The 121,896-nt window shown below is 45.9% G+C and overlaps 1 protein-coding gene across 3 annotated transcripts; it reads right to left on the bottom strand.

Moving 5' to 3' along the window:
* Positions 1-5,951: 5,951 nt before the first annotated feature.
* On the bottom strand, positions 5,952-69,204 carry LOC142310358 (uncharacterized). Of its 3 annotated transcripts, none has more exons than XM_075347875.1 (7): positions 69,096-69,204; positions 32,848-32,945; positions 31,408-31,704; positions 24,027-24,284; positions 15,344-15,469; positions 14,433-14,468; positions 5,952-8,279 (listed from the first exon to the last, which is right to left on the bottom strand). In XM_075347875.1, exons 2-7 carry the CDS (start codon positions 32,912-32,914, stop codon positions 8,221-8,223), a joined length of 843 nt encoding a protein of 280 aa, XP_075203990.1. In that variant the 5' UTR covers positions 32,915-32,945; positions 69,096-69,204; the 3' UTR covers positions 5,952-8,220. The 3 variants fall into 3 exon arrangements, with proteins under 3 accessions (XP_075203990.1, XP_075203992.1, XP_075203991.1); XM_075347877.1 differs by having other exon boundaries at positions 31,408-31,701; XM_075347876.1 differs by lacking the exon at positions 69,096-69,204 and adding an exon at positions 40,054-40,256.
* Positions 69,205-121,896: the final 52,692 nt, after the last annotated feature.

Below are 121,896 nucleotides of genomic sequence, written 5' to 3'. Positions count from 1 at the left end.
ATTATCCTGTACCCCCAGTGTCAGCGTCATTATCCTGTACCCCCACTGTCAGTGTCATTATCCTGTACCCCAGTGTCAGTGTCCTGTACCCCCAGTGTCAGCGCCATTATCCTGTACCCCCAGTGTCATTATCCTGTACCCCCAGTGTCATTATCCTGTACCCCCAGTGTCAGTGTTTTGTACCCCCAGTGTCCGTGTCATGTACCCACCGGTGTTAGTATCATTATCCTGTACCCCCAAAGTCATTAACCTGTACCCCCAGTGTCATTATCCTGTACCCCCAGTGTCATCCTGTACCACAAGTGTCATTATCCTGTACCACCAGTGTCAGTGTCATTATCCTGTACCCCTCAGTGTCAGTATCCTGTACCCCCAGTGTCAGCAGCATTATCCTGTATCCCCAGTGTCATTATCCTGTACCCCACTGTCAGTGTCATTATCCTGTACCCCCACTGTCAGTGTCATTATCATTGTACCCCCAGTGTCAGTGTCATTATCCTGTACTCCAGTATCAGTGTCATTATCCTGTACCGCCAGTGTCAGCATCATTATCCTGTACCCCCACTGTCAGCGTCATTATCCTGTACCCCCACTGTCAGTGTCATTATCCTGTACCCCCAGTGTCAGTGTCATTATCCTGTACCCCCACTATCAGTGTCATTATCCTGTACCTCCAGTGTCAGTGTCATTATCTTAGGCTATATGTAACTACTCTTCAGGGGTGCTTCTGTGATGCCCTGGAACCAGGGGTCACAGGTAATAACACCTACCACATACACACACCCCCACCCCCTGTGAGGACACACCCATCACCCGAAAGGGAGACCTGATGCCTCCCTCAGGGCCAGTAGTGCACACCAGGTGGGCAGAGTCAGGCGGAAAGACACGCCCACCGAGGAGACTACTGTCCTGAGGCAGGAAATACAAACAGAAAGAGTTGTACAGTGACAGTGAGAGGAGTGGAGTTGCAGAGCTGTCAGGGACCCGGGTAGGAGCCTGGGACCCTTGAACTGTCAGGCAGGCAGACGGTGGTGGACGTCTGCAGGAGTACCGGTACAGCAACCGGTGGAACCATAGGGACCGAGCCAGGGTTGGAGCCCGCCGGCCCTGAACCGGGCAGTCAACCGTGTACCGGAGCACCAGAAACCGGGTACTCAGACCCCGTCCTAGCTTAGAAGCCACTGAGTTTAGGGAAATTGACTGATTGCTGGCTGGACCTCATGGGTTCAGCCACACCCAAAGTCCCGAAAGAAGGCAAAAGCCCACCGATACTGGGTGAGTGCCACTGCCAAGGGCCAAACACCCGACGGGCCAGTGCCTGCGGGCAACCGATGGCTCTTCCGGCAGCTCAACACCGGGGAGCGGGCTACCACTGTCCAGGCAGGGGAGCCGAAAAACCACAACAAGAGGTGCAAGGGAAAGGGGCCACCATCAACCTCACAGGGGACACAAGCAGCCGGCTGCGGGACCCGACCATACCCGAACTTTGGTTTACCAGTGACTCTGAATGTGAATTAATCGTGAGTACACCAGTGCCATCCGGGCACGACACTGCACCGCAGCACGGCACCCTGCACCCCGTCAACAACACCGTCGCCAGCGGTCCCCCACCACCGGGCCCCGGGACACACCGCCCTTACCCACGGAGGGGCTAACATCTAAGCTGCGGCCGCAACACCGATCCCATATGAGCCCACCTTCACTCCAGCCGCAGCGGTGGTGCAACCCGTCACCACGACCCGTGGGTGGTGTCACGACCCGTAGGACAACAACGCGGCCCACCCGGCTGCGCGCCTCGTCCCACACCACCACCCTACTGCCTCCCCCTTAACAGAACGACATGGCCCCCGGTCCGGAGGCGCTCGTGCCACCGACAACCCGAGCCCGGACCTCGAGCGGCTCGGCCCGAGCAGCGGAGAAGCGGCCGGGCCCCTCTCAGGGCGGGACACTTCTCTATGTGATGATAGTACAGAAGGGGCCTCAATATAAATACATATAAATGTGTGCGCACTGGAAAGTGGGATTTTCTTAAGAAAATTCCGCAACCTCTGGTAGAATTCCGCAACAAAAAACGCATGCGGATTTGCCACGGTATGTTGCGTTTTTGGTGCAGATTTGCCGCGGTTTTTCGTGGGTTGGTCCTTGCGGTTTTTACCCATTATCTAACGGAAAAAATGCAGGTACCTGTGGAAATTAAGTGACATGCTGCTTTTTGCTGCAAATATTTTGCAGCGAAACGTGGAGAGAAAAAAAACGCAGTTGTCGTGGGCGGGGAGGGGACGCTGCGCTCACCCACTGCTCGGGTCCGGCTGCTGCTGCTGCTGCTCGGTCGGTGGCTCGAGCGGTGGGCCGGATCCCGAGGACTCGAGCGGTGCTCCTCGCCCGTGAGTGAAAGGGGGGGGGGTGGTTTGGTTTAGGGATATTGTCCGTGACACCACCCACAGTTGTGGTGAGGTTGTGACACCACCGCTGCTCTGGACGGGGATCCCGGGAGCGATGACAGGGAGCAGCTTGGATGTTGTTTCTCCCCTCCGTGGGTAGGGGGGTTGGTTGTCCCGGGGCCCGGTGAGGGAGGGATGGCAGGCGGGCTACGGGGCCTGGTGAGGTGCAGGGTCGCGGGGGCAGCACTGTGCCGCACGGCACACTGTGGTACTCACTCAGTTCCAATGGCTTCCCACCGGTAACCCACTCCCCAGCTTGGATGAATGCTGAGGGAGCCCCTTTTGCCCGCAGGCTCTGGCCCTGGGAACTGTAGCCTTGGCGGTGACTGTATTTCCCTTCATGGTTTGAGCGGTTGCCTTCAATCGGGTCTTGACTGCTGGGAAACCCCGGAGGTTCCCTTCGCTAACGGATTTGACCGGTTTTACGGTGACTCCTAGCCTGGTCGGGGTCCGTAAGCCCTGCCGAATGGTGCTGGCTTCTCTTCGCTCCCCGATCCGGTACCGGCGGGCCACCGCCCGTCCCCGGTCCTTACGGTTCACTTCAATCAGCCTCTCCTGCAGACGGTCACCACCGTCTGCCAACCTTGCTGTATGTGCCCGGGCCACGCACCCGGACACGGTCAGTCTCCTCCACTACCACTTCACTCCTCACTTCAACTCCTCTCAAAACTAATCTCTCTACTCTCTCCTTTTCCCACCTCCAGGACTGTGAACTCCTCGGTGGGCGGGGCCAACCGCCTGGCCCACCCCCTGGTGTGGACATCAGCCCCTGGAGGGAGGCAACAAGGATTTTTGTTTGACTTCGGTGTGCCTAGCCGGGGTGTGGGGTGTGTTGTTGTAGTACCTGTGACGTCCTGGCTTGTCCAGGGCGCCACACAGTGTGCACACACCATTTTGATTTTCTCATAGATTTTGCTGGAGAAAAACTGCAGAAAGGTTATAAACAAATTCTGCAGCTTTTCTGCAGCAAAAAATGCAGTGTCCGCACATGGCTTTATAGGGGATTTCCCAGACAGATGGGGGCAGAGGGGGATTAATTTTAGTAAACGTTTCCATGTGAAGATGCTGGATAACGTTCTGCTTCTCTTTGATTATTGTTTGGCTGATGGACTCGGTGGTTTTCCTAGGACAAGGAATGTCCGTGTAAGAAAAACTGCAACTGACTGTAAATAACAGATTCCATTAGTAACTACAATAAATAAGAGGCTACAAGAAATCCTGTGCTATCTGCAGGCACAGGACAGGGCTCTTCTGCACTCTGTATGGTTTGCTAAAGGGCGCAAGTTATACTGAGAGAAGCCGAAAATGATCAACTAATAAAAACGTTTATGGCAGCTACAGTGTGGGCCCCTAGAGGCAATTATCCTGGTAGGCCCTGGCACCCCAGTCCGACCCTGTTTGCACTCATCACTCCAAATCAGGCATTTCCAATCTTCTACTGTCCACTTTTCTGCAAACTTGAGCCAACGCTTCTTATGATGGTATTACAGTTGAGGCTTCTTTCTGGGAACCATTCCAGACTTGTGGAAGGTGCATCGCACAGTGCTTAATGGATGCCTGTGATCTCACTATTACGAAGCATACGAGCCTCTTCCACTGCCATATTTGTCAAGCCAAAACTGATAGACCTTGTGATGAGCCAAATTTTTGACTCCGATATTTTGCCTAGGCGTTCATATCTTGGGTTTTGAATGGATGGACGGACTTAATTTCATATTGTTGGACTGTGAGAACAATAGGGGCAGGGATGTACTCACTTGGTTGCTTTGTGGGACCACAACACCATGTGAAGCTCAGATAAACGTCTGCTGCAGATTCCAAAGCTATCTACAAGGAGTGCGAAACCATGGAGGCTGGAACTTTAAAGGGTCATTCCCATCTCCAAGATCCTATCCCAATATGTAGTTGATGCAATAATAATATTAGCAAATTCTGTACATCCAATTAAAAATGTAGTACAGTTTTCCTGATTAGCAAAGTCTCTTACCTGATGTGCAGGGCATTGCAAGACCTTAGGTATCCATGGTTATAACCACTAGCAACTAACTAAACGTTTCTATATGCGTGGTCATAACCATGGATACTGCTATGCCCTGCACATGAGGTAAGTGACATAGTGAATCAGAAGAACTATACCACATTTCTAATTGGAGGTATTTTATAATATCATTATTACTACTACGTATTAGGATCTTGGAGCTGGTAATATCTTTTTAACTGACAGAGATATCAAATGATAAAAAGGGAAATCCAGGAAGATATGTGAGAACTGCAGTTTTTATTAGTTAATATATTTCAAAGTTCACTGATTTCTTCATCAGGACAAAACGTCACTCATGGTTTTGTCCTGATGAGGAAGTCTATGATCTTTGAAACATATGAACTAATAAAGACCACAGTTCTCACATGGCCTCCTGAATTTCCTTTTTCATCATTTGGTGCCTTCGGCAGTGCAATTAAAGGCCCATCCACCATGGTTTTCTGCTCATTAAGGTGAAAACATCACACGACTTTCAGTTCTGGGGGCTGTTCAGTCAGATGAGGAACATTTACACAATCAGTGAAATTTGGGTGCACTGTGAAAGGGAGACATGATCAGAAAGCAAAACTTTTCTGACCTGGGACACACACATGGGAGAGCAATTATGTGATGGGGTCTTCTAGACAGGAACCCTAATAGTTGAATAAAAATCGTTTGCATAACGAAAGTAAAAGAGTTTTACAAGGCAGGATACACCTGTTAACGTACGCAGGATATTCGGAATCTAAGCTGCTTCCTGAAAAATAGAGATAAGTGTGGTAACTGCTGCTGAATACCATCGTGCAACACAAGTAGTTGTGATTCTTAGTTCACAGAAAACTCCAAAAATGATGTGAAAATCGAAAATGAAAGAGATTGTAGTTTGCAAAAGTACTTGTGACAAGGGGTAATTATGGTTTATTTGTTTTTTTCTATAAAGATGTTGGGTAATTTTCCCTTTACATAACTTTAAACCCTGCTAATTTGAAGTTTTGCAACAAAAAAATTCAGAGCATTCTAGAAGGGTTTTGGTCATTCCCATGGCGGTCCTGCAGGCAGGACCAAAGTTGGAAAATATGAAAGAGCTGTTCTATATAATAAAGTAACCACTGAGTATACATTGTTGTATACTCAGTGGTTACTTTATTACATAGAATAGCTCTTTCACACTTTCAACAGTAGTCCTGCCTGTGGGACCGCCATGGGAACGACCAAACCCCTTCCAAAATGCTCTGATTTTTTTTAACAAAATTTTTGTACAGTCCTGGCAACTATGCAATGAGAAAAACTCCAATCGTGGCCACCATCAGTGGCGGACAAAGATAGCAGTGGTCCCCTGTTAGAAAATGGATAGTCCCCTCATATTTGAAAACTCATGATAAAGCAACTATCCTGTTCTCTACAACAATACACCAGAAATTGTGAGCCATGAAGTTTATTAGCTCCTGCCCTTTTGTACAATCTAATTGACAGTAGGAAACTGCTTGTAAGTTGACAGTGGACCCTTAACCTATTGACACCCCAATCCATTGAGCAGCTGCCGAGGTTGCTCAAATAGCATGTCCATCCCTGGCCATCATGATTTTTAAGGAAATTTGAAGAGAAAAAAAAATGAAAACACATACAATATTTAGTTTTATTCAATTCATATCCAGTACAAAAATAGATGCAAAAATTTCAAAAATACATATGTGATTATATATATTCACAATAAAGTATATATACATACGCAGTGCCCCATATTTATCATTGACCCATTGATTTTTTTAATAACCCGTTTTATATTTTCATATGACATTTTAATTTCCTACTAGTTTTTTTCCTATATTTTTATACATATTTACAAAGTGCTTCTTTACACAAAAATTCACATTTCGGAATCCTATGCCTTCTGACATGTCCTATGGCTTTGCAAACGTTCAGGGTTATTTACAATGGAATAATTGTATTGTCCTATTGCATAATTTACGGATAAGTCTGCTTTTAACTTTTTGTATTTTGTTAAGTTATACAATTTGATTTGATACTATCTTGCTCCACTTATAAAAATGAAAAAAAAAATACCTTAAAATATTTGTTTTTTTAAAAATTGTATAAATTCACATTACGTAATATTAAAATATTGTTTTTCAATCTTGCAATTTGACAAATGGTGATGTATTATAGGTGACTTTGGTTTATAAAACCATTTTATGGAATACAGATACTGTATATAATAAGTAATTGAGGCAGGATTCTCTTATTTATGGGAAAAACTATATCTTATGACTTATAATTCAGGCATCAACTAATCAGTAGAGAGTAGACGTATTGACAACTAATCAGTAGAGACTAGACGTATTGACAACTAATCAGTAGAGACTAGACGTATTGACAACTAATCAGTAGAGACTAGACGTATTGACAACTAATCAGTAGAGAGTAGACATATTGACAACTAATCAGTAGAGACTAGACGTATTGACAACTAATCAGTAGAGAGTAGACGTATTGACAACTAATCAGTAGAGACTAGACGTATTGACAACTAATCAGTAGAGACTAGACGTATTGACAACTAATCAGTAGAGACTAGACGTTTTGACAACTAATCAGTAGAGAGTAGACGTATTGACAACTAATCAGTAGAGACTAGACGTATTGACAACTAATCAGTAGAGACTAGACGTATTGACAACTAATCAGTAGAGACTAGACGTTTTGACAACTAATCAGTAGAGAGTAGACATATTGACAACTAATCAGTAGAGACTAGACGTATTGACAACTAATCAGTAGAGAGTAGACGTATTGACAACTAATCAGTAGAGACTAGACGTATTGACAACTAATCAGTAGAGACTAAACGTATTGACAACTAATCAGTAGAGACTAGACGTTTTGACAACTAATCAGTAGAGACTAGACATACTGACAACTAATCAAACAAAATTTTAAAATACATTAATGCACCACTATGCTACATGTTATTGCTGGGTCAACCGGATTCACTTGGATTGGAATTAGCTGCAATATCTGACACAGCCCATGGATGGAAGTAACAATATTTTTGGAAAAAACAGGATTTTTTTAAAATCCCGGACGAGCCCCCAATTGAGTAGCTTGAGTAGTTTGCTATATTCCTAATATACACATTTAGGTATTTTGTAAAATTTGGTGGTGGTATTTTATTTATCTTATAATGAAGATATGGTGGAGGCGGATAAATGTAAAGGAATGGTTCAGTCAAAGTTAGTTAACAACCACCCATAGGATTGATGATAACTTTCTGATCGGACTCACACTGATCTACAGAATGGGGAACTTTTATATTCATAAATAAATGGATTTCCAGGTCAGATGACCACCCTCGCTCCATTCATTCTCTATGAAGCTGCTGAAAAACGCAAAGCATAGCGCTCAGCAGCTACATAGGCACATGTCCACTGCTGCTTGATTCTAAGGGGATAAAAGTTCCCCATTCTGCTAATCTGAGCATGGTTGCCCCCACTTATCTTCTGGACAGGTGATAATTTGTCTCCAGACAAGCCCTTCAAAGAGGGTGAATGATGCTGAAACATTTAGATAACAAATGGAAAATATATCTTTACAAAAACGAGAGATGTTTTGACCTCATGCTAATAGGTTACATCATTTAGGATCATTCTGTCATTCGATCACCAATTTTTAGTCCAGTGCAAAAAAGGCAAGTTCTACCAACTTAGCGAGGTTCACACATGGTATTTTTAGAGCAACCACATTTCTCCTTGGATTGCTTCATTAAGCAGATTCCGGTGTCAGTAATGGTGGTATGTTTCCGTTTTCTTTTTCAGGTATTTCTGTTTAGAAAGAAAGAAACATGACATTAGGCAAGAAAGGTAACCCAAGCTGTTTTATGGGTGAAACAGAATATTCTATGATTGAGTCATTAATTGCATATAAGCATACTTTTTTCAATGATTCCCTGTTTTGCCAGGTGTCCTCCATGGTTTGAAGGATTTTTGGAGAATCCACCAAACCAGATCTGTGCAAAGTGCGGCCTGCGAATAATATCCGGTCTTTTGGCTGTTCCCGTCTTGTCCTTGGAACAGGACAGCAAAAGGGACAAAAACCATGACACAAAGGCTTCACCATGCGATTGTCCTCCCCTTCCACATGTCTCGATTTTACAGGTATCTGGATTCTTAAGATGCAGATAGCGATAATTATAATCGTGGAGGAGACAGCTGAAAGCTAAGGCTCAGATTGGCAACCTGCCAAACTGGGCAGATGTCCGGTGGGCTACAGCTATAAATTACAAAGTGGGGCGCCAGCCCCGTTTTGCGTCCACTTTTTCCAGTTTTTAGCCTCCAGCCCTCTTCCACATACTGCCACTTTGTATGTGTACATGTGCACATACTCACAGCACCACAGCAGCACACAGGGCTGTTACTATGTCTGACGCTGGTCATTACCAGTGTCAGGTCAATTTTTGTAGATGGAATTTGCACTCTACTCTCCTGTCCCTGATGGGCAGATTAAATTAGCTCCTCTGCGCACCCAGAACCAGACACCCTGCAGCCCTTCATCTTCCCCCATCTCAGCAGTAACACTTTTTCCTATGTGATGTATATACAGCTGTCTTGATGTCTCCTATGTGATTTATATACAGTAGTTGTAATGTCTTCTATGTGATGTAAATACAGCAGTCACAGTCTTCTATGTAATGCATATGTAGCAGACGCAATGACTTATAGAATGTATATAGAGCAGTCACAATTATATAAATTATATAATTTACATACAGCAGTTGCAGTGTCTCCTATGGGATGTATATACAGCAGTCTCGGTATCTCCTATATGAAGCAGTCTCAGTGTATCCTATGTGATGTATATACAGCAGTCGCAGTCTTCTATGTGATGTATGAAGGACATAATACTATATAGTATGGTGCAGTGTTATTATAGTATATAATTTAAAGTGTACTGAAGAGATGTTAATATAGTCTGCTCCTGTGCATATAGTATATAGTGTAGAATCCACACTATATACACTGGCATATCTACACACTATATAGTATATATACAGCTCTACTGTATGTTCTTTAGCATAGTATATAGTGTAGAGCTGTGTATATAATTGATTGAAGCCTACATTGTGGGGCCATTTATACCGCTCTTGTCCTGTATACTTGGTGTACTTCTGAGAATCTTCTCTTATCATGTAAGTGTGTGTCTATATATATACAGTATATATATATATATATATATATATATATACAGTTAGGTCCAGAAATATTTGGACAGTGACACAATTTTCGCGAGTTGGGCTCTGCATGCCACCACATTGGATTTGAAATGAAACCTCTACAACAGAATTCAAGTGCAGATTGTAACGTTTAATTTGAAGGTTTGAACAAAAATATCTGATAGAAATTGTATGAATTGTACACATTTCTTTACAAACACTCCACATTTTAGGAGGTCAAAAGTAATTGGACAAATAAACCAAACCCAAACAAAATATTTTTATTTTCAATATTTTGTTGCAAATCCTTTGGAGGCAATCACTGCCTTAAGTCTGGAACCCATGGACATCACCAAACGCTGGGTTTCCTCCTTCTTAATGCTTTGCCAGGCCTTTACAGCCGCAGCCTTCAGGTCTTGCTTGTTTGTGGGTCTTTCCGTCTTAAGTCTGGTGGATTTGAGCAAGTGAAATGCATGCTCAATTGGGTTAAGATCTGGTGATTGACTTGGCCATTGCAGAATGTTCCACTTTTTTGCACTCATGAACTCCTGGGTAGCTTTGGCTGTATGTCTGGGGTCATTGTCCATCTGTACTATGAAGCACCATCCGATCAACTTTGCGGCATTTGGCTGAATCTGGGCTGAAAGTATATCCCGGTACACTTCAGAATTCATCCGGCTACTCTTGTCTGCTGCTATGTCATCAATAAACACAAGTGACCCAGTGCCATTGAAAGCCATGGATGCCCATGCCATCACGTTGCCTCCACCATGTTTTACAGAGGATGTGGTGTGCCTTGGATCATGTGCCGTTCCCTTTCTTCTCCAAACTTTTTTCTTCCCATCATTCTGGTACAGGTTGATCTTTGTCTCATCTGTCCATAAAATACTTTTCCAGAACTGAGCTGGCTTCATGAGGTGTTTTTCAGCAAATTTAACTCTGGCCTGTCTATTTTTGGAATTGATGAATGGTTTGCATCTAGATGTGAACCCTTTGTATTTACTTTCATGGAGTCTTCTCTTTACTGTTGACTTAGAGACAGATACACCTACTTCACTGAGAGTGTTCTGGACTTCAGTTGATGTTGTGAACGGGTTCTTCTTCACCAAAGAAAGTATGCGGCGATCATCCACCACTGTTGTCATCCGTGGACGCCCAGGCCTTTTTGAGTTCCCAAGCTCACCAGTCAATTCCTTTTTTCTCAGAATGTACCCGACTGTTGATTTTGCTACTCCAAGCATGTCTGCTATCTCTCTGATGGATTTTTTCTTTTTTTTCAGCCTCAGGATGTTCTGCTTCACCTCAATTGAGAGTTCCTTAGACCGCATGTTGTCTGGTCACAGCAACAGCTTCCAAATGCAAAACCACACACCTGTAATCAACCCCAGACCTTTTAACTACTTCATTGATTACAGGCTAACGAGGGAGACGCCTTCAGAGTTAATTGCAGCCCTTAGAGTCACTTGTCCAATTACTTTTGGTCCCTTGAAAAAGAGGAGGCTATGCATTACAGAGCTATGATTCCTAAACCCTTTCTCCGATTTGGATGTGAAAACTCTCATATTGCAGCTGGGAGTGTGCACTTTCAGCCCATATTATATATATAATTGTATTTCTGAACATGTTTTTGTAAACAGCTAAAATAACAAAACTTGTGTCACTGTCCAAATATTTCTGGACCTAACTGTATAAATATATATATATACACACTATATATATATATATATATATATATATATATATATATATATATATTTTCTATATCCATTGGACCTATGGGTATGTGTCCAAAAAACTTTATCCTGCTGCATAATATCTGGTACTGTTCTATTACACACACACATGCAGTACTGGCCAAACGTTTGGACGCACCTTCTCATTCAAAGAGTTTTCTTTATTTTTATGACTCTGAAAATTGTAGATTCACATTGAAGGCATCAAAACTATGAATTAGCACAAGTGGAATGAAATACTTAACAAAAAAGTGTGAAACAACTGAAAATATGTCTTATTTTCTAGGTTCTTCAAAGTAGCCACCTTTTGCTTTGATTACAGCTTTGCATACTCTTGGCATTCTCTTGATGAGCTTCAAGAGGTAGTCACCGGAAATGGTTTTCACTTCACAGGTGTGTCCTGTCAGGTTTAATAAGTGGGATTTTTTGCCTTATAAATGGTGTTGGGACCATCAGTTGTGTTGTGGAGAAGTCTGGTGGATACACAGCTGATAGTCCCGCGGAATAGACTGTTAGAAAACTCTTTGAATGAGAAGGTGTGCCCAAACTTTTGGTCTGTACTATATATAGGTACCGTAAATAGAGTATATATATATATATATATATATATATATATATATATATATATATGTATATATATACTGTATATATATATATATATATATATATATATAATTTTTTTTATTTTTTTATTATTATTATTATTATTATTATTTATATACCTACTGCATGTACAATGGGTGCAAATCTAAGTGTCTTAACATGTGCAGGGCACTGTAAGGACTATCATACTATGTGTGGTGCGTTGTGAGGACAGTCATACAGTGTGTGAGGTGCTATGAGGATCCTCATACTATGTTTAGGGGGATGTGAGAACTGTAGTACCTTATGTAGTGGGCTTTAGGGACCATCATTCTATGTTTGGGGTCCGTGGGAACCTCCATACTATGTGTGTGGGGGGCTGTGGGGGCCATTATACTGTGTGTGGGAGTCTGTGGTGGCCATCATTGTTTGTGTTGGGTTAAGGCTTTGTATGGAGGACTATAGGGACTCATACTGTGTCGTGGGCTATGAGGAACATCATACTGTGTGTGGGGTATGACGGGGGCCATCATACTGTGTTTAAAGGCTATGGGGGCCATCATTCTCTGATGGGAGCCTGTGAAGTCCATCATCCTATAGACTGTTAGGGTATCATGCCGTGTATGTGGGAGGGCTGTGGTTTTGGGGGTTGTGTAGCTATCACATTTTGTGGGGAGAACTGATGATTAAGGTACAAGGGCTGAATAACAGGAGCAGTGTGAGGTATACATTTTATAATAAGCAGTGTTTTGATTAGCTGCTACTAATAAGAGACACTATCGTTACATGTATCATCAGTATCAGCTAGTCAACAGAATTAATTCTGCTTAATATTAATAAAAAATAATTATTTTTATTATATTAATATTGAGCAGAATCAGTTTTAACCTATTTCTTCAGTGCTCCACAACAATCACAATCTCTCATGTGGCGCCTCATTAAAATTGATCTGCGCCTCCTTGCTTCAAACCATGGGACATATGATTATGGACATCAAACATGGGGTCATGAATTGCTACTTTGGCCACTGTCCATGTCTGGCTTAACCTCAAAAAATTGGCGATCTACCAGGACTGGACTATCAGCCATCAGGAGAACAACCATGCCAGACCCAATCTGAAAGATGCCGGATTCTAAAAGTAGGTTTTTAGAATCTAGATTAAGTATCTCATAATCGATATCTTATCATCATTCCACACCTCAACAGATGTAGACTATAATTCTAGTATTAAAGCTATAAAAACTATTTTGCCGTAAATCTAAAAACGTCCAGATAAATTAGAGTTTTTGGTCATCCACAAATTTTAATTTAGTAAATAGCTTATGCAGTTGGTGCTTTTTTTACATGTTTTTTTTTCTTAGAAGTCTATGTACAGTAATACCTTGACTTAATGAGTTTAATTTGTTCTGTGTCTGAGCTCTTAACTCAATTTGCTTTTATGTCAAATTAAATTTCCCTATTAAAGTGAATTGAAATGCTATTAATCCATTCCAGACGCTATTTATGGCTCCCCATCCTGCTGGGATATGGCCCCCATCTTGGTACTGTATATATGATCCCATAACCTGGTGCATGGCCCCCATCCTGCTATATATGATACCCATCCTGGTACATGGCCCCTATCCTGGTATATATGATCCCCCATTCTGGTACATGGCCCCCCATCCTGGTACATATAAGACACCATCCTGGTACATGGCTCGCCATCCTGGTTTATATGATCCTCCATCCTGGTACATCACCCCCATCTTGGTACATGGCCCCCCATCCTGGTATATATAAGACACCATACTGGTAAATATAAGACCTCATCATGGTACATGATCCCCCATCCTGGTACATGGCCCCCATTCTGGTATATATAAGACCCCATCCTGGTACATGGCCCTCTATCCTGGTTCATATGATCCTCCATCCTGGTACATGACCCCCCATCCTGGTAAATGGCCCCCCATCCTGGTATATATAAGACCCCATCCTAGTACATATAAGACCCCATCATGGTACATGATCCCCCATCCTGCTCCATGGCCCCCATCCTGGTACATGGCATACCTTCCAGACACATGGCCCCCTATTCTGGTACATATGATCTCCCATCATGCCACACACTTAAAAAGATATATGATACTCACCCTCTCTCTGATCCCCTGCAGCAAGGGGAGAGTGCCGCGCTCACATGCTAAACAGATAACATGCACTGACACGCTGATCAGCTAACTGCATGAGAGGAGGATGCCGTGCTGCTGGGGATCGGAGGGAGGGTGATTATTATAAGCTGCTCATGTCTCAGTTCTGCTTGTATCTTGAAAAATTCATAAGTTGGTGCACTCTTAAGTCAAGGTATTACTGTATCTCCCATTTGCATGCACAACTTTGTGTAGGGGTCTCTTTTCCTCCATTTGTTCTTTGGAGGGTGAAAATTAATTTAGTTAACTGTGGTACTCACCTTGCCTCACGAGGTATGCTTGTGAAAGATGGCGATCTAGAAGGGATTAAAACAGATTGAAAATTAAATTAAATAGTAATACTATAAGCAGGTAAAAATGTGTATTTTTGTAGTGGATTTTACTCATTGCAACGTTATTATTATTTTTTTTAATCAATTTCTGATTGGTCGGGATGTTGCGAATCAAAGCACCATCAATCAGATAATGATGGCCTAAAGGGAGCTTTACACGCTACGACATCGCTAATGCGAACTCGTTGGGGTCACGAAATTGGTGACGCACATCCGGCCGCATTAGCGATGCCGTTGCGTGTGACACCTATGAGCGATTTTGCATCGTTGCAAAAACGTGCAAAATCGCTCATCGGTGACATGGGGGTCCATTCTCAAAAATCGTTACTGCAGCAGTAACGAGGTTGTTCCTCGTTCCTGCGGCAGCACACATCGCTCCGTGTGACACTGCAGGAACGAGGAACCTCTCCTTACCTGCCTCCCGGCCGCAATGCGAAGGAAGGAGGTGGGCGGGATGTTACGTCCCGCTCATCTCCGCCTCTCCACTTCTATTGGGTGGCGGTTCAGTGACGCAGCTGTGACGTCGCTGTGACGCTGAACGAACCGCCCCCTCAGAAAGGAGGCGGATCGCCGGTCACAGCGACGTCGCCGGACAGGTAAGTAGTGTGACGGGTCTGGGCGATGTTGTGCGGCACAGGCAGCGATTTGCCCGTGTCGCACAACAGATGGGGCCGGGTACCCACGCTAGCGATATCGGTACCAATATCGCAGCGTGTAAAGCAGCCTTAACTTAAGGGAGGGGCATTCATTTTATAGGAAGTCCCTTAAAATCAATGAAAGCATATTAATATAAAAGATGGAAACATTTAAAAAGTTTGCGAAATTTAGAATATATTTACCTCTGTCAACGATCCTTTTTCGCCTTTTTATCAAGTAAACGAAGGCCACAGCGACTAAAGCAACAATAAGAAGTACAATGACTATTGAGAATGTAGAATTCTTGCTCTTTAGAGGGGATTGTATTGCTGAAAAGAAAGATTAATTTTGTTTAATACCTTTTTCCATTCACTATAGTCCAGTGGTTTTATAGTAAGAGACGATTTCATATGGTTGTTCACTGTTGGTACTTCTTGAGTACTGTATGGTAGAGTGGCAATTAGAGATGAGCAGATCTTTTGAAAGTTCCCCCCAAAATTTGTTAAAAAGCAAATAAGTTTGCTTGAGTCTCAATACTGGAAAGCTTGTAATTGCTCGGAAAATACACATGGTAAGAGTGTAAGAATCCTGCTGACCAGAAGAGCTTATAGTCTACAGGAGATGAAGAGAGGACCCCACTGACCATAAGAGCTTACACTCTACAGGAGAGAGAGGACCCTACTGACAATAGAAGCTTACACTCTGCAGGAGAGAGGACTCCGCTAAGCATAAGAGCTTACACTCTACAGGAAAATGATAAAAAGAGAAAGAGAGAGAGGACCCTATTGACAATAAGAGCTTATACTCTAGAGGAGAGAGAGAGCCTAGAGAGAAAGGAATCTAGTGATCATAAGCATTTACACTCTACAGGAGAGAGAGAGAGAAAGAGAGACAGAGAGAGATGGAAAGGATTTCAATGACCATAAGAACTTATACTCTACAGGAGGAGAGCGAAAAGGAGAGGACCCCAGTGACCATAAGAGCTTACACTTGACAGAAGAGAGAGAAAAAGAGAGAGAGGAATCCGCTCATCATAAGAGCTTACACTCTACAGGAGAGAGAGGGAGAGGACCCTACTGACCATAAGAGCTTAAACTCTACATGAGAGACAGAGAGAGTACCTTACTGACGATAAGAGCTTACACTCTACAGGAGAGAGAGAGACCGAGAGAGAGGACCCCACTGATCAGAAGAGCTTACACTCTACAGGAGAGAGAAGTTCCCACTGACCATGAGAGCTTACACTCTACAGGATAGAGAGGACCCCACTGACCAGAAGAGCTTACACTCTACAGGAGAGAGAGAGAGGACCCTACTGACCAGAAGAGCTTACACTCTACAGGAGAGAGAGAGGACCCTACTGACCATAAAACCTTACACTCTATAGGAGAGAAAAGATCCCATTGACCATAAGAGTTTACAGTCTACAATTGTACCACCTCAAACCACCTGTGAGAGTCTGGCTCAAGATATTTGACAGCGTCATCACACCTATACTGCTGTATGGCAGCGAGGTATGGGGCCCAGTGACCTACCCAGACCACACAAAGCGGGATTCCAGCCCAACCGAAGTCTTCCACATGGAGTTCTGTAAATATCTCCTCCAAGTCCATTGCAGCACCTAAAACATAGTCTGTCGGGCAGAGCTGGGCTGATTCCTCTTATGGCTCAGTATACACAAGAGGGTGATATCACACCAGGTGCACATACAGAACAGCAACCCCAGCTTCTACCATCATAAAGCCCTGCTGAGCCAGAGCCCAGGGAAAGCCAAAAATCCCGGCAGCCAGTACAGCCAAAGTCAGCAACACAACCTGACAAAAGCCCAAATAAAAGAGATCTCAGAGAGCTGCAAGATGCAATACATAGAGGATTGGAAGAGTGAATTAGAGAACTCCCAGAAACTCACCATCTACCGGTCACTGCGAAGGGACTACACTCTGGCCCCATACCTGGAAAGGTTATGCCACCCCAAAGACAGGCAGACCCTCAGCCTGTATAGAGTGCCCACAGCCTAGAGGTGGAAACAGGGCGGCACCGTCAGACATACAAGCCACGGGAGAACACACTATGCCAGCGCTGCTAGCAGGGTGCTCTGGAGGATGAGGCACATTTCCTGCTGCACTGTAACAAATACTCAGCAGTGAGGGCCTCCCACTTCCAGAAACTTACCACTCATGCCCCGGACTTTCCATCCATAGACGAGGAGATGAAACTCCGCATCCTACTAGGGAAAGAGGAATCAATGGTGGAGATCGCAACCCAATATGTCACCACATGTCATAAGCTGAGGGGAACATAAGGTCTCTAAAAGGACTTTCAAAGCCCAAATTGTGCCCCCAACTCCCCATAACCCTGATCCCCTCCCACCACACTTACTGTATTTCTCTTGCTTTGGCAACACTAATTGTATTTTGGTTCTGCCAATAAAGCATATTTGAATTTGAATTTGAGAGAGAGAGAGAGGACCCTACTGACAATAAGAGCTTACATTCTAGAGGAAAGTGAGAAAGAGAGAAAGGAATCCAGTGACCATAAGAGCTTATACTTTGCAGGAGAGAGAGAGAAAAAGAGAGAGAGGAAACCAGTCATTATGAGAGCTTACACTCTACAGGAGAAACAGGCGACCCCACTGACTATAAGAGCTACACTCTACAGGAGAAAGAGAGATAGGGAGAGAGAGAGAGAGAGAGAGAGAGGACCCAGCTGACCATAAGAGTTTACACTCTACAGGAGAGAGAGCCGTACAAACTATTGTCCACTGGGAACCGCTGATCAGTGGTGTCTGCATTACTGTTCACCACTGTATAAGGTGCGATAATGCGCTAGATGTCATAGCTGCAGGTCATTATAGGGAGGTTAAAGTAACAATGTAAAATGATGTTAGCCGGCAATGTGGGAAATGGTGCAAGGCAATTTTTGTTTTTGCCAACCATGAATCGAATCTCAAAATATTCAAATTTGCATGAAATTGTGCATTTCAGCAAAACTGACTCGAACTCGATCCTTGAAGGATTGACCGGCTCATCTCTAGTGGCAGTGTTATTTATAGTCCCAATCACTATGTGGTGCACACAGCTGGCAGTGATAGAATTGTTCATATAGACAGCTGTACGGAAGCGTTATTTGGCCAGTGTATGGCACAATTATTTGTGTGTGGCGCCCCTGACCTGGTCAGGCACCACTGAGTACTGCACCCATGCTGGGGACAGTACAATACAGGTAATCCAGAAGGCTGACAGGGGTGTGGTACACAGGCGCTTAGTAATCAGCTCTCACACATGTACCCATGAGAGGACCCCTGGGGATCCCAGGAGGGGGAAAAGCCTTGACCTTCACTGGAATAGTGGAGGGGGCCAAAAGCCTCCATCTCCTCTCAAGGGGTGTGGTAAGAGAAGCTGGTTGCTAGGTGGCGTAGGCAAGAACAGGAGAGGAGGGGCAGTGAGTCAGTTAGAGCAGAACTCCATAGGGCTCAGTGAGGAGCAGACCTGTGGGGCTGTTGCTGTCTAACAGCGCCCGCGCAGTGGCTACTGACGGGGGAGAACGGTCAACTAGGAGTGCTACCCGAAATCCATCTTCAGCTAAAGAGAGAGCACGGAGTGGGAAGTAAGGAGACTGCTAGAGAGTACCAGGCCCAAACGGGCGGCAGATCCCGAAGCGGAGATAGATCCAGCTTTCTTTTGCTAAACCTGCCGGTGTGGGGCTCTCAAAGCCCACGCCACAACACCACAAAAGCCGCAGCCACGTAGCCACAGTTAGGGCCCATAGCTCACAGGAGGCAAGAAGCTGGAGTGATCTGGCCCAGGCAACAAGCACACGGCAAACGAAGGGGAGTGAGGCTTCAGCAACTTCCCTGGGTGACCCCCATAGGGACTCAAAGTCGGGGTCACCCCAAACCACCAAGGGCTAAGGAAGGCGAGTTAGTAGTCACCCTCACAAGTCAGCCTGAAGGACACCTGGTTCCCGCCTGGTTCATCCCAGCTACGCCCGGGTTACTCACCCTGCCACCTGAAGTGAGTAAAAACCCTGAAAGACATTCTGCCTGTGTGGAGTTATTCTGCGCCTTGTGGTACTACGCACCTACATCGGGCCCTGGGGCTTGCCTCACTCTCAGGAGGCTATTCCAACTAACTGCACATACCATCAGCCCCAGGCGTCCCTCAACCTGCAGTGGCGGTCCCCACTGATCGCAATACTGAGAGTGGCGTCACGACAAGAAGAAGATCTCCTACCTGTGACCAGATCCAGCTAAGTGGAGTCCCTGAAGGTAATGCACCGACACAACACCTGTGGGGCTCCACATCTGGCGTCACGAACAGGATAAGGACTAGACCTGTTCAGACAGGTGACCATGTGCCTGGGCGGTCCGCTTGGAAAATTGGAAGCGCCGCCATATTGCCACCATGAAAAGCGCGCTGAAAAAACAACAGCAGCCCGCGCTGGGAGAAGTTACCGCCCACGAAGAGGTGTGGCTACCCAGAGATCCCCTGCAGAGTTCTGACCTCGCTTGTGAAGAGAGCGGAGGCGTCCGGAGACGGCGGGAAGGAAAGAGAGCCACAAGCCTGCTGCTGCAGAGAGAAGAGATGGAGTCCGGACGAGGATACCCAGAACCAGGCTCCGCTGCCTGGTGGTGTCGGGAGCTCGCCGAGTTCTGCGATCAACTGGAAGCCAGGGTCGGAAGGCTGATCAGAGAGGGACGCGAGGAGTTTCTATGGATGACCGCGGCGGTTCGGGCCTACGAGGAGAGAGCCGCGCACCGAGTGCCAGACCGGGCGGTGACGACTCAGACCCCGATGCTGCTACCGATGGGTGAGTCCAGTGTTGCCCCTGCCGGCCCGGATGCCCCGACCCCTGCTGCCACGCCCGCGGTCCCTGAAGAGGCGCCCCGGTGTGGCGACGCTGAGCCAGGCCGCAGCCATGCCAGGTGCGGCCCGCCAAGCCCAGCCCGCCGCAGCGATGCCCAGCTCGGCCCGCAAAGAACCGGCTGCCACCGCGACCCTCATCCGCGCCGCAGGCGTAACGCTGACCCAGGCCGCCGCCCTGCTAGGCCCGGCCCGCCAAGACCCCACCGCCGCAGCAACGCTCGTCCGCGCCGCAAGTGAGGTGCTGAACCAGGCCGCAGCCCCGCCAGGTGCGGCCCGCCAAGCCCAGACTGCTGCAGCGACGTCCAGTCCAGCCTGCACAGAGCCCCCTGCAACAGCGACGCTGATCCAGGCCGCCGCCATGCCAGGCACGGCCCGCCAAGACCAGGCCGCCGCCATGCCAGGCGCGGCCCGCCAAGAAAAGACTACCTCATCATTTTCCCCGGCCTGCAAGGCCAGAGCAGATACCGCTCCCCGGTCTGAGGAAGTCCCTACTAGGAAATCCCTGATAGGTGAAGACTCCGCATACTGGCAGCTGAAGGCTGACCTGGAGGCCAAGTTCCCACAGGAGATGGTGGACAGATACATGCTCCCTCCGCACACCCCTAAGGCAACCCCTGCAGCGACCACGCCGAAGAGTCCACCGCCTGGGCCTGCTGAAGAAAGCCCATCCCCAGCACTGCCACCAAAGGAGTGCCAAGAAGAACTAAGGGGGAGAGGAGGCCAGGAAGCTGAGGAGCTGACTCTGGAGCCACCAGCAGTGGATCCATACTCAGAGCCGGAGATGTTGCCCTATTCCCGTTGGGATGAGGAAGACCTGACACCGTCCGCTGACGAAGATCTGCCTAAAAGTCTCACCTGGGAGCTTGCAAGCTGTACCACGCAGAGTTCAGGCCGCAAGACAAGGCGTCGCAACAGAACAACGCTGTCCCCTGCACCGCCATCCCCAGAGCAGAGGGAAGTCACGGCCAGAGACCTACAAGAAAAAAGGTTCCTGAGAAGAGCCAAAGCACAGGCCAGAGGACCCCTTTGTAGAGGAGTTGTGGAAGACTTTAACTTGAAAAGCGGATACGGCTTTATTGTGGCACCGGGTATGAAAGAGGGCATTTTCGTTAATAGGAGGGATGTGAGAGCCCACTTGCCCAGAGGACACCCTGGCAGAAACTTAAAAATGGGAGACACAGTGCAGTTCACCATGCACCAAGGAGAAAGAGGCTGGTATGCCTTAGATGTAGCACCATGTCCCAAAGAAGAAAGAAAAGACAGAGATAAAGAAACAGATGCAGCAAAGGAAACAGATGAAGATCAAGAAAGAAAAGACAAGGAACCTACAGATGAGACTACCTCAGACGACGACAAAGAGCAAGAAAGCAGCAGGTGCCGCAGCCCAACAGGCCCAAGCCCTGGTATGGAGGAGTAAAGGAAAGTAAGAAGTTCAGCAGTTAGAAAGTTAAAGTTTTGAAAAGTTTGTTTTGCAACATTAACGTTTAAGCATGTGCCCACAAAAACTATTGTGAGAAAACCATAAACCTTAAGGCTATGAACTGGCTATAGCCACAAACTCTCGCAGTGTAAATAGTTACACCAGAGGGCACCACCGCCACCAGAGTCAGCCTGTTTAGGGGCTTGGCTCGTCTGCAACCAGGAGGAGCCCGTCCGTATATAGGGCCTTGGCTCACCTGCGACCAGAGAGCATGCCTGTTTATGGGGCCTGGCTCTCCACCACAAAGAGGGTACCTGGTCAGCACCAACTGTGGAGGCCGCCTCTGCATCCTGCCAGAAGAGGCTGAAGGCGCGGATCCACCAGGCCAGGTATACCCTGAAACCACCAGCCCATGTAAGCCGCCTCTACATCCTGCCAGAAGTGGCTGAAGCCGCGGCCAACGTGAAAGGGTTTTGGGTGGGTTAACGGACTTGTGGGTGGAGGGTGGTGATGTATGGTACCTGGTGCTTTTAAATGTTTTACCATGTTTTAATGTTTTATGCATTTTAAAATGTTGTCTTGCAGCCCGAGGACGTGCTGGTGATAACTAAGGGGGAATGTGGCGCCCCTGACCTGGTCAGGCACCACTGAGTACTGCACCCATGCTGGGGACAGTACAATACAGGTAATCCAGAAGGCTGACAGGGGTGTGGTACACAGGCGCATAGTAATCAGCTCTCACACATGTACCCATGAGAGGACCCCTGGGGATCCCAGGAGGGGGAAAAGCCTTGACCTTCACTGGAATAGTGGAGGGGGCCAAAAGCCTCCATCTCCTCTCAAGGGGTGTGGTAAGAGAAGCTGGTTGCTAGGTGGCGTAGGCAAGAACAGGAGAGGAGGGGCAGTGAGTCAGTTAGAGCAGAACTCCATAGGGCTCAGTGAGGAGCAGACCTGTGGGGCTGTTGCTGTCTAACAGCGCCCGCGCAGTGGCTACTGACGGGGGAGAACGGTCAACTAGGAGTGCTACCCGAAATCCATCTTCAGCTAAAGAGAGAGCACGGAGTGGGAAGTAAGGAGACTGCTAGAGAGTACCAGGCCCAAACGGGCGGCAGATCCCGAAGCGGAGATAGATCCAGCTTTCTTTTGCTAAACCTGCCGGTGTGGGGCTCTCAAAGCCCACGCCACAACACCACAAAAGCCGCAGCCACGTAGCCACAGTTAGGGCCCATAGCTCACAGGAGGCAAGAAGCTGGAGTGATCTGGCCCAGGCAACAAGCACACGGCAAACGAAGGGGAGTGAGGCTTCAGCAACTTCCCTGGGTGACCCCCATAGGGACTCAAAGTCGGGGTCACCCCAAACCACCAAGGGCTAAGGAAGGCGAGTTAGTAGTCACCCTCACAAGTCAGCCTGAAGGACACCTGGTTCCCGCCTGGTTCATCCCAGCTACGCCCGGGTTACTCACCCTGCCACCTGAAGTGAGTAAAAACCCTGAAAGACATTCTGCCTGTGTGGAGTTATTCTGCGCCTTGTGGTACTACGCACCTACATCGGGCCCTGGGGCTTGCCTCACTCTCAGGAGGCTATTCCAACTAACTGCACATACCATCAGCCCCAGGCGTCCCTCAACCTGCAGTGGCGGTCCCCACTGATCGCAATACTGAGAGTGGCGTCACGACAAGAAGAAGATCTCCTACCTGTGACCAGATCCAGCTAAGTGGAGTCCCTGAAGGTAATGCACCGACACAACACCTGTGGGGCTCCACATGTGCACAATACTTTTTTATGTTATTACTTAGGTAATGTTTAGTATAGTTATTCTGCACTATATATATATATATATATATTTATATATACAGTATATTCGAGCACTGTATGGTTTTATTTCAATAGACAGTCTGTGACATCACTAATTGTGCTAAAACTAGAAAACAGAAGCGCTGATAGGGTTTTACCAAATAAACAGAGGAGTAATATATAACAGTATACACTCACCTAATGTGGTTGTGTGAGAGTCACAACCACCACAGATAGCATTAGATAATGGTGGCTGCCGCAGCCCCACGTGTATGAGTCTTTCAAAGCCGGAGAGGAGAAGGGGTTAACCCCGCACATTCACCAGAAAAGATGTCGAATTATTGATTAAACCATAAATCTTTTATTCCATATGTTTACGCGTTTCGAGGTATGAAACCTCTTCCTCAGGACCAGAATATCAACAATACATGTATTGTTGTTATTCTGGTCCTGAGGAAGAGATTTCATACCTCGAAACATGTAGACCTATGGAAGAAAAGATTTATGATTTAATCAACAAGTCTTCATCTTTTCTGGCTAATGCGCGGCGTTATCCCCTTCTCCACTCCTGCTTTGAAGACACATCAGTAATTGTACAATATATTACTTTTACAATGAATATTGGTGTCAGTATTTATTTTTCTATCACTATATTATTTGGCCAACGGATGACACTGTTTGGATACCATAGTGTTTGGTATAAAATGAAAGAATGATATAAGGAACCATCGAATATATGTTTGGCTTTGATTCTTTATGTTTCCTCACGAGACGTACTAGAACAAGCAATAGGTAACAGTATTCACCTGACGTTGTGTCGTAACATGATTCTTTCTCTTTACCACCATCTGATACAGCACAGCATATATCGCCATCAAAATCTTCCGTCAATGTCAAAGAACTCTTTAACTCATAACCTTGGCTTAACTCTTTGTTTGCCCTGGTCATCTTATGCACATATCTATGATTATTCCTCCATATTATTGATGAATTATTTTCACTCTCTGCTTCACATACAAGCTCTTTTGTTTCATTGGTTTTAGAAATTTTTGGCTCACATATACCTGGGGAGACAAATGAAATAAATAGACATGTTAGATAACTTGCACTGGGGTTGTGCCAGTAGTATAAACCTTATGTTTTCTCAGTTTTTAAGAAAAATACCATCTTTCCTGAAACATCAAGGAGACTCCCCAAAAAATGGAAGATCTGGACTCTTGGAAGAGTTTGCAAATCTCTCAAGTGTTTGCTGAAGTCCCCTGGTAACATGTTTTCTTAAAGGAAATCTGTCAGCAGGTTTTTGCTACCTCATCTGAGAGCAGCAAGATGTAGTTAAAGAGATTCTGAATCCAACGATGTATCACTTAGATTACTGGGTGCAGCTGTTCTGGCAAAATCAAAGCTTTTAGTTTTAGTGTGTACCAGAGCCCATACAGCTGCACCCACCCACACCAGGCTTTCAGTGTATTGTACATAAGCAAGAGAACAAAGAGTTGTTGAGTGCAAAAAGTAGACAAGTTTTATTAGGTACAGCAGGTGATCAACCATTAAAATCACATAAAATCCATGTAGTAACGGGACCAAAGGCTAAGGTCCGTAATACATCAGGGTTAATGGTATACAGTGAGCATATAGTAATGCACCCAATCCGGTGCGTACATTAAATGCATACTATCACATAAATACCAGTCGGTGACATTAACCCCTCAGAGTCCCCACCAAATCACAGCATGTGCCACAATCTCACTGGTATATCTACCAATTATTGATGGAGTGGTATGGCCCAGCCTGGTTACAGGAGCATAACCTCAGAAAAGCGACGTACGTTTCGAAAAATTCTGTTAAAATCTTCTTCAGGGTAGAGGTATTCTGACCATCTACCCCAACATTCCGGTTTTAAATACTCGCGCCGATCATCAGATGGGAGGGGACAGAGTCAGTCTCAAGCTCACGTGCTCCTCAGTCCACTAATAATAAAGCTAGGAAACTTAAACTGACATTGCAGGTAAGCAAAAACACACTTTGTGATAAGAGACGCAGGGTTGAATTCTCTGTTTTAACTCATACAGAATGCTGTCTTCAGATTAGATACCAAAATCCTGCTGACAGATTCCCTTTAGCAAGTTCTGTGTTTTGTATTTGCTAGTCGGAGTGACAGATGTCAATGCAGGTCAATAGAGAGCAACAGAGCATTCTGATGGTGAGATTTGCCTTCCGGAGGAGTGAGTAGGGGTAAGTCCATAAAAAAATCTGTTTACACCAAGGCTTGTGTTTGTGTGTTGTCTAAAGGCCCCGTCACACTAAGTAACATCGCTAGCAACATCGCTGCTAACGAACAACTTTTGTGACGTTGCTAGCGATGTTGCTGTGTGTGACATCCAGCAACAACCTGGCCCCTGCTGTGAGGTCGTTGGTTGTTGCTGAATGTCCTGGGCCATTTTTTAGTTGTTGCTGTCCAGCTGTGAAGCACAGATCGCTGTGTGTGACAGCGAGACAGCAACAACTAAATGTGCAGGCAGCAGGAGCCGGCTTCTGCGGAGGCTGGTAACCAATGTAAACATCGGGTAACCAAGAAGCCCTGTCCTTGGTTACCCGATATTTACCTTTGTTACCAGCCTCAGCCGCTCTCACTGTCAGTGCCGGCTCCTGCTCTGTGCACATGTAGCTGCAGGACACATCGGGTTAATTAACCCGATGTGTGCTGTACTAGGAGAGCAGGGAGCCAGCGCTAAGCATTGTGCGCTGCTCCCTGCTCTGTGCACACGTAGCTGCAGCACACATCGGGTAATTAACCCGATGTGTGCTGTAACTAGGAGAGCAGGGAGCCAGCGCTCAGTGTGCGCTGCTCCCTGCTCTCTGCACGTGTCACTGGTTGCTGGTGAGCTCACCAGCAACTCGTGTAGCGACGCTCCAGCGATCCCTGCCAGGTCAGGTTGCTGGTGGGATCGCTGGAGCGTCGCAGTGTGACATCTCACCAGCAACCTCCTAGCAACTTACCAGCGATCCCTATCGTTGTTGGGATCGCTGGTAAGTTGCTTAGTGTGACTGGACCTTAAGTTCACGTGTCCAGTAATCATCCGTGATAACAGATCCAACAACAATCCATTGACAATTTTTTTTTGTCCACATAAAGAAAATAGGATTTTAACTGGACCCGTTTTTTTAACATTGAAGTCTATGGATAATGTATCTTTTAAATAGCCATCCATTTTTTCCATTGAAAATTGATCCAATATGCAAAAAAACTAATCCTTTTCAAATGGAAGAAAATGGATAGCGATTTAACGGATCCATTTTCCATAGACTTCAATGTTAAAAAAAATGGATCCAGTTGAAATAAAAATATTTTTTTTGCAGGAGCAAAAAGTTGTGTCTGCACAGATTTTGGTCAAGAATTACCGCTGGATCCATTCTAATGGACGATATTGGACATGTGAACTTTGTCTAAAAGGAACACAAAGGGATACAGCAGCACTCTGTAAGCTCCAAGACATAGGCAAACATAGAATATATATGACATTTAAATGTAACAGGAACCGCAGGGAAGATATAGGGGCTGCTAGGCTGACCCTTAAGGGGGCTTTACACGCAACGACATCGCTAACGAGATGTCGTTTGGGTCACGGAATTCGTGACGCCCATCTGGCCTCGTTAGCGACGTCGTTGCGTGTGACATGTACAAACCACCGCTAACGATGCAAAATGCTCATCAAATCGTTGATTGCTGACACATCGTCGATTTCCCAAATGTCGTTCCTTGTTCTGGACGCAGGTTGTTCGTCGCTCTTGAGGCAGCACACATCGCTACGTGTAACACCCCAGGAACGACGAACAACAACGTACCTGCGTCCTCCGGAAACGAGGTGGGCGTGACTTTCATGTGGCTGCTCTCCGCCCCTCCGCTTCTACTGGATGCCTGCCGTGTGACGTCGCTGTGACGCCGCACGAACCGCCCCCTTAGTAAAGAGACTGTTCGCCGGCCACAGGAACGTCGCTAGGAAGGTAAGTATGTGTGACGGCTCCTAGCGATATCGTGCGCCACGGACAGTAATTTGCCAGTGACGCACAAACGACAGGGGCGGGTGCTTTCATGAGCGACATCGCTAGCGATGTCGCTGCGTGTAAAGCAGCCTTTAGTCTAGGGATCCTGTGCTATCCCTTATCCTGACGGTAGACTTGATGGTAGTCAGGGTCAAGCCTCAAGCGTAGTTCTGTCTCCTGTCCAGGCCCTGACGACCATGTCCCCACTACCCAGGGAACTACCCAGGAAAGAGATCCCCCAAAAACCCACCAACAAGGTATGACCAACAGGGGAAAAATAAAACCACATACACACCAAAACCCAACAACAGGAGCAATACAGGAAAACGGCAATAATGCTACATACAGGTTCTCTATGACAACTGAAGAAGATCTTTCTAGGAATAGAATAACCCTGACATCTCCTCATTAAGGAGCCTAGTTGTGTATCCATGGCTGCGTCTACAATGCAACAGCTTGTCTGTCGTCTGTGTATGGCTTCTCATTCCAGTAAGGTTCCTCAAGTTATATAATATTTGTTTCAAGAATATGACCACTGCATAAGCCCCCGAAGGTGGAAAACAACAGGAAAGCCTTGATTGAGAAGATATTAAATGTCACTTCAGAGATAATCTACCTGCTAGCTGGAGATGATTATATAGTAGTGAATAAGATATCTTAGGATGCAGAATGGGACATGATCCAGGATCCCATTATGTAGACGGAACCTCACGTAATAGTGTATGAAAGAAAAAAGGAGTACAAGGTTTTGGAAATTGCGAACATGATTATTCATCTGCTGACAGAAGTTTCTATAAGGTGTCAAGACGTCACTGTGTATTTCTCCATGAAGCAGTGGGAAAATGAGAAAAACTCAAGGATCTGGTCCAGGACGTTGTGATGGAAAATAACGAGTCTCTTACATCTCCAAGAGTGAATTTCTTAGCACTGATGTATCCTCCTAGTCATCTTTACAAGATCATATTGACGCGACCACGGGGTCTGAGGTTACCCGTTACCGGGCCGCGGTTCAGCTTCTGGGATGCCGCAGTGGCCAGGCCCAGTTCTGTGAGCCCGGCGGTGTCAATAAAGATGGGGATGGAGATGATGGGAGTAGTGTTCGTGATGCCACCTGTGGTGTGCGGCCAGTTATCAGCCGCCACTGCGGGAAGTTTCTCTCTTCTGGGGCAGATGGTGACGCAGCTAGGGTGTTGCAGCTCTTCACAGCTAGAGTTAGGCCCCAGGGAGGATTTTGCAAGCAGTAATCGCCTATGGCACAGGGGCGTGATGGTGAGGGCACCGGCAATTATGGGACGACACAGAGGGCGCAGTTCAAGTTCTTTTTACTCACTGAAGCCACTCAACCCTTGGGGTTCCGCGTTCCGTTGTGATGAGCTCAAGCCGATCCCAGACAGTTCGGAGGTCAAAGCCGGTCTTTCCTTCTGTGTGTCCTTTCTGATGGTTTCCCTGCACCCCATCTCCTGGGCTGTGGACTGGGTCACGGGTGCCTGCTGCACTCCACGTGAACCCTAGGATCCCCCTTCTTCCTAAGAACCCGGGTCGAGCCTCCAGCTCCAGACCACGGGCCCCTTGCTACTCTTGTCTTTCCTTGCTTGTCCATACCTGAGTCCGACCTGACACGGACGCTGTCTCCTGCCTGTAGTGTGTGAGATGGCTCCTAACTTCCTCTGTTGGTGCCCCGCCTCCGGGTTGCTGAACTAGTGGGGAAGAGGTGCCATACCTCATGATGGCCACCCCAGCACCTACCATAGCCCAGTCCCAGGGGAAGAGCTCCCGTGTTATCTGTTGGATGGGTTGTGGTGGTTTACCGGCAATGACCTCCTCCGTATCCTAGATGAATACTGCACCTCGAGAGAGGTGCAGTACCCTGTGGTGCCTGAAGCCGCAGGGGCGCCACAATATCATTAGCCAATTCTCCAAATAATGGCAAAAACAGGAATTACAAAAATATATTAAATCTTTGTTTGGAAATAGTCTACCTGTTAACTGGAGAGGATTATGCCATAGTGCAGAGGATATCTGGAGAATGTTTGACCTAGCTAATGTCAACCTCATGTGTCTACAGATCGAATAAAAGCCACAGTGCTATCACTGAGCCTTTTCTTTATTTACTGGCACATGATAAAATCAGCAATCAAAAAATAGAATATGCTTAGAAAAATGAAGTTTCTTTGCCCAAAAATTGGCCAAGGTCACCTTGCCGAGGTTGATAGGCACACATGATTTGGCCAATTTTTGCGCAAAGAACCTTTGTTATTTTAAGTATACTTTATATTGCATTAATGCAGTTTAAACTTCATATATGCTGTTTGTTTATGTCTTGGTGCTTCTTTAGTAATATAGTATCTCGTGTAGTTTTATCAGTTATTAGTACCTGTTCACACTTGTTATATTTGAAGATGCAGTATTTTGGGGGGGGTTTGTTTAAAAGGACCAGAGTGTCCGTGCAATATTGCGCAAAGAGAGAGAAAAACAGGAAAAGGAATCCATATCCACGTAATCTGAAATATTCTTTATTGAGTTGAGCGTATAAAACGGGGGGACATAGCTAAAACAAACATGCTACCAACATCTACACGTCTCAGGTGCCATTGCACCCTTAATCATGATTCGATTTGGATATTATTACCATGAAGGAACTGATGAGCTCAGAAAGCAGGGAAGCAGGACTGTTACTGTAAGGCAGAAATCTCCAACCTTTCCGATCGGGAGAACCACATTCAGCTCTGAAAGAGGGTCATGAGCCACATCCAGCTAACGCCCCCTCCTCACAGTAGTGACACCAAAACCCCTTTACAGTACAATGACAGCCAAAGCTTTTCCACATAATTCATGCTGAAGCAGTATACCAAGAACAAGTGGTATATAACAAAAGTCACCATCTGGAGCCCTACTCTTAGAGGTACTTTGCACGCTGCGACATCGCAAGCCGATGTTGCGATGTCAAGCGCGATAGTCCCCGCCCCCGTTGCAGATGCGATCTCTTGTGATAGCTGCCGTAGCGAACGTTATTGCTACGCCGGCTTCACATGCACTTACTGGATGTACATACTGCCGGATGTGCGTCACTTTCGATTTGACCCCACCGACATCGCACCTGCGATTTCGTAGTGTGCAAAGCCCGCCTTAATAAAACACCAAGCTGGCAGCCAGCTGCGAGCCACACATCACAGGCCCATGAGCCACATGTGGCTACTGAGCTACAGGTTGGGGACCCCTGCTGCACGGCATCTTTTTTCAGGCAGGTATTCTCTGTAATCGACCGAAAAAGCACTCAATAAGTGTTAAAAAGAACAAACATATGTGTTGAATGTAAAAACAACCTCCTTTCCATATAGTCAGTCTTTTTGATCGACTTTCAACCACTTCACAGTTGTAAAGTCGTGAAGCCGGTAAAAGGAGTGACCGGCCCATTCTCTAGAGTCAACTAGGTTGTATATACAAGGGAAAAAAGAAGGAAAAAAGCTAGTGACAAAGCCGCCAACACAAACAGAAAGACACACAAAAAAAAGACACGAGGAAAAACTGAGCTGGATTTTTCTTGAAATGTCTTTGGTTTCAGAAACTCGGTAGGCACACAAACATTTCAGAGAGGTCACCATGTGGTTAGGGTTGGCCTGGAGTTTGCTTTCCCCATAAATGACAGTGACTGGAGGACAAGGGGACCATAGCTGGTCTGAGGTCCAGAGAAGAGCCTGATAGTCCCACTCTCAAAGTGTGGGAGAATTCATTACTAGTGAAATATTTGAGTTCGGATTATGCTTACCGAGTACTATTCCAGTATTTATCACAAATAACGATCCTAATGCAAGGCAATGAGGAACTAGAGCATTTTTCTTGAAGATTTTGCAGAAAAATGCTCGGGTTTCCCACTGACTTGCATTAGTTTTGTTATTCGTGGAGAAAACGGGAATAGTACTAGGTATTTGGCACGAATAATCCAAACACATATTTTATTATTTGCCCATCACTACTCATTACACTTGGCTGGCACTTATGGACAAGCACCAAATGCTCATGGGAATGCTCCATTTTTCTATGAGGAGAGGTTCTTAGTAATATGCATGGTTAGAATGGCATATGGCCCATACATAGGGCCTAACACACAAATTCCTCTAATTACAATAGTAGGAAAAAATATCTTACCAGAAACTTTGAAATCAATGTATTGAGAGTGGAAGCCTTTATCTGTTTCCAAAAACAGTACATATTTATGTATATCAGAAAACGTAACTTCGGAGATGGTCACCATCACTTTGACTTCGGTCCATTCAATGGAAATCTTTCCATCTTCTAAAATGAGCTTCTCCTTTGTAGGCAAATCATTTTCAAGAACTGTTTTTTCATGATTTTTTATACTTATTTTCACAAGCTTTTCGTTCAGTTTACAAGTCATAGTCACGGATTCGCCACATTGACAAAGCTCCTTACTGCAACTGGCTACTAGTAAAAAAGGAGAAGAAGGAGAAATATTAACTTCTTAATTGTTAAAAGGATTCCACTCTTTTAAAAAGGTTAGTCCAATTTTTTTGACAGTCTGTTAAAGAGCAGCAGCAGCTGTGCAGACATATACCGGTTTGGGTGAAAAATGGGGGTGCATCTTACAAACCTCATATGGCTTACCGGGTCGGCAGTGGTGGCACAGGGTCGGCGATATAGAGGCCTCAGTGGGGGTCTCACTGCAGTACAGCAGCTCAGGGGATCAGAGTGTGGCAGCTGAGGGTCAGTGATACTGCGCGGTGTCGCAGCAGGCGCCATTGATCTGCTGGTGGACTGCGGGCTGCTTTGAATCGCTGGTGGTTGATGCAATGGACTTCAAGAAAATGGCCACGGAGCCCAATCTGCGCACACACTGCCTCCGCGGTCATTTTCTTGAAGTCCATTGCATCAAAAGCCGGCGGTTTAATGGAGTCCACAGTACGCCACCGCAACACCCCATGAGTCCACAGTATCACTGACCCTCTGCTGCCGCAAACTGACCCTCTTAAGCTGTAAGCCCTCTCCTTCGAGCCCGCCAACAGATCAATGGTGCCTGTCACCGTGACACCCCACAAGCCCGCAATATCGACGACCCTCTGCACACTGACCCTTTTGAGCCATGACACCCCCTCCTCCGAGCCTGCAGCATTGCAGACCCTCTTGAGCCACGACACGCCCTACTTCGAGCCCACAGCATCGCTTACCCTGCCTCCTGTGACTTTCCTGAGCCGCTCCACCATCACTGCTCCCTCTGGCTTTCCCTGGTATTACCGTTTAGTGACATTCAGGTGATTACGGCCAAACCCAAAATGTCCCAAGAGTAGTGCTGTTTGAACATGTCACCAAACATTGGATAAAAAATGAAAGACACTCTCCGGCATTGATATTGATCTCTTATGTTACTAGTAACAGGGAATCAGCACTTCTGGTGCTCCCTACAGATCTATACCAGAGCTCCCTCAAATGTAGATATGTCACACTGCAAATTTACTAAGGTAATCACTGCCCATGTCTTGTTCCATGATCCAAACATACAAATAGTTGCCTTTAGATACCTGGCACTACATGCGACTCCAACCTCAGCACCTTCCACAGAACCATACTTACTATCATCACAGCAGACTCCATGGATGATGAGCAGTAGCAGGAGTGACCTTGTTTGACCCCAAAACATTTCAGATGTTTTTTGGTTTGTAGACAAGAACCTGCAAATAGGAAAAAAAAACACAAAAGCATTCAGTGATGCTGCACAAAACAAAATGTATAGACTGGGAGTAAAGTTGAGGCAAATTATATTAGCCCGTCCCAGTCCATAGGCCACAACAAAGGACAGTGGCCTCTAAATGGAAGTGGGAGAACCGCCTCTTCAGTGATGACATCGGCGAATCTTCTTCTGATTAGCTGGCCTCGGGCATCATCATTGTTGTGGCATGAAGCACATGTGATGTCGCACCAAATCTAACTAAGAATAGACTTGTACAATTGCATAAATATAGGAGAATATCAGTCCTCAACAACCCTTAGTAAGAGCCAGATCTCATTGGGCTTAGAGGGTCTGAGTCACTCACCTCCAAGAGACCAGAAGACAACAATAGGTGGACTGAGAAGATAAGACATAATCAGACCATGAGAGCCCACTTTATACACCATGAAAAGAGGTCCGTCTTCAGATAGGGGCCGGTCCCATAGGTGACATTTATGGCATAGACTTTGCAAGACAAATCTCCATATGGAGGAGAACAAGCTGATTGTTTAATGATTTTTATCCATCTACTAGCTGTAGTACCCGGGCGTTGCCCAGGATAGTAACTGTCTCTTTGTCTCTATCCCAGTCTCTGTCTGTTTGTGTCTGTCTCTGTGTATCTGTCTCTGCGTGTCTGTCTCTGTGTGACTGTCCCTGTCTGTATCTGTCTGTCTCTGTCTGTCTGTGCCTGTCTCTGTGTCTGCCTCTCTTTCCGTGTCTGTTTCTTTCCATGTGTGTCTCTGTGTCTATCTATGTCTCTGTCTGTATCTATCTCTCTGTCTCTGTATCAGTCTCTGTCTGTCTCTCTCTATCTCTGTCTCTCTCTATCTGTGTCTGTCTCTCTCTAGCTCTGTGTCTGTCTGTCAGTCTCTTTCATGCTTTTCTCTTTCCCGTCTGTCTCTTTCCCCATCTGTCTCTTTCCCCGTCTGTCTCTTTCACCATCTGTCTCTATTCCCGTCTGTCTCTATTCCCGTCTGACTCTATTCCCGTCTGTCTCTTTCCCGTCTGTCTCTTTCCCTGTCTTTTTCCTTGTCTCTGTCTCTTTCCCTGTCTGTCTGTTTACCTGTCTGTCTCTTTCCCTGTCTCTGTCTCTTTCTCTGTCTCTTTCCCTGCCTGTCTGTGTCTGTCTGTCTCTGTCTGCCTCTGTCTCTTTGATTGTCTGTCTCTCTCTGTCTGTCTGTCTCATTCCCTGTCTGTCTGTGTCTGTCTGCCTCTGTCTCCTTGACTGTCTGTCTCTCTCTGTCTCTCTGTCTCTTTCCCTGTCTGCCTCTTACTCTGTGTCTATGTCTGTCTGTCTCTTTTTGTCTGTCTCTCTCTAGCCATCTTTTCCCTGTCTGTCTCTGTCTCTTTGACTGTCTGTCTCTCTCTCTGTGTCTCTTTCCCTGCCTGTTTCTGTCTGTCTTTGTCTCTTTCCCTGTCTGCCTCTTACTTCGTCTGTGCCTATGTCTGTCTGTCTCTCTCTGTTTCTCAACCGACATCTTATTACCTCACACATCAGCTTGTTATACTATGAATGTCTTTCGTTCCTATAGCAACCACTCAGAACTGCTATTAATTACCTATAGCTTGTAGCTCCATTGACTTTAATGGACACAGGTTTGTTGGCGAGTAACTGTAAAGCGCGGGGTTAAATTTTCATGTCAAAACATAGTCTATGACGTTCCCTGAGTCACATGGAATGTCTGTGCAAAATTTCGTGATGGTAAATGCAACGGTGCGGATTCCTTTAGCGGACACACACACACACACACACACACAGACATGCATACATACACACATACACTCGGCTTTATATATTAGATTGCTATAAGCCATGACTATAACCGCAATCATTAGGTGTGGGAAGCAGGTTCGAACCTGGTGGGAACAAGCTTTTTAAAGATGCTTCAAACATGACCTATATTCACAGTGATCCTTGTTATTATCATAACATGGAACATGTCTCCCCATATATCAATCACTTATTGGTGACGTTTGATTCTTAATTGGGAGTCATAACATTTTTCATAGATCAATAGACTCATCCACTTAGCTATGGACTAAGGCGGGCTTTGCACACTACGACATCGCAGGTGCGATGTCGGTGGGGTCAAATTGAAAATGACGCACTTCCGGCATCGCATGCGACATCGTAGTGTGTAAAGGCTCGATTATACGATTAACGAGCGCAAAAGCGTCGTAATCGTATCATTGGTGCAGCGTCGGCGAAATCCATAATTACGCTGACGCAACGGTCCGATGTTGTTCCTCGCTCCTGCGGCAGCACACATCGCTGTGTGTGAAGTGGCAGGAGCGAGGAACATCTCCTACCGGCGTCACTGCGGCTTCCGTAGGATATGCGGAAGGAAGGAGGTGGGCGGGATGTTTACATCCCGCTCATCTCCGCCCCTCCGCTCCTATTGGCCGCCTGCCGTGTGACGTCGCAGTGACGCCGCACGACCCGCCCCCTTAATAAGGAGGCGGGTCGCCGGCCAGAGCGACGGTCGCAGGACAGATGAGTCCATGTGAAGCTGCCGTAGCGATAATGTTCGCTACAGCAGCTATCACAGGGATATCGCAGCTGCGACAGGGGCGGGGACTATCGCGCTCGGCATCGCAGCATCGGCATGCGATGTCGCAGTGATCAAAGCCCGCCTAAGCCTCATCAGCAGAATAGTGAGTGCAGCTCTGGAGTTTAATCAAGACAGGATCAGTAACGTAATGTATGTACACAGTGACTGCACCAACAAAATAGTGAGTGCAGCTCTGGAGTTTATTACATGGTGTCACCCCGTATAAGTACAGGTAAGTAATGTAATGAATGTACACAGTGACTGCACCAGCAGAATAGTGAGTGCAGCTCTGGAGTATAATACAGGATGTCACTCAGGATCAGTACAGGTAAGTAATGTAATGTATATTCACAATAACATAAAGGGGGCTTTACACGCTGCGACATCACTAATGCGGAGTCGTTGGGGTCACGGAATTGGTGACGCACATCCGGCCGCATTAGAGATGTTGTTGCGTGTGACACCGATGAGCGATTTTGCATTGTTGCAAAAACGTGCAAAATCGCTCATCGGTGACATGGGGGTCCATTCTCGATTATCGTTACTGCAGCAGTAACGATGTTGTTCGTCGCTCCTGCGGCAGCACACATCGCTCCGTGTGACACCGCAGGAACGAGGAAGCTCTCCTTACCTGCCTCCGGCCGCTGTGAGGAAGGAAGGAGGTGGGCGGGATGTTCCGGCCACTCATCTCCGCCCCTCTGCTGCTATTGGGCAGCCGCTCCGTGACGTCGCTGTGACGCCGCACGGACCGCCCCTTTAGAAAGAAGGTGGTTCGCCGGTCACAGCGACGTCGCCGGGCAGGTAAGTATGTGTGACAGGTCTGGGCGATGTTGTGCGGCACGGGCAGCGATTTGCCCGTGTCGCGCAACAGATGGGGGCGGGTACCCACACTAGCGATATCGGGACCGATATCGCAGTGTGTAAAGTAGCCTTTAGTATATATATATATATATATATATATATATATATAAATATACACAGTATATCCTACATCTATTAGTACACTATAAACTGATATTTATTGATGGATTTCCCCTTCAGCGGCTTTTATTGTGTGTGGAGCTTGCTCTAAAGGCCCTGTCACACACAGAGATAAATCTGCAGCAGATCTGTGGTTGCAGTGAAATTGTGGACAATCAGTGCCAGGTTTGTGGCTGTGTACAAATGGAACAATATGTCCATGATTTCACTGCAACCACAGATCTGCCAAAGATTTATCTCTGTGTGTGACGGGGCCTTAAGTATATGAAAATTGATTAGTATACTGTTGCAAAAAGTGGAATTGTACGTTTTATTGACTTTCTAGATAACATTTTAGTCTTTGACCTTAGATATGTCTCGTGAGACACATGATAATATAAACCATATTATACAGTGTGTAAACATATTCATAAACATATTTTCTAGCAAATACTTCCCCAATATTTGGTAATTGATGGGACTCTTTATAAATTGTCTCTCTGCTTGTGTAGTGACCCAGAGTAGACACTACTAGATTGTCCCCTGATGGGCCATGTGTTTGTCTATAATGGACATTATCTGTGCCTTCTGAAGCCTTGTTCTGAGAGTTGTAGCGTTTCTAATCCCACACTGACCTCTGGCTTTTCGCAAAACTACCTTTGCTTTGTAAGATAAAAGGAAGTGACGCAGCAGTGAGGAAATGTTTGCGTCTTTCCTGACAGGAAAAAAAGAAAGATGTCTGTCGCTGAGGACTCAGGAGGGGAGGACTGACTTTGGTGGGAGAGGGGTATGAACGCTGGAGTCGGTGGAGTCACTTCTATCCTCTAGTGACTGTGTTCAGTAAGGAGAAGGAAACTCTCTGTGGAAAGGAACAATCCAGGCTGCCATGTATTCTAAATAAAGGTAGGCCCCGAACAATAGCAAGATCCAGAAAGCCTAGAAACTGCTCAAAGCCAAGGATGAGGGAGAGTTAATCCTGCTGATACTGTAATATAGGCTGTGGAAACTGTTATATGGACAGACTTAGTGTGCATTGTCATCACTGCAGTGTATGTGAGGTAAAAGGTCACTCTCTTTGTTTATGAAACCTACGGTGTCTGTGTTTGTTGGCCCATGCCCTTGAGCTGAGGATAGGCCCATGCCCTTGAGCTGAGGATAGGCCCATGCCCTTGACCTGAGGATAGGTCCATACCCTTGAGCTGAAGATAAGCCCATGCCCTTGAGCTGAGGATAGGTCCATACCCTTGAGCTGAAGATAAGCCCATGCCCTTGAGCTGAGGATAGGTCCATACCCTTGAGCTGAAGATAAGCCCATGCCCTTGAGCTGAGGATAGGCTCATGCCCTTGAGCTGAGGATAATCCCATGCCCTTGAGCTGAGGATAATCCCATGCCCTTGAGCTGAGGATAATCCCATGCCCTTGAGCTGAGGATAGGCTCATGCCCTTGAGCTGAGGATAGGCCCATGCCCTTGAGCTGGGGATAATCCCATGCCCTTGAGCTGAGGATATGCTCATGCCCTTGAGCTGAGGAAAATCCCATGCCCTTGAGCTGAGGATCGGCCCATGCCCTTGAGCTGAGGATAGGCTCATGCCCTTGAGCTGAGGATAGGCTCATGCCCTTGAGCTGAGGATAGGCTCATGCCCTTGAGCTGAGGATAGGCTCATGCCCTTGAGCTGAGGATAGGCCCATGTCCTTGAGCTGAGGATAGGACCATGCCCTTGAGCTCCTGTGTTATCAGTAATACAATTTAGACATAGAGAGGGGTTAGTAGGAAATTAATTTTGAGGGGCGAGTAGACTTTTGTGTGTGCAAACAAAAAGAGATAAGGACATACTGCTGTGAGTACTGGGAAAAAGGGGCTCATCTTTTCCCAGTGTCTTCACCAAAGTGATAGTGGTCCTGACTGTAGTATTATGCCTGAAGGGAGTTCTCTTTATTCCATACTGGGTTGACTGAGGCTGGTTCATGGTGGATCCATTAAGCCCAGTGGCCCAGGTGGAATCGTGGGCACCGACACACCAGTCAAAGTGGTCATACGGAAAACAGAAGGTAAGCTGCAAAATATAATAATTCCAGGACCACACTGTCGGAAAACTGACAGGTTGGAGGGATACAGAACAAACACAGACAAATGACCTGGACAGCTTGAGCAGAAATACAGACAAATGTAAACTGGGTTCCTGGCAGACATGTGGCACACTTACAGATGGGTGCAGACAGATGAAGGGCTCCTGGAGAATGCTGGAAGATGGGTGACAAGATGGCAGGAGACCACATGTTCTTCACAATATCCCAGAATAATACAGTTAGACATTCTTCTCAACAGCATATTGGAACAATATAATTTATCCTTTTATTTCATTACTAGACAAGGTACAACTCTCTTCATACACAGTATATCACAAAGTGAGTACACCCCTCACATTTTTGTAAATATTTTATTCTATCTTTTCATGGGACAACCGTAAGGATTTAACACTTTGATACAATGTAATGTAGTTGGTGTACAGCTTATATTATATAATAGTGTAAATTTGGTGCCCTGTAAATAACTCAACACACAGCCTTTAATGTCTAAACTGCTGGCAAAAGACAAAGACACAGACACAGGGAAAGAGACAGAGGGAAACAGACAGACAGGGAAAGAGACAGACAGGGTAAGAGACAGACAAAGACAGGTAAAGAGACAGACAAAGAGACAGACACAGGGAAAGAGACAGAGGGAAAGAGACAGACAGGGAAAGAGAAGGAAAGAGACAGACAGGGTAAGAGACAGACAAAGACAGGTAAAGAGACAGACAAAGAGACAGGCACAGGGAAAGAGACAGAGGGAAAGAGACAGACAGGGAAAGAGAAGGAAAGAGACAGACAGGGAAAGAGAGGGAAAGAGACAGACAGGGAAAGTGACAGAGATAGACAGACAGGGAAAGAGATTGAGACAGATGGAGAAAGAGACAGTCAGAGACAGACAGGGAAAGAGACAGACAGACAAAGAGATAGAGAGACAGAGAGATATATACAGAGGGGGAGACAGATAGAGAATGGGAGAGAAACAGAGAGACAGTTACTATCCCGGGCGTTAATACATTCTATTTATACATTCTATCCCGGGAATGTTAATACATTCTATTTTGTTAACAACAGTTATTAACCCGGGCGAAGCTGGGTAGTACAGCTAGTATATTATAATACACTCAGCTCTTCGCTCTCTCTCTCTCATAATTGCTTTCAATTGTATTAGCATGTGCGATGCCAATACAATTGAAAGAGTGATCTTTCCGCGCTGGCACTGGGCCTCCCTGACTCTCAAGCCCCATAGTGGTCGCATAGCCTGTGCCATTGGTGGTGCACCACGGGCTGAGGTCCTCAGGCCCGCTGAACCCCCTTGCCTGGTCGCGATTGCAACCCCTGCGACCACAATCATTCTGACCCTGCCTATGTTCTCCTCTTCTAATGAAGGCCCATTCCACATGTTCTATATAATTTTTGTGGGCTGAGCCCGCTAATCCATGTTTGGACCAGATTTCCAAAGCAGCAGCTTGGTTTTCTCCACTGACCTTCACCAAATACAACAGGCTGGATATTGAGTTGCCAAAAGGAGCTGGGAAAAGCTGGTTCGTGTCCCTCCCATTAAGTCTCTTATTGCTTCTCAGTTCCCTTTGTTTGTTGCCTGAAGAACACGCAGAAATAATAACATTTTCTTGCCTGAAATGTCCTTTTCCTGTAGTCCAAAGACAAGGCAACCTTAATGTCGAGCATAACACAGTGGCGTCAGGCAGCTTCTTTCCTCATATACAATGTAAATTGTCATTATTCATTATTTGCATTGCTAATTGTTCTGATCCTCTGCCCAAAAGAGCCAAGCCCTAATTAACCCTTTGTGTGTTACCTCTATCTTGACAATCGGAATAGATGATTTCAGACAGGTAAATTCTATTCTCATTTCATATCATTGTGCCCCTATGGATAAGAGTATATAACACCCCCAATAGCATATGGGGCATTGTTTTAAAAGCTAATTCTTTGTCCTTAACAGGCAAATATTATAGTACCTTTATTCTTATACGTAGGATAGTAGTTTTATTTTTGTACATTGGAGCAGTATTATAGTAGTTATATTCTTGTACATAGCCATTGGATAAATTCAAAAAAGTTCATTTTTTTCTCACTATTGTAAACTCTGCACCCCATCTTAACAGAAAAAAAACAGAAATGTAAAAATGTTTGCAAATTTATTAAACAAGAAAAACTGAACAATCACATGGTCATAAATATTGAGACCCTTTGTTCAGACACTCATATTTAAGTCACATGCTTTCCATTTCCTTGTGATCCACCTTGATATTGTTTTACTCCTTCATTGGAGTCAGCTGTGTTTAATTAAACTGATAAGACTTGATTTGGGAAGGTGCACACCTGTCTGTATAAGACCTCACAGCTCACCATGCATGGCACACCATATGAGAATCATGAGGTCAAAGGAACTGCCCAAGGAGATCAGAGGCAGAATTGTGGCAAGGCACAGATCTAGCCAAGGTCACAAAAGAATTTCGGCAGTACTCAAGGTTCGTAACAGCACAGTGGCCTCCATAATCCTTAAAAGGAAGAAGTTTGTGATCACCAGAACTCTTCCTAGACCTGGCCGTCCAGCCAAACTGAGCAATCGTAGAAGAGAGAGGTAAAGATTAGAACCCCAAGATCACTGTGGCTGAACTCCAGAGATGCAGCAGGGAGATGGGAGAAAGTTCCACAAAGTCAACTATCACTGCAGCCTCGACCAGTCGTGCCTTTATGGCAGAGTGGCAGACGGAAGCCTCTACTCAGTGCAAGACATATGAAAGCAAAAAAACACATGAAGGACTCCCAGACTATGAGAAATAAGATTCTCTGGTCTGATGAGACAAAGATAGAACTTTTTGGTGTTAATTCTAAGCAGTATGTGTGGAGAAAACCAGGCACTGCTCATCACCTACCTAATACAATCCCAACAGTGAAACGTGGTGGCAGCATCATGCGATGGGTGTGTTTTTCAGCTGCAGGGACAGGACAACTGGTTGCAAGTACAGAGATATCCTGGAAGAAAACTTCTTCCAGAGTGCTCTGGACCTCAGACTTGGCTGAAGATTCACCTTACAACAAGACAATGACCATAAGCACCCTAAGCACACAGCTAAAATAACAAAGGAGTGGCTTCAGAACAATTCTGTGACAATTCTTGACCGCCCAAGCCAGTGCCCTGACCTAAACCCAATTGAGGATCTCTGGAGAGACATGAAAATGGCTGTCTGTCAACGTTCACCATCCAATCTGACGGACCTGGAGAGGATCTGCAAGGAAGAATGGCAGAGGATTCCCAAATCCAGGTGTGAGAAACTTGTTGCATCATACTAGCTCAAAAGGGTGCTTGTACTCAATACTGAGCAAAGGATCTTATGACCATGTGATATTTCAGTTTTTCTTGTTTAATAAATTTGCAAACATTTCTATATTTCTGTTTTTTGTTCTGTCAAGATGGGGTGCAGAGTATACATTAATGAGAAAAAAATTAACTTTTTTGAATTTACCAAATGGCTGCAATGAAACAAAGAGAAAACAATTTAAAGGGGTCTGAATACTTCCTGTACCCATTGCATATATACAGTTAGGTCCAGAAATATTTGGACAGTGACACAATTTTCGCGAGTTGGGCTCTGCATGCCACCACATTGTATTTGAAATGAAACCTCTACAACAGAATTCAAGTGCAGATTGTAACGTTTAATTTGAAGGTTTGAACAAAAATATCTGATAGAAATTGTAGGAATTGTACACATTTCTTTACAAACACTCCACATTTTAGGAGGTCAAAAGTAATTGGACAAATAAACCAAACCCAAACAAAATATTTCTATTTTCAATATTTTGTTGCGAATCCTTTGGAGGCAATCACTGCCTTAAGTCTGGAACCCATGGAAATCACCAAACGCTGGGTTTCCTCCTCCTTAATGCTTTGCCAGGCCTTTACAGCCGCAGCCTTCAGGTCTTGGTTGTTTGTGGGTCTTTCCGTCTTAAGTCTGGATTTGAGCAAGTGAAATGCATGCTCAATTGGGTTAAGATCTGGTGATTGACTTGGCCATTGCAGAATGTTCCACTTTTTTGCACTCATGAACTCCTGGGTAGCTTTGGCTGTATGCTTGGGGTCATTGTCCATCTGTACTATGAAGCGCCGTCCGATCAACTTTGCGGCATTTGGCTGAATCTGGGCTGAAAGTATATCCCGGTACACTTCAGAATTCATCCGGCTACTCTTGTCTGCTGTTATGTCATCAATAAACACAAGTGACCCAGTGCCATTGAAAGCCGTGCATGCCCATGCCATCACGTTGCATCTACCATGTTTTACAGAGGATGTGGTGTGCCTTGGATCATGTGCCGTTCCCTTTCTTCTCCAAACTTTTTTCTTCCCATCATTCTGGTACAGGTTGATCTTTGTCTCATCTGTCCATAGAATACTTTTCCAGAACTGAGCTGGCTTCATGAGGTGTTTTTCAGCAAATTTAACTCTGGCCTGTCTATTTTTGGAATTGATAAATGGTTTGCATCTAGATGTGAACCCTTTGTATTTACTTTCACGGAGTCTTCTCTTTACTGTTGACTTAGAGACAGATACACCTACTTCACTGAGAGTGTTCTGGACTTCAGTTGATGTTGTGAACAGGTTCTTCTTCACCAAAGAAAGTATGCGGCGATCATCCACCACTGTTATCATCCGTGGACGCCCAGGCCTTTTTGAGTTCCCAAGCTCACCAGTCAATTCCTTTTTTCTCAGAATGTACCCGACTGTTGATTTTGCTATTCCAAGCATGTCTGCTATCTCTCTGATGGATTTTTTCTTTTTTTTCAGCCTCAGGATGTTCTGCTTCACCTCAATTGAGAGTTCCTTAGACCGCATGTTGTCTGGTCACAGCAGCAGCTTCCAAATGCAAAACCACACACCTGTAATCAACCCCAGACCTTTTAACTACTTCATTGATTACAGGTTAACAAGGGAGACGCCTTCAGAGTTAATTGCAGCCCTTAGAGTCCCTTGTCCAATTACTTTTGGTCCCTTGAAAAAGAGGAGGCTATGCATTACAGAGCTATGATTCCTAAACCCTTTCTCCGATTTGGATGTGAAAACTCTCATATTGCAGCTGGGAGTGTGCACTTTCAGCCCATATTATATATATAATTGTATTTCTGAACATGTTTTTGTAAACAGCTAAAATAACAAAACTTGTGTCACTGTCCAAATATTTCTGGACCTAACTGTATTCAGTGCCTAGCGAAAGTATTCGGCCCCATTGAATTTTTCAACCTTTTTCAAACATTTCAGGCTTCATACATAAGAAAACATTTTTTAATGTTATGGTGAAGAATCAACAACAAGTGGGACACAATTGTGAAGGTGAACAAAATGTATTGCTTATTTTAAAGTTTTGTAAAAAAGAATAAACTGAAAGTGGGGCGTGCAATATTATTCATCCCCTTTACTTTCAGTGCAGCAAACTCACTCCAGAAGTTCATTGAGGATCTCTGAATTATCCAATGTTGTCCTAAATGACTGATGATGATAATAAATATAATCCACCTGTGTGTAATCTAGACTCTCTATAAATGCACCTGCTCTGTGATAGTCTTAGTGTTCTGTTTAAAGCACAGATAGCATCATGAAGACCAAGGAACACAACAGGCAGATCCATGACACTGTTGTGGAGAAGTTTAAAGCCGTATTTGGTTACAAAAATATTTCTACAACTTTAAACATTCCAAGAAGCATTATGCAAGCGATCATATTGAAATGGAAGGAGCATCATACCACTGCAAACCAGCAAGACCCGGCCATCCATCCAAACTTTCATCTCTAACAAGGAGATGACTGATCAGAGATGCAGCCAAGAGGCCCATGATCACTCTGGATGAATTGCAGAGATCTATAGCTGAGGTGGGAGAGTCAACAATCAGTCATAAACTGCACAAATCTGGCTTTTATGGAAGAGTGGCAAAAAGAAAGCCATTTCTCAAAGATATCCATACAAAGTGTTGTTTAAAGTTTGCCACAAGCCACCTGGGAGACACCAAACATGTGGAAGAAGGTGCTCTGGTCAGATGAAATCAAAATCGAACTTTTTGGGCACAATGCCAAACGATACGTTTGGCGTAAAAGCAACACAGCTCATTACCTTGAACACACCATCCCCATTGTCAAACATGGTGGTGACAGCATCATGGTTTGGGCCTGCTTTTCTTCAGCAGGGACAGGGAAGATGGTTAAAATTGATGGGAAGATGGATGGAGCCAAATACAGGACCATTCTTGAAGAAAACCTGTTGGAGTCTGCAAAAGACCTGAGACTGGGATGGAGATTTGTCTTCCAACAAGACAATGATCCGAAACATAAAGCAAAATCTTGAATGGAATGGTTCACAAATAAACGTATCCAGGTGTTAGAATGCCCAAGTCACAGTCCAGACCTGAACCCAATCGAGAATCTGTGGAAAGAGCTGAAAACTGCTGTTCACAAATGCTCTCCATCCACCTCACAAAGGAAGAATGGGCAAGAATCTCAGTCTCTCGATGTTCAAAACTGATAGACACATACCCCAAGTGACTTGCAGCTGTAATCGCAGCAAAAGGTAGCACTACAAAGTATTAACTTAAAGGGGGCCGAATAATATTGCACGACACAATTTCAGTTTATTATTTTTTATAAAAGTTTAAAATAAGCAATACATTTCGTTCAGCTTCACAATTGTGTCCCACTTGTTGTTGATTCTTCACCATAAAATTTAATTTTTTATCTTTATGTTTGAAGCCTGAAATGTGGGAAAAGGTGGAAAAATTCAAGGGGGCCCAATACTTTCACAAAGGCACTGTATATATTTATGAGGCAGTATTATAGTAGTTATATTCTTGTACATAGGGGCAGTATTATAGTAGTTATATTCTTATACATAGGAGCAGTATTATATTAGTTATATTCTTGTACATAGAGGCAGTATTAAAGTAGTTATATTCTTGTACGTAGGGGCAGTATTATAGTAGTTATATTCTTGTACATAGGGGCAGTATTATAGTAGTTATATTCTTGTACATAGGGGCAGTATTATAGTAGTTATATTCTTGTACACAGGGGGCAGTATTATAGTAGTTATATTCTTGTACATAGGGGCAGCATTATAGTAGTTATATTCTTGTACATAGGGGCAGTATTATAGTAGTTATATTCTTGTACATAGGGGCAGTATTATAGTAGTTATATTCTTGTACATAGCGGCAGTATTACAGTAGTTATATTCTTGTACATAGGGGCAGTATTATAGTAGTTATATTCTTGTACATAGGGTGAAGTATTATAGTAGTTATATTCTTATATATAGGGGCAGTATTATAGTAGTTATATTCTTGTACATAGGGGCAGTATTATAGTAGTTATATTCTTGTACATAGGGGCAGTATTATAGTAGTTATATTCTTGTACATAGGGGGCAGTATTATAGTAGTTATATTCTTGTACATAGGGGCAGTATTATAGTAGTTATATTCTTGTACATAGGGGCAGTATTATAGTAGTTATATTCTTGTACATAGGGGCAGTATTATAGTAGTTATATTCTTGTACATAGCGGCAGTATTACAGTAGTTATATTCTTGTACATAGGGGCAGTATTATAGTAGTTATATTCTTGTACATAGGGTGAAGTATTATAGTAGTTATATTCTTATATATAGGGGCAGTATTATAGTAGTTATATTCTTGTACATAGGGGCAGTATTATAGTAGTTATATTCTTGTACATAGGGGCAGTATTATAGTAGTTATATTCTTGTACATAGGGGGCAGTATTATAGTAGTTATATTCTTGTACATAGGGGCAGTATTATAGTAGTTATATTCTTGTACATAGGGGCAGTATTATAGTAGTTATATTCTTGTACATAGGGGCAGTATTATAGTAGTTATATTCTTGTACATAGGGGCAGTATTACAGTAGTTATATTCTTGTACATGGGGGCAGTATTATAGTAGTTATATTCTTGTACATAGGGTGAAGTATTATAGTAGTTATATTCTTATATATAGGGGCAGTATTATAGTAGTTATATTCTTGTACATAGAGGCAGTATTAAAGTAGTTATATTCTTGTACGTAGGGGCAGTATTATAGTAGTTATATTCTTGTACATAGGGGCAGTATTATAGTAGTTATATTCTTGTACATAGGGGCAGTATTACAGTAGTTATATTCTTGTACATAGGGGCAGTATTATAGTAGTTATATTCTTGTACATAGGGTGAAGTATTATAGTAGTTATATTCTTATATATAGGGGCAGTATTATAGTAGTTATATTCTTGTACATAGGGGCAGTATTATAGTAGTTATATTCTTGTACATAGGGGCAGTATTATAGTTGTTATATTCTTGTACATAGGGGCAGTATTATAGTAGTTATATTCTTGTACATAGGGGGCAGTATTATAGTAGTTATATTCTTGTACATAGGGGCAGTATTATAGTAGTTATATTCTTGTACATAGGGGCAGTATTATAGTAGTTATATTCTTGTACATAGGGGCAGTATTATAGTAGTTATATTCTTGTACATAGGGGAAGTATTATAGTAGTTATATTCTTGTACATAGGGGCAGTATTACAGTAGTTATATTCTTGTACATGGGGGCAGTATTATAGTAGTTATATTCTTGTACATAGGGTGAAGTATTATAGTAGTTATATTCTTATATATAGGGGCAGTATTATAGTAGTTATATTCTTGTACATAGAGGCAGTATTAAAGTAGTTATATTCTTGTACGTAGGGGCAGTATTATAGTAGTTATATTCTTGTACATAGGGGCAGTATTATAGTAGTTATATTCTTGTACACAGGGGGCAGTATTATAGTAGTTATATTCTTGTACATAGGGGGCAGTATTATAGTAGTTATATTCTTGTACATAGGGGCAGTATTATAGTAGTTATATTCTTGTACATAGGGGCAGTATTATAGTAGTTATATTCTTGTACATAGGGGCAGTATTATAGTAGTTATATTCTTGTACATAGGGGCAGTATTACAGTAGTTATATTCTTGTACATAGGGGCAGTATTATAGTAGTTATATTCTTATATATAGGGGCAGTATTATAGTAGTTATATTCTTGTACATAGGGGCAGTATTATAGTAGTTGTATTCTTGTACATAGGAGCAGTATTATAGTATTTATATTTTTGTACATAGGAGGACTATTATATTAGATATATTTGTGTACATAGGAGGCAGAATTATATTAGCTAGTCAGATCAGTGACCAGTAGCCACATATTTCTTTTATGCACACATATACTGTAAGTTTAGCAAATAAATATTTTTCCTGGTTCATAATGTTTTATTTATGACTATTGAGAAATATGAGAAGACCCCATTGCTGTAAGGATAGAGAAAAAATGGTGGCATTACTGTGAGCCTGAAGGCCCCCATAAGGCCAATACACTATAGTAGATGTTGGCCGAGCAATTGGTGTGGCTGACAGGTATCTCCCCCAATTCTCCCATACACAGTAATGCCGGGCTCGGCTAAGGGCTTGTGTGTTCTTTGTTGCAGTAGCTTTAATCTGTTACTTTAAAGGGAATCTGTCAGCAGGTTTTTGCTATCTCATTTGAGAGCTGAGAACTTTCCCGCCTACACCATGCTCTCAATACAGATGGTACATTGACAATCACCTGTGAATCACAGCAGTGAGCATGTTGAACTTTGTAGTCTGAGCAATGATAAGGATCCTGTTGCTTAAAGAAACATATCAGACTGTAACAAGACAGGCATCCCTGAATTTCCTGAGTTAACCCTTGCAGCATGCCACAGTGAGGCTCTCATAGAATTGTATTGAGTTGTGACCTCCGGCCGCTCCATCATACATCAGAGCAGCTGTAAGTTCACAAGTCACTGGACAGATGCAGGAAACAGGTGAAGCCACTGGAAGGTGAGTATAAGACAGGGCAGGGGACTTACATTTAAAGCACCACACACACACACACAGGGGGAAATAAAAAAATACACTGGACTAGTGCTTTAAAATGGCTACAATTGTATGATTAGTGTTCAGTGTAGGGATCAAGGACTTTTGGAAAGTAAAGTGATTATAGTGATAAAATATAATTATCTGCCAAAACAGCAATCATCCTCCGCAAGTAGAGTAAATGTACAATGTCTACACTGTAGTAAAAGTTTACTAGAGGCAGATCATCAGATAAGTTACACATAATGACAGGCGATGACACGTACTAACACATACAGGAGAATTACTCTCTTATCTGTCATACCTGTCAGCTCTATTTTTCTTATTCATCTATCTTTCATGTATCTATCCATTATCTATCTATCCCTCTATCTATCATCTATCTATCCCTCTATCTATCATCTATCTATCTATCTATCTATCCCTCTATCTATCCCTCTATCTATCATCTATCTATCCCTCTATCTATCATCTATCTATCTATCCATGTATCTATCTATTATCTATCTATCTATCTATCATCTATCTATCCATCTATCTATCCATGTATCTATCTATCTATTATCTATCTATCTATCCATCTATCTATCTATCTATCCCTCTATCTATCTATCTATCCCTCTGTCTATCTATCTATCCTTCTATCTATTCTTCTATCTATCTATCTATCTATCCTTCTATCTATTCTTCTATCTATCTATCTATCTATCCATCTATCCATCCTTCTATCTATTCTATCTATCTATCTATCCATCTATCTATCCATCTATCTATTCTTCTATCTATCTATCTATCTATCCATTTTCTATCTATCTATCCCTCTATCTATCCCTCTATCTATCTATCTATCCCTCTATCCATCTATCTATCTATCTATCATCTATCTATCTATCTATCTATCTATCATCTATCTATTTATCCCTCTATCTATCCATCTATCTATTATCTATCTATCTATCTATCTATCTATCCTTCTATCTATTCTTCTATCTATCTATCCATCTATCCATCCTTCTATCTATTCTATCTATCTATCTATCCATCTATCTATCCATCTATCTATTCTTCTATCTATCTATCTATCCATTTTCTATCTATCTATCCCTCTATCTATCCCTCTATCTATCTATCTATCCCTCTATCTATCTATCTATCCCTCTATCCATCTATCTATCATCTATCTATCTATCTATCATCTATCTATTTATCCCTCTATCTATCCATCTATCTATCTATTATCTATCTATCTATCCTTCTATCTATCCCTCTATCTATCTATCTATCCCTCTGTCTATCTATCTATCCTTCTATCTATTCTTCTATCTATCTATCTATCTATCTATGCTTCTATCTATTCTTTCTATCTATCTATCCATCTATCTATCCATCTATCTATTCTTCTATCTATCTATCTATCCATTTTCTATCTATCTATTTATCTATCTATCTATCTATCCCTCTATCTATCCCTCTATCTATCCCTCTATCTATCTATCTATCCCTCTATCACTCTATCTATCTATCTATCCCTCTATCTATCCCTCTATCTATCCCTCTATCTATCCCTCTATCTATTTATTTATCTATCTATCTATCCCTCTATCTATCTATCTATCTATTTATCTATCTATCCCTCTATCTATCTATCTGTCTATCTATTCCTCTATCTATCCCTCTATCTATCCCTATATCTATCCCTATATCTATCCCTCTATCTATCTATCTATCTATCTATCCCTGTATCTATCTATTATTTATCTATCTATCTATCTATTCATCTATCTATCTATCTATCTATCTATCTATCTATCTATCCCTCTATCTATCCCTCTATCTATCTATCTATCTATCCCTCTATCTATCTATTCATCTATCTATCCCTCTATCTATCCCTCTATCTATCTATCCTTCTATCTACAGTCATGGCCAAAAGTTTTGAGAATGACACCAAAATGATATTTTCACATGATCTGTTGACCTCTGTTTTTTAATTGTGTTTGTCTGATGTTTACATCACATACAGAAATATAATTGCAATCATATTATGAGTACCAAAAGGTTATATTGACAGTTAGAATGAGTTAATGCAGCAAGTGAATATTTGCAGTGTTGACCCTTCTTCTTCAGGACCTCTGCAATTCTCCCTGGCATGCTCTCAATCAACTTCTGGAGCAAATCCTGACTGATAGCTGTCCATTCTTGCATAAGCAATGCTTGCATTTTGCCAGAATTTGTTGGTTTTTGTTTGTCCACCCGTCTCTTGATGATTGCCCACAAGTTCTCAATGAGATTAAGATCTGGGGAGTTTCCAGGCCATGGACCCAAAATCTCTATGTTTTGTTCCATGAGCCATTTAGTGATCACCTTTGCTTTATGGCAAGGTGCTCCATCATGCTGGAAAAGGCATTGTTGGGCGCCAAACTGCTCTTGGACAGTTGGGAGAAGTTGCTCTTGGAGGACATTCTGGTACCATTCTTTATTCATGGCTGTGTTTTTAGGCAAGACTGTGAGTGAGCCGATTCCCTTGGCTGAGAAGCAACCACACACATGAATCGTTTAAGGATGCTTAACAGTTGGCATGAGACAAGACTGGTGGTAGCGCTCACCTCTTCTTCTCCTAATAAGCTGTTTTCCAGATGTCCCAAACAATCGAAAAGGGGATTCATCTGAGAAAATGACTTTCCCCCAGTCCTCAGCAGTCCACTCCCTGTACCTTTTACAGAATATCAGTCGGTCCCTGATGTTTTTTCTGGAGAGAAGTGGCTTCTTTGCTGCCCTCCTTGAAACCAGGCCTTGCTCAAAGAGTCTCCGCCTCACAGTGCGTGCAGAAGCACTCACACCAGCCTGCTGCCATTGCTGAGCTAGCTCGGCACTGCTGGTAGTCCCATCCCGCAGCTGAAACAGTTTTAAGATACGGTCCTGGCGTTTGCTGGTCCTTCTTGGGCGCCCTGGGGCCTTTTTGGCAACAATGGAAGCTCTCTCCTTGAAGTTTTTGATGATGCGATAGATTGTTGACTGAGGTGCAATCTTTGTAGCTGCGATACTCTTCCCTGTTAGGCCATTTTTGTGCAGAGCAATGATGGCTGCACGTGTTTCTTTAGAGATAACCATGGTTAACTGAAGAGAATCAATGATACCAAGCACCAGCCTCCTTTTAAAGTGTCCAGTGGTGTCATTCTTTCTTAATCATGACTGATTGATCGCCAGCCCTGTCCTCATCAACACCCACACCTGTGTTAATGGAACAATCACTAAAACAATGTTAGCTGCTCCTTTTAAGGCAGGAATGCAATGATGTTGAAATGTGTTTTGGGGGTTAAAGTTCATTTTCTTAGCCAATATTGACTTTGCAAGTAATTGATGTTAAGCTGATCACTCTTTATGACATTCTGGAGTATATGCAAATTGCCATTAGAAAAACTTAAGCAGTAGACTTTGTAAAAATTAATATTTGTAGCATTCTCAAAACTTTTGGCCATGACTGTATTTTTCTATCTATCTATCCATTTATCTATCTATCTATCTATCTATCTATTCTTCTATCTATCCATTATCTATCTATTTATCTATCCATCTATCTATCTATCTATTTATCCCTCTATCTATCTCCAGTATCTATCCATTTTTATCTATCTATCTATCTACAGTATCTATACATTTTTATCTATCTATCCCTCTATCTATCTATCTATCTATCTATCTATCTATCTATCTATCTATCTATCTATCCTTCTGTCTATCTATCTATCCATCCATCCATCTATCCATTATGGGGAAGTAAAAGTTTCTAAGTTTCCCCTAATTTGCCGCATGCAGTTCTGTAAACAGTTTAGTCCTTCGTTGTCAGACAAGTTTTGTTGTTGCTGACAGATTTTCACGTTTGTGGGGGAGGGGAGGGATAATTATTACTACTCTACTTTCTTGTCACCCAGACATAATAAATGTATCATACAGAGACAGCCTCTACCGTGTGATAACTTGCTAATTGCTGTGGATTCATTAGAGTTTATATTTGTGTACTGAGGTGTTTCAGGTAATCAAATCTAGTACTTATGAGGACTAAAAATAAAGTGAAAAGTAAAAACAAAATAAAAAAATAAAACAAAAAATAAAAAGTTTGAATTTCCCCTTTTTTTCCCCATCCAAAACTAAAGACACAAAATAAACAAATAAAAAAAGAGGACATTCAATATCGCTGCATCTATAAAACTCTAATTTATCAATAATATCTAAAATTATTGAAACCACAAGTGAAAAACAAATTAAAATGCCAGACTTGATGGGTTTTGGATGCAGCCCCCCCCCCCCAAAAGAGTATTAAAAGTCAATCAGAACATCGCCAGAATCGTATCAATAAATACAGTACTAGTTTGTTTTTTTTTTCCTTTGTGCTGATTTATACCTATCAGTTGGCCAAGACTGAATAGTGATGACGTGACATTCTCATACACAACATAATAAGAAAAATGTAAAAAGAGCGAGCAGGAAAGTACTCCGGGGTTATTTATTTACATGCCGTCAGATTTATTGCCTCACCTTACACCTGAGTACAGTTCTCAGGTCACCTCCTCCTACACAACCTGTTTAGGCTTTTATTACCTCTCAGTCTCAGTATTTATTTATATATCCTCCTTTTGTCATTGCCTGAATTAATGTATCACCTATTATATAGGTTTACAATCGTGTGATTATGGGATATATTGGTAGATACATAAACTTTCGTACACAATCTACTTTTATAAAAATATAGAGGTGAAACATGAAACTCCAGGAACACCAATAAAACATATATAACAGAGCTCTTCTTACAATCCTGGCGTTGTCTACCATACCGTGGTATCTTCCAGTTACTCTACTGACTCAATACAATAGAGATACAGAAGGTGCCAGGTAAACACCTACTTAGCAGTCGGCACCACCTGTGTCTCAAGGAGCTGTAATCTAAAACACATCTGCAATACTTACTGAAACCTACTGCATCCAATTATAAATTGGTGTTTAGACGGGGTCAACCATTGGCACCTTGGCATCCATTCTATTAGTACCAGGAGTGGGATGCGATGATGGCTACCTTTGTACCCTTACGCTCCTGGTGCCAAGAATATCCTCATCAGCTGCTACTCTTTTGGTATTACCTAGGATGCTGCAAATGAATGACTTGTGTAAACTTTCCGTAGAGCCTCCATTTAGTGATGAGTGAGCACTACCAAGCTAGGGTGCTTGGTACTCAAAACAAGTGTAGCGCCCCTGAACCTGTCAGGGCACTACTAGGTACTGCATCCTGACAAAGATGCAGGGCCTACCCCCAGTTCCCTCTCCCAATCAAGGGTGACTGACTAGTCCAGGACCCAATGGATGGGCACCCAGAGGAGGAGCCAGTCTAGTGCACTAGCCGACGACCAGGTGGGAGGGGACAGACAGAAACACAGAGGAGTCCGGTAGAGACAGTTGAAGGGGACGGACGTGTCTCCAGACGGGGTCATGTAGCAGTGACCTAGGTGGCGGTACAGCCAGGTACTCCTGGAACCAAAGCACCGACGGGGCACAGGGCCCTAGGTCAGGCAAACGCTTAAGGCTACCTGACAAATACCTGCACAGTGAGGGGACCTTCAAGGACCTCACTGACCCAAGAATCCGGGGGCACCAGCAGTAAAGATAGAGCCAGGGACCGGAACAGAACATCGACCCTACAGGGTTCCATCTCCATAATCGATACCCACAAGTGGCATCACGATATAAACTCTTTAATCTCCCCTGTATATACCCCTTTTAAAAAGCGACCCCCAGAGTCACGGAATTGGGCATCGCCCATTACACAACCATGACACAGCATCCCCTGTACATATACGGCCCGGGACCGAGTACCCCATAGCCCTGGGGCATCACACAAGCAGGTGGGGCGCTCGTGTACCAAGTCAATGGGAAATTCGAGCATTTTTCAGGAATATCTTTCAAAAAATGGAAAAATCATCACCTTCCCCATTGACTTTCATTATACTTCTTACAAGAGTGTCCGACTGCTCGTTGTGAGTACTAAGCACACGAGCATGGTAGTGGCTGCTCATCACTGGTTCCATTATAACATTAGTGTAAATCAGCTGTTGACAATATGTCTCCTGTGTAGATTTCACCTCACTAATTTTTACATCCATAGTCTCTGAAGTCCAAATATTAGTGGTGGTGAGTCAATTCATAAACCTAGCTCAGCTGTCACATCAAAAATCTGATGGCATCTTCTTACATGATGGTATCCCCAGGTTCTCTTTTGATTATCTGGCCTGGCGTGACCTCATTGTTGTGACGTGACGTACATGGAACGTTGCACAAAGCCTGGTTAATAAGAAGAGTGGTCTATATGAACAGGTAGGAGGAGGTTCCCAGGGCTTCTGTCTGACAGCCTCAAATTAATGATGTGGCTCTCAGACCAGGTCTATCTAGATTTTGTTGTCTTTCATCATTACCATTTTCTAAATCATTCCCCAGAACCAATTGCTATAGGTGGCACTAGTTGGCATGGAGTCCTGGGGTCTGATGGGGCCAAGATGTCAGTATTATAACACATGGTAGTCCTGTTACAGTTCTTGCACTAGGCTCCAGGATCTTCTAGTTACACTTGCAGATACAGAAAGCACCAAGTAAAAACTTGTTTTGTACCTTTTTACCACCCGTGACTTGACATATCTTTAAAGCACCTCTGTGAAATGCTTATTGAAACTTATTTCATCCAAAGACAAATTGATTACAGATTTAAAACTTGTTAATTATGCATACAATGCATGTGTCACAATGACTTTGGGATAGCATGCAACTGGGGCTCCTAAACTGTGTCCCTCAAGCTAGGGAGCCCTATGCTATCCCTAATCTCAGGGATACTCCTGATGGTGGAGAGGCTTGAGTCTCCTTCCTGGCCCTACTCCTGACCAGTCCTGATCTAATTTCCCCCTCCCCCTCCATCAGGGAGGGATGGGAAAGGAGTGTGTTGAAACCACAGAAAAAAACAGTCAGAGGAAAACCAAGCTCTGTCACACAGCACACACACAAACACAGGATAAAATAACAAAAGAATCATGACCCTGGAATTGTAGATTCCGGCCAAAATTAAGCACCCACACCCCTTTTCCAATTTCCCCTTATCCGCTAATAACCACTCAGACGCCAATTTAACTTTTGGATAATTTTGGCCATAGCAGCCATTTATTAAACAAATACATAACATGTAAAAATTTGCATTGTGGTAAGGTCCTTGAAGCTAAAACCCTGGTGATTCACATAACCAAGCCATATAACCAAATTGCTCCCAGCCGTTACCCACACTGGCTCAGGAGCACCAAAGTGTAAGGGTTATTCCTTCATTAACCACCAAAAACACCCACGGGGGCCCCGACATACCCCGTCGGGATCCCCCAAAAATCACCAGGTGACCAACCATTCTGCCAATGAGGGGATCCATACCCGGATGGGTTCCCCGAACCAATTTAGAACCAACTTCAAGGACCCACCAATAAACCTGCCACCAGGCCACTACGACCCGATAAACTTCCATACCGCCCCCACAAAACTTGCAGCTCATTGCGAACTCAAAATCTTTAGGGAGGGCGGGTGGGACTCTCACTGGTGTCCCAGAGCGGGAAAAGTGCCGCTCCTCCCCCAGCTTCACCTTTTAACTGTACCCTGACTTACTCCCCCTCCCCTACCCGTGACACCATGACCTCCACTCCAATCAGTGTCATGCTGGCCTCCACACATGCCCGGGGGGAGGGGGGGTCAGTGCTCCGGCCATTCTTGACCCTGGAATTGTAGATTCCGGCCAAAATTAAGCACCCACACCCCTTTTCCAATTTCCCCTTATCCGCTAATAACCACTCAGACGCCAATTTAACTTTTGGATAATTTTGGCCATAGCAGCCATTTATTAAACAAATACATAACATGTAAAAATTTGCATTGTGGTAAGGTCCTTGAAGCTAAAACCCTGGTGATTCACATAACCAAGCCATATAACCAAATTGCTCCCAGCCGTTACCCACACTGGCTCAGGAGCACCAAAGTGTAAGGGTTATTCCTTCATTAACCACCAAAAACACCCACGGGGGCCCCGACATACCCCGTCGGGATCCCCCAAAAATCACCAGGTGACCAACCATTCTGCCAATGAGGGGATCCATACCCGGATGGGTTCCCCGAACCAATTTAGAACCAACTTCAAGGACCCACCAATAAACCTGCCACAACGAGGGCACCTTGATAACCTTCAAGTGCCTGAGACCCCCCGCAATAGCAAATCTCGCTCAATACCTCCCGCAATCCAAGGGCCCACAATCAATCCCTACTGCATTCAAATGTACCCCATCCGCCTACCAAAATCCGTCATCCTCCCGCTCCAGCTCAAAATGCCGAGCTGCAACTCCCACGTTGCAGCCCACAAGTTTTTGAGATAACCCTATTAACCTTCACCCGCACCTCATTCAGCTTCTCCACAGACCATGCTTTCCGCCCAAACCCTTCTTGGAACCATGTCCCACCACACAATTGTCACTCCTGGAAAAGACACCCATAACCGCAACAAGTCATGCTTAATATCTTTATCAAAATGTGAAAAAGCCGCTCACCCAAATAAGTTCCTTGACGCGTAAAACCAAAATGTCAGGGGGCCTGCCCAAATGGGCATAGTTATGCACCCCCTGCAACACCGTAGTCTACCCCATACCCCTGATCCCAAGCCATCCGACAAGAGCCCTATCCCTCTGACTAAACTAGCTGTCTCCTGTTTCTTCTCGTATCTGCTCTCTGTGCTCCCCAATACACATTAAAATGGCCCAGGATCCAGACCAGGCAAGAAAAAGGGGGGGGGGGGGTCTGGAAAACAAAGCACTAACAAAAATACCAAGTAGCTCCAATACAAACACAAAGAATGACACCCCCCCCCCATGCCCCCTCTATCAGAACCAGTCTTCCGATCAATTGCCCATGAAAACCATTGCGAACCCACGACTTACAACGCTGAGACTTCCATCGACCAATCTGTTTAACTGTCTCGGCAGGGAGACCACACTCAGAGGTTTCCATCGCCACCCCAATACGAAAAGAATACAACGCAAACATCACCGAAACCAGCCCCAATGATCTCAAACATGCCCAAAAAACACTAATGAACTAATATCTGGACAAAAAGACCCGTCCTCGAGACATAACAATGAGCCATCCTGACTCGGGTAGACCTTTGCAAAGCTCAAAACGTACTGCCAATGGCACATGCCTGATGCCGTAACTTTCCCTAAACGAACCCGCCTGCCTGCCCCCACTTGATCCGTTTTTGATTTCTGGATCCAAAATTCGATCCCCATGCTCCAAAATTAGGACGTCACTATTACCCAAGCCCCCCGGGGCACGTCATACTGGGAAATACCAATTCGCCAATACGCAAAGCCCCGAAAAACCGCCAACAAAAAGCCAACCGCAACAATGATACCTCAATGCCGATGTACAAACTACTCGCAATTCCCTACCCACACATTCCAATAAGCTAAATAACACAGGCCGTCTACCATCACGCGGCCTACGGCCCCTATGCGAACCCTTCAATGCCTAAACTGCCCAACAAATTGTCAAATCCTGTACACCTCGCAACCAGAAATCGAATGCCAAAACTGCAATCAAATGACTCAACTTCGTGGAAGACCAACCTGTTATCGCCACTTCCCCCAATTTTCCCAGGAACAGTCCTAACTGGGAATCCTCAATCAGCATGCAACCACCCAACCACTATTCCCAGAGAACCCATGTGGCCTGATACGCCACCCACGTGGTACCAGCCAAACAGCCCGAATCAGTAGTCTTGCTGCTTGAAGACCACGCTCCAAAGCTGCGCAGGGGACTACAAGCTGCTGCCGTCCGCCTCTACCGCAAAATCCCGGAAACAATCTCACTAAAAACAAGAGAGGAAATCCGCTATTAGGCTCTCTATACCTGTTACCTGAGCTGCTGTGACACGTATTAATTTCCAAACAAAGACCAGCTGCCGCAACACCAGAACAACTTGTGGGAGAATATGCCGAGCCGTTATTAATCGCCAGCACCACCCCCATATTGTCACAGTTGAACCGGATCTACTTATTCGACAACTGGTCCCTCCCCAAATGAAGTGCGACCATCATTGGAAAAATTTCCAACAGCGACACATTCCTTGTCAACTCCTCCGCCATCCAACTTTCTGGTCACCAATCCGCACATCACTGACCCTGAAAAAAGGCCCCGAAACCTGAGTCACCCGCAGCATCTGTAAACAATTCCAATTTGAAATTATCCACTACCTCATCCTTAAGCAACGAACGACCATTGTCCTGCTCCCCAAAAACGCTCCCCAAACCGATAAGTCCGCTCTATGTTCCGCCGACAAACGTATGTAGGGGTGAAGAGCAAGCACTACAGCTGTAGCGCAAGCTAGCCGACGTGAAAACTCGGCCCATTGACATTACCCGACATGCAAAATTAAATTTCCCCCAATAGTGATTGAACCTCCTTTAATTGTAATTTCCTAACCCGGCATGCCCTTGCTACCTCAACCTTAAGCGTGGCAACCTGTCGTCAGGAAGCCGAACCTCCCAAATCACTGAGTCAATTACAATGGCCAGAAAACAAATACAGGTATTTGGCCCAACAGTTTTTCCCCAGGTGCCAAAGGCACCCCAAAGCCTCTCGCTATCCATTCCATTGCTGGTGCCTGTGCCGAAACAGCCAATCCCACACACCAAAAATTCATCCCGGTAAGGTACCAGTGATGCCAAACCAGAAACATCACGCCCCACCCATTCTAAAAAAAGAACTAAAGGTTTCAACAAATGTACACGATACTGCACAACTCATTGGCAAGCAGGGGTCTCCAAAATAATCTCCCTTCCAAAAACAACCCAATAACCGAACACATTGTGGATGAACCGGTAAGAGCCGGAAAGCTGCCTCAATATCTGTCTATTGCCATCAACACACCCCTCCCACAACTTTTTACCCACTTGTAGCCTCATCAAATGACGTATACACCACCTAACGAAGCTCAGCCAGTATACCATCATTCGCTGACCTACCCCTGGGATGAGACAAATGGTGGATTAGCCGAACTTTACCTGGCTCCTCCTTGGGCCCCACCCCGAATGGCGAAACCACAAAAGTAGAAAAAGGTAGGAGGGTGACTAACTATGCCCCCCATTCTCCCCAACGCCACCTCCTTTCCTAACTTTCCACCTACCACCGCCACATGTTGATACGCCGAGAGAGATTCCTGGTTGTCCCTGGAACTTCAAAAACAGGGGAAGGAATCCTGAAACCCTCCCCAAAACCCAACCTCCAACTTCAGCTTTGTCCCGATCAGGATCCCTATTTAGGTGCGGAAGCATCGCAACTAAGCTCACCGGTGTCTGACCCTTGGACACCCCATGGGATGCTCCGTTACAGTGGGTGCAGAGGTGTCCAAACAACGGCAAGTGGCACCGAACTTGCATTCCCCCTCATTAACTTACCAACACGAACCTGACTTCTAGGACCCTGTCTGTCCGTACTGACCACTGACACCCCAGCTTTCTGACCGGCCGGGGAACCCGGCCCCGCCCTGAAATGACTGCCCATATCTGGCTGCCGCCATCACCCGCAACCACAAACCTATATCCTTCTGATCCCATCTTATGGATGGACGGCAGCCATCCTCTGATGACACTGCTCGTCATAACGGATCCAGGTCTACCCCCCATCAATCCTATAGGCCTCACCAATCGAGCCCATATAGCAAAACAAATGAAAACAATTCTCCGGCGCCTTTTCGCCAATTACTCTTGCCCAAACTGCAACGCCTGCAACCAATTAGCATATGTCTGAAAAATCAAGTGCCAGCGCCACTTCTCCACATCTACCTTCTTGCTATCGTCTTTTCCCCTTTTTCAAAATAAATTTTGCCACCTCCTTACTCTTTTCTGTTTGAACTGCCACTAATACTGGGGAAGAGATACTCCCAACTGTGGACTCACTAGCCGCAATGACGGACGAATTAACCCAAGCCGCCACTGGCGCCGGGGTTTCCTTGGCCCCCAATCTGTGCCCCCAACTGGCGAACGCAACTTAAATTCTGACAACTCCCCACTTAACGCATTCCCCTTAACACCCGCTGGCACCCCCAATCCTAACCCCAGCTGACCTGTCACCCCCCCCTTACTGTGTACCTGACCAGCATGTGAAGACAAACAAAACATAGAATCATACTCACCAAGCTGCACAAGGGTAGAGACCCCGCCAGCCGGACCTCCTGCATCCTGACGTCCCTCCGATCTAGCTTGACTTGGCTCCTCCCCTATGACTCCGCTCCACTGGCTCTTGCAGCCGCACAGCCCGAGGCCCCAGAGGCCGCACATCCTGGACCCGTCGATCAGTGGCGCCGACAAAAGAGAGGGAGCTGCATATTCTCTTCAGGGTTCTCCGAGCGCAGCCCCCCCCCCCCGCCCCCGCTCCATGTGGCTCCTCTTCCAGACAGGGCCTCAGTAGCCTCAGGCCCTGAATGCCAGGCCCGATGTGTTGCCGACCGCCGCCGCCAGGCTTCGCCCACTTCACAGGGATCCTTCTGATGCATCGATGCTGCAGGGAGGAGGGGCTCAGGGCGCTCGGCAGGTACATCACCAGAGCGCCCCGCCGCACCGCTGACGTCACTCGCCGACAAAGCGGCAGCAGGCCCCGCCCCCAACTCCAGCGCAGGCCTGCCAACCGCCGCTGGGTCCAGCCGCCCGTTAGAATTCCTCACAGGCCGGGGCCTGCTGGACCTCGCAGCTCGCGGCGTCCGGCCTGGAGGGTCCCCGGAGGGGCTTCTGCGGCGACGCTGGGCCCTAGGAGTCAGGTCAGGTGACCGCCTCTCTGCCGGTCCAGACCTCCGGGGGCGCCGCTGTCGCAGGGGTGCAGTCCCTGCCCCCCCCGGACTCCCACCGAAGATCCTTGCTACCAGGCTCTGCAGCCACCTGGGGGGATGGTCCCAGCAGCAGCTCTCAGCCGCTCCAGGAGCTGATCCACGGAGTCCATAGCAGGTACAGGGATGGGGACTCTCACTGGTGTCCCAGAGCGGGAAAAGTGCCGCTCCTCCCCCAGCTTCACCTTTTAACTGTACCCTGACTTACTCCCCCTCCCCTACCCGTGACACCATGACCTCCACTCCAATCAGTGTCATGCTGGCCTCCACACATGCCCGGGGGGAGGGGGGGTCAGTGCTCCGGCCATTCTGGAGGGAAACAAGAGCAGGAAGGAAGTACAACACAACAGGGGTTACTCCACAACCGTACCAAGCAAAAAGCACCACTAAACACTAATTTCACCAGAGAGTCTGGGGCACCACACCTCACAGACCAACATAGAATAAACTATAGCTGGCATTGGTAGAAAAATTCCAATAACATAAATAGGAGGAGAGCAAATGTTATAGGTCGCCCCACAACATGTGATTAAAGGAGCAAGTAGACTAGCAGAGATTAACTCTTACTAGCCTGCCTATGAATCAGCACATAGCAGGTTGATACCCGAGTCGTCCTGTGTTTATCCCAGACACCAGAGAAACCAGCGGGCGGAGTGTCAGAATTTGCAATCTCAACAGAGTCCAATGCTGTCACAACAGTCGACGAAGTTTGTTCAGAACTCAGAGTGACAGCATCCATGTTTGCCAAATCTCCCAAAATGTCAGGGAGACTCCCATCAAAAGAGGAACACCTCCGAGAGTTCTTATAGTTGGCAAATCTCCTGAATACTGATCATACCTTCAGGAAATAAGGGATTCTAGATGGAATTTTATCTGACCCTTTTTCTCACAGGATCCAGGACTGAGATTTGGAGGGGTAAAGAATTTGCATGGAATGGGGGGTAAATAGACATAGAAGGGTGGAGAATAGGCTTGTTGGGGTCATGGTTGCTCACCATTCCTTGGAAGGTGCTTTTTATTATGTGATATTGACTGGTTACTTGATGTCAACTTCTAAAAGTAAAGCATGTAATCAATATTCTGTCCCTAAAATTGAGCCTGTTTCTCGTTGTTCCTGTATTGCAGCAGTTACGACCTGTCACCATACCTCATTCTTTCCAGATCCTGCCAGTTCTTGGAAGATTCGTCCGTCACATATTTAGTAAAGGTGTGTTATCATCAGTATAGTCACACAACAGACTTTATCTGGGTCATGTAAGTTAATCATACAATGCACGTGGTACCTCGAAGGCCATTTTACAGATTCTGCACTTCAAGTTACACCTTTAATTATTTCCAATAGAGATTCATCAGGTGCCAAGTAAAAATCTACTTATTACTCATGACCTCCCCTGCCTTAAAGGGAACCAAACATCAGGATTTTCGTGTATAAGCTGCAGCCAGTGCAGTACTGGCACTATCATGCACAGTGTGTAAATACCATCAGGGGGCAGCTCGGGTGTTTAGGCAGTGAAATACAACTTTATAAAGTTTGAAATTTCGTGCACTTTTTGATTGACGTGTGCACCTCTACAGATAATGTCCGGGCGGGTTATGCAGGAGTTCCCCGCCCCCAGGGCTGTGGAGTCGGAGTCGGAGTCGTGGAGTCGGAGTCGGAGTCGGAGCTCATTTTGGTGGAGTCGGAGTCGGAGTCGGAGTCGGTATAAAATGCACCGACTCCGACTCCTAAAATATATAATAAATTGGGGACAGGAGTGCAATGCAGAATGTGCTGAATATTTTACTAAATAATAACATTTAGTATAATGCTTATATTTAAGTGAAAAATTTATTGTAGTACAATGTGAACATCAGACATTTAATTGTTTTTATGATACAATAATCAAGATATTTGGATAGAACATAAAATATTTATTGGAATACAACTTTAGAACACAAAAAACTAATAAATTGTAAATATGTAAAATATATATATATATATATATATATATATATATATATATATATATATATATATATATATATATACAGTGTATATACACACACAAGATATATATGTAATCTACTGTATATTACATAGTGTATTACATATTTACAATTTATTACAGTTTTTTGTGTTCTAAAGTTGTATCCAATAAATATATTTTATGTTCTATCCAAATATCTTGATTATTGTATCATAAAAATTATTAAATGTCTGATGTTCACATACACATATTCATGTACTACAATAAATTTTTCACCTAACTATAAGCAATATATGTAGGAGTCGGAGTCGGAGCCGGAGTCGGAGTCGGAGCCGGAGTCGGTGCAAGAGAATTTGAGGAGTCGGAGTCGGAGTCGGAGTCGAAGGTTTGGCTTACCGACTCCACAGCCCTGCCCGCCCCCCCACCAGTCTGTTCCTCCCTCTCTCCTGATGTCCGGGCGGGTTATGCACGTGTTCCCCGCCCCCCCGCGCCGCCTGTTCCTCCCTCCCTCCCTCTGGCTGTATGTAAATATCTAATCTTCAGAAACATGGCGCCGGAGTGGGCCTCTGCGCATAGCGCTTATCTCCGGCGCCATGTTTCTGAAGCCCCAGCATTACACAACTTGGTGTCTGAGAGGGTGGCGCCACAGCGATGCCACACCGGCTGGTGTGTTGGCCCGGTGTCCTGGGACGGCACGATACAGGAGCAGCAGGTAATCGCGTCCTCCGGTCAGCTGTTCTGTCCTGTTCTAATCGCGCGCGCTCCCGCGGTCACAACGGGCTGTGAAGAAACAAGGGCGCATGCGCCGCCCTCTCAGACACCAAGTTGTGTAATGCGGGGGCTTCAGAAACATGGCGCCGGAGATAAGCGCTATGCGCAGAGGCCCACTCCGGCGCCATGTTTCTGAAGATTAGATATTTACATACAGCCAGAGGGAGGGAGGGAGGAACAGGCGGCGCGGGGGGGCGGGGAACACGTGCATAACCCGCCCGGACATCAGGAGAGAGGGAGGAACAGGCTGGTGGGGGGGCGGGGAACTCCTGCATAACCCGCCCGGACATTATCTGCAGAGGTGCACACGTCAATCAAAAAGTGCACGAAATTTCAAACTTTATAAAGTTGTATTTCACTGCCTAAACACCCGAGCTGCCCCCTGATGGTATGGACACACTGTGCATGATAGTGCCAGTACTGCACTGGCTGCAGCTTATACACGAAAATCCTGATGTTTGGTTCCCTTTAAGACACTTTCATGGAGAAAACACCGACAATCCTTATCGAAACCTTTTCCATCCAATCATAGAAGAGTTAAAAGGTGCAAATTGGCATTATATTAGCCACAACTGCTTTATACCTAACGCCTTCAGCTTACGTAGCTTTGCCACTGTATTTTTTTTACCACTTATCACCATTGATCATCCGAGCTTGTGCCCAACTTTGAAGACCTGCAGGATATTTACTAAAGGTGTTGGTAGCTTGGCACCATTTATATCAACACCTCATTTTCTATTTCTCATGCCTTGAGCTTGGTTTCTTTTGCTCTTGCTTATGTTTTTACTAGCTGTCTGTCACCATATCTCATGGTTGCTCATTCCCACCATTTTTTGTAAGACATGAAGGTGTGGCAGCTTCAATACAGTTTCATTTTTGTCAGCGTTTGTCTAGGTCTTGGCAGTTCGGTATATATACACTGACAACAAAAGAATCTGTGCTGCTGTTGTGGCAAAATAATACAGACTTTATGGATGTCTAGATTTCTCTCAATAGATTCTAGCATTGGGTGTGACAAACTACCTAGACTAGAAAAGGTACTGACACCTTACTAAAGTCTCAGATTCGCCAAAAAAAAAAAAAAAATAGAAATAATCTCGAGGGAAGTGGGGTTAGTGGTCTCCACCTCCTGTTGGATATGTGGGCACCTGTCATGTGAAGTTCGGCTTTGCACACACCTGCTGGCATGGCATCATCAGACTCTGTTCACATCATAGAGTCTTACAAACAACCTGAGGCTTCTGGATTCTTCAGCCAGAGCCGGGTGTTGGCTGGTTCTGGTTCACTGGTTTCCAGCTCTTCAGGAGTTAAGGGGGCTTTACACGGTAGCGATATCGCTAGCAATTTCTAGCGATAGCGACCGTGTAAGTACCCGCCCCCGTCGCGCATGCGATTGTTTGTGATCGCTGCCGTAGCGAACATTATCGCTACGCAGCGTCACACATACTTACCTGGTCGGCGTCGTCGCTGTGACTGCCGAACAATCCCTCCTTCAAGGGGGAGGGACGTTCGGCATCACAGCGACGTCACCGCAATGTCACTAAGCGGCCGGCCAATCAAAGCAGAGGGGCGGAGATGAGCAGGACGTAACATCCCGCCTACCTCCTTCCTTCCTCATTGCGGCCGGCGGCAGGTAAGGAGACGTTCCTCGCTCATGCGGTGTCACACATAGCGATGTGTGCTGCCGCATGAGCGATGAACCACGCTAAACAACCCTTACCGATTTTTGACTTTGGGACGACCTCTCCATGGTGAACGATTTTCACCATTTTTTAGGTCGCCTAAGGTCGCTGGTAAGTATTACACGCTGCGATATCGTTAATGATGCCGGATGTGCGTCACTAACAACTTGACCCCAGCGACCAAACATTAACGATATCGTAGCGTGTAAAGCCCCCTTTAGTCCCTGCAGACTGGTGAGCAGGACCTAAATGCTCAGGTTGCTATTGCCATGTGCAGCTGTCTCCTATCTATTTAATGAACGGCTTCCTTTCTGTATGTGCCGATGATAGCTTCAGCATAAGCTCCAGTGATCCCGGTCTTGGTGATTTTCCTGTTATGGTGATCTGTGTTGCACTTCTGAGTGGTGTGGATTTTCCCTTGTTTTACTTACTTCTCCCCCTTTTTTTATCCCCTGTACACATACTGTCTCTCTTGTGTGCTTTGAGTGCTGTGTGTATGAGTTTCCATTCTCCCTTATCTGTGTCATTTTGTGGAGTTTGTCTTTCTGTTTTCTGGCCTGCCCCGAGGGTGTGGGAGAGGGGGAGTAAGATCAGGGCTCGGACAGGAGTTAGGGTCACGCTGGGGACTCGGACCTGGTTAGCATTAAACCTACCTCCGGGACAGCACAGGGTCTAAAGTCTGAGAGCCTGAGGGCTTCATCATAATTTTGACCCATTGTAGACCCAATGAGAAGACAATAAATTCCTTAGAAGTCAGTGTTCATATCCTGAGTCACATTGCCTATGTCTTCGCTCAGCCATAAACACTTACCTCCTGCTGGCTCAGTGGTTACTTGTCAATCCGGTTGGTTTGGCTAATGTGGTGATCTATCTACTATGAGTGTCTAACAAATAGTGAATTCACATGAAAGGCACGTCTTGCCAATTATAGCCATCCTCCCACACAAGTGCACATCCCAGAGTTCCAAAAATTACATGTATACGAAAAATCCCCTAGTTGTCCACAACAGAAGACTAGGTTCACAGGATATGACTTTTTCCTCTACGGAGTGTAATATTGTATCCTGTATTATTGTGTATTTGTCACCCTACACCATATTATATGATATCGGGCATTCATTTTAATTCACCTTAATACAAATATAATTAGGACTGTACGGTACGGCACGTTCTACTCAGGAAATGTTATCTTTACATTCACACTGTGCAAACGGTATTATATAGACCAGAGCTACAATCACGTACAGATGTACAGACTTTGATACCTTTTACTTTTACCTTTACAATATGTCAAGAAGTCTATTCCCATAATAATCTAATCATAGTCTTTGGACTTTGGACTCCACTTGCAATATAACCTATATGGAAATATCCAGGAGTTCAACTAGTAGCAAAGCTCTGAGTTTGGCCTGTGGGAGCTTTAATACAGTATATCATAGTTAGATTATGTTATAGCTTCTTATCGGTGAGGCAGTCATTTTTTTTTATCATTTTGATGCTGAATTGCATCCCGTATTATACTCCAGAGCTGCACTCACTATTTTGCTGGTGCATTTACTATGTACATACATTACATTACTGATCCTTTACTGATCCTGAGTTACATCCTGTATTATACTCCAGAGCTGCACTCACTATTCTGCTGGTGCAGTCACTGTGTATATACATTACATTACTTATCCTGTACTGATCCTGAGTTACATCCTGTATTATACTAAAGAGCTGCACTCACTATTCTGCTGGTGCAGTCACTGTGTTCATACATTACATTATTTCTACTGATCCTGAGTTACATCCTGTATTATACTCCAGAGCTGCACTCACTATTCTGCTGGTGCAGTCACTGTGTTCATACATTACATTATTTATCCTGTACTGATCCTGAGTTACATCCTGTATTATACTCCAGAGCTGCACTCACTATTCTGCTGGTGGAGTCACTGTGTACATACATTACTTATCCTGTACTGATCCTGAGTTACATCCTATATTATACTCCAGAGCTGCACTCACAATTCTGCTGGTGCAGTCATTGGGTACATACATTACATAACTTATCCTGTACTGATCCTGAGTTACATCCTGTATTATACTCTAGAGCTGCACTCACTATTCTGCTGGTGCAGTCACTGTGTACATACATTACATTACTTATCCTGTACTGATCCTGAGTTACATCCTCTATTATACTCCAGAGCTGCACTCACAATTCTGCTGGTGCAATCACTGTGTAGATACATTGCATTACTTTTCTTGTACTGATCCTGAGTTACATCCTGTATCATACTCCAGAGCTGCACTCACTATTCTGCTGGTGCAGTCTATAAGGGAAGCCAATACAATGTATTGTACTCTCCCTAGTATGAAATGGTTGATACCAGAGAACAACAGAATGCACTCAATGCATGTATGTTAGACATCTACGATAATATTAGATATGTGGTGAATTCATGTCGCATTACTTACTAAGCTTAAACTCTTAAAGGTAATACGTGAGCAGGATTTTACCACCAAAACTATTTATATGTGCATGTAGCTGAAAGAATAGAGCTGGAGTGACAGAGGCTTCAGATCTACATGTAGATCTTATGACTCATTTGCCTATCAATTCCTGTGCTAATTCCTCAGTAACAGAGGAGATGTATTGCTAGTCTACATGCACATATAAATAGTTGGAGGAGTAAAATCTTGCTGGCAGATCCCTTTAAGGTTCTATCTGTTTCTGGGAAAGCTGAGCCTTCGAGGATGGAAAATCTGGATCGTCATCTAATAATATTCCCATGCTGCCATCCTGATACACAGCCAGACAGACTTTGGAACTAATATAATTGCAGCCATTTTGAATATTATTGACCAGCTGTCCTAAAAACGGAGGGCGTCGTGAGACCCCTAAATCTTTTGTTACTCTCGGCATACTATTGTGTAACTTTGTATGTGCAGAAAAGTCTCCTAAAATATCAAATTATCCAAAAATGCAAACTTGGAAAAGAACAGCTGATAACAGATGTCAATAGCTCGCATGCACAATATACAGGACAGACTGCAGTAATAGTGAGTAGGAGCATTATCTGCACACGAGGTAAGTATTATTGGATACCAATAAGCTGATCGCCCAGTAAACCTTTTCTTAAGACTCATATTGATCCCTGCAGGTATATACTCTTTAGTGTCCTGCTCTGCAGAGGTATATAACATTTGTATCTTACCTGAGATGTGTATGATCACTGCAGGGATGATAGGGGCTTCACTTCTGTCTTGGAGGGTCCCTTGGAGGGTGCAGGATTAGACAGGAGCTCTGCAGGGGATAATTTTCCGTCACCAGACTGGTTTGTGTTGTGAAGTCCTCAGCATAATAAGCAATGTATTCCTACTTTCACTTTCCTTCTTGAATCTTCCGTGTCCAAACACAGAGTAACATGTATTTATGGATTTAGTCTGGGACTTTCTCATGCCCTACAGCATTTAGAAATGGAAAATAGGTACAGTATAACCCAAATACTGCACTCCACAAAACCCCGATAGGTGCTATAGCCAAAAAATCTCCCAAAGCCGACCTCTTAACTGTGGAAGCCCTTAAAGTAGCCCAGGTATAGATAGATAACCCATTAGGCAAGGGGTCTCAAACTCGGCTGGGTGTATGGGCCGCACAGAGGAAAAAAAATAATCTGGGGGACCGCATTCTTTGCAGGACAAAGTGACATTTTTATTGGTACCATATATTTTTTTTTACACACCTTGGGATCACTGATTTTGAACATTTTTCACTTGTTTATTATAACAAATGTGCACATTCTTTGTTTAAATATAAAAAAAATGTTGATGGTAAAAAAAAAATGCCATGCCTTATTTTGAGGTTTTGTTTTTTTTTTTACATTTTATCCCTTTCTTGTAACTAATAGTGTTACATTCAGAAAAAGGAGAAAATAAGTGCCATAAATGAGGGATCACCAAAGAAATAAATCAATAATTATAAATAAGTTTATTACTAGTGATGAGCGAGTACTAAAAAGCTCGGGTGCTCGAGGCTCGGGCCGAGCCTCCCAAGATACTCGTGTACTCGGCCTGAGCAACGAGCCCAATGTTATCCTATGGGAGACCCGAGTATTTTTGTGAAATGACCACCGGCAGCATGGAGAAACCCTAAAAATGGCACAAAAGTCTCAGAAGAGTGCTCAAATGACATGGCAACAGCATGGGGAAGACCCCTTGAAGCATTTATCACTCAAAAGTCACAGCTGTGAACAATTTTGTCCGCGTTTTACGCCATTTTTACGGACTCACCAGAAAACCTTCCAAAATGACACCAAAATGATTTTTCATGGCGGAAATGTTAAGGGCACATACCCAATAGTGAGATAGAGCTGGTGTATGTTACTTTTTGAGATCAATACATGAAAGATTTTACGTAAAACATTGTGTGGCACTCCGATGTCCCTGAGAAGAGACGTACATAAAGGCCTCTGAGTCTAATGTGCCCATTTTGAGGAACTGAGTCTTTGTAGTATTTTCCTTTGCCAGGGCAGTCCAAAATTGTGAGGTTCACCAATGCCCCTGCATACAGACGTGCATGATGGCCTGTAAACCTGAAGTGCCCATTGTAAGGAAGTGGGTCTATTGTAGTATAGCCCTTAGGCAGGGCAGCCAAAAATTGGGAGGCTCCACGTTGTCCCTGCATAGAGACGTGCATGAGGGCCTCAAAACATTAAGTGTCCATTGTCAGGAAGTGGGTGTATTATAGTATAGCCCTTTGGCAGGGCAGCCAAAAATTGGGAGGCTCCACATTGTCCCTGCATAGAGACGTGCATGAGGGCCTCAAAACATTAAGTGTCCATTGTCAGGAAGTGGGTGTATTATAGTATAGCCCTTTGGCAGGGCAGCCAAAAATTGGGAGGCTCCACGTTGTCCCTGGATAGAGACGTGCATGAGGGCCTCAAAACATTAAGTGTCCATTGTCAGGAAGTGGGTGTATTATAGTATAGCCCTTAGGCAGGGCAGCCAAAAATTGGGAGGCTCCACGTTGTCCCTGGATAGAGACGTGCATGAGGGCCTCAAAACATTAAGTGTCCATTGTCAGGAAGTGGGTGTATTATAGTATAGCCCTTAGGCAGGGCAGCCAAAAATTGGGAGGCTCCACGTTGTCCCTGGATAGAGACGTGCATGATGGCCTGTAAACCTGAAGTGCCCATTGTAAGGAAGTGGGTCTATTGTAGTATAGCCCTTAGGCAGGGCAGCCAAAAATTGGGAGGCTCCACGTTGTCCCTGCATAGAGACGTGCATGAGGGCCTCAAAACATTAAGTGTCCATTGTCAGGAAGTGGGTGTATTATAGTATAGCCCTTTGGCAGGGCAGCCAAAAATTGGGAGGCTCCACATTGTCCCTGCATAGAGACGTGCATGAGGGCCTCAAAACATTAAGTGTCCATTGTCAGGAAGTGGGTGTATTATAGTATAGCCCTTTGGCAGGGCAGCCAAAAATTGGGAGGCTCCACGTTGTCCCTGGATAGAGACGTGCATGAGGGCCTCAAAACATTAAGTGTCCATTGTCAGGAAGTGGGTGTATTATAGTATAGCCCTTAGGCAGGGCAGCCAAAAATTGGGAGGCTCCACGTTGTCCCTGGATAGAGACGTGCATGAGGGCCTCAAAACATTAAGTGTCCATTGTCAGGAAGTGGGTGTATTATAGTATAGCCCTTAGGCAGGGCAGCCAAAAATTGGGAGGCTCCACGTTGTCCCTGGATAGAGACGTGCATGAGGGCCTCAAAACATTAAGTGTCCATTGTCAGGAAGTGGGTGTATTATAGTATAGCCCTTTGGCAGGACAGCCAAAAATTGGGAGGCTCCACGTTGTCCCTGGATAGAGACGTGCATGAGGGCCTCAAAACATTAAGTGTCCATTGTCAGGAAGTGGGTGTATTATAGTATAGCCCTTAGGCAGGGCAGCCAAAAATTGGGAGGCTCCACGTTGTCCCTGCATAGAGACGTGCATGAGGGCCTCAAAACATTGTTCCCATTGCAAAGGAGCGGGTCTCCTGTCGTTGTAATGTCCATTCTGCAAAGAATGGGCGAAAAAATTTACCACTGGGGGTATACCTGAAACAAAGGCCTAACTCTTGTAACGGTCATCATGGTGGCGCATGAGGAGAAGGAGGAGCAGTCCAGCGATTATCCAAAGTCCAGAAGTGTGTACCCATGGGTGACTGGAGGTACATGGCAAATTCCCGTTACAAACTTTAAATTCCGCTCTCATTTGCTGGTGGTGTGGTGAGGTCTGGCCCAATCCAACCCTTGTTCATCTTGATCAGAGTCAGCCTATCAGCATTTTCAGTTGACAGGCGGGTGCGTTTATCTGTAATGATTCCACCTGCGGCACTAAAAACACACTCTGACAAAACGCTAGCGGCAGGGCAGGCGATGACTTCCAAGGCGTAGAGAGCCAATTCATGCCACGTGTCCACCTTGGATACCCAATAATTGTAAGGCACAGAGGAATGTCGGAGTACAGTTGTTCGATCTGCAAGGTACTCCTTGAGCATCTGGGCAAACTTAGGATTTCTTGTGGCACTACCCCGCACCTCAGGGGCTGTGGTACGTGAGGGGCTGAGAAAACTGTCCCACATCTTAAAGACTGTTCCCCTACCTCTGGCGGATTGGACTTGTGCCTCTCTCGGCTGTACGCCTTGGTTGTCCACTGATTCCTGACCTATGCCGCTAGCGTTTTGTGAGGGGAATGCTTTGCCTACTTCCGTGACTATGGCCTTCCGGAACTGCTGCATTTTGGTTGACCTCTCCGCCTCGGGAATAAGAGACATAAAGTTCTCCTTGTAGCGTGGGTCTAACAGTGTTACCAACCAGTAATGATTGTCGGCCAAGATGTTCTTAACGCGAGGGTCACGAGACAGGCAGCTTACCATAAAGTCAGCCATGTGCGCCAGACTCTTAACAGCCAGGACTTCAGTAGCCTGACCAACACGTTGACTGAACATGCTGTCCTCCTCCTCCTCCTCCTCATCTACCCTGTCCTCTGGCCAGCCACGCTGAACCGAGGATATGACTGGTGTGCATGTCATATCCTCAATTTGGCCGGAGATTTGCTCCATGTCTTCATCCTCCTCCTCGTCATAGTCCTCCACTGCACGTTGTGATGAGACGAGGCTGGGCTGTGTGTTATCACCCACACCCACTACTGTTTCTTGCTGCAACTCATCGCGCTCCGCCTGCAATGCATCATGTTTGGTTTTGAGCAGAGACCGTTTTAGAAGGCAGAGTAGCGGTATGGTGATCATCACCACTCACCACTCACCATCTTGGTGGAGTCCTCAAAGTTTTGGAGGATGGTACATAGGTCGGACATCCATCTCCACTCCTCAGGTGTTATGTGTGGAGTTTGACCCATTTCCCGACGGCTTAGGTGATGCAGGTACTCAACAACTGCCCTCTTCTGCTCACATATCCTGACCAACATGTGCAGAGTTGAATTCCAACGCGTAGGGACATCACACACCAGTCTGTGAGCCGGAAGATGCAAACTGCGCTGAAAGCCGGCAAGGCCGGCTGAAGCAGTAGGTGACTTTCGAAAATGTGCAGACAGGCGGCGAACTTTTACCAGCAGATCAGACAGCTCTGGGTATGACTTTAGAAACCGCTGAACCACGAGGTTGAGCACATGGGCCACGCATGGAACATGTGTCAGCTGGCCTCGCCTCAAAGCCGCCACCAGGTTCCGGCCATTGTCACACACGACCTTTCCTGGCTTTAGGTTCAGAGGTGTGAGCCAGTGATCTGCCTGCTGTTTCAGAGCTGTCCACAGCTCTTCTGCATTGTGGGGTTTGTCACCTATGCAGATTAGCTTCAGCACAGCCTGTTGCCGCTTCGCTGAGGCAGTGCTGCAGTGCTTCCAGCTTGGGACTGGTGTGGAGGGTACAGTGGATGAGGATGCGCAGGAGGAGGAGGAGGCTGAAGAGCATGACATTCCGGAGCTGTAGAGTGTGGGTGAAACACTGACTGAGGTAGGGCCTGCAAACCTTGGTGTGGGAAGGACGTGTTCCGTCCCTCGCTCAGACTGGGTCCCAGCTTCCACAATATTAACCCAGTGTGCCGTCAACGAGATGTAGCGGCCTTGCCCACAAGCACTTGTCCACGTGTCTGTGGTTAGGTGGACTTTGGGTGAAACAGCGTTGTTCAGGGCACGTGTGATGTTTTGTGACACGTGGTTATGCAACGCGGGGACGGCACACCGGGAGAAATAGTGGCGGCTGGGGACCGAGTAACGTGGGACAGCTGCCGCCATCAGGTCGCGGAATGCTTCTGTCTCCACCAGCCTAAAAGGCAACATTTCCAGCGCAAGCAGTCGCGAAATGTTAGCATTTAGAACTGTGGCATGTGGGGTGTTGGCAGTGTATTTGCGCCTGCGTTCAAAGGTTTGCTGAATGGATAACTGAACGCTGCGCTGGGACAAGGACGTGCTTGATGATGGTGTTATTTCTGCGTAGGCAACTGCAGGTGCAGGACCGGAGGAGGCTTGTTCGCAGGCAGCATGGACAGGGGATTGGCTCGCATGCACAACCAGCGAAGACGTAGCAGTGACATTAGCAAGCACTGCTCCTCGACTCTGTTGTACTTCCCACAAAGTCGGGTGCTTGGCTGACATGTGCCTGATCATGCTGGTGGTGGTCAGGCTGCTAGTTTTGGTACCCCTGCTGATGCTGGCACGGCAGGTGTTGCAAATGGCCTTTTTAGAATCATCTGGAGCCAACTTAAAAAACTGCCAGACTCGGGAAGACCTAACATTTGTACAGGCACCTTGTGTCGTGTTGTTGTTCCGGGGAACGGTTGCCTGACTTCTGCCTGGAGCCACTACCCTGCTTCTTACTGCCTGTTGGGATGCTACGCCTCCCTCCCCCTGTGCACTGCTGTCCTCGCTCTGCATATCCTCCTGCCAGGTTGGGTCAGTTACTGGATCATCCACCACGTCGTCTTCCTCTTCCGCACCCTGCTCCTCCTCCTGACTTCCTGACAATTGTGTCTCATCATCGTCCACCCCTTGTTGAGACACGTTGCCAACTTCGTGAGAACGTGGCTGCTCAAATATTTGGCCATCTGTACATACGATCTCCTCATGACCCACTTCAACATGAGCTGGCGAGAGGCCAGAATGTGCGAATGGAAACGTGAACAGCTCTTCCGAGTGTCCAAGTGTGGGATCATTAATGTCCGAGGACGTGTACTCAGCCTTGTGGTAGGAAGGAGGATCAGGTTCTGAAATGTGCGGTGCAGTATCACGGCTACTGACACTTGACCGTGTGGAAGACAGAGTGTTTGTGGTGGTGCCAATCTGACTGGAAGCATTATCCGCTATCCAACTAACAACCTGTTGACACTGGTCTTGGTTCAAGAGCGGTGTACTGCTGCGGTCCCCAAGAATTTGGGACAGGACGTGCAAGCGACTAGATGTGGCCCTTTGTTGTGGCAAAATTAGAGCTTGCCCACGACCTCGGCCTCTGCCTGCACCACCATCACGTCCACTTCCTTGTTCCTTGCCAACGCCCTTGCGCATTTTGCAATGCTGTGCTGACGTGTATTCACTAGACTTGGGCGTTATATCAAAGTTTGTGCAAATCGTGCACCTGTACGCTGCCACCGACAGGCACACACGTGCGGTTTTTAAATGCAAGCACGGACGCACTAAGAACCTAACAGGTTTTAGGAGCAAAAATTAATGACGAGAACTCTGACACTATCAGCCACTGCTGACTGACGTGTATTATACACTACACTTGTGCGTTATATAATAGTTTGGTAAAAACGCACACAAGTGCACCTGTACGCTGCCACCGACAGGCACACACGTGCGGTTTTTAAATGCAAGCACGGACGCACTAAGAACCTAACAGGTTTTAGGAGCAAAAATTAATGACGAGAACTCTGACACTATCAGCCACTGCTGACTGACGTGTATTATACACTACACTTGTGCGTTATATAATAGTTTGGTAAAAACGCACACAAGTGCACCTGTACGCTGCCACCGACAGGCACACACGTGCGGTTTTTAAATGCAAGCACGGACGCACTAAGAACCTAACAGGTTTTAGGAGCAAAAATTAATGACGAGAACTCTGACACTATGTGGACTGTTTTAGACTGTGTACACCAGCCCCAGATATGATGAAGGCTGGTATACGGTCACCACTAGGAATGGCTATATACCCTGCCTGCCTGCCTGCCTGCCTGTATACTGCTACAATAGTCCTGACAAGGACTCTTTTGGTCACTAGCCTGTATTCCGACCTGGCTATACCCTGCCTGTATATAGCAACAATAGTCCTGAGAAGGACTCTGCTACTGTACTCCGACCTGGCTATACCCTGCCTGCCTGTATACAACTAGAATAGTCCTGAGAAGGACTTCTGGTCACACTGTTTGCAGCCCTGCTCCGGAAATAGCTATAAAGGGCCGCAAACCTTTCCCTGAAGCAGCGACACTCTCCCTGCACTGACTGTCTGGATAGCTGTGAGCAGAGCACAGCGCGCCCGCCGGTATAAAGGCTCGGTCACGCTGTGCAGGCCGGCCAATCACTGCAATTCCACAACTAACAGGGCTGTGGCATTGCAGTGGTCTGCCAGCCAATCCCTGCATGAGGGCTGGCTCTCAAAAGAGCGCCAACATGCAGAAATGAAGACCACGAGTACAGCACGAGTATCGCGAGATTACTCGGTCCCCGCCAAGTAGACCGAGTACAGTGATACTCGTGCGAGTACCGAGTAGTAACAAGCATGCTCGCTCATCACTATTTATTACATGTAAAAAACATTTTTGTATCACACAGCACCTATGGTGTGAAACAGCCATAGCCAAACCATTAAAAACATTTAAAACATGCAAAAGCACACAAGAAAAGCAGGTGATCCTTAATATAAAATGGACCAGAATTGAATAAGCTGGCTAGTATATAAAACCAACACACAGTAAATGTTTTAAGGAAATACAAAACACACAATGAATTAGCAAAAAATACATTACAATAAATGCATTTAGATTTTTCCAAGTAGTTACCGTGTGTTTAGGCTCTAGTCACAGCTAGACATAAGGTCACGATAAACCATGATGTTATAAGATGAAACAGCCTAGTAAAAAAGAGACCCCAACATCTCCAGGAGATAACACCCCAGGCTGTGCTGATGCAAGTGTGCACAAGAACTCACAAAACGTGACAGTGTGTTATACTGCTGGCAATCACAGACCCTGTCTGCGGGCCACTGTACATTGTTGTAAAAATAAAAAAATAAATAAAAATGTCATAGGGTCTCCCCATATTATGATACCCAGCAAAGATAAAGCATACAGGCTGCAGCCCCCAGACGTGCACTTATCTTGGCTGTGTATCAAAATACCAGGAACCGCATGCAGCTTTTTTAAAATTATTAAAATAATTTTAAAAAACGGCATGCGGTCTCCCCCAATTTTGATATCTAGCCATGATAAAGCCACCAGCTGAGGAAACTCATGCTTATTGCCCCCAGCCTAAATATAGCAGTCTGCAGCCACCCAGGATTGTTCCATCCATTAGATGTGACAAACCCAGAACTTTACCCAACTCATCCAGATTGCCCTGGTGCGGTGGTAACAATCGGGGTAATAAGGGGTTAATAACAGCACACATCTGCTACTATGCTCTAGATTAGTAATGGGACGTGTCTAGGAGACCTCTCCCATTACTAATCTATAAGTGAAAAGAAATAAAAATAAACATTAAAAAAATCCTTTATCTAAAATAAAATACAAAAAACCCACCTTCTTTTACCGATTTATTAACCCCAAAACACCCAGGTCTGACGTAATCTACAAGAGGTCCCACAACGATTCCAGATCTACTACATCTGAAGGTACAGGGTGCAGCCACAGAACGTGACAGCCCGCTGTGAGCTTCAGGCAGCCATGCGATGAATGGTGACATCACTCAGGTTATTTGCGGTCAGAGCTGGAGATTTCCCACGGTCCTTCACCTACATGCTGCAGCCTTTAACTGTATGCTTTCGTCCACCTTTCACTAATAGTGTACAATAGCAAAGAAGAGGTCAAATGGAGAGCAGTTGGGGCAGCCAGGAAACTGAACCTCTTTAGGCTCTCTACGGTGTGGATTACAAAAAATAATAATTTAAAGAATGATATTTTTGTAAAATTTGAGTAGAATTCAGTTTCACTCTAATAAAAAGCGATAAATGTCTTACTAATCAGAATGACAAAAGATTGGGAGAAGGCCTGCTGAAGTTCCGACAGATCTACAATCCTGGTTGCATCTCTTGGGTCAAACCCTAAAGTGATGTAAAGGATCCCAACCAGACCTTTCAACCCTCGTCCTTGCCAGGTGAGAGGAAGATTGTGTAACACAGAGGAAAGTTGCACAATACAATCCTTGTTTATGTCATATTTTCCAGACAAGAATCCTCCAGCAATGTAATATGACTGGCATCTTATCAAGCATATCTTTACCAACCCACACTTAGCATACATAAATGATCCATTATTTTAGACTATTAAAGTGACTCTTCCCCCATATTTCACACTACAAACTGCATGCATTTTTAATTAGATCTTCTATTCCTGATGAGACTGGTCTCCTGATTCTGAAACTGAAAATGGCTTTATGAGTCATTATGAAATTATAATCTCAATCTGCTCCCCCCAACCTCTCTGATACCTTTCTCAGTATCTCTCCAATCTGCTACTGAATATCCAGCCACCAAGCTTGATTGACAATTTCACCATGTCACTCCTCCCTGCTGCTGCTGAATCTCCACCCAACCAGGGTGAGTGGGTAGAGAGTGACAATCAGGTTGGGTGGTGTCGCATCGGGGGTCAGAGGAACTCCAATGAATGGCGCAACACAAAGGGAACACCAGGGAAACAATACAATGGATGAAAAAGGAGAGATAGGTCACGTCCTAACCCTCACCTGAGGCTGATCCCTGCTCTTGACACGCTCACACCGGGGTCTGGGGGTACTCATTATCGAGCCGGCTCTGTTCTGCTCGGAGGATGTCATGGCGACAGGGCCCAATTCCGTGACCCCGATGGTGTCGTTTTAATAAATGGCGGTGGGGATTATTTACAGGGGATATGTCGTGACGCCACCTGTGGTATGCGGCAACATAGGTGCCGCTACTGCTATTCAGTTCCCTGGGGGTCGGTGGTGATGCAGCTGAGTTGGTATAGCTCACCACAGGTAGAGCTGGGCCCCAGGGCTGTTGGGAGTAGTAGTCTTTACAAATGATGGAGATGTAAAAACGGGGTGCAAAGACAGGCTGAAGGGTGGGAGGCACAGGCAAATAACTGGGCAACACAGGGATGCAGTCTCAAGATTTTTTCTCACTGTTGAGAGTTCCAGGTTACCACAAATAGTCACATGCTGCCCTCAGAGTGCTGAGTCCTACTGTGATGGGCCCCAGCCGATTCCCGGGAGTTCGGAGGCACATTCTGGTGCACCCTTCTGTGTTCCTTTCCTGGTCATCTTCCTGCCCTGGCCTCTTCCGCCTGCCCCACACCTACACACACAGTTCCCTGAGCCGGTGTTCACGGACCCTGTTGGGTGGCTTGAAACACTGTCCCTTGGCCCTATATGGTCACGTTCCAGCAGATTCGTGTGCGGATATGGCTTCGGTACTTGAAGTATCCTTAGCCTCCGGTTTGCTAGCTGAGTCCTGTACTTCTTCACTAGTTGAGGGGCCGTTGCCCTGTGCGGCCAAATCCCTCCACTCCGGTATGCCGTTTGTGGAATGAGACCACGGGTGTATGGCACACTTCCCGTGGGCTCTAGGACCCCTTCTCTCTTGATCTTGGGCCGAGCTGCTCCAGCTCCAGACCAGAGGTCTGTTCTCCTCTGCTCCTACTTCCTGACTGACTAACATTCTACAGTGTGCTCCCACTAACTAAACCCCACCTCCCAGCTGGTCGCCAATACCCTGGCCTGATGGAGTGTTGCTAAATTAAGAGTGTGTCTGTGTTTGTGTGCATCCCAACTTGTGACCTCCTCCTTACCCGGGAATGGGATACCACACCTCTGAACGAGGTGCAGTACTTCTGTGGCGACTAGAGCCTCAGGGGCGCCACACTTTCCTTCACATCCCTAGACGGGTCCTTCTCCCCGTGTTCCATCATCTGATTAGGTCCTTGCTGGCCTTAAACTTTCAGAATAGAAGATCAGGACAAGAGTTGGACTCTATGTATGCTGCACATCCTACCCAGTGGTTGCATGGGAAGAAGCAATTATGCCTTTTGCAGCCCTTATGATCTGGAGCAGGTCAAACACTCACACTACCAATTGCTATATCTGCATGGTGCCCCCAGTAGGAAAGGAATTTCAAGGAAGACTTGGACATTACAGCATCCAAACTTCCCACCTGCAATACACCCAGTACCACATAAAGTACAGAAGATCTACCAGTTCCAAAAGCACCAGAACCATTTTCAGCAAAGTCAAGTGAGGAAGAAGAGGGCACTTGTTGTGATGAAGCATCTTCCTCTCATGACCCAGACTTTCTGTCAGCAACCTCAACTGAACCACATCTTATAACACTAAATGAACTGAATGATATTGTTATAGATTTGTATCTTCTGAAGAGTATGGCTGCGCGGCCCTGTGCGCACTGGAAAACGTAATTTTCTTAAGAAAATTCCGCAGGGTCTGAAATATTACCGCACCCGCGGTAAAAAACCATGGCAAACCGCACCCGAAAACCGCATGCGGTTTGCTGCGGTATTGCCGTGGTTTTGCCGCATGCGGGTTGGTACATGTGCTTTAATGCATTCAAGCAATAAAGCACATTGAAGAAAAAAAAAAAAAGTAATTTCCTTCTGAGATAGATAGCAGACAGATAAATAGACAGATAGAAGAATAGATAGAAGAATAGATAGAGGGATAGATAGAGGGATAGATAGATAGAGTTCCTGTGAGCACACGCTGCATTTCTCCCGAGCGGGATTGTGAGTTCACATTACCGGCCATGGGAAATGACCGATAATTACCTCTGTTGGCTCTCTGCGAGGCTGCATTCAGCGCTGTGTCAGTGTCAGTCGCGGCTGGATGCAAGCATCGCAGGACGTGGATCACATCGGAGCTTTGTTTTGGGAGGGGTTAATAAAATGGTGAACCAGGGGCTTTTTTGTGTTTTATTTAAAATAAACGATTTTTCGGTGTGTGTTTATTCACTTTACTTACGGGTTGATCATGTCAGCTGTCTCATAGACGCTGCCATGATCAAGCCTGGACTTAGTGGTAGCGATCCGCCGCCATTAACTCCTTATATTACCCTGATTTGCCACCGCATCACGGCAACAGGAAGAGCCGGGGACACTCCGGTACTGCCGCATAATGGATGCGACAGTCCCGGGGCAGCTGTGGGCTGATATTCTCGGCTGCGGGAGGGAGGGGGGCATTAACCCTGCCCCTCGCCATACCCAGCCTGAGAATACCGGGCCGCCGCTGTGTGCTTACCTCGGCTGGACAGTAAAAATACGGCGGAGCCCACGTGTTTTTTTTTCTATATGTCCGTTTGCTTTCTATGTGTATTCTATATGTCTGTGTGTGAGTGTGATAAGTGTGTGTTCTATGTCTGTGTCTGTGATCTCTGTGTTTTTACTCTCTGCTCCGCTTCCTCTTCCTGTCATAATGACATCACTTCCCTGCAAACCGCAGGCAGCGATGAACATTACCGCATGTAAACCGCGAAGTACCGGAGGGAATAACGCAGGAAAACGCAATAAATCGCACAGATTTTGCTGCCTGCGTTATTCCCTGCGGGATTTCACGATTACATTGCAGTCAATGGAGTGAAATCCCGCAGTGACGTGCAGAAAATAAGTGACATGCAATTGTTTTTGCTGCGGGAATCCCACAGCAAAACATGCAGCTGTCAAAATACGCATAGTGCGCACAGCATTTTTTTTTTCCATAGGTTTTGCTGGTGATTCACTGCAGAGATGTTATGAACATTTTCTGCAGCGAAACATGCAGCAAAACTGCAGGAAATCCGCGGGAAAAAATAGTAAGTGCGCACAGGACCTTAGGTTCCAGGCTACAGCCATGGAATCTCCTAGCGGCAATACTTGGATTTCTTTGTTCCGCAACCGTGATAAAGATTTTGTACAATACTTCTTGATGGAGGCTGATCTTGTGGTACAGAATGCTTACTGTGGACATCAAGTATTGATACCACCTTCTCCTAGAGCCTCCTGAGGAACGACATGATGAAGTGGAAAAGCATTGAGGCAGTATATAGCAAGTAACACAGATGAATAGTTTGCTTACTGTGACCACTTGCTTATTTTTCACATATGCATCTGTGTCGCCCTGGGATAAGGGGTACTCAGATCCGGGACACGGGGTCACTTCTGTGGGTATCATGGTGGCGTGACCCGGTCTGTGATCCCAGGCTCCACAGTAAGGCTATGTGCGCACTAGAGATGTGAAGTTTCTCAAGAAAATTTCTTGAGAAACTTCTGGGAGTGAAAGATTTCCGGACCTCCGGAAAAAATCCGCACCAAATCCGCATGCGGATTTGCCGCGGATTTGCCGCGGATTTGCCGCGGAATTGCCGCGATTTTCCCGCGGGTGGTTCCCTGCGGATTTTTGCAGGCTGTACTGCAGAAATCCGCAGGGTACCTGTGGAAATAATGGACATGTTCATTTTCTCAAGAAAGTTTCTCGAGAAATTCTTCTTGCGGAAATTTCTTGAGAAAAATCCGCACAAGTGCGCACAGCTTTTTTTTTTTTTCATAGAAATTGCTGGGAAATGTCTGCACAAAGATTGCAGACATTTCTCAAGAAATTTCCGCGGCAAATCCGCGGGTAAATCCGCGGGTAAAAAGCTCTAGTGCGCACATAGCCTAAGAAGGGGATTAGGTAAGGGAGATTGTCCGTGACGCCACCCGTGGTGTGCGGTGAAGTAACGGAGCACCGCCACTGCCGGTTAATGGATCCCGGGGATGGTGGTGGGCAGCAAGGTAGTGATTTCCCTCCACGGGTAGGGTGTTGGTGTCCCGGGACCCCGGTGAGGTGGTGCAGGGAGGACATGGAGACCGTCTGAGACCTGTGCGCCCGGTTGGACCGGGGGATGTTGTTACTTACAGTTCGCTTTGCAAAAAAATTCACTCAGAGTCAGGAATTAACCAGAAATTGCCGGTGTCTGCAGCCTTCGGTGCGGAGGGTGTTTGGGGTCCCACACATCGTACAGCAGGATCCTGGTTTTGTTTTGCAGCCAGACGCTTCTTTCTCCTTCCTCAGTCGGGAACGGGGAGCCCACTCCCCCTGCAGTGATCCGGGTCACCCCTGGATGCCGGCGGGCCACTACCCTGCCCTGGCCACCTCGGGCCCCTTCCTCACACTTCCCTTCCATACAGCAGCCAGGAGCTATCTCTCCTGGCCTGCTCTCTTCACACTCCAACTGTGTCTGTCCTGCTGCACTGGTGTGGGATCAGGTTACCAAGGAGGAGAATGGCCTGCACTTTGCTGGATTTTGCAGGCTCTGTGACACCCTGGTTTTGTCAGGGCGTCACACATCTTCTGTTATCTTGTGAGACATGATGTGAGATGGTTGAAAGTAAGAGATCCATATAAGTTGCTTACTATATGAAGCTGCTTGCTTTTGAAGACATTATTAATACAATGATGTAACACCTTTCATTTATTTAATATTTTATGCTTATCCCTATTTTCTGATGCTTATTGTTTCCCCTTACTTAATCCCTAAACCCTGGATTAGCAATTAACTATGTACTAGGATTAGTTAGGACTAGCCATCACCGAGCAGGTGCGCCTTTATCAAATTTCTTTGGGTGTTTTCCGTAGGTAGGCAGGGATACATTTTTGTATGCCCTATAGGGACTGTCATACGATTACTGAAAGGGGTTGTCCACTACTAGGACAACCCCTTCTGATTCCATTTGTTTCCCCTAGTTAAAATGAAAGGCCCTGTACTTACCTCCCATTCTGGCGCCATTCCAGCCTTGTCTGTAACCACGATTTAGGGCTCATGTAACAATGTGACATCATATGAGCCCCGCATCCAGTCACCACAGGCTTGTCTCTCCCCATCTTCAAACCACACAGACCACATGAGCAATCAACAGGAAGTGTGTTACAGCCGCAGCGTCACTTCCTGTTGATTAACTCATTTGATCCAATGGTGGGGAGAGAGAAACCGGCGGTGATTGAACGCGGGGCTTGCATGACTTCATATTATCATATGAACCCCGAACCACAATTACTGACAGTGCTGGAATGGAATGAAACCGGGACATGAATACAGGGTCTTTTATTTTAGCCTGGCCAAACAAGTGGAATCAGAAGGGGTTGTCCTAGTAGTGGACAATCCCTTTAACTTTGCTAACTAATATATGTGATTGTAATTAATTTTAGCGTATTATCTACAGTGTATCAAGATATCTATTTTTATTTAACTTGGCATAATATAGATGATTTTTTATAAAGGGAATGTTTATTCTGTTAGTACGATCTTGTGGCATGAAATAATATGAACAGTTAAATGGAAGCTCTGAAGATAAGTCATAATCCAGAGGAACAAAGACTCTTCATCAATCAATCAATCAAAAACAAGCCTAAAAGCCGTCTTGCTGCATAATGGCAACGTGCTACCTTCAATTCCAGTTGGTTATGGCGTCCACATGGTAGTAAACTATGGGAACATAAAGCAACTGTGAAGGGGACTGAACTATGACCAAAATTTGTGGCATCTCCATGGTGACTTAAAGGTGGTTGCACTCTTACTTGCTCCAGGGTGGATACACAATGTACTGCTGCTTTCTGTGTGAGTGGGATAGTCATGCAATAGAATATCACTATATTAAAAGAGACCGGCCGCTCCAACATTCACTTCAGTAAAAATGTCCTCCTGCATGCAGGACTTGTTGATCCACAGAAAATTTTGTTACCACCATTGCATATCAAGTTGAGCCTAATGAACTTTGTGAAGCTAATGGATAAAAATGCAAAAGCATTCAAGTATCTCATTGATAAATTTCCAAGGTTGAGTGAAGCAAGGATAAAGGATGGAGTCTTTATTGGACCTCAGATTCGTAAGCTTCTTGAAGATGAGGAGTTTCTCCGTTTGTTGCAGGGCAAGGAATAGACTGCATGGGTAGCATCCGCCATAGTGGTAACTAATTTTTTTGGGAAACTCAAGAGCAGATAACTATGAAAAGTTGGTGGAAAATCTCCTCAAAACATATAAGGATCATGGCTGTGACATGTCTTTAAAGATTAATTTCTTACATTCGCATCTAGACAATTTCCACCAAACTGCGGACCAGTGAACGAAGAGCTCGAAGTGAGATTTCACCAAGATATTGCGGCTATGGAGAAAAGATATCAAGGAACATGGAAGCCATCAATATTTGTAAATTACTGTGAGACAATTGTAAGAGACGATCCGATGCAAAGTACAAGAGAAGCAAAAAAAGAGTTGTTACTGAATGAGACCACATTTTGTAACGCAATTTCTGTAGATGTTTATAATTTGCAATAGTGTTTAGACATGTTTTAGTTATTGGAATTCTTGCTAAGTTTCCTCTAAATAAACGTCAGAAATTGTCATCACAAAATTTTCTGCATCTTTATAATTGCAAAAATAATATGGATCATTATAAACCAAAGGAGTAGGGGTGCCAGGACTGGCCCTCAGACTAGGGATACTACGCTGTCCCTCATCCCAGAGGTACGCTTGATGGTGGCGAGGTCTGGACCGCCAACGTAGCCCTGACTCCTGTGTAGCCCTGGTCTAATACCCCTTCTCGCCGGAACAGGAGAAATGAACCCCACAAAAACCAACAGACAAGGGAAAACCAAAGCTCAAACTCAATTCATGCACACACAGGGGAGAAGACAATAAATGTTAAGGGAGAAACAAAGTACAGGGAGGAAATAAACAACTGACAAGGATATTTCCACCGCACACCCAATAGCATACAACTGTTCACCGGTATTGCTGCAGCAAAGCTAGAGCTATGTTTGGAATGTAAGGCTAAGTTCCACCACTTTTTATATGGCAGAGGTGGCTGTGATAGGCCATCCACCAACCAGTAGGAACTAACTCCTGCTAAACCAATGACTAGAGAGCACTAAACATTGGACGCCCAACTCTGGCTGAGCAACTAAGAAGCATCAGGTTGCTTGCCAGACTCTGCAATGAGAAAAGTCTGAAGTCACCATGACACCTAATGAGTGAGTGGAAGAACACCGCATGACACTGGCACCTTCTTCAAATATGTAGAATAATGATTATGTATGTATTGTATGCCAGTATTTTGAGTGCACTGATTGTATTATTTCAGCATCCTATGGTGCTGCATATGTTTCCTCTATAGTGTATGTACTACATAGGATTATTTTGTACGTACTGTATGGTGGTATTCTGTGTACATTGCTAGGTTGAATTATTTTGAAACCTTATATTTCAACAACCTATGGTATCATATACAGTATGTTTCCTGCGTAGTATACATACTACAGTATACTGAACTTCAGTACTATATACAATAGTACTTGTATATGACATTGCATGGATTCACTATTTGGCACTGTAAAGATTATGCAGTGGCATATAAAAGTTTGGACACCCATGGTCAAAATTACTGTTATTGTGAACAGCTAAGCAAACTGAAGATGAAATTATCTCTAAACATCATAAAGTTAAAGATGATGTATTTCGTTTGTATTTTAGCCAAACTATTTTTACATGTTTTACATTTTAAAATTAAGAAAAAAGAAAAATGGGCTGATGCAAACATTTGAGCACCCTGCATGGGTAGTACTTAGTAGCACTCACTTTGGTAAGTACAACAGCTTGCTAATGCTTTTTGTAAACAGACAAAAGTCTTTCAATTCTTGCTTAACACTAGAAGTCCCAGAAATTTTGCGCTCCCCCCTGAAGTCCCGAAAGAGGGTCAAATGACCCTTAGTCCAAAATGAATAGCACTAACTAGAAACTAAATGGCTAAACTCAATGGAATACAACAACCTCCTGTGGTGCGACAGTAATGGCCTTAATTACAGAACAAAAGACGGTGATTATAGGATTTTAGCTAAAATCCTTCAGGTCATTCGACCTGTCTCTGGGTTCCAAAGGTATAAATGTTAAATGACCCCTCTCTGGGACTTCTAGTGTTAAGGGTGTTACGGTTGCTGTGGCACTGGAGACTATGTTCGGATTTCTTGCTACTGCACATGTGCGAGCACTGGAGACTATGTTCGGATTTCTTGCTACTGCACATGTGCAAGCGCTGCAGACTAAGTTCTATCTTGGAGCCATTGCACATGTGCAGGTGACATCATCGCTGACACGAGGTCACATGTCTCTGACACCTTCTAAGCTGATTGGCCGCTGGTCATGTGCTTGTGACACGTGGTCACATGTCTCTGACACCTTCTATGCTGATTGGTCGCAGGTCATGTGCTTGTGACGCTTTGCTCGGTGATAGGCCAGCGTGACGTCATTGCTGTCATTCAGGCAGCGGATTGGCTCTGGTGTCCTCCATCTTGGATGAGGCACAGAGTCTATATAAGACCCTGACGCACGGCGCCCGGCGCTCAGTCCTCTTGGTTCCTGCATAGGAGTAGACGCTCTGTGCATGTCCCTTGCGGCACCTATTCTATCTAGGTGAGCGTTATCGGTAGGGTAACGCTCTTGTACCTTGCAGCTTATGCTGTGGTCCGTATCCTCGCACCTTAGTGGAGCGGACATAGGCAGGTGCTTGCTGCACATGGTCTGACTGGGCCTTGTGGTTCTACTCTGAGGTGAGCGCTATCGGTAGGGTAGCGCTCCTGTACCTTTAAGCTGTACTGTTGTCCGTGTCCTCACACCTTAGTGGAGCGGACATAGGTAGGTTAGGTGGTCGTTGCCTTCTAGGGTAACGCTCCACTACGCTGCCTCCTGCAGCAGTCCGTATCCTCGCACACTAGGGGAGCAGTCATAGGCAGGAGTTTCAAGCTAGCAGCCTTGCTGCTGTCCGTATCCTTGCACCAAAAGTGGAGCGGACATAGGTAGGTGCCATATTGCACACACTACACCTAGTCTCTGTGACTGTTAACTGAGACAGGTGCTTTCACGCTTACAGACTGTGAGACTTCTATACACTTTTATGTTGTATTCCTTACTCTTTTGCATTTCCACTCCTATGTTATTCTAATAAGGTAGTCGCTGTGACTTAAACAGTATACGCCGCTATTGGTCTTGGTGACACTGTGACGCAACAGTGTCAGTTCCGCTTTGGTGGTACAGGTTTCCCCTATCCTCTGCCATACTCTGCAGCAGAGCTCTGCACGGTGGACCCTGACTGTCGGATAGCCTTCCATTCCCTTATTATCCGACAGCCTCCGTAACAAAGGGATTTTTATCCATTCTTCCTTGTAAAAGTCTGCTAGTTCTGTGAGATTCCTGGCTCGTCTTGCATGCACTGTTTTTTTGAGGTGTAGCCATAGATTTTCAATGATGTTTAGATCAGGGGACTGTGAGGGCCATTGTAGAACCTTCAGCGTGCGCCTTTTGAGGTTGTCTGTTGTGGATTTTGATGTGTGTTTAGGATCATTATCCAATTGTAGAAGACATCCTGTTTTCTCCTCTATTCAGCTTCTTTACAGATAATATTTGTTGAAATTTCATTGAATCCTTTTGTCCCACTACCCGTGAAATGTTCCCCATGCCATTGGCTGTAACAGAACCCCAAAGCATGATTAATCCACCCCCATGTTTAATGGTTGGCGAGATGTTTTTTTCTGAAAATTTTGTTCCTTTTTTTCACCACAGATATCTTTGATCAATGTGGCCAAATAATTCTATTTTAACCTCATCAGTCCAAAGGATTTGTTTCCAAAATAAATCAGTCTTGTTTAGATGTTCATTTGCATACTTCTGACGCTGACTTTTATGGTAAAGACCCAGGAGAGATTTTCTTCTGATGACTCTTCCATGAAAGCCATATTTATGCAGGTGTCTCTGAACAGTAGAATAATGTACCACAACTCCAGAGTCTGCAAAGTCTTCCTGAAGGTCTTTTGTAGTCAGGCAGGGGTTCTGATTTGCTTCTCTAGAAATTCTACGAGCAGCTCTCATAGAAATTTTGCTTGGTCTTCCAGACCGTATCTTGACCTCTACTGTTCCTGTTATCTGCCATTTCTAATTACATTTCAAACTGAGGAAAGAGCAATTTGCAAACGTTTTGCTATCTTCTTATAGCCTTCTCCTGCTTTGTGAGCTCCCACCATTTTCATTTTCATAGTGCTAGGCAGCTGCTTAGTGGAACCCTTGGTTGCTGTTTTTTTGACACAAGATAGGAGGAGGCTGGGTTTTTATAAAGATGTGAAATTTGCATCACCTGGCTTCTCCTAGTGATGATAGTGAACAAGCCATAACCCTAACAGGCTAATTAAGGTCTGAAATATTGTTCAAAGTTATCTGAAAACTCAAATCTCCAAGGGTGCCCAAACTTTTGCATTGGCCCATTTTCTTTTATTAAATGCAAAAGATGAAAATATTTTTTTTGCCTAAAATACAAAGGAAATGTGTCATCTTTAACTTTATGCCTTAGAGGTCATTTCACCTTCAATTTGCTTACCTGTCTACAATAACTGTATTTTTGACCAGGGGTGTCATCACTTTTACATACCACGTTACTATGACCATAGTAATCAGAAGTCATAGTTTAAGAGAGAGTTCAGATATCATCACTCAGTCGTGTTGTGATGCATTGGTTGCTCCCATGGGGACACAGAAAAAAGCTACTCTGTTTCAGCATTACAGACAATGCAAGGATGTTGGTTGGGGAAAATCTCTTATTGTTCTCAGCCTTGTGTATATAACAACAGGACAACCGGCCTCAGATGTATTCAGTGAACTGTGGACATTAGAAATAAAACCATTGTACTTAGGATCAGAAACAGTGGAATATGGGGATTAACTATAGTATATATGTTAATCATTGGCACAAATGTCAATGCTGGCTAAACCTGCTAAATAACTGCACCTCCCAGCAGAGGTCGGAGAACATGGAATGGAGATTGTGGAGACATGAGGGTCAGTGGGTGCTTTTGTCTGCTGACCTGGCTGTCTTTATAAAGACTGCACAGACCAGGGCGCATCCCACTAAATGCTCGCTCTTCTTCCCCATGGGAAAAACATAGGGTGAGTGAACCTCACATTGATAAGACTTTATTGGTTAACCAACAGTCAAAAACATACTGTACATTCCCAGCAAGAACAAAAGATAGTACAAGCAACAGCGAGCGTCTCACTCTTCTATTAGCCTGATGAGGTTTAAAGTCTTCATTGTCTTCTGGGGCCAACTATCCCAGTCCAAAAGTCCTGCTTTTGGCGGGCACCCACTGAGAAGAGATAGTGTCAAGCTTAAGGCCCCGTCACACTAAGCGACATCGCTGCTGATGGACAACTTTTGTGACGTTGCTAGCGATGTTGCTGTGTGTGACATCCAGCAACAACCTGGCCTCTGCTGTGAGGTCGATGGTTGTTGCTGAATGGCCTGGACCATTTTTTAGTTGTTGCTGTCCCGCTGTGCAGCACAGATCGCTGTGTGTGACAGCGAGACAGCAACAACTAAATGTGCAGGCAGCAGGAGCCGGCTTCTGCGGAGGCTGGTAACCACAGTAAACATCGGGTAACCAAGAAGCCCTTACCTTGGTTACCCGATATTTACCTTCGTTACCAGCCTCCGCCGCTCTCAGTCAGTGCCGGCTCCTGCTCCTTGCACGTGTAGCAGAGTACACATTGGGTAATTAACCCAATGTCTACTGTAGCTAGGAGAGAAGGGAGCCAGCGCTAAGCAGTGTGCGCTGCTCCCTGCTCTCTGCACATGTAGCTGCAGTACACATCGGGTAATTAACCCAATGTGTGCTGTAACTAGGAGAGCAGGGAGCCAGCGCTAAGCGGTGTGCGCTGCTCCCTGCTCTGTGCACATGTAGCTGCAACACACATCGGGTAATTAACCCAATGTGTGCTGTAACTAGGAGAGCAGGGAGCCAGCGCTAAGCAGTGTGCGCGGCTCCTGCTCTGTGCACATGTAGCTGCAAAACACATCGGGTAATTAACCCAATGTGTGCTGTAACTAGGAGAGCAGGGAGCCAGCGCTAAGCAGTGTGCGCTGCTCCCTGCTCTCTGCACGTGTAGCTGCGTGCGCTGGTAACCAAGGTAAATATCGGGTTGGTTACCCGATATTTACCTTAGTTACCAAGCGCAGCATCGCTTCAGTGCGTCGCTGCTGGCTGGTCACTGGTTGCTCGTGACAGCTCACCAGCAACCCGTGTAGCGATGCTCCAGCGATCCCTGCCAGGTCAGGTTGCTGGTGGGATCGCTGGAGCGTCTGACTGTGTGACCTCTCACCTGCAACCTCCTAGCAGTTTACCAGCGATCCCTATCAGGTTGTATCGTTGTTGGGATCACTGGTAAGTTGTTTAGTGTGACGGTACCTTTAGGAAGCAGTTCTGTGAACCTCCAGCTGGAACCGTGGATTCTAAACTGAAATCCTGTAGAATATCTGAAGTAAGGCAATTCTGTGTTTCCCCATTTGAAACCAAATCTCCTCAAATGAGATGATGTAGAATCCTTCTTTAAGTGAAGCAGTTCAGTGATTCCCCCAGCTGGTACCAAAGCTTCTTAGCTGGAGGTCATGTAGAGTCTAAACCCTGGTGACAGAAGCAAGGTCCTACAGGATTAATGTCGATGGCTGCTCTCTCATTGATCGCAAGTTCAATCCAACTGTATAATTTTCCTTTAAACTATGTGGTCAGAGGAGCTGAGACAATACACATTTACAGACACTAAGGCTCCAATCAGTCTGGGAAGCGACAATGGTTAACTGCTCTTGCTTTAAGAAACAATAGGACTCATACATCTGGCCTAATTAAGAACAGTTCACCCCCCACACAAGTGGCCAAACGCTGAGTCACCACAGAGATATCTCAGCTATTCCCAGTATACAAGCATATTAGAGAGTTTGGAGACTTTGTCTCAGGTAAAGGCAATATTTGCTCCAATGGAAGTAGAACTTTTTTAAAGGATATTTGTTAATCTGTCATCTGTAGGATCAATGTTTTAAGACATTATGTGTAGATGGCTTAGAAGGGTTGATCCTACTGACAAATGCCTTTTAAGGGTTTAAGGGTACCTTCACACTTAGCGATGCAGCAGCGATCCGACCAGCGATCTGACCTGGTCAGGATCGCTGCTGCATCGCTACATGGTCGCTGGTGAGCTGTCAAACAGGCAGATCTCACCAGCGACCAGTGACCAGCCCCCAGCCAGCAGCGACGTGCAAGCGACGCTGCGCTTGCACGGAGCCGCCGTCTGGAAGCTGCGGAGACTGGTAACTAAGGTAAACATCGGGTATGGTTACCCGATGTTTACATTAGTTACCAGTGTGAGCAGGGAGCAGGGAGCCGCGCACACTGAGCGCTGGCTCCTTGCTCTCCTAGCTACAGTACACATCGGGTTAATTAACCCGATGTGTAATGCAGCTACATGTGCAGAGAGCAGGGAGCCGCGCACACTGCTTAGCGCTGGCTCCTTGCTCTCCTAGCTGCTGTACACATCGGGTTAATTAACCCGATGTGTACAGCAGCTACATGTGCAGAGAGCCGGAGCCGGCAGCACAGGCAGCGTGAGAGCTGCAGAGGCTGGTAACTAAGGTAAATATCGGGTAACCACCTTGGTTACCCGATGTTTATCTTGGATACAGCTTACCTCAGCTGTCAGACGCCGGCTCCTGCTCCCTGCTCGCTTCATTTGTCGCTCTCTTGCTGTCACACACAGCGATCTGTGTGTCACAGCAGGAGAGCGGCTTTGAAGAAAACGAACCAGGGCTGTGTGTAACGAGCAGCGATCTCGCAGCAGGGGCCAGATCGCTGCTCAGTGTCACACACAGCGAGATCGCTAATGAGGTCACTGCTGCGTCACAAAAAGCGTGACTCAGCAGCGATCTCGGCAGTGAGCTCGCTGTGTGTGAAGCACCCCTAAGAGTTTGGGTTCAGCGTTTGGATGCTTTACGTATGCTGACCACTTGCACGAGCATCACTGTGCTCAGGTAAGCTCGGGGCTCAGCCCAGTGTGAGTCGCTTGCAGTGTTCGAAGTGCTCACACTGGGGGTAACAACAGCATGATCAGATGTAGTATGCAACCCAAAAATCAATGAAAAACCCTCCCACCCTCCTCTGGAAGTATTCTAATTTTGGCTGGCTATATGTGGGCGGAGACTTGAACTGCCAATCAATGACTTCCATTGGGGTTTGGGCCAAGGCTGAACCAGTGGAGGTACGGTTCAGCTGCATGACTTCACCAGCACAAGTACATGGCTTAATTTACCTCACCTAAGGTTCAGTTTGCTGCTCCAGCCCTGTATGTAAGTTAGCAGCCTAACGCAACCCAATACCAGAACACGTACCTCGGTAGACCCACACATTTATATCCTTGCCTTACTGGAACCTCAAATTGGCCATGAGATCAAGTTATCCATGAGTTTTGCCTTTTTTAGAGTATATGTGTGCATGGCATACTTTTCAGGTGGACTCCACCTGTAACTCACCTGAAAATAATGAATATATTCATTGGCATAACTTGTACATGTTCTGTCTTATGCAATTTCTTTTAACCACTTCAGGCTTCAAATTTTAGGCTGAGGGGCTAACATGCTAAGAGGGCGAAGGAGCGCAGGAACTAACGCCCGTGCGACTAGTTCCTGCGCTCATTAGCTTATCATAAAGGATCTTTAGAAATACTTTTTCTAAAGATCTCTTTATGTTTGCTACTAGCTACAGGGACAGTTAGGCAGGGAATAGCAATATGCGTAGAAAAACACAAAGAAAGTAAACATTCCAGCTCACCAATCTGTAGATCTAGATGTCCATTTGGGCCAGTGCACGGTATCTGTGGTTGGCTTCCACAGGTGTAGCAATCATTGAAGGGAGGAAGGGGTAGAAACAAATCCAGCACTGATGTCCATAAAAAATTGTTTTTCTTTATTTCAAATTCATCATAAAAATTAGAATGGATCAATCCTTCCAAAGGCCCTGATTACGCCTTTCGTGTTTCAGAGAAAATACTCCTTAATCATAGGCAAATGCCTGAAATAGTTAAATGCACTACACCACCAGGGAGAGGCATTGTATGGAACCAATATTTGGCAATGAATGGCAGTATTTTTGTATTAATAATGGTGTAAAACTTGGATCATGGCTGTATATAAAATTATCTTGGGCCCCATTTTCAATAAATACAGTGCCTTGCGAAAGTATTCGGCCCCCTTGAATTTTTCAACCTTTTCCCACATTTCAGGCTTCAAACATAAAGATAAAAATTGTAATGTTATGGTGAAGAATCAAAAAGTGGGACTCAATTGTGAAGTTGTTTGAAGTTTATTGCTTATTTTAAGCTTTTGTAAAAAAGAATAAACTGAAAATTGGGGCGTGCAATATTAATCATCTGCTTTACTTTCAGTGCAGCAAACTCACTCTAGAAGTTCGTTGAGGATCTCTGAATGATCCAATGTTGTCCTAAATGGCTGATGATGATAAATATAAGCCACCTGTGTATAATCTAGTCTCCGTATAAATGCACCTGCTCTGTGACAGTCTCAGTGTTCTGTTTAAAGCGCAGATAGCATCATGAAGACCAAGGAACACAACAGGCAGGTCCGTAATACTGTTGTGGAGAAGTTTAAAACCAGATTTGGTTACAAAAAGATTTCCACAACTTTAAACATCCCAAGAAGCACTGTGCAAGCGATCATATTGAAATGGAAGGAGTATCATACCACTGCAAATCTACCAAGACCTGGCCGTCCATCAAAAATTTCATCTCAAACAAGCAGAAGACATCAGAGATGCAGCCAAGAGGCCCATGATCACTCTGGATGAACTGCAGAGATCTACAGCTGAGGTGGGAGAGTCTGTCCATAGGGCAACAGTCAGTCATACAGTATGCTCTACTTCCTTTAGCTTGAGACCCCCATATAAGCTCTTTCAATTTGTACAGTGTGATGGCCCTTTTCCATTTGAGATGTAGGAAAGCATGGTGGCTAATTGTACTGTGGTAGGGAAGTGTTACATCTCGTGGCTCTCCTGAGGCAAGGACTGAGGCAGTCTCCCATTCCTTGCCTGCCACGAGCACTCCTGCTCAGCAGCGCCGAAGGTCTGCCAGACTGCGCAGTGTGCAGGAGATACCTTCTCAGAGATGCAGCAGAAGGGTGACACCTAGTGGTTCTCCTGTTACAAGGAGTGAAGCGGTCTCCCATTCCTGGTCTGCCGCAGACTCTCCTGCTCAGCGGCCCCGAAGGTCTGCGAGGCTGCGCAATGTGCAGAGGTTTACTGCTCAGGGAAGCAGTGAGATTCCCGTTATCTCTGCACATTGTGAGACCGAGGATCCCGCCTCTATTTCCCAGAGGCAGGAGGGTGAGCATGTGCAATGCGTGGTGGGTCCTGATTCGCTCACTGACGTCACACGGCTTGATGACAAGGCTGGTGACGTGGTGAATCCTGACTGGCCAGGCTGGGACGTCGTGGACCCTGATTGGGTCAAGTCCGTCATCTCCGCCTCGCGCCCGCCCTCGGGTGGAGCTGCACCTCCTTAAAAGCTCCCCCTGCCATCATGGCGGCGCGCGACCGTCCTTCTATGTTTGGATGTCTGGCAGCGTGCTGCCACGCCACTGCTCAGGCATTACTGTCTCTTGTGGGCTTGGCCCTTGCTGCTCCGGCAGTACCTCGTTTGCAGGCCGTGTTCCTGCCTTGCTGCTCCGGCAGTACCCCCGTCAACAGGCCGTGTTCCTGTCCCAGGTGAGCTCCTCAAGTCTCCATTGGACTCACCTGGTTATTGAAAGCACACGTGCGTGGGCACCTCTGTGCTACCCTCGTGCCATATTCTCGTGACTTCCACTGGCACACGTGCGTGGGCACCTCTGTGCTTCCCCGTGCAACAGGTACACCGAGCCGTGAGATCTGTGCCATACAACCCTCACGGGTTAGGGCAGATCGGTGTACATAGATCGTCTGTGACATTCCAGACGATCGCTAGCAGCAACCCGCTCACTCTTCACCCACCATAGCGGCGGTCCCTTACACCGCACAGTGGACCTTGACCGGCGGAAGCAGTCCATTTCCCATCTTGGCACGCTTCCCCGGGTCCCCCTCGTAACATTACGGTCGCGCCAAAGGTCTGGCTATGGCTGAAGAGCAGCAGCAGTTGCTGCGTTATGTGCAGCAGTTGGAGTCACGATTGGCAGCAGTGGAGCAGTCTTCCTCCGATAAGAATACTCTGACGACAGTCGCCACCCAGGCGGCTACCCAGGCTGTGCTATTGGGCGGAAGGTCTCCTCGCCTTGCGCTTCCAGAGCGCTTTAGCGGCAACAGCTCTGAGTGCCGTGGGTTTATAAACCAGGTTACCACCTACTTAGAGCTGTCCGCGACTCTTTACACTACCGAGAAGGCGAAGGTAGCCTTCGTCCAGTCCCTGCTCACAGGGAGAGCGCTGAAGTGGTCCACGCCGTTGTAGGAGCGCGGAGATCGTGTGGTGAATAACTTAGCAGCTTATCTTGGGGCCATGAGAATGGTGTTCCTCGGGCCTCAAGTCACCCACGATTCCGCGCTGCGCCTCCTACGACTTCGGCAAGGGTCTGCTTCAGTCGGGGACTTTGCTGTACACTTTAGGACACTGGCCGCAGAGCTGGACTGGCCGGATAAGGTCCTTGTCCCTGTGTTTTGGGAGGGCCTGGCAGGGTTTGTCAAAGACGCACTGGCCACACGTGAGGTGCCTGCCACTTTAGAGTCCTTGATTCATGTTGCCTCTCGCATAGACATCCGCCAGGTGGAGCGAAGGCTCGAGGTCTCTTCAGCACCCACGTCTTCTCGGCCTAAAAAGCGTCTGACTCCCGTCTTCCATCAGACAGGTCCCCCAGCCAGTCCTGTAGGCGACTCCGTGGAGTCAATGGAGGTGTCCAAGGTGGTCTCCTCTGCCCCAGGTTCTCGGTCTTGTGTCATCTGCTTTTCCTGTGGGCAGAGGGGACACATAGCTACCCTATGTCCCAAACCAACGGGAAAAGACAGCGTCTAGTTTCTATCAGAGGGGGGACTCTAGACGCTACTTCTCCCTCTAGGTTGACTATCAGCGCCCAGTTGCAGTTCGGCACTACTCTCTTCTCTGCCCTGGCTTGCTTGGACTCAGGCGCTGAAGGCAATTTCATCTCGACCTCCCTGGCAACCCGATACTCAGTTCCCCTGGTTCTGTTGCCCAAGCCACTCAGGGTCCGGGTAGTCGACGGGTCCATACTACTCGATCCTATCACCCAGATCACCATCCCTCTCAGGATGGATGTACCACCGGGACACCATGAGCAGGTGTCCTTCCTGGTGCTTCCAGGGGGGGACGGATGAGATCCTACTGGGCCTTCCCTGGTTGAGACAGCATGCTCCTATACTCAACTGGTCAACAGGGGAGATCTCATCCTGGGCAGGATCCTGTAGAGAGCACCTCGTGACTACCGAACCACCCGCTACCATTAGGTCGGTTGGGTCCTCAGGGAATACTGAGGGGCCGGGTTTACCGACACCTTATGAGGCCTACAGGGATGTCTTTTCCAAAAGGGCCGCAGATACTCTTCCTCCCCACCGGCCATATGATTGCCGAATAGACCTGAAGCCAGGCTCCGAGCCCCCTAGGGGCAGAGTGTATCCACTCTCTGCTCCAGAGACGGAGGCTATGTCCAAATATATTCAGGACAGCCTGGCGAAGGGGTTCATTCGCAAGTCTATTTCACCGGCTGGTGCAGGGTTCTTTTTTGTGCAGAAGAAGGAAGGGGATCTGCGCCCCTGTATCGATTACAGGGGATTAAATGCAATCACAATCAAGAACAAATACCCTTTGCCCCTCATTACTGAGCTATTTGATCGATTCCGCGGGGCAAAGGTCTTCACAAAGCTGGATCTACGCGGGGCGTATAATCTAGTGCGAGTCCGAGAGGGCGATGAGTGGAAGACCGCCTTTAACACCAGGGACGGTCACTACGAGTATCTAGTAATGCCCTTCGGACTCTGCAATGCCCCCGCCGTATTTCAAGACTTTGTGAATGACATTTTCCGGGATTTGTATCTTTCCGTGGTTGCATACCTGGATGACATTCTTATCTTCTCCCCCGATCTTACCACCCATCGGAGGGATGTCATCCGAGTACTTAAGAGGCTCCGCACCCATTCGTTATATGCTAAGCTGGAAAAGTGCGTTTTTGAACAGGAATCCTTGCCGTTCCTGGGGTACATAGTGTCCAGTCAGGGGTTAGCAATGGATCCGGGGAAGTTGGAGACAGTGATGAACTGGCCTGAGCCCCGCTCGCTGAAGGCGATCCAGCGATTCTTGGGGTTTATCAATTATTATCGCCAGTTCATTCCCAACTTCTCGACGGTGGCAGCACCCATCATTGCCCTTACCCGCAAGGGCGCTAATCCCAAAGCATGGACACGGGAAACGGTAGAGGCATTTCACACTCTCAAAACTCACTTCTCCAGAGCTCCCATCCTTCATCGTCCAGACATCTCCAAACCCTTCCTACTGGAGGTAGACGCCTCTTCGGTCGGTGCAGGTGCAGTCCTGTACCAGAAAAACGAACGAGGAAGGAAACATCCGTGTTTCTTTTTCTCCAAGACCTTTTCTCCGGCCGAGAGGAACTACTCCATAGGGGATAGGGAGTTACTGGCGATGAAACTAGCATTCCAGGAATGGCGGCATCTCCTGGAGGGTGCGAAGCATCCATTTGAGGTTTTTTCTGACCACAAAAACCTCACATACCTCCAGACAGCACAACGCCTGAACCCAAGGCAGGCCCGTTGGTCTTTATTCTTCTCCCGGTTCCGCTTTATTATCCGCCACCTGGCCGGTGAGAAGAACGTACGGGCCGATGCCTTGTCACGTTGTATGGTTGTGTTGGAGGAGGACGAGGAGGAGCCTCGTCTTATACTACCCCCGGACAGCTTGAGGATGGTCACTCCCACTTCTTTGGACCAGGTGCCACCTGGCAAAACCCTCGTTCCCCCTGAACTACGGAACGAGGTGCTATCGTGGGCCCATGCCTCCAAGGTCGGGGGTCACTTCGGGGTCAAAAGGACCAGAGACCTGGTGACCAGGCATTATTGGTGGCCGAGACTACCCCAGGACATACAGGAATATGTGGGAGCCTGTATGTCGTGTGCTCGGAATAAGCCGTCCCGGCAGAGACCGGCAGGTCTTCTTCACCCACTGCCAGTGCCGGATCATCCCTGGGAAGTGGTAGGGATGGACTTCCTGGGAGATCTGCCCAAGTCAGCAGTGCACAGGGTCGTATGGGTCATCACGGACCACTTCTCTAAAATGGTCCACTTGGTGCCTCTCCCACGACTCCCGACGTCACGTGCTCTCGCCACCTTGTTCATTCGGCATGTATTTAGGTTGCATGGCATGCCTGACAAGGTGGTGAGCGACCAGGGTCCCCAGTTCGCGTCTCGCTTCTGGAGAGAGCTCTGTAAGCTCCTGCAGATAGAGCTGAACATCTCCTCCGCATACCATCCTGAGACCAATGGACTAGTGGAGAGGACTAATCAGACCTTGGTAACTTACCTCCGCCATTTTATATCCGCGCACCACGACAACTGGGCTAACCTCCTTCCTTGGGCCGAATTTGCCATTAACAATTCGGTCCATGAATCCTCTGGCCAGACTCCGTTCCTACTCAATAACGGACAACATCCCAGAATCCCGGTTCCGATGCCCATTACGTCACCCGATGCTAGAGTGGAGGATTGGGCGACCAAGGCCCGGGAGATCTGGGATGACACCCAAGAGGCTCTTAAAAGGGCTAAAGACCGGATGGTGACAACGGCTGATGTTCGCCGCCGCCCTGCACCATCCTTCGCCCCTGGTGACCTAGTATGGCTGTCCTCTAAGAATGTTAACCTACGGGTACAGGCAGCCAAATTTGCCCCTAGGTATCTGGGTCCATTTAAAGTACTACAGCAGGTAAACCCAGTGGCATATCGACTCCAGCTCCCTCCACGCTGGGCTATAGCCAACACCTTTCACGTGTCCCTCCTGAAACCCGTACGACTTAATAAATTCTCGGGGTCCCTGCCGGCTCAAACCGACTCCCCGTCCGACGACCCTGAGGTGGCAAAACTTGTGGAGACAAAAGTCATACAGGGCAAGAGGTACTACCTCGTGGAGTGGGCCGGCCGTGGTCCGGAGCATAGATCCTGGGAGTTGGAGGATCATATCCGCACCCCGGGTTTGATAGCGGCCTTCGAGCACGGACAGGGGGGGGGCCTAGATGGGGGGGTAATGTTACATCTCGTGGCTCTCCTGAGGCAAGGACTGAGGCAGTCTCCCATTCCTTGCCTGCCACGAGCACTCCTGCTCAGCAGCGCCGAAGGTCTGCCAGACTGCGCAGTGTGCAGGAGATACCTTCTCAGAGAGGCAGCAGAAGGGTGACACCTAGTGGTTCTCCTGTTACAAGGAGTGAAGAGGTCTCCCATTCCTGGTCTGCCGCAGACTCTCCTGCTCAGCGGCCCCGAAGGTCTGCGAGGCTGCGCAATGTGCAGAGGTTTACTGCTCAGGGAAGCAGTGAGATTCCCGTTATCTCTGCACATTGTGAGACCGAGGATCCCGCCTCTATTTCCCAGAGGCAGGAGGGTGAGCATGTGCAATGCGTGGTGGGTCCTGATTCGCTCACTGACGTCACACGGCTTGATGACAAGGCTGGTGACGTGGTGAATCCTGACTGGCCAGGCTGGGACGTCGTGGACCCTGATTGGGTCAAGTCCGTCATCTCCGCCTCGCGCCCGCCCTCGGGTGGAGCTGCACCTCCTTAAAAGCTCCCCCTGCCATCATGGCGGCGCGCGACCGTCCTTCTATGTTTGGATGTCTGGCAGCGTGCTGCCACGCCACTGCTCAGGCATTACTGTCTCTTGTGGGCTTGGCCCTTGCTGCTCCGGCAGTACCTCGTTTGCAGGCCGTGTTCCTGCCTTGCTGCTCCGGCAGTACCCCCGTCAACAGGCCGTGTTCCTGTCCCAGGTGAGCTCCTCAAGTCTCCATTGGACTCCCCTGGTTATTGAAAGCACACGTGCGTGGGCACCTCTGTGCTACCCTCGTGCCATATTCTCGTGACTTCCACTGGCACACGTGCGTGGGCACCTCTGTGCTTCCCCGTGCAACAGGTACACCGAGCCGTGAGATCTGTGCCATACAACCCTCACGGGTTAGGGCAGATCGGTGTACATAGATCGTCTGTGACATTCCAGACGATCGCTAGCAGCAACCCGCTCACTCTTCACCCACCATAGTGGCGGTCCCTTACACCGCACAGTGGACCTTGACCGGCGGAAGCAGTCCATTTCCCATCTTGGCACGCTTCCCCGGGTCCCCCTCGTAACAGGGAGTGGGGTATTGTGGAAGCCGTGTGGGTTATTTATTAGACCAAAACAAACATGTATCATGGGAATGCTACTATGCTACAGTATATCTGTCTATACGTGTCTGTAACATGTGTCTGTACTTGCCTGTAACTTTCTGTTACTACTTGCTTGAATGACACATCCTGCAGGATAAATAAATCTAAGAAGAGACCATTGAGCACCACGTGGGGCATTGGATTACATACCACGATACCAGGGATTGGGGGGCCGACAACTGATGAGAATGAATTTTTTTCTCTTAACACTAGAAGTCCCAGAAATTTCGAGCTCCCCCCTGAAGTCCCGAAAGAGGGTCAAATGACTAGAGATGAGCGAACCGGTCGCGGTTCGGCTCGAGGTCGGTTCGCCGAACGGGGGTCCCGTTCGAGTTCGGTTCGTCGAACGTTCGACGAACCGAACTCGAACCAATAGGCTATAATGGGAGGCAATCACAAACACATAAAAATGTATGATAAATGTACACAAACAGTTAATAAACATTGCCATAACACTTACCGGTCCCCGCGATCCCTCCTGCACTCTGTCTCCTGCCGCTATTCCATCCGATGATCGCTGAATCCTCCCGGTGACCGGCACTGCCAGCAGAGAATCAGGACCTATCGTGACGTCAAAATAGCTATGTGACCAGTCACGTGGCTATTATCTCATTGGCTACAGACTGGTCACATGACTATGACACGTCATGTAGGACCTGCGAGTGCATCTCTCCGGTACACGGTGCACATTTGTGTATCGCCGTGTACCGGCGATATGCTCTAGCACACGGTCGACTCCCCGTTCCGTTACGGACCGACTGACACAGCCGGTCATTATCGGAGATCACCGTTGCCATAGCAACGCAGTTAGCGGTGACGTCACCGCTAACCGCGGCTCCGGGAGCACCGTTGCTATGGTAACGCGTCTGTCAGCGTTACCGCTGTTACCGCTAGCAGCACTGATCACTCACGGAGTGAAGGCTGCACGCTGCTTCCCGATTGTAGTGAGGATTGTAGTGAGGATGAGGTGCCCCAGCCCATGATGGGCTGGTGCACCTCATCCTCACTACAATCGTCACTACTACTACACTAGTGAGGATTGTAGTGAGGATAAGGTGCCCCAGCCAATGATGGGCTGGTGCACCTCATCCTCACTACAATCGTCACTACTACTACACTAGTGAGGATTGTAGTGAGGATGAGGTGCCCCAGCCCATGATGGGCTGGTGCACCTCATCCTCACTACAATCGTCACTACTACTACACTAGTGAGGATTGTAGTGAGGATGAGGTGCCCCAGCCCATCAAGTAATGGGCTGGGGCACCTCATCCTCACTACAATCCTGAAGTGCAGTTTCTTCAAATTCATTTAAAGGCACTTGGAACGCTGAAATTGCTGCTTATAATTTAAGCCTCTATTAAAAACCTCTTATCAGCGCTGGCTTATTGGGGATTTATTGGGCTGACAGGGGGTAATAAAGATGGAGTCTCTAATGTGTCTGTGTATTTATTTCTATTAAAGTATTTTTTCTCTGTGTGGTGTCTTTTTTTTAACCCTTTATTGGAGATTCTTAATGGCTGGGTCAAACGTGCCTGACATTAAGAATCTCTGGCTTAATACTGGCTAGTAAAACAAAGCCAGTATTAACTCATGATTACCCAACAAGCCACCCGGCTCCAGGGCTGTTGGAAGAGTTGGATACAGCGCCAGATGATGGCGCTTCTATGAGAGCGCCATTTTCTGGGACGGCTGCGGACTGAAATTCGCAGCAGAGGCGCCCAGAAACCTCGGGCTAACCTGTGCTGCGGATTCCAATCCCCAGCTGCCTAGTTGTACCCGGCTGGACACAAAAATGGGGTGAAGCCCACGTCATTTGTTTTTTAATTATTTCATGAAATAAGTGAAATAATTAAAAAAAAAAGGGCTTGCCTATATTTTTGGTTCCCAGCCGGGTACAAATAGGCAACTGGGGGTTGGAGGCAGCCCGTAGCTGCATGCTGTACCTGGCTAACATGCAAAAATATGGCGAAGCCCACGTCATTTTTTTGGTGGGCAAAAAACTTCTGCATACAGTCCTGGATGGAGTATGCTGAGCCTTGTAGTTCTGCAGCTGCTGTCTGCTCTTCTCCATACAGACACACAGCAGCTGCAGAACTACAAGGCTCAGCATACTCCATCCAGGACTGTATGCAGAAGTTTTTTGCTGAAAAAATTATGTGGGCTTCGCCATATTTTTGTATGCTAGCCAGGTACAGCAGGCAGGTACGGCTGCCCCCAACCCCCAGTTGCCTATTTGTACCCGGCTGGGAACCAAAAATAAAGGGAAGCCCTTTTTTTATTATTTCATGAATTTCATGAAATAATTAGAAAACAAACGACGTAGGCTTCGCTTCATTTTTGTGTCCAGCCAGGTACATCTAGGCAGCTGGGGATTGGAATACGCAGCACAGGTTGGCCTGAGCTTTCTGGGCCCCACTGCTGCGAATTGCAGTCTGCAGCCGCCTCAGAAAATGGCACTTTCATAGAAGCGCCATCTTCTGGCGCTGTATCCAACTCTTCCAGCACCTGCCTGCTATACCTGGCTAGCATACAAAAATATGGCGAAGCTCACGTCCTTTTTTTGTAGTTTTTTGGCCAAAAAATTAAAAAATTCTTCCCTGGATTTTCCATTGCCAGTGAAGGTAACACCAAGCAGTGGGGGTTAGCAGCCAGTAGCTGTTTGGATTACCCTTAGCTAGCACTACAAAAAATGCAGCGGGAGCCCATATATATTTTTTTTAATTATTTATTTAAATAACTAAAAACAAAATGGGCTTCCCTGTATTTTGATTGCTGGACATCACAGTGCTGTAAAAATAAATCTTTAAAAAAAATGACATAGCGCTCCGCGGTATTTTTGATTCTCAGCGCAGATAAAGCAGACAGCTATGGGTTGCCACCCCCATCTGCCTGTCGTTACCTTGGTTGGCAATCAAAATACAGGGAAGCCCATTAATTTTTTCTATTTAAAAAATAGTTAAAAAAAAATGACGTTGGGTCCCCCCATTTTTGATAGCCAGCTAGGGTAAAGCAGACGTCTGTAGCCTGAAAACCACAGCTGGCAGCTTTACCGTGGTTGGGGATCCAATGTGGAGGTCCCCCCAGGCTCTTTTTTTATAATTATTTTATAAATATTAATAATTACACAAAAAAAGTAGGGTCCCCTCCAAATTGGATCACCAGCCAAGGTAAAGCGGACAGCTGTGGTCTGGTATTCTCAGGGTGGGAAGGTCCATAGTTATTGGGCCTTCACAGCCTAAAAATAGCAGGCCGCAGGCACCCCAGACGTGGCGCATCCACTAGATGCGCCAATCCTGGCGCTTCACCCCAGCTCATCCCGTGCCCTGGTGCAGTGGCAAACGGGGTAATAAATCGGGTTGATACTAGCTGTAAAGTCACCTGAGATCAAGCCCAGCAGTTTGTGATGTCATGGCGTCTATTAGATACCCAACATCATAAACTGTCAGTACTAACAAAAACAAAAAATCGACAAAAGAAATTTATTTGAAAAAACAGTCACCAAAACATTTCCTCTTTCACAAATTTATTGTAAGAAAAAAAATAAAGGGGTCCCACGACGACTCTGGACCGTCTAGAATATGGGGGGAGACACTCAGGGAACGTATCCCCCATTTTCTAGGAGTGCGGACCCTTCATGTGAGGAGTGTGGGTGCAATGAATCTGCACTCACTCTCCCCGGGTCCACAGCAGCAGAGTCCATGTCGTAATGGTTGCTACCAAAGCTGCAATGCCCTGCTCATGAGGTAAGGGCATGCCTAATCAGGAGAACTACTGTAGAGGAAGCTCTGCTCACTGGTATATAGGTGCTCAGAGGTAATAATAGATAAAATTAGTGAGTAACCTCGGCACTCTAAATCTCCCAGACTAAGTCAGTAAGTCACAACGGATAGTAATGCAAAATCACTCTTTATTGGTCCGTATTAAGAAAATTTTTTTTTTCATAAGCATATATGTTTTTGTCCAAAACAAGTTACAAATGACGTTTCGGCCTGAGCCTTCGTCAGATTGGACTTATCTGCATGTAATCATGAAAAATGACAATAATCAGTATCACATAAGAGTGAGAGAACAATAACATAAACTCGAACAATGTAGAGGTACAATTGGCATGCAGCAAAAAAATTGCAACACAGCAAGAAATGAAACACATGATACAAATGTCATAATACAGTACAAGGACAATATAGTAATGACAAATATGGGGTCAGAGTAGGCTTAGACAGCTCTGGTACAAAAGAGATGTCAATCATAAAGTAACATGTGCAGTAGGTGTAGAGCTACACTATGCATGGCAGAGCTAATGGGTAGACTGACCATAGAAAAAGAACGGAGAAAAAGTGGAGAAAAAGTGGAGAAAAAATGGAGAAAAAGTGGAGAAAAAGTGGAGAAAAAGTGGAGAAAAATTGGAGAAAAAGTGGAGAAAAAGTGGAGAAAAAGTGGAGAAAAAATGTAGAAAAAGTGGAGAAAAAGTGGAGAAAAGTGGAGAAAAAGTGGAGAAAAAATGTAGAAAAAGTGGAGAAAAAGTGGAGAAAAAATGGAGAAAAAGTGGAGAAAAAGTGGAGAAAAAGTGGAGAAAAAGTGGAGAAAAAATGGAGAAAAAGTGGAGAAAAAGTGGAGAAGAAGTGGAGAAAAAGTGGAGAAAAAATGGAGAAAAAGTGGAGAAAAAGTGGAGAAAAAGTGGAGAAAAAGTGGAGAAAAAATGGAGAAAAAGTGGAGTAAAAGTGGAGAAAAAGTGGAGAAAAAGTGGTGAAAAAGTGGAGAAAAAGTGGAGAAAAAGTGGAGAAAAAGTGGAGAAAAAGTGGAGAAAAAGTGGAGAAAAAATGGAGAAAAAGTGGAGAAAAAGTGGAGAAGTGGAGAAAAAGTGGAGAAAAAATGGAGAAAAAGTGGAGAAAAAGTGGAGAAAAAGTGGAGAAAAAATGGAGAAAAAGTGGAGTAAAAGTGGAGAAAAAGTGGAGAAAAAGTGGTGAAAAAATGGGGAAAAAGTGGAGAAAAAATGTAGAAAAAGTGGAGAAAAAGTGGAGAAAAAATGGAGAAAAAGTGGAGAAAAAGTGGAGAAAAAATGTAGAAAAAGTGGAGAAGAAGTGGAGAAAAAATGGAGAAAAAGTGGAGACAAAGTGGAGACAAAGTGGAGAAAAAGTGGAGAAAAAGTGGAGAAAAAATGTAGAAAAAGTGGAGAAAAAGTGGAGAAAAAGTGGAGAAAAAATGGAGAAAAAGTGGAGAAAAAGTGGAGAAAAAGTGGAGAAAAAATGTAGAAAAAGTGAAGAAAAAATGGAGAAAAAGTGGAGAAAAAGTGGAGAAAAAGTGGAGAAAAAATGGAGAAAAAGTGTAGAAAACGTGGAGAAAAAGTGGAGAAAAAATGGAGAAAAAGTGGAGAAAAAGTGGAGAAAAAGTGGAGAAAAAATGGAGAAAAAGTGGAGAAAAAGTGGAGAAAAAGTGGAGAAAACGTGGAGAAAAAGTGGAGAAAAAGTGGAGAAAAAGTGGAGAAAAAATGGAGAAAAAGTGGAGAAAAAGTGGAGAAAAAGTGGAGAAAAAATGGAGAAAAAGTGGAGTAAAAGTGGAGAAAAAGTGGAGAAAAATTGGTGAAAAAGTGGAGAAAAAGTGGAGAAAAAATGGAGAAAAAGTGGAGAAAAAGTGGAGAAAAAGTGGAGAAAAAATGGAGAAAAAGTCGAGAAAAAGTGGAGTATAAAAGTGGAGAAAAAGTGGAGAAAAAGTGGAGAAAAAGTGGAGAAAAAGTGGAGAAAAAATGGAGAAAAAGTGGAGAAAAAGTGGAGAAAAAGTGGAGAAAAAGTGGAGAAAAAATGGAGAAAAAGTGGAGAAAAAGTGGAGAAAAAGTGGAGAAAAAGTGGAGAAAAAATGGAGAAAAAGTGGAGAAAAAGTGGAGAAAAAATGGAGAAAAAGTGGAGAAAAAGTGGAGAAAAAGTGGAGAAAAAGTGGAGAAAAAATGGAGAAAAAGTGGAGAAAAAGTGGAGAAAAAGTGGAGAAAAAATGTAGAAAAAGTGGAGAAAAAGTGGAGAAAAAGTGGAGAAGTGGAGAAGAAGTGGAGAAGTGTTTGTTCATGCCAGATGGGAGATAAATAATTTTTTACCGGCGCTGTCATTTACTGTAACGTGATCATCGGTGTACGGTGTATACCTGTGATCATGTGAGCGGGGACCGGAAAAACCGTCCTGAATCATGATCTCCAGGGTCTCAGCTAGCCCTGAAACCCCGGAGATTTTCTGACGCTGGGGGGCGTTATTCACTTATTTCTGCCTGCTGTTTATAAACGGCAGATCAGAATAAGGCTACATTAACACGACCAATCCATTTTTGTGGTCTGCAAAAAACAGTCCGTTTTTTTTCACGGGTGCATCCGTGTGGCATCCGTTTTCGTTCTGTAGACGGTCCGTATGTCATCTGTTTGTCATCCGTGTGCCTTCCGTTTTTTTTGTGTACTGCAAAAAAACTGAATGAGGGAAATGCATAAATTTACCCATGATCCATAGCTTCATCCTACATGAGGCGGTCACATGTTCACTCCAGTGCCATTTTCTACTGCTTTTCACAGCGTAGAGCGCTCTGGTGATTTTCTAGTGCTTGTGCACTTCATATCAGTCTTTTCTGTCATTATAATGGCAGAAAGACACATAATGTCCCACTCTCCTGCATTTTGTAATTTTGCACCCTTTGGTGCCTTTCATGTGGCACTAAGGGGTGCTTAGCTTTGTATTTAGCCAAAAAAATGAAAAAAAAAAAATGACGTAGGGTTCCCCCTATTTTTGTAGCCAGCTAGGGTAAAGCAGACGGCTGCAGCCTGCAGGCCACAGCTGGCAACCTCACCTTGGCTGGTAATCCAAAACTGAGGGCACCCCACGCTGTTATTTTAAATTAAATAAATAATTAAAAAAAAAAACACATAGGGGTCCCCCCAAAATTGGATCACCAGCCAAGGTAAAGCAGACAGCTGGGGTCTGATATTCTCAGACTAAGGAGGTCCATGGTTATTGGACTCTCCCCAGCCTAAAAATAGCAGGCCGCAGCCACCCCAGAAGTGGCGCATCCATTAGATGCGCCAATCCTGGTGCTTCGCCCCAGCTCATCCCGTGCCCTGGTGCGGTGGCAAACGGGGTAATATATGGGGTTAATACCAGATGTGTAATGTCACCTGGCATCAAGCCCTGGGGTTGGTGAGGTCAGGCGTCTATCAGATACCCGACATCACCAACCCAGTCAGTAATAAAAAAAAATAGACGACAAACACATTTTTATTTGAAAAAGCACTCCCCAAAACATTGCCTCTTTAACCAATTTATTAGAATGAAAAACAAATCCAGGTCTGCTGTAATCCAAGGGGTTGCCATGACGATCCACACTGTCCCAGTCAATGAAGAGCAGGATGTTCCCCATTGGCTGGGAGAGCAGTGCAGTGACCTGAGCTAACATCAATGGGTCAGCCCAGGTCACTGCAGGGGATGACAAGTGCTGCTGTCAGCGAGGTACATTACCTGCGCTGATCTCCAGCACACTGACAGCCCCTGTCACTGAGTTCAATGACCGGCGCCTTCACACCAAGTATCGCGAGAGGCCCGTGACGTCACCGCTAGTCAGTCTCGGGTCGGAAGCGAGAGGTGATGTGACAAGCGGCGGCCATGGAGGAAAGTGACAGCGCTGAGGTCGGGATGGCGGGACTTCATCACCGCAGGTAAGCCGAGCGGGACCATGTGTGTGTGTGTGTGTGTGTGTGTATGTATGTGTACATGCCGTGGGCAGGAGGGGGCGGAGCGAGCTGAGCGGGGAAGTGTGGGCTTCCTGCACGTAACTAGGATAAACATCGGGTTACTAACCAAAGCGCTTTGCTTGGATACCCGATGTTTATCTTGGTTACCAGCTTCTGGCAGGCTGCCAGCGATGGCTCCTGCACACTGTAGCTGTAAAAAGCCCTGCTTTTTGCTGCTAGAACCGTTCTCGAACGTATCTAGAACTATCGAGCTTTTGCAAAAAGCTCGAGTTCTAGTTCGAGCTCGAACAGCCCCCAAAATCACTCGAGCCTAGAACTGGAGAACCTCGAACCTAGAACCGCGCTCAACTCTACAAATGACCCTTAGTCGAAACTGAATAGAACTAACGAGAAAATAAATGGCTAAACTCAATGGAAAACAACAACCTCCTGTGGTGCGACAGTAATGGCCTTAATTACAGAACAAAAGACGGTGATTATAGGATGTTAGCTAAAATCCTTCAGGTCATTTGACCCGTCTCTGGGTTCCAAAGGTGGAAATGTTAAATGACTCCTCTCTGGGACTTCTAGTGTTAAAGATGTCACAGGGTGTATGAAAGAAGAGATAAATATCCAAATGTAGGGGCAGAGAAATGGAGGATATATGATAGAGGGGTCAGAGAGGATAAGTGTAATCATAATAGTCGAATTTGCATCCAATGGTGGTCTTGGTCAAACTGGGCACCATCCCAATCAGTCCAAAGCAGCATACCGTAAAGTTTTAAAATCAAAACCACTGACTGGCTAAAAATGAGAAAAGAACCTGGACCTAATATTCTACTTTGAAATATTGTAAAAAATGAAATATAAAACAACAATCAATATGTCGGACATTGCAGTCTGCAACAGGGGCAGGGCTAATTTTAATGTTTGGCAACCTAGATCAGTCCCTTGGGGGCCCTAAGGAGGAACCTGAATTTACTAATGACCAGAGCTGAGCAAAACGATGTATTTATTAATGAAATTCTATCATTTGGAGTTATCTTACAACATGATATTCTGGTTATTTCATCCTACATGCTTTTGCAGCCTTTTGTATTATATAATACGCACAATAAAATACATTAATATTTTAAGCTTTAAAAACTCTTTTTGCTCTTTTATGGAATCTGTTGTAACAGGACTGAATAAAAACCCTGAACATGATTAAAGGGAATCTGTGAGTAGGAAAAACCCTCTTAGGCTATCTACATGGGCACATGCCATGCTTTTCTTAATATGTAAATTATCTGTTAAGATCTATGGGCCGGTCATAGATCTACATAAGAATCTGCCTCTAGAGCTTATGAAAGGGGGCATTACCAGTGTGAGACATGTAATGACTGACAAACTGCGCTCCTGGTCTCACCTTGGTAATCCCCTTTCACTTATAACAGGCTTTTGAGGCAGATTCTGGTTGAGATCTATGTCCGACCCATAGATCTTAACAGCTCATTTGCATATGAAAAAATCAAGGATTTCTCTGGAATAAGACATTGGATCACAGATATCAAGGTATCATTTTATTCAACTTTATATGACCTACATGCCCATATAGACAGGTTTAAAGTGTTGATCCTACTGACAGATTCCCTTTAAGTCTTGTGGTCCAATAATGTTGTCCATATGAGTGTACAAAATTAGGTTTTATGAGAATATGCTCCCCAAATAGAAGAGCATATTTCCTCCAAATATGGCACAATGTTATACAGACTCCTGATGTTTCTTGATCGGAAGTCTCCACTTCTCCACTGAAAACTTCCAAAGGTTTTTTCCATCCACCACTGGGCACAATTAGAGGAATTATCTCTACTGATGCACAAATTGACATCAACAGGCACTCCGGACAAATTCCTTACAAAATAGATTTCCAGACAGATTCCTTCAGATTTCGGGAATCCTTTGTTTAACACACAGCCAATATTTTTTATTAGGCTAGGACAGATAACCTTTTAAGTACGGAGGATGATTGATTGTGTCATCTAGTTAACTTATACACTCATCGTCAACCCTTTTTCTGTTAAGTATACAATGCAGATTGACTGAATTGATTCACATGTTTCTGTATGAAGAGCCATGTTTTCTTGTAGTCCTTTTTTGCATATCTAAATATGTTCTTCCAATAGAGTCTTCTTTGAAGACCTTTCTATCTTCGAGAATGAACATTTTTTTCCGCCCTTCTGGTTTCACTGTTCTTTTTTTTTTTTGTAAGCTGGTTAAGTTGAATTGAGTGTCAATGCTCTATTATAATTGTATTGTTTTTTCATTGATATTTTTTAATGAATTTTTCAGAATACAGAAGAAAGAATGGAGAAAATAAAAATATATGAGTGGGTCACCTTATCTACTAAAGGTTCTAGAACTTTAAACTCTTGGCAGAGGAGCAAGTGAGCAATATTTATATATGATAGTCACTGAAAAACACTTTCATTATGACATGAGAATTACAAAGTCATTAACCCTTTAAGGACCAGAGGATTTTTAGCTTTTGCTGAGTTTTCGTGTTTTCCTCACCTTGTTCCAAGAGCCATCACGTTTCAATTTTTCCTTCAACAGTACTAGGACTTGTTTTTTGCAGGACATGTTGCAGTTTTATATGACACCATTATTTTTACTATAAAATGTAATAATAATAAAGAAAAAATTTAAGTGAGATTAAATAGAGAAAATAATTGCATTTCCATTGCTGTTTTTATTGATACCAGTTTTATGTATATAAGATGTCTTGATTGCCTACTAGACTTGTTTGGGGTGGTGAGGTAACCAAAATAAACCCCCACAATCCTAGCATTTTGAGTTTTTTTTTGCTTTACAGCACTTACCAACCGGGATAATTCATCAGTCTAATAGTTCAAGCTTTTCATTTTTATATACAGTACAGACCAAAGGTTTGGACATACCTTCTTATTCAAAGAGTTTTCTTTATTTTCATGACTCTGAAAATTGTAGATTCACATTGAAGGCATCAAAACTATGAATTAACGCATGTGGAATTAAATACTTAACAAAAAGTGTGAAACAACTGAAAACATGTCTTATATTCTAGGTTCTTCAAAGTAGCCACCTTTTGCTTTGATTATTACTTTGCACACTCTTGGCTTTCTCTTGATGAGCTTCAAGAGGTAGTCACCGGAAATGGTTTTCACTTCACAGGTGTGCCCTGTCAGGTTTAAGAAGTGGGATTTCTTGCCTTAAAAATGGGGTTGGGACCATCAGTTGTGTTGTGCAGAAGTCTGGTGGATACACAGCTGATAGTCCTAGTGAATAGACTGTTAGCTGCTTTTTCTTGCCATAATACAAATTCTAAGTAAATAAAAATGAGTGCACATCATTACTTTAAGAAATGAAGGTCAGTCAGCCTGAAAAATTTGAAAAACTTTGAAAGTGTCCCCAAGTGCAGTGGCAAAAACCATCAAACGCTACCAAGAAACTGGCTCACATGAGGACCGCCACAGGAAAGGAAGACCAAGAGTCACCTCTGCTGCGGGGGATAAGTTTATCCGAGTCACCAGCCTCAGAAATCGCAGGTTAACAGCATCTCAGCTTAGAGACCAGGTCAATGCCACAAAGAGTTATATAAACTGAAAAATAAGGCGCGCTGATAGTGTAATACCAACAGATCAGTAAGGTAGATCAGGAAAAATACACTCACCTGAAAAGGTTGTGATAGTCACAACCACTGATAAAGCATAGGATGATGGCGTCTGCTGCAGCCCCACGTGGATGTGCATACAAATCAGAGTGAAGAGGGGGTTAATGCCGCGCATCAGCCAAAATGAAGATGTAGCACGTTGATGTTATAAACATATTCTTTTATTCCATCGGTCTACGCGTTTCGAGGATATACCTCTTCTTCAGGACCAGTGCATCAACATAGTATAGCATAAATGAAGATGTCAGACATATATATACAGCTGATAACAGAGAGCACCGCCCATTAGATGAAGAAAAAAAAAAAAAACAAACCCTGGGAGGAACCACTGATTCAGTGACATAACAGATATTTAGTAGAACTCAAATTCACATATAGACTAATAGATAATAATGAATAACGAATATAAACGTTATAGGAGTGACAAATTATTTTGAAAAGAAAAAAAGAAAACAGAAATTATTATATGAAGAAAAAAAACCTTTTCTAGGTGTGAACATTACACTAAAACCCACATAGGGTGGATTCCTTAAAACCTCAAAGTCAGTATTATTAGTGAAACTGGCTATTCCATATTCTGTGAAAGATGTGTAGGAAATAAAAGAATCAAATGTGAAAACAAAAGAGGAGTGTATAGTAGAGATCTATGTGTATTAAAAGGATAGGGTCTATGTGTATTAAAAAACCTGAAGTGACATTCACAATTAATAAAAAATAGCGCTGACCGGAAAAACATTAAAAATAGGTAAAACCTTTATTAAGATCAATAAAAAATGTTAAAACTTGTAGAAACATCACCACAGTGAAAAAGGAAAATTCGTGTTATATTCAGGGCTCAGGAGCGAGTAGCATAACAGAGCGCTGATAGAAGACAGGTCAAGAAAGTCCAGACCGTGGGAAATAATGCTTATGCGCATGTCCTGCAAGGTAACTCCAGTGCAGATGCTAGTCAATTGCATATCTAGGGAGCCCATAGGAGAGATGCTGCATAGAGGAGAAAAATTTATATATATAACTATATAAGTACAAGAAAAAAAACAAAAAGTGCAGTAGATCACAGGAGTATATTCATAGTAGATCAGGGATGGGATTTAATAAATAAATAAAACCAAAAATTGTATCGGCAGTAAGAGGAAGCCCACCTGATATTAGTACTAAACCCCAAAAAGGAAAGTCTGTATTGTTTACAGCCCCCAATAGTATTACAAAACAGTGCTACATAAATAAATACTGCAAAAATAAAAAACAAAAAAAAACAACAACATTAAAATCATTAATATTGTTACAACAAGCATCAGAAATATGGCCATGTTCTTGAAGTAAGAGGATTTATAAGATCAATAAAATAAATCAGTTACTTCGTTGAGACCCAAAGGCTTCAATGTATTCAGTTTATAAATCCAAAAGGTTTCCTTTTCACTCAACATTTCATGTCTATTGGAGATATTGCTGGAAATCTGTTCTATAGGAGTAATAGTAAAATTTATCTTTTTGTCATGCACCATCGTACAATGACGTGAAAGACCATGAAGCAGGAAACCTTTTTTGATATTATGCCTGTGGGAATTTAAACGATTATGTAATGCCTGTGTGGTCCTGCCTATGTATTGCTTCCCACACAGGCAGTCAATCAGAAACACCACAAAATCTGATTGACAGGTCATGTGTCCCTTAATGGAGTAAAGTTCTGGCTCTCCCCTTGGGCCCAAACTCTTTCTCCTATGTTTAATTATATTGCAACATAAGCATTTATTTGAGAAGCATTTGAACGCACCCATAGGAAGATCAGTCATTCTCTTATAATCATTATTAAGAATTCTTAGTCTGCTGGGTGCCACAACATTGCGAATAGTGGGTGCCCTTCTAAAGGTAATGCCAGGGTGGTCAGGAATATTACTACTCAAAACCGGATCATTTTTGAGAATGTTCCAATGTTTGGATAGTATTCTTTTTATGGACCCGTTGTCCTCACTAAAAGTGGTAATGAAATCACCGTCACCGTCAGGGTACTGGAATGGACGTGGTTCGGAGCGGCTGGCGTGGCAGGACAGGCTCTGCGAGACAGACAGGGTTAATACAGGGCAAAGCAATACGGGGACCTGAACTCCTAGCTTACTAAACACGTAGAACAGGCCCCGCCCACCAGGAAAGAGAATCCTAATATACCCTGTACCTGTCTATGCAATTTCCTGTTTGAAGGTGCTGGCCCTTTAAGAAAGGGTCAATGACCGCGCGCGCGCCCTAATGCGCATGCGCGAGGCCCGTGTGCCAGAAGCCAGTCCAGGGAGCGGTGCAGAGGAAGCAGGGGTGACCGGCAGGGTGTCCCACGTCGCTGAGGAGCGCCGGGAGCGGGGACTTGAACGCATGGAGGGTGCAGGCGAGGAAGAGGAGGCCGGGACCGGAGTGGTGAGTCGGGGACGCCGCCGGGAAGCGGGGAGCGGGCCACGGGGACCGGAGAGCGGGGCACGGGGACCGGGAAGCGTGACAGTACCCCCTCCCCCACGCCCCCCTCCCCGCAACCGGGACAGGAAAGCACAAATCAGAGGAGTGCTAACATTCTCCCGGGGCTCCCAGGACCTATCCTCGGGACCATAACCCGCCCAGTCCACCAGGAAGTATTGCCGACCTCGTACGGTCTTCATGGCCACGATATCCCTTACCGCATAGATGTCATCGTCAGCGATAGGAGGAGGAGCAGGACTGGCAGCAGCGGAGAAGGGACCAAGGACGACAGGCTTGAGCAAGGAGACATGGAAGGAGTTGGGTATCCGCATCGTGGCCGGGAGCTGCAGTTTGTAGGAGACTGCATTGATCTTGCTGATGACTTTAAACGGCCCGATGTAACGAGGACCCAACTTGTACGATGGTAACTTCAATCGGACATATCTGGATGCAAGCCAGACCAGATCACCTGGGGAGAAACACGGGGGATCCAGGCGCCTCTTGTCCGCATGTCTCTTCATCCGCAAAGAAGCACGTTCTAGGGAAGACTTGACAAAGTTCCATATAGCTGAGAAGTCCCGAACCAGAGCATCTGCTGCGGGGACATCGGAAGCCGAGGATACTGGCAACGGGACAGAAGGCTGAAGTCCGTAAACGACCTGGAAGGGAGAGCTGGAGGTGGACTCGCTGATGTGTTGGTTGTGGGAGAATTCAGCCCAAGGTAGGAGCGTGGACCAATCGTCATGATGGATGTTGACGTAGTGGCGCAGGAAGGAGGTCAGGATCTGATTGACCCGTTCCACTTGGCCATTCGACTGAGGATGGTAGGCCGAAGAAAAGTCCAAGGATACTCCCAGATGTTTGCAGAGAGCCCTCCAGAAGCACGAGGTAAACTGAGTTCCTCTGTCGGACACAATGTGTGCGGGGAAGCCATGCAATCGGAATATGTGTTGTATGAAGGAGTCAGCTAGCTCCTGGGCAGAGGGCAGCCCGGCCATGGGAACGAAGTGAGCCATCTTTGAGAAGCGATCCACCACAACCCATATGACCATGTGTCCGGAGGATAAGGGTAAGTCCGTAATGAAGTCCATTGCAATATGTTGCCACGGAACGGAAGGAATGAGCAGAGGCAGAAGACGTCCATATGGTAGGTGCTTGGGTGTCTTGTTCCGGGCACAGGATGGACAGGCTGAGACGAAGGTTGCGACGTCTTTACGGAGGGACGGCCACCAGTAGTGACGGACAATCGTACTCCAAGTCTTCTTCTGACCAGCATGGCCGGCGATCTTCGAGGCATGGCCCCAGAGCAGGACTCTCTGTCTGTCAGTATCTGAGACATAGGTTTTCCAGGGGGTATCTGAGTTAGAGCGACAGGAGCCGCCGGAATGACTTTACTGGGGTTGATGATGGGCTGGAACGTCTCCTCCTCCAAGTCCACGGGCACGAAGGACCTGGACAAAGCATCTGCCCGCACGTTCTTATCCGCAGGCCGAAAATGGAGTTGGAAATCAAATTGAGCAAAAAACAAGGACCAGCGGGCTTGTCGCGGGTTCAGTCTTTGGGCTGACCGCAGGTACTCCAGATTCTTGTGGTCCGTGTATATGATCACAGGGTATACTGCTCCCTCCAAGAGGTAGCGCCATTCCTCCAAGGCCAGCTTAACGGCCAGTAGCTCCCGATCCCCGATGGTGTAGTTGCGTTTGGGTGCCGAGAAGCTCTTGGAGAAGAATCCGCAAGTGACCATCTTTCCGGAGGAGGAGATCTGCATCAACACTGCCCCGGCTCCTGAGGAGGAGGCATGCACCTCTAAGGTGAACTGTCGGTTCAATTCAGGGCGATGGAGAACCGGGGAAGAAGCAAACGCCTGTTTCAAGGAGCAGAACGCGGCATCGGCCGCCGGTGGCCAGTCCTTAGGATAGCTCCTTTCTTAGTCAAGGCAGAGAGAGTCGCAGTCAAGGCAGAGAAGTGCGGGATGAATTGGCGATAATAGTTCGCAAAGCCGAGAAAGCGTTGGATAGCCTTCAGTCCGGAAGGAGGAGGCCAGTTGATGATGGCAGACACTTTCTCTGGGTCCATCTGCAGGCCAGTGTCCGAGATTACATAACCCAGGAAGGGAAGAGACGATTTTTCAAAGACACACTTCTCGTACTTGGCGTACAGACGGTTCTCTCTAAGCCTCTGGAGAACTAGCTGAACGTTCTCTCTGTGGGTCTGTAGGTCCGGAGAGAAGACCAGGATGTCATCCAGATATACCACGACACAGACATAGAGGAGATCTCTGAACACGTCGTTCACCAATTCTTGGAAGACTGCCGGAGCATTACACAGACCAAAGGGCATGACACAATACTCGTAGTGCCCATCCCGAGTGTTGAATGCGGTCTTCCATTCGTCTCCAGAGCGAATGCAAACCAGGTTATAGGCCCCACGGAGGTCCAACTTGGTGAATACACAAGCTCCTCGGAGCCGATCGAATAGTTCGGGGATAAGTGGCAGAGGGTATTTGTTTTTTACGGTGATCTGGTTTAATCCCCGGTAGTCAATGCAAGGGCGCAGATCACCTTTCTTCTTCTTGACGAAGAAAAAACCTGCTCCGGCAGGGGACGAAGATCTCCGAATGAACCCCTTTGCCAGGCTCTCGGTGACAGGCAGACATGGCCCGTGTTTCAGCAGGGGACAAGGGGTATATCCTTCCTCTAGGAGGCGTAGTTCCTGGCAGTAAATCGATGGCACAGTCGTAGGGACGATGAGGTGGTAGTACCTCTGACTCCTTTTTATCAAAAACATCCGAGAAGGACCAGTAGGCAGAAAGCAGTCCTGGTAGAGACTCTGGAACCGGAGGTCGTCGGATGGGCTGGATGGATTTCAGACATCTCTCGTGACACGAGGAGCCCCATCGGGTAATTTCACCTGTACTCCAGCTGACCGACGGTTCGTGTGCCCGTAACCATGGGAGTCCCAGCAGGATCTGATGAGACATGCGCGGGAGGACGTAGAAGGTGATCTTCTCGGTGTGCAGAGCACCGATCCGTACTTCCACAGGCTTGGTGATCAGTGAGACGGTGTCAGAGAGGGGTCTCCCATCTACAGAGGCGATCACCAGCGTTTTTTCTAGTGGGAGGACAGGCACCTGGTACTTATCCACCGTGGCCTGCTGGATGAAGTTGCCTGCTGCTCCGGAATCGAGATACGCCTCTGCCGTGAACCGGGTCTCTTCTGTAGTGACTTGAATAGTCCATGTAACGGAGTCTGAGAGAGTCCCAGCACCTAGGGTGGCCTCTCCTACCAAGCCTAGGCTTTGGAGTTTCCCGGCTTCTCGGGACAAGAGCGTAGCAGGTGTGTGCCATCACCGCAGTAGAAGCAGAGACCCTTTGCTAGTCGTTCTGCTCTGCGTTGCTCAGACTGCCTCAGGCGGTCAATCTGCATGGGCTCGTAGGTAGACGCGCCAGGTGACGCCAACTGGGGAGCGATGGACTTCTGGGGTGGGGAGGAGTGCCTTATCGGACGCCTCTCGCGGGACACCTCTTTGCATCGTTCCTGAAAGCGAAGATCCACTCGAGTCGCTAGAGCAATCAGGGCATCCAGGGTGGAAGGCACGTCACGACCAGCCAGCTCATCTTTAATACGACCCGTGAGTCCCTCCCAGAAGGCGGCGGTTAGGGCCTCATTGTTCCACCCTAGTTCCGAGGCCAAGGTGCGAAAACGAATAGCATATTGGCCCACCGTCAGAGTCCCCTGACGTAGCCGGAGGAGGGATGAGGCAGACGCAGAGGCGCGTCCGGGCTCGTCAAAGGTGCTACGAAAAGCCTGCAGGAACTCCTGGATGTCGCTGGTTACCGGATCCTCCTTCTCCCACAAGGGGTTCATCCAGGCCAGTGCCTCTCCCTCTAGATGGGACATCATGAACACGACCTTGGCTTGGTCAGAGGCAAAAAGGTGCGGCAGCAGCTTGAAATGGAGGGAGCATTGATTTATGAATCCCCTGCAGGTCTTGGGATCTCCGGCGTACCGGAAGTATCCGAGGAGGCTGCCACGGGAGCTGCGGCCGTGGATTGTGCAGTGGAAACCTGAGATGCCAAGGACGTGGCCATTGTTTGTAGCGTGTTCAGGCGGGTATCCACAGAAGACATGAAGGCCAGCATGCAGGTCTGGGTCTCGCGCTGTCGTACGAGTTCCTGCTGCAAGGCCGCTAGTGCTTCGGCGGGATCCATGGCCTGTTCTAGCTGTTACGTCCGGGTGGTGGAAACACTGGACCGTACACCGGTTTCCCCTGAGGAGGCAGCCAGGCCGGTCACCCCGCCAGAGGGTCTTGATGCACGGCAGCCGAAGCACTATTAGTAGCCAGACAGTCCGTAGGGGAGCTGGAAAGGTGGATGTTGCTGAACACACAGTGTTCTGGACGGTAGTCCGGGTGACGAGGCTCAGGGTCCAAGGCCGGGTTGAAGGGTCAGGCGGAATCCGGAACCTGCTGAGCGATGGGACGGGTCACCCAACGGAGCCAGGGACTGGAGACTGGCGGAGCTGCAGAGGTGGTGGAACATCCGCCGAAGTCACCGTCAGGGTACTGGAATGGACGTGGTTCGGAGCGGCTGGCGTGGCAGGACAGGCTCTGCGAGATAGACAGGGTTAATACAGGGCAAAGCAATACGGGGACCTGAACTCCTAGCTTACTAAACACGTAGAACAGGCCCCGCCCACCAGGAAAGAGAATCCTAATATACCCTGTACCTGTCTATGCAATTTCCTGTTTGAAGGTGCTGGCCCTTTAAGAAAGGGTCAATGACCGCGCGCGCGCCGTAATGCGCATGCGCGAGGCCCGTGTGCCAGAAGCCAGTCCAGGGAGCGGTGCAGAGGAAGCAGGGGTGCCCGGCAGGGTGTCCCACGTCGCTGAGGAGCGCCGGGAGCGGGGACTTGAACGCATGGAGGGCGCAGGCGAGGAAGAGGAGGCCGGGACCGGAGTGGTGAGTCGGGGACGCCGCCGGGAAGCGGGGAGCGGGCCACGGGGACCGGAGAGCGGGGCACGGGGACCGGGAAGCGTGACAGGTCTGTATTAGTTTAAAGGGTTTTTCCAATGTTCAAGATCCTATCCCAATTTGTAGTAGGTATAGTAATAATAATAATAATAATAATAGCAAATATCTTCAATTAAAAATGTAGTATAGTTCTCCTGATATAGCCATGTCTCTTACCTCATGTTCAGGGCATTGCAGCTTAAGTATCTATGGTTATATCCAGTCATATAGTGACAGTTAAGGCATCACACTAAGCAACATCGCTAGCAACATCGCTGCTAACGAACAACTTTTGTGACGTTGCTAGCGATGTTGCTGTGTGTGACATCCAGCAACAACCTGGCCCCTGCTGTGAGGTCGTTGGTTGTTGCTGGATGTCCTGGGCCATTTTTTAGTTGTTGCTGTCCCGCTGTGAAGCGCAGATCGCTGTGTGTGACAGCGAGACAGCAACAACTAAATGTGCAGGCAGCAGGAGCTGGCTTCTGCGGAGGCTGGTAACCAATGTAAACATCGGGTAACCAAGAAGCCCTGTCCTTGGTTACCCGATATTTACCTTTGTTACCAGCCTCCGCCGCTCTCACTGTCAGTGACGGCTCCTGCTCTGTGCACATGTAGATGCAGGACACATCGGGTTAATTAACCCGATGTGTGCTGTAGCTAGGAAAGCAGGGAGCCAGCGCTAAGCATTGTGCGCTGCTCCCTGCTCTGTGCACATTTAGCTGCAGCACACATTGGGTAATTAACCCGATGTGTGCTGTACTAGGAGAGCAGGGAGCCAGCGCTCAGTGTGCGCTGCTCCCTGCTCTGTGCACATGTAGCTGCGTGAGCTGGTAACCAAGGTAAATATCGGGTTGGTTACCCGATATTTACCTTAGTTACCAAGCGCAGCATCTTCCACGCGGCGCTGGGGGCTGGTCACTGGTTGCTGGTGAGCTCACCAGCAACTCGTGTAGCGACGCTCCAGCGATCCCTGCCAGGTCAGGTTGCTGGTGGGATCGCTGGAGCGTTGCAGTGTGACATCTCACCAGGAACCTCCTAGCAACTTACCAGCGATCCCTATCGTTGTTGGGATCGCTGGTAAGTTGCTTAGTGTGACTGGACCTTTAGTCAGTTAGTTGCTCATGGTCATAACTATGGATACTAAGCTAAAATGCCCTGCACATGAAGTAAGAGACATGGCTATAACAGGAGAACTATACTACATTTCTAATTGGAGGTATTTGCTAATATTATTATTATTATTATCTCAATATTACATCTTGGGGATGGGAATACCCCTCTAAGATACCCCTCTAGTGACTGTGATCATCTACAAGGTATGGTTTAGGATCTGTATTTTTTTTATGGTACCTAGTGTAGCAACCAGGGGGCAGGGCGTTCAGGTCTGGTCCCGTACCTGTTACTCACCACCGGGCCGGTGTGGAGGTCTGGGATGTCTCGGTGGCCAGCCCGGTTTCATGCCCCGAGGTGTCCACAATAAAAGGAAGATAGGTGGTGATGATGGGGTTTGTTGTCGTGACGCCACCTGTGGTACGTGACCAGGGATTAGCCGCCACTGCTTTCGCTGTCCTTCAGGGTGGATTGTAGTAGCAGCAAAGATGGTTTCACTCAGGAGCGGGCGCCGTGGAGGATGA

Source organism: Anomaloglossus baeobatrachus, chromosome 5, assembly GCF_048569485.1.
Source record: "Anomaloglossus baeobatrachus isolate aAnoBae1 chromosome 5, aAnoBae1.hap1, whole genome shotgun sequence".
In the NCBI taxonomy this organism is placed as follows: Eukaryota; Metazoa; Chordata; class Amphibia; order Anura; family Aromobatidae; genus Anomaloglossus; species Anomaloglossus baeobatrachus.
Note: the sequence above shows the minus strand (reverse complement) of the source record. Positions and strands in the feature narration are given on the sequence as shown.

What these genes read in the sequence shown, in the direction of transcription:
- LOC142310358 (XM_075347875.1), bottom strand. Translation starts at nt 32,914, where the DNA reads ATGTTTTGGGGTCAAACAAGGTCACTCCTGCTACTGCTCATCATCCAT. An exon ending in TGGAGTCTGCTGTGATGATA is followed by an intron (nt 31,705 to 32,847) that starts GTAAGTATGGTT and finishes CTTTTTTACTAG; the next exon opens with TAGCCAGTTGCAGTAAGGAG. An exon ending in ATGTTACGACACAACGTCAG is followed by an intron (nt 15,470 to 24,026) that starts GTGAATACTGTT and finishes CTTTCTTTTCAG; the next exon opens with CAATACAATCCCCTCTAAAG.